At 41.6% G+C, this 110,160-nt stretch overlaps 2 protein-coding genes across 3 annotated transcripts; one reads left to right on the forward strand and one right to left on the reverse strand.

Annotated features, from left to right (window-relative positions):
- Nucleotides 1-13,251: 13,251 nt before the first annotated feature.
- Nucleotides 13,252-81,199, reverse strand: lrch4 (leucine-rich repeats and calponin homology (CH) domain containing 4). Of its 2 annotated transcripts, none has more exons than XM_083936720.1 (18): nt 80,842-81,199; nt 45,737-45,881; nt 42,705-42,834; nt 42,314-42,419; nt 39,067-39,313; nt 38,160-38,256; nt 36,888-37,008; nt 36,636-36,742; nt 36,477-36,529; nt 32,506-32,661; nt 32,082-32,150; nt 31,820-31,874; nt 31,668-31,731; nt 29,609-29,710; nt 29,429-29,520; nt 24,223-24,360; nt 22,286-22,363; nt 13,252-13,504 (listed from the first exon to the last, which is right to left on the reverse strand). In XM_083936720.1, exons 1-18 carry the CDS (start codon nt 81,011-81,013, stop codon nt 13,355-13,357), a joined length of 2,082 nt encoding a protein of 693 aa, XP_083792846.1. In that variant the 5' UTR covers nt 81,014-81,199; the 3' UTR covers nt 13,252-13,354. The 2 variants fall into 2 exon arrangements, with proteins under 2 accessions (XP_083792846.1, XP_083792845.1); XM_083936719.1 differs by lacking the exon at nt 13,252-13,504 and adding an exon at nt 21,519-21,881.
- Nucleotides 81,200-95,359: 14,160 nt separating this feature from the next.
- Nucleotides 95,360-97,083, forward strand: LOC310963767 (histone H2A.Z). Its single transcript, XM_083936689.1, has 5 exons — nt 95,360-95,450; nt 95,755-95,832; nt 95,955-96,068; nt 96,151-96,280; nt 96,751-97,083. Exons 1-5 carry the CDS (start codon nt 95,448-95,450, stop codon nt 96,810-96,812), a joined length of 387 nt encoding a protein of 128 aa, XP_083792815.1. The 5' UTR covers nt 95,360-95,447; the 3' UTR covers nt 96,813-97,083.
- Nucleotides 97,084-110,160: the final 13,077 nt, after the last annotated feature.

Genomic DNA, 110,160 nt, shown 5'->3' on the forward strand with positions numbered 1-110,160 from the left:
TGTAGGTACAAGCATAGACATAAAGAGTAGACGCCTCATCGAACGTTGGGCCTATTGGCGCTGACGAGCGGTGGAGCCGCCATCTTGGCCCGGTCGCCCGCTCCACTCAGTGTAAGGACAGGACACGGTTCAGCGTATTTTAATATTCACAGTGGGATTAACAGTAATATAATATTCTGATATATGATATATGTGATGTATGATAGGTGTTTTACAAACACTATAAATATAAACACAACAATAGAAATCATTTATAGAGTATTAATAGGCTATATTTCATACATGAATACATAAATCTCTCTCTCACTCACTCTCTCTCTTTCTCTCTCTCTCTCACACACACACACACACACACACACACACACACACACGCACGCACGCACGCACACACACACACACACACACACACTCAGAGAAAATTAAAATACATATAAATCAAGAGTATCAATACAATTAGGTCAGAGAGAGAGATGACATTTTGGACACATCTAAAGACAAGTCAAACAGACACACTTTCATTTAAAGCACTAAAAAAAACAAGAGCCGAACCCTATATGTTAATAAATATTCAGAAATGATCCATGCTCTGCCAGTCGCATAGTCGTGGTAGTGGAGAGGAGAGGGAGGGTCCACATTTGAGCGAGTGTGTGTGGTATAAAAATATATATAACATTTTGTTAAATCGATCATTTTCACACTGTTTTGTTCTTGCACAGTTACCAATGAGAGTGTAGCTCTCATTGGTAAAGAAAGTGATGTTGGAGGAGTACTTTGTATAGTATCTAAAATGACTGTGTCCTTTGTTTTTAGGCAAGATCTAATTATGTGAATGTCTTCTTTATTACATATTTTAATTATGTAGTAATTGTATTTAATGTGCAAACAAAAACACGGGGCATAGTTCAGTAATATCCATTTTAAATTATACAAACCATTTAAGATTTTTCCTTAGTTAAATAAATGTATGATTTTTTCTTTTCAGACTGTTTCAACTTCTGTGGTACAACTGAACTAAAAAAGCCTGGACCCATCAGTTCTGGTTCGTCCTGCTTTCAAGTGGAGATGTGGAAAACCAAGTAAAAATGTGTGGAACATTTAGTTCAGCTGTGAGAATATCGGGCACAGAGTGGAAACACATGTTAAATCTCTAATTCATTCTTTATAATAAACCCCACATCATGTTGCTCCTGTTTGATGAAACAGTTTAACAGCAAAGGATATTGGTCAGATTCTGTCACTTCTCCTTTGATAGTCTAAACTTTAAAAAAAAAAGTGACATGACATGAAAAATTATCTCATAATTCATGTCAATGTCATGTTCAATATTTAAAAAAACAAAACTGAGAATATCTGAGGTGACCTGAGATGAACCGTCTCTGAAGTGTCTTCCTCTCATGAAACCACAGCACATCCTCCGCTGACCTAATGCTGGAAATGTGCAATCCATTTACACTAGACCACATGTACGACAACCCCTCTCCTCCCTGCTTCTCCTTTCATATCTACACAGGCACACACACACACACACACACACACACACACACACACAGGCTTGCACACACACATCTGGCCGGGGGTAAATTAACTAACATTCCCACAGAGGCTAATCTCCATGCCTCTACTGTGACAAGATAATAATAATAAAATAAGGGACAGCAGCTCCTCTGGCAGCTAAATATTTATCTACCTGCCACAGCCTGAGGGACTCACCATAACATTAAAAAATGCATGGATTTATGTATAATTGTTTAAAACTGTACTGTACCGTACTGATTATGAATTGTAATATTGTAATATTAGATTAGAGCAGGAATACGCTGCACAGTGCTCTGGCATCTTGTTCCTTCTGCTGCTCAACTCATAGGCTCAACGAGTCACTCATAGAACTTATCTGGTAGGATGACCGATCCAAGATGGCGGCCGCATTTCTCGCGGCCCAACGTTCGATGCGGCATCTACTCTTTATATCTATGGGTACAAGTAGAAAAAGTGTTGAAATTACGTCACATAGGTCACAGACAGGTCACAGGGGAAAGTAATCGAACCCCGAATGATGCACTGAAGCCGAGTGCACCCACTGACGCTGCCGTTAACTCAGGGGAAGCATCATCACAGCTAAAGTAAATAACACATCCAACATTTTTTTTTTTTTTTTTTTAGTTATTTATTTCATGAAATTGTACTGTTTTAAATAATATACAGTTTATGGACCTAAAGACATACTGCTTTAGCTTAAAAGCTAACAACATGCCATGTCATAAACGAGATTAGGCGTTACGGTGCGCATTTGTGTTGCGGTGCTGCAGAGACGAGAGCTGGGGCACCAGGTCTGAGTGGTTTGCATGGGTCCAGACTGTAGTAATAGTAATAGTAATAATAATAATAATAATCATATAATAATTGATATTTGTTGTATTAACTTACATGCTAATGATACAATGTAATGATACACATACATATAAACAGCTCTGGAAAAAATAAGAGACCACTCCCAAAATGATCAGTTTCTCTGGTTTAACTATTTATAGGTATGTGTTTGAATAAAATTAAATACCGGTACTTTTTTTTTTTTGTACCTACCGACAACATTTCTTCCAAAATTTTAAAATTTAGAGCATTTAGAGGTTTTATTGGCTAATGACTAAACTAGTCTTTTCAGACCTTGAATAATAATATACCCAAAGCAATTTCAATCAAAAGCAACTGGACTTGGTTATTTGTCTAGGAAGACGTTTCACCTCTCATCCAAGAGGCTTCATCAGTTCATGCCTCTCAGGTGCTTGTGTTCTTCCCCTTGGGCCTTTGAGCTGGTGGGTATGTCATCAGCTCAGCTGAGTAACTATTATTTAAAACAGTACAATTTCATGAAATAAATAACTAAATAAAAATAAATTAGTTAGTCAGTTAGTTATTAGTTAGTTAGTCACAGTTGCTATGGCGCCGTACTAGGTGGCAGCCTGTAACAGCAGCTCCCCTGGGTTTTTAAGGTTTTTTTTGTAGTTTTTGTTGTGTTTGTGTTCTGGTTTTCGCTGAACTTTTTGCGGCTCTTCTCCGGAGACTGGGAGAAGACGAACACCTTTCTTTCTTTCTTTTTATTTCTTTTTTGAACTTTTACAGCACTTTTTGTGATGTTTTTGCTAACTCTAGCAACGGAGGGTCAGGAGCGCACCACTGAGCGCATTGTTTACACACGCGACCAAGAAGGGGATAAGCAGACATTACTTCCTGAGGAAGCTGAGATCCTTCAACGTGTGCAGCAAGATGTTGGAGATCTCTGTGGTGGCCAGTGTACCTGTCTTTGCTGTGGTTTGTTGGGGAAAGCAGCATTGAAGCCAGCAACACCAACAGACTCAACAAACTGATCAGGAAGGCTGGCTCTGTGATTGGCTGCAAACAGGACTCTCTGGAGGCTGTGGTTGAGAGGAGGACACTGAAAAAACTCTTATCCATCATGGCTAACCCTCTCCACCCTCTCCAACTCACAGACAGCGGTCAGACAGCGGTCAGACAGCGGTCAGACAGCGGTCAGACAGCGGTCAGACAGCGGGGCACCTTCTCCAGAAGGCTGCTTCAGTTTCGCTGTCGTAGCAGCAGATACAGGAAATCTTTCCTGCCACAATCCATCACTTTTTATAATAACTCTCTCACCTCTGCCTGACAGAGAACTCAGAGAACTGCTCTCTCTACTGTTTTGTTGTATATATTATTATTGTTATAGTATATTTTGCATATTTTGTTTTGTTGTATATATTATTATTGTTTATTGTTTATAGCACACTGTGCACTGTACATGTACGCTATGTATATATTGGATTCTATGTATGTTATGTACAAAGTGTTTTATTTGCTGACCCACTACTGCTGTAACCCAATCCCAGTCTTGGATCATTAAAGTAATTCTATTCTATTCTATTCTATTGTCAGCCATCCTCTGCTTGGGCGCATCTTTCTGGGTTTGATTACTTTCCCCTGTGACCTGCCTGTGACCTATGTGACATTATTTTAACACTTTTTCTACTCGTACCCACAAACTGAATTTGTGTTCCCAGGGGAGACTTCGTAGCTGCAGATATTCACAGCTTTTAGTAATAATAATTTCTCAGACTTTTCTCAGACTTGTGTATGACAGCAGAGTTTTGTGTACAAGTTTTATATTTACGAATACGAATGGTTAGAATCACGGACGGATATTTTAATCATAGACACATCTTTTTGACAGCTGTCTTACTCCATAGTAAAGGCAACGACATGTTGTGTAGTAATGGGCAGATTTTTAGACGATGGAAGCCCAAAAAGAGCAGTCTCCCCTGACTGATTTGGTTCCAAATTTGTGTTAAGACCCTGTTTGAGGGTTTGAAATATATCAGACCAAAATTCAAAGAGCTTCGGGGACATCCAGAACATGTGTGTGTGTTCGGCTGGGGACTGCTTACAGTGGTTACAAGCATCACTGTGGCTAGGGTATATCTTAGCCAGTTTAGCGTTGGTGAAATGGGCTCAAGGGAGCACCTTCTTGTGTAATAGGCCGTGCCTGGCACAAATCGAAGATGAGTGCACCAGTTTCAGAATGTCCCTCCACTGGTCATCCTTTTCCCATGCATTTTTAGGTGAGGCAGAGGGGACTGAGCTCAGAAGAGCAATCTTATTATAAATGACAGATATCAGTCGTTTGTGTTGTACGTTGAAGGACAGGAATTGGTCCATCTCAGCTTCACGGGGGCGGTTCGGAAAATGTAGGAATAGCTTTTGGATAAAATGTCTGGTTTGAAGGTACCGAAAAAAGGCTATTATGCAGGCTGTATTTGTCCGGACGCAAAAGCCCCTTCATCAACCAGGTCATTAAGAGTTTTGAGGCCCTTATCTGGCCATATGCAGAATGCACGGTCGGTGCAGAAGGAAGAAACGCATGGTTATTCAAAACTGGGGCAAGGACCGAAGCACTTTGCAAGCTGTACTGCTTCCTGAACTGGATCGAAATTTCAATGGTATTGGTGACAACAACTGGAGAAGGTGAGACCTTGTGGGCAGTTATGGGGAGCAAATCGAAGAATGCAGAGAGCAGGAGGAAGATACTATTTCAGTATGAGCCCAGGGTGGGCAGGCGTCTGCCACTTCACCGTGGAGCCAATATAGAAGTTTATTAATGTTGCAATCCCCGAAGTAGTGGCATAAACTAGGGAGTGCTAGTCCCCCTTCAGGTTTAGGGAGTTGAAGAATATGTTTTTTGATACGGACTGGCTTATTTTGCCAGATAAAGGTCTTAAGTTGTTGGTCTAGGTTAGTGAAGAATGATTTGTTCAGACAAATTGGGAGAGTTGAAAAAGATATAGGAACTTTGGTAAAATTACCATCTTAATAAGATTCACCCGGCCTGCAAGGGACAGGGGGAAGCCTGCCCATCTAGAGACAAGTCTGACTTGCATTTATCCAATAGTGGCTGGAAGTTCTTTTGAAAAAGGTCCCTGACGGAGCTGGTGATAAACACCCCCAAATACTTGAACCCCTCGTCAGCTGTTTTAAAGGGGAATATGGATTGGGGGAGTGATCTCGCCAAGTTGTTGACAAAGAATAACTCACTTTTCTGAATATTCAATTTATACTCCAATAGGTGCCTAAACTGATCCAGGATTGATAAAACTGGGGGCAGGGAGGTTGTGGGGTTTGAAATAAATAAGAGAAGGTCATCAGCATATAAGGAGATTTTGTGGACCAGGCCAAAACAAGTGATGCCTTCAAACTCATTCAGGTTTCTAAGCCAGATGGCTAACGGCTCGATGGCTATGTTGAACAACAAGGGTGAGCTGAACCTCCACGGTGAACATGGAATTGTATCTCGTGGAAAACTAATGTCAACTGTGGTAGGAGTGTGGTCAGAAGTGACTATTGGGTGATATTCACACGCATTCACGCAGTCGAGGAGGTTGTTATCAATTAAGAAGAAAGCTTTCCCATGGGGGTTTCTAAATCTCCAGGGATCAGAAATTCCCAACTGCGATGCATATAATTTTACTGTGTGTGCTGATTTGGATTGTGTAACCTGTGTAGAGGAAGATCTTTCAAGAATTACATCCTGCACCAGGTTGAAGTCTCCACCCATGATAATGCGTTGACTGTCAGCGTTTGGGATTTTGGAGAATAGCCTTGTAAAAAACTGTTAATCGTCCCAGGTGGGCGCATAAACCGAAACTAAGACCACTGGTGTGTTCTGGAGTGTCCCTGAAACTATGACATAACAGCCGTCATTATCTAGGATTACATTTGTTGGCTCAAACAGGACCCCTTTATGAATGGTGATAGCTGCCCCTCTAACTCTATCTGTAAATTTCGAGTGGAATAGGTGGCTCATCCACACCCTTTTAATACATGAGGTGTCAGCTGTTTTGAGATGTGTTTCCTGCAGAAACATCACATCCCCCTGAAGCTGCTGTAACTGTGTCAGGACCTTACCGATTTTGATCGCATTGTTCATTCCCTTAGTATTCCAGGAAATCAGACGCACTCTATTACCTGTCTTTACAGCATTAGCCATAGGAACAATAATAAATAGTTAGAATGACACTGCATAACCTTAAAGTAATCTGCAGTAGTGGAGGAAGAGAGTGGGGAGGGAGGGTAAAAAGAAAAAAAAAGGCCCAAATGCACATAAAACATAACAAAAAGAACATGAAACAAGACAGTAACAATGTGACCAATCTGAGGGCTATCCCATAGAAAAACATAATCTGAGTGCTCCAGCTCGAACTAACCACTAAACTGAACTTCCAGGGTCTCCTCCCTAAACAAACCCCTTAAAGTCACATGAGAATAATAGTAAAGAATAAAACATAGAAATAGTATTAATAAGTATTCTAGAACAGACATTAAATTAGTCAGCAGAGGGTGCCAAGATGTCATGGGGCAGATAGGCCATGAGGGTATTTTTTCTACCTCAGCTCAGATGAATAGGATGCATTTATAAAAACCTCCACCCTGCGTTAGAATGCGTGCTGTATCTATACAGGTCACCTCTGCACATCAGACTATAAACAGTGTCAGGCTTCAGTAAAGCCCTTTGACCAAACAGAGAACAAGAATACTTCAGATAACACTGTGGCGGTGGGTGATAAAAAGTATAAATATAATAAAATAATGCTGTGGAAGAAATATATAATAAGAAACTGAAATCCACATGCAGACGAGCTTCTAGTGCTTGGCACGAAGGCCGACCAAAGAAAAACTGAATTCAAAAAACAGTGTGAGCAGGCACAGAAACAGGATAAAGAAAAAAAAAAGCATCAGTCACAGCACGTCCACAGTACGTTAAAATGACCACTTTGCGATTCCAGTTCAAAACTTTAACAGACAGAAAATCGGCAGCCTGTCAGGACTTTTAACTGTTAACGATGCAGTCTAAAAATAATATAAAATATATAAACTCCGGTCAGTCCGGCGCTGTCATAGCACAGCAACACAGTCAGCACCACACCAACTCACGGTTATCCAGACAACATGACAGAGGCTCATCTGCGGTGAAATCAACAGCTCTCCCCCGGTCATCAGGGCTCCCATGTGCGGATGGATGTTATGAAGGCTTTCGTCTCGGTGATGGTGGAGAGCCTTTTCCTGGCTATGTCCTTCATCGTGGTGACCAGCCTCGTGGGGAACAGCAGCGCGGGTCTGAAGCCCAGGTTGTAAAGCTCCGACATCACCTTTCTGTTTTTCTGGCGCTGCTCCACCACCTCCGGAGCATAGTCCTCGTAGATGTACTGTATTGTAGCTGGCCTCTCCTGGCACGGGCTTCTGATATGATTTTCTCCTTCACCTGGTACCTGTGCAGCCTGATGATGACTGGCCGTGGTCTCTGCCCCCGCCTCGGTTTCTCAGCTAGTGTGCGGTGAGCCCTGTCACACTCCGGCGGTTAATCCAGGAAGCCTTCCCCGAAAACCTCCATGAGCAGCTCTACGAAGAAGGCCATAGGCCGCGGACCTTGAACAGATTCTGGTAATCCAATCACTCTGAGGCTTAGCATTGCTCTCTGTTAGCACGGCACAGGAGGCCTCCAGCGTTAGCAGACTCTCGTCCTGTAAATTTGCATTTACCTCGAGGGAGCCTATCTTCTGAGCGTGGTCGGACACTGTGGCGTGGACGTGGTCAAGCTTTGCTTCGAGCGTTGAAATGGAGGCTTTGAACTCGGCAGAGAGGGCTTTGATCTCGGCGGAGAGGGCGGCAAGGTGATTCTCCAAGAGGTTAGTAATGGCCATGCTAATCTCGCCAACTTCCTCCTCTGCGGGGCTAGCCTTCGCCCCCTGGTCTTTTACAGTCTGTGACGAGACGAATATTAATATTGTTGTGACTTTCGGGGTCCTGAAACGTAAAAATTATCAAAGTCGCGGGAGCAAGACTCGACCCGTTTCTACTCCACCTCAGCCAAACCGGAAGTCCACGTCACTGTATATTTCTGAGTATTCCCCAGAAATGCTAATACCCCCTTCAAGCACAACAACAGCAGTGGTGGACTACAACACATTTGTACTGCTCATCTTGAATACAAGGGATTCGTTTGAGAAGAAAGTTAATTGTCTAACGTGTTTTGAGTCTCATTAACACTGAATGTAGATGTTAATGTTAGCCTATGTCGGAAGCTTATGTTGTGCTAGCACTTAAATTAGCTAGCCTTACCTAGCAAAGACTACCTGCAATTGATCACACTGCAGTTAAAATAAATGATCGATTTAAACCTTTACGAATAATTTCTTTACAGGCAACGTCAGAATCAAATGACAGACATGTACATGTTTATGTTTGTTTCTGAGTTGTTAATAGTTATTTTATTTTCTGAAAGGAACTGTGTACAATTATTATGCATAACTGTGAATAAATATATATTTTTTTAAATGCCAGGCAATGCCCATGCCTGTGTAGAAAAATGTAATTTTGACAACTTGGTTAACAGTACTCGATGGTCAACGGTGTCAAAGACCCCTTTAAGATCCAGGAAGATAAGATAAGATATTCCTTTATTAGTCCCACAGAGGGGAAATCTCTTATTCACAGCAGCAAAGTGAATAGCACACATGGAGGAAGCATCAATTACAAACAATAAATTGTAGATTAAATATGAACATTTTAAACACAGGGCTGTAAAAAAAATATAAGAATAACAGGAACAATATATACAGAATTTTTAAGTATTTTAAGTTTACAAATTTAGACTAAGGCACAGAGGAAAAATAAAAGTGTTGCATATTATGATTGACATTGCCATTATTTATAATTATTGTTTTGGTGCGTGTGATCTACTGGGAGCAGTGCTGGTTGTACAGTTTGACAGCTGCAGGAAGGAAAGACCTGTGATAACGCTCCGTCACACACTTTGGGTGACGCAGCCTGTCACTGAAGGAGCTCTCCAGTGCTGTTGAAGTTTCCTGCAGGGGGTGGGAATCATTCTCAAGGATGACAGCTTTACCATCCTCCTCCTCCCTCCCACCACCTCCACAGAGTCGAGGGGGCTTCCAAGGACAGAGCTGGTCTTCCTGATCAGTCTGTCAAGTCTCTTCCTGTCAGCCACAGAGATGCTCCTCCCTGATGCCACCACAGTGTCATAGAAGGTCTTCAGGAGTGCCCCTTGCACCCCAAAAGACCTCAGTCTTCTGAGCAGATAGAGTCTGCGCTGGTCCTTCTTGTGCCGTTGTGTTGTGTGTCCAATCCAGTTTATTGTCATTGTTCAGGTGAACACCCAGGTACTTATAAGACCATCTCAAATGTCCATTCCCTGGATGTTCACCGGTGTCGGGGGGAGTGTTTTTGCCTGCGGAAATCCACCATCAGTTCTCTTGTTTTCCCCACGTTGATCTGAAGCTGGTTCCGCTGGCACCAGTCCACAAATTCCTGCATCAGTCCTCTATACTCCCTGTCGTCCCCCTCTGTGATGAGGCTGACGATTGCAGAGTCGTCAGAGAACTTCTGCAGGTGACAGTTGGGTGAGTTGAGTGAAAAGTCTGCAGTGTAGAGGGTGAAGAGGAACGGAGCCAGGACCGTTCCCTGCGGGGCCCATACTGCAGACAGTCATGTCCGACACACAGTCTTGTGTCCTCACATACTTGGATGGTTGGTGAGGTAGTCAAAAAATCAGTATGTGAGGTGAAAGTCCACTCCTGCGTGCTCCAGCCTCTCCCTCAGAAGTGCAGGCTGTATCGTGTTGAAAGCACTGGAGAAATCAAAAAACATGATTCTCACAGTGCTCCCAGGCTGAGATAAAGCTCGGTGTTGAAGGAAGATGACGGCATCGTCCACCCCGATGGACCGGCAAACTGAAGCGGGTCCATCAAAGGGCTCACGGGGAGATGGAAAAGGACCAGCCGCTCCAGGGTCTTCATCAGGTGGGATGTTAGTACCTGTTAGTAGCTGCTGAGGTCGTTGAAGTGCAACGTCTTTGGGAAAGGCACCATGCAGGATGTTTTCCACAGCTGTGGCACCCTCCCCAGCTTCAGGCTCAGGTTGAACATACATTCAACTATCCCTCATAGCTGGTCTGCGCAGGACCCGCTGCCTTCCTCGCCTTGATCCTCCAGAGCTAGTTTCTCACCTGGGTTGTTGTGACAGACAGGTTGGAGCAGGGGGGTTGTGTGCTGTAGGGTGTGGGTGAGGAGGTTGGGTTGATGGGTTGAGCAGTGGGGGGTGGCTGCGTGCTGAGTGCTGTAGAAAAGGGAGGTGGAGATGGGGGAGGAGATGGGGGGTGAAAGCGGGTCAATGGGAAACTGCTCTATTATGAAACCTAGTCCTAGTGGACACTCAGAGAACCGCAGTTTTTGGCAGTTCTGTATTGTATCAACCGGGAAGTCGCCTTAACCATCACCTTTTGTTGCCTAATTGTAGCAGTCTTGGTCAACTTCAAGTCTCTGTTTCATGGCATTAAATTCCATCCACCCCAACCTCCTCCCTACACTTTGGCGGTCTTAGGGCGCACTCACACTGTCCTTCCGCACCGCGCCCCGAGCTTTAGGGTACTTGTCCCCCCTCCCTCTCCCCCCGCGCCCCAGGCCCGTTTGTACTCACACTGCCTGGGCCTCGCGCAAATGCTTCTTGCTGTCCATACGTCATCACGCTGTAACACGTCACACGCATTGATTGACGTCAAATAAAGTTGATTCGAAAAAAAAGTGTGCCACAGGGGGGAGCCAGGAACAGAATCCAAACAAACATGGAGGACAGCAGTGAGTGAAGCAGGTGGCCAGTAGCTGGCTGGCCACACAAAGGCACTGTTATGTCCGTGAACTTGATATAATTCATCAAGGCTGTTTTAGTTTTTTTTATCTATATACTGTGTTGGTCATTGTGAATTAAAACATTTATTAAGGGCAATTAAACCATCCATTGCTGATATGGAGCTCAGTGTCCTGGGACCTGGTGAACATCTAGCCAAAAAGCAAACGCTACTGTAGGTACCAGGAGAAGTGAGGAGGGATAATTGCTGCCTTAGATCCAAACAAAGCGTTTTGCAGAGTCTGAAGGTAAAAAATTGGCACAGAGGGGAAGCAGATGTCACACTGTTCCATTGAACACAGTCATTTTGTTTCTTGTTCCTAATGACAGACAGTTGACTTCATATTCATGCAGTCTCCAAAAGAGGGAATAAAATGTTTTTGGGAAATTTGGGAGAATGTTAAAATAGAAAGGAAGCTCAGGAGATAACTGCACCAGTTTCATCATCAGTCTCCTGGCTCACAGCATGCTTCCTGTGGTGCATGGTAAAAGAAATAACTACAATCTTGTTTTTCTTTCACCTCAAGCAGTATGTTTCACCTTTCCTAACAAGGTGCAACACTTTGCAACAGACTTGCAACACCCTTGCAACACATTTGGTTACTCCTGTTGGACGCATGAGTCAGAGGTGAAAACAGTGTTCCTAATGGATGCAAACGCACCTTGGATTGGAGCATTTTGCTCTGGTAATTCAACTTTTACTGCCAGTGTTGTGATAAGTGTCCAAATCTGTATCCATACACTGCTCCAGTACATTATATTTTGCTAAGCTTGGCAGCACAGAACGAGACAGATTATACAAAAATAAACCTGTATTTCACAATCCCAACAATGTCCAAAATGATCATTTGTCTCATTTGTCTTTTGGTCTGCTGTTGCTGATAAGTGCTGCTATTTTACATACTGTTAAAGTCCCTTCCACTAAGTTGGTACGTCACTAATCCAAAAACCAATCAGCTGTCTGATATGTGAAACACTATTCAACGTGGGAACAACTTCAACACAACACCGACAAAGAAATCTGAAACCTCCAGCTCAGAGGGAACTGTCAATACAGAGAGAAAACACACTGTCATCACAGCTGTCAGAAAATGACAGTTACAAGCTAACAAGCTATCAATCAACAGAAACTGAGAAAAGATGCTAACTACACTTACCTTTGCGGTATGCTGCTAGTCGACCATTCTAGTGCACAAAATATTCCTCATCGAAGTCTGGGCCTGACTGACACCGGGTTGGTTACAGATTGCTAACATTAACTCCATGGGCAGGCAGCCTGGGCTCCATGTAAACATGTAAACCTATGGCTGATTCTCGTCGATTTGTTTAGTCATCTTGATGCAGCATTTGTGCAATTCACTTTAAACCTCGGGCCTGCTAGTCAACCTCCAGTAGATGCAGGCATGAGCAGCGGGGTGAGGCCAGATGCAATATTTCTCAGTGAGGGAGAATCAGTAGATGTGCTTCCTGCTTCATCTCTGAGGTTTTTTCACTTTATGGGAAATCAGTGATAAAGCCGCAGTCGGCAAGTCTGGGAGATGGAGTTGACTCAGTCAAACTTTGAATATTTACAACTCTCACGCCCCTCCCCCTCTACCACCGAGCTCTTCTGCTCCCTCCCATCGAGTGCTCGTCAGTGTGCGTGCACCAGATTCCTGTGAACACGTCCGTCTCTTCTCTCATTGCTAAACAGCAAGGGGTACAAACTACATGGAGGTAGGCTGGCTAACTCACTCATAGATAGCAACTGCTAACGTCATTTAGCGTATGCCTAGCTTGAGGCGAGTGCCTGTGATATTGTGACATGCATGGGCGGGGAGGGGGGATCTGTGGCCTGTGCACGAACTGTGAACTGTGCCGAGTGGACAGGATGATACGGGCGTGGTGGATTTTTGCGAAACAAACAACAGGCTCCACTCTACGAGACGATGAAAGAAAGGACGAGGCTTTGAAGTCATTTACACAGGTATTTTTATTAAGTACCACAGTATATCTAACTAAGTGGATGTAATGAACATGTTAAATATAAAGCATGTCAAAAGCAAACACTGGCTCTGAGATGGATCTTTTTGGTATGATACGGTTAATTCTTGGCAGAGAATGCTCTGCTGGACTAGCATTGTGTTGAGCCAGCAGCCCCAAGCGTTTCCTGTTTTTGGAGCCGCTGGGAGCCACCGGCCAGGTCGACCAACACTTGGATGGTCAGGGCCAGCCGAATCAGCCCCTCGTCCTCCATGATGAGTTGAGGGGAACACAAGGAATCCTGGGAAGGGAGGAAGATGGGAGTAAGTAGACGCAGGTAAGATGTATTTGTTTTATGGCATTAATTGGACACTTTTCTATGTATTGAGCTGTAATTTGCTCCGTCATTTTTCTCATTTGCAAACATGGTGAAGCTGCTTCTCTTCTATTGTTTATGTTCCCTGTCACCTTCAAGTTGACTAAACTATGATTTTTTTTTGAAGACCTAAAAAACTTACACTAATGCTTATCTGGAATAATACCACTCAGTCAGTCAGTTGATGAAATACAACTTTGTTAGGGATATGCACCATAAAACAACATAATAAAGATATTTAAATAGTTTTTGAGACAACACTAACTGCCTGTACTTGGGTGAACATTCCCTGAGAGATTTTTCAGCCTTATTTGGTATATAAATAAGCCAAGCATGCAGCTCTGCCATTTCCTTTATGCTGAGCTCGGCTATATAGGCAGAGTAACAGCGCCACATACAGTATAGGCCTGGCTTCTGTACTAAAACGTCTTGGAATCGGTTTCAATGGTTTCGTGTGGACACAGATGTTCTTTGGGACCTTGGAAACATTTATTTTTATTATCTCCTGTTTTTAGAAATCCTTTAATCTGGAATCTAGATATCAAGCGACCCCACATTTCATTCCACCTCAAGGATAGGGGGCTCTGGTGTGGACTGTTAAAGGATTGGTTAGTGATGATGAAGTAAGATGGTATTAGGTAACAACATGTCTATAATACATGTGTTGTGTTGTCTTTCTTCTGAAGTGTGATGTGTGACTGTAAAGGCCAACCTGGTGGTGAAGAGTTAACACATTTATTAGACATACTCAGAGGCATTCTGTAGCAAAGCATGTCATTCCACTCTCCTGTACAGTGGATATGAGAAACATCCACACAATGTTTGAGTGTTTATTGGCTCCAGGGCAGAAATGAAAAGCTATTAAATCAGACTTTGTACATCAGAATAAAAAACAACCACATACACACTTTCAATAGAAAAGGTGTGGTGTCAAATGGGAAAGAAGAAAATGTGGTCTCAATTTTAATGTGTTAAAGTGTTTCTGCCATTCAAACCATGGCAGCCATGAATTGTGTAGGCTGTTAGGTATGGATCATGTAGCCTCTGTTGTACCAATACTGTGTTTTTGTGCATGTGCGTGTGTGTATCCCTACTGATTCATGGTTTTTGAAATATAATCTATGATGGGTAGTTATTCTTATTAGGTGATAAAGTGTTTTTTTTTAATAATAAACTGTTACTACTGTATGATGATGTGATAGTTTGAAAGCCTATTGTATGTAGAGTATTGTTCAGGACAGTCTCCATTAAAGGAAACATTTGGCTTCTGCAAGGTACATCCACGACAATGCACAGAAGTTAAAAGCATGAGCAGGGCGAATAAACAACACAAAAAAACACAGCTTAAGAGTTATGCATTCTAGGGCTTTAATTGTGAAAGGTTAAAACCAGATGAAGATGATCTGGTAAGGACTGCCTTTGTCAAGGTTGAAAGGAGTAACGTTTGACATCTTGAAACAGACTACAGAGCCTTGTGTTATTGTTCTGTAATCCTCATGTCTTTATTTTGCGGTGCACTGAACTGGCCTCGTGAGTCCATCCTGATCTCTGAGCTCCGTTGTATTTTACTCTCAGATCAGTCTGGTAACGTGCGGCGGAGCAAATTTGGAGATGTTTGACCAGCGACCGAACCAATCAGAGTTGGTTTTGAGGTGAGATGAGCAGCTATGGAGCAGCTGCGCACTAACTCTTTTTTCTCTGGATCCTTCTGTTGAATATGGACCGGGCTCCTGAAATTGGGCTTTTGATCCGTAAATTCACGTTACACAAAGGGAAAATCTCCTTTACCCACATGTTGTTTACTTTCTGAGCTTTGCCTCCACGATGTTAGTACGTCTTCATTGATCTGATTGGATAAACCATCTGTCTATCACCAATATAGGGGCCAAATCAACCAATCAGCAACCAGTATTTTCGCCTCTTCCCCAAAGACCTCCAAACCAGAGTTCAGATGGATATGCTGACACAATGAGAATCAATCCATCTGGTGGAGTCAGGTCTGCACAGAACAGCAGAAAAATGAACCTTGTTCTACAAAAATGACTTTATCAGTCAGTTTATGAGAGCAATAATCACTTTCTGTGTGAAAGTACTTGTTACAAAAATAGCAGTTTGAAGAAAGTGTGTGAATGAATTGCACAGAATAAAAGTTCAGTGTGTAAAGGCCTGAAGAGATATGTGGGGCCCCAGCAGCAGAACTCTGTCCCTGGGCCCCCAATGAGATTGATCCTATCATACTGGGGTGTGGTATGAGCTTGGATTCCCAAGGTTTTCAGTGAGTTCGACTTGAGAATCAAATGTAGATTTGTTTTCATCTTGCGGAGATGATTTGTCATGTCATGTCTGTGTTCAGCTAACACAGGCTACACCACAGTTTCTGCAGTCTCCTCCTTGTGAATGGTGCAGTACAAACCCACAGGCTGATCTCTCCTTTTCTCTGACCTTGGCTCAACATGGGCCAGCTGACGTTTGTGATGGTAAACCTGCTGGCTGGAGAGCACACAGGAGCTTTGGAAGAGGTTAAAGCACAGGGCACATGGACATCAGGATATCTGCACGCATTCTCAGGATATATATATATATATGCCACATTTGATGGGTTTTAATGTGTTATGAAGTTGACTTAAAGCTGGTAAATCTGAGTGGATGTGCATGATTTTCTGTCCTCCTTTCCAACTTTACCATTACCGCTGAATGCTGTTTATTTAAAGAATACGTGTGGTATTATTCCATATTTGTCTTGTTGATGACAGATCTCATGAAAAGACCAAAGCCAAGGACCACTAGGGCCTCGTCCCTGCAGTCTTTTCTCTTGTAAAACCAAAACATACTTTGAAAATAAGTTTGATGAGGCACAAAATTGTGAAATTGTGGGGTTGGCTCATTGCTGCCCCCCTGTGGCTGATGTCAGGGAACACTCCCCAATAACTCTAGTGTCTGTGTGCAAAAAAGGTTTAGAAAATATAGAATATAGCCACTTATCTATGAATCTATATTAGTTTAAAATTAAAATCTTACTTTTCTTGACATGTTGGACTTGAAAATAGTAATTTGACTATTAATGATGTCATACTTGAGCAGGAGATGTCGTTCAAAGCTCTGTTAAAAACCAGTAAGTGACTTTGTTATTTTTTTGTTAAAATAAGATGTGAGGCAGCTGCAGATACCCTGATCACATTAAAGTTCTTGGCTGATTAAGCAGAAGCACAACAGCGGGCAAGCAGACAAACAGCACATGGTCAAAGTTCATTTTTAATAATTTCTTTACAGCGGGAGGAGAAAAACTTTACATATAAATGTATATAAACTCAAAGATGATTCTCAATAATACAAGGATATCATATAAATATAAAGTACAACTGTTGTTCTGTTCCGCTAACATATTAAAGAATATAGCTTGGGCTAAGCCAGTGAATGAATTACTGTTTGTTGCTTATCCAGTTTCAGTTATAAAATCTACATTGTGAATCGAAACAGTATAACATTTCATTTTTACAGCAGGATAATAAGAAATCTGAGACATGGGACGAGACGATTTTACAGTTGATATTCTGAATTCAAACAGCAGAGGTGTGGAAGTGACCTGGGGAGTGGACTACCTTAAAATAAAATTTAATTTATTTTTTTATTGCAACAGAATGGACTTTTTTTTTTAATTCAGGGCCCCAAAGTGTTTAATAATAAATGATTAAAAAGGTGTTATGAAATAAATACTTAATATATTGTGTAGAATACCCCAGCAATTATAGTTTAAGAAAATTTTAAAACTAAAGTCATTAATGAAATGTTATTTCATAAATCTTATTTTCATATGAACGATTTTATTTGAATTGATTTTTATTTTTTATTATTTTGAGCAGAATTAGTGGTTAAAAAAGACGTTTTAATGCATTCACCGTGCTGCCCCGAGCTAATCAGTGTTAGCCACGTCCGGCTGTTAGCCACTCTCCCGGATTTCTCCGTTAAGTTGTCAAACGAAAAAAAATCGATGGCTTATGTAATGTTTGTAAGTGCCGATGATTTTGTGCCAGAATTACTTTATGCTTCATGAAAGCAGAGCTTCATTATTGTACTGTGACAGAAAATGTAATCTACCTACCTAGTCGGCTAACTTGCTAGGTCAGCTTGGATTAATAAAGTGAAGAGCTTGTGTTAAAAGCTGCAGCTAACTAGCTCATCGAAAGTTTCCTTGGCAACGTTTTGATGTTTTTCATCACACACACAACTTCACACCAACAGGAGCTATCTAAGCCCGCTAACACTCTGACTGTAGCATTAGGCTAATCCTAGCTCACCCTGCGTATCTAGTTAGTCAGCTACACTGGTAGAACGTGTAGCCCTGCTTCACCTCGGCATCGTTGTTTCAGACATAAATTATCATGAAATAAACTGACTGGAAAGAAAAGTGAATGAATGCCTTTGTGAATTAAAAGTTTCTAAGAATAAATTACAATAAAATTTTATTGTGAAAATTAGAATGACGAAATAACATTTAGTAAATGTTAAATAGTGACCTAATAGTAAAAAAATTATTTTATTCAATTATGGGTTCATTTGTATATTTTACAGAACTTAATCATGTGATTTCACAATTATGTATTTAATACTGAACACTTTGGAGCTCCATATTTTAAGAAACAGTCGTGCGAGTTACACTTAGACAAACAAATAGTTTGCTGATATATGTAAAAAAGAAGTATATATATATATATATATATATATATACTTTTTTTTACATATATCAGTAGCCCACTGTTGAAGTCTGATTTTGTGACATTCCTCTCCCCTCAGTTACAGAGAAAAAAGCCCATAAAAATGCTATGATGTAATTTTCTCCTAACAATTTAACTGAGGTTTCCCTCTAAATAAGTTATGTTGGCCGCTTTAGTAGAACCTTTTAGTGTCCCATTATGGTTTAAATGTGGTTTGAGGGCTCGATAAGAGTAAAAAAAAAAAATGAATTAACTGCATTTTTAGAATTTGAATCCCAAAAATCGAACTATTGATATTAACTTTCAAAGCCCACACCAGTCCAATAAGCAAACTAATCAAATTCTATTCAGTGTTGAGCTGCAGACGTTGACCTTCTCTGAGAAATGAGGCGGACACAGCATGTGGTGGAAACAGCAGAGGCCATTGATGCTCTGTTGAATGTGTAGCCTCCAGGGAATCAATTACTTACCAATCAAAGGAAGGGAAAATTTTTAAACAATCAATGTTATTTTAACTGTGAATAATTGAATATCGATTACATCTAATTTTCCTCCGTGTGTGATTTTAAGCACAAACATTGATTTCACGAAGCTTAAAATGTTTGGCTTATAAGCTGAACCAAATTAGTTACACCTCTGCTGTTTCAAAAACAAAAAGGACCAAAAAAGAACAGAATCCCAAATAAATAAAAACAATAATTTAATAACCTGTTTACATTTATACAAACATGAAGTCAGCTGGTCAAACAGACCAGTGATAACGAAAAAAAAAAAAAAAAAAAGACTCCACGCACAACCTCCAAGAGGGGTCTGTACCGTTTGGACACATGAAGCCTGGAGGGAGGTCGATGCAGCGACATCGCCCCCTGCTGCTCACAGTTAGCATAGCAGACATCAAAACAAGAGCAGTCTCTGCAGAGGTCTTAGGGAGGGTTCAGTAAGAGGCACTGTATCATTTGTCTCACTGTCACATTGGGTTCTGTATCAACCACACTTCACTAACTTGTATCTGTCTCAAGGCTAAAAATCACATTCACAGTTCAGTCTCATGTTACTTCAACAGCTTCTCTCTCAGGACAGGTGGCCTGCCGAGAAACACGCAGCCCGGAGTACGAGTCGGAATAGTTCTCAGAGGTAGAGCTGCTCTCAACGGACAGAATCTCGAGTTCAAACGTGGTGAGCAGAGCTAAAGAACCACAGGCTCTCTGAGTGATGAGAGAAATCAATGAATCAATCCAGACGTATGAACTTTGCTTGCATCAGCATTCAGGTAAGCTACTTAACTGGCCTGCAGAGACTTATCACTGCTTACTAGTTTCATACTGTACACTTAATGGTAGACAGTGTACTAATGCTAGGAAAGTTCGTGTGTAAACCGTGAAGGGGGTTTATTATGACAGCGGGAGGCATAATTTTGCCGTTCGCCGCCTTTTCTCTTTCGAATACGTCTAAAGTTTTAGTTTTTTTTTTCAAACAGTGTGATCATCTGATCGCCCTGTTAGAACTTCTTTTTAGTGGTTTCCGTCTTCCCTCATGTCAGCTATATTCGCATAGACCAGGTTAACTTGTGTGATATGAGGCCCACTGAATATCCACACTGGTGTTTTTCCTGCACGTTCCCACTCAGCTCATCGACTTTACATTGGGATGATTTCACAGGTTTTTAAATCGGTTTTCAGGACCCGAGGAATGTTTGACAAATATAAAAACCGCACAGGTTTAAATTAAAATTAGAAAGAGTCATAATCGACCTTGTTTACAGTTGGAGGTGCAGTGACCACTGGAAAATATTGGCTGCAAGGCTGAGCGGCAGTGCCCTCTCCAGGTCTAATAAAACACACACAAAAAGAATTATCGTCAGCTCTGCACTTGTTTCATGAGGTGATAATATGTCAACTGTTGTCCACAGCGTGTTGCACTGCCCCCAAGTGGCCAAGAAAAATCAACTGATGCAGCTCCAAGTTTAACTATGCTTTCATTAAAAGCTGTAGTCGGCAAGTCTGGCAGATCGAGTTGACTCAAATTTCGAATACTCACAACTCTCATGCCCCTCCCCCTCTACCACTGAGCTCCTCTGCTCCCTCCTATCGAGTGCTCGTCAGTGCGTGTGCACCAGATTCCTGTGAACACTCCGTGTCTTCTCTCATCATTAAACAGCATGGGGTACATGCTACACGGAGGTATACTGTCTAACTTACTTATAGATAGCAACTGCTAACATCATTTAGCGTATGCCTAGCTTGAGGCGTGTGCATGTGATATTGTGACATGCCTGAGCGGGGAGGGGGGATCTGTGGCGTGTGCACGAACTGTGAACTGTGCTGAGTGGACAGAATGATACGGGCGTGGTGGATTTTTACAAAACAAACAACAGGCTCTAGAGGGGCAGGTTTTTTTGGGTCTAAAACCGGATGATTTAGCCAATCAGAATCCATCTGAATTTACAGGACATCACGGGTCAAACTCTATATAATAAGAAATAAATATGAATAAAGTGTTGTGGTGCTGACAGATGTACAGCAGTGTGTACTTTTCGGCTGTTTTCTTAATTTTCTTATCAATAAGAACTAGACAAATCAAAGCTAAATTGAGTGCTTTATAAATATATCTGCCATTTCTGACTGCACCTTTTATGGCGTGTTGGTGCATTTAGGGAAGCTGGAGCTTCCCAGAACCTTACCGTTCATCAGTGTGGATGCTCACATCATTAACACTATAGACGGCCCTCACGAGTGCACACTGGTAAAAAGAAGTTATGAAGGTATAGTGTGTAGTGGGATTCAGCTTAGGGTGTGGTTCTTTTGCCCTGCTCATTCATGTCTCAACCAATGAGATGGTTTCTGAATGCGGAGCCGCAGCGCCTCGGACACACTCCAGACTCCTCCAGACACACGTTACCTGACAGAGTGAAGGCTAAACTAGGCTAAGGCATTTCCCTCTTCATCTTCATGTAGTTCATCTGTATCAGTGTAGTGCTTTCTACTCCTCTAAGCATCTAAATGAAGAGCTTCAGCTTCAGTGGGCTGGAGTGTATTCTGATTGTTTCTTAAAGGTGCTAAGCTGCATGCTCTATATGGCCTCAACATCCACCCAGTGCAGCTGGGAGTGTCACCACACACTCGTAGTTCTTATGACACCTGCTCTACAGCAATGGAGGGTATGCATGCTGCGCACACACACACACACACACACACGCACACACACACACACACACACACACACACACACACACACACACAGACACAGCAGAGTACTGTCTGAGACGACAGCTGTTGTAGCAACTGGGACTGCGTGTGTGTGTTCAGTAAGCCTGTAGAGCAGTTCAACAGTCACATATGAATAGAAAGGTACTGTGTGCTGCTCCTCTAGGTGAGCAGGTAGCAGTAGAGGACGTAGAGCAGGGCCATGGCCGCGCAGTAGAAGAACAGGAAATCTGTGGACAGCAGCGAGGAGGACGACGAAGGTGAGGAGTGGCGGGGGGGGCGGTCCTCCGCCGTCTCCCCCCGCTCAGCCGCCAGCAGGGCCGTCACAGAGCGCAGCACAGCGGGCAGCTTACACAGAAGCACATCGGAGCACACACACACATCCGTCTGGACGGGAGATGGACGACAGGACACACACACATACGCGCGCGCGCGCGCACACGCACACACACACACACACACACACACACACAGGAAAACACAAGTAGATCTATTGTTAAACATGAGGAAACAAGAGAGACAAAAGAGTGTAGAATGACAGAGAACAGAGTGAGGGTTGGACTGATGTATGGGCCACAAACTGACATGCTCGTAGAAAAGGCTTTCAAGCACCCTCATCAGTCCAACCCTGACAGGAATAATGTAGCAACAAAACTGAGCTTAAAGCAAGAGGAAAAGTCTATTTCTACTGACTACTTTCTGAAACATTGTGTCATTGGGAGGAACAATACGTTTCCATGTACCAGAAAGTGTTCAAAGTTGAAAGGACAGGGATCGAGAACGATTTTTACCTCAGGGACTCCCAGCTTGCGACAAGCAGCGATGAAGTTTTCCACGTTGAGTCGACACTTTGCTGAGCTCAGTTTTGGCTGAAAATAATAATCAGAAAAAGACATTTAGGGGAACGTGATGTTGCGAAACGAAGGCCCGGCTCAGTCTGAGCAGGTCCCGTAGGTTAGGATACATTCACAGCACACAGATACCTTTGTTGTTAGTAAGAAGCCTTCCTGTGATCTGTTCCTCTTTTCATTTGCTGTGGATGCACTTCCTCCATGTTTAGCAGGTGGCTTGATAAGTTAAGGTGTACATGTCTGCTGCGCTCAGTATCTTTTTTTCAACACAACACACTGTTTTCATTTACTTTTTAATTCCACCATTTAAAGTCCTCACTTCCTACACAGATGTTTCAAGTCTTATACCAGGGATGTCACACCTAAGATCAGCCAGATCCGGTGTATCAGTGGGTCTAATCCAGCCCACTGGATAACTTTGCAAAGTGTGAAAATTACAGAGAAGTCATTAAAACTTGGGGGAGGTGTTGGTGGGCAACAACCCATAATAATCTTTCATATTATTATTCCTATTACTCATCTTTAACAGAGAATAATAAGAACACTCCCGGTTTCCTTTAAGCACTGTAGCCAGGCTGACAGAGAGCCACAGCTCTATTGAGCCTATGTATTCCTATAACCCTCAGTAGTAACAACTTCATGACCTTCTTCAATGACAAAATTATAACTATTAGAGACAAAATCAACTCGCTTGGCCAAAGTTTCTAGCCAACTATAGACCTATATCTAACCTTCCCTTTTCTCTCCAAAATCCTCGAGAATACTCAGCGAAGAGACAACAAGTGCTTTCATTAGTGGGTCATTAGATCACCATTGTTTTAACTCACTCTGTGATAGATAGGAACTTAAAAGACAATTAAATAGATGAAAATCTTAGGGATTATATTTTTAAGACCACATTGGGCTGTATGTGGCCCATGAACTAAAATTAGACCCTTGTGTTCACACTATGAGCAATATAACTAAGGCCGTCAGTTTGTAGCTTCCATCGAAAATGGCTCTAGCATGTTACTAAGTCACTGGATGTGTGAACACAGCATAAATAATCCCTCTTGCTTCTGGTAGGCCATGGTGAAATATATGCAGGTAATATAAGTGGGAGTTTGGCTGACAGTAAAGAAAAAGAAAGTAAGAGAATGAAAACAGTATTTGCAGAGTGCTGATTATGACGTGACTGTTTTAAATTAGTGCTGTTGAAACGGACATTTCACTGAATTTACATGTAGGTACAGCACAGGTCTTTCTAACCCTGTTTATTAGTAACCGCCTCTTTAGTTCCCCATGCTGGCCACGCCCCCTGCCATTGTTTTATTCAAGAATTGCCAATATGATTTGATTTAATGCTATGTTCCATGGACTAACAAACAAACTATTGATTTGAATGCTGCTGCAGAGGTTCGGTGTTATTTTCAGCAGCATTAGTGGTTAAAAAAGAGGTTTTAATGCGTCCAACTCACCACCCTGAGCTTATCACTGTTAGCCGCGACAGACGGTTAGCGACTGTACGGAAAATCTATGTTAATAGTTTTTACACAAAAAAAATTGTCTCAATGGATTATTTAATGACCCAATTTGCCTAAAAAGACCCTGGGATGATTTTACACCAGAATTTCACTTTAAGGCCTGGTACAAAAAAAAACATTCTAGTCTGTATGTTTAGGTCATATCTCCATGAGGGTTTTTTTTTTTTTTGTACCAGGCTATTTTAAATTTTATTGGAAGTTAAAGTTTATGAGTAATTAGGGGCGTGGTCTCTTGAGTGACAGCTAGCCGCTGGCCCTCACTTCTCCTCCTCCTACTTCACACGAGAGGAAGCTAATGACTGACTAATCAGTGCAAGGTGGAAAAGACAAGATTTCAAAGTTCGTCAGACTCACCACTGCTGGGGAAGGAATGTGGATGATTGACACAGAGCGTGGTCGAATGTGATTGACCAGCTGGCAGAGGACGGTGCCATTGGATAAGGCCTCGCCCAGATCTTCCGGTAGAGTGATCTTCAGACGAGACTCCAGAGTCTGAGAAGGGAGTGTTATGTTGTATCTTTATTCTTCCTCATTGCTTTTCCTATAAAGTGATCATAATATGATATGCTGCACTATTTATTTTTTTTGTTTAAATGCAGCTAACCTTACTGCTCACACCATTTTTGTAACAAACAGCAGTCTTTTCTGTTGAGCTTTAGGATAATTGGTATTTTGGACCAAACTGTCCACCATTTGTCCTTTTATGTCTTCTACCAATCGAAACCAATATAAATGATATTAATATACTGTCATGGAACAGATCTTAACGGACCTTCAAAAGTACAAGCTTTTAATAGCTGTATGGCTTCATGATATTGATAGAACAGGAGTAACAGAAAGCAGAGATCAACGACTGGCATCCATTGCACTACAGAAATGGTCTAATGATTATGGTGTGATTGATATTTGGCGTATGATGTATCCTTCTAGAGAATTTTCCTTTTCTTCTGCTCGTCCAGAATGACACTTGTAGACAAGAGCTTGATGCTGAATTGAATTAATACATTAAAATAAATAGTCCATCTGCTGATGATCCTCGTGCGTTATGGGATGCGGTTAAAGGTTACATCAGAAATAAAACTACATCCTTTGCATCCAATGTCAATAAATCTAAAAAACGTAGTATAGACTGTCTGGAATCCGAAATTGCAGCGCTAGAGAAAGATATGATAAAGAACATCTCTCCTGAAAACATCTGTAAGCGACGGAAATCATTCGATGAACTTAACAGCCTGTTAAGAAAGGAAGGAGAATTTACTGTTCATCAAACTAGGCACAATTACTATGAGCTCTCGACCCAGCTCTTTGCTTGCTTTTAAACTAAGGAAAAATTATAGCAAATACATCAACTATAAGGACTAAAGAGGAGGACATAACATCCGACCCTATAAACATTAACAGTACTTTCCAACTATTTTATTAAAATATTTACAAGTCAGGGGTGTTGTCATGATGACAAAATCTGCTCTGAATTTTTTATCTATATCATTACAACTACCTAAGTTGCCCCCGGAAGCTATCCCTCCTTTAGAGGCACCGATCAAGCTGGAAGAATTAAGGAAGGCCATTAAAACAATGAACAGAGGCAGATCTCCAGGCCTGGACGGACTACCACCAGAATTATGTGATGCCTTTTGGTTTCAGCTCAGTCCTCTGTTGCTGAATATGTTTAATTTTTCCTCTGTTGCCGAATATGTTTAATTTTTCTAACAACAGGGGTTCCTTTTCCGACAGTTCAAATATTGCAATAATCTCTCTCTTACTCAAAAAGGACAAGCCATCTGACGAATGCTCCTCTTACAGGCCTTTAAGTCTTTTGAATTGCGAAGTTAAGCTTTACGCAAAGATTTCTGCTACCAGGTGAGAGGGTTACATGCCCCATTTGGTCCGCCACGACCAAACCGGGTTTATTAAAACCAGACTAGCGTGTAATAATGTACGTCACTTGCTTCACATCCATTTGGTCCGCCACGACCAAACCGGGTTTATTAAAACCAGACTAGCGTGTAATAATGTACGTCACTTGCTTCACATCCTAGATTCAGCCTCAGGTTCAGCAGATCAAAGTGCCATTCTTTCATTAGATGTCGAGAAGGCCTTTGACCGACTGCTATGGTGTTATTTATGGTCTGTTCTCCTACATAGGGGTTTGAGCGATAACTTTATTTCTATGATTAAGTTACTGTATGCTAACCCTTCTGCAGTCGTTATAACAGGCTGCACTTGCTCATCTAGGTTTTCAGTTTCCAGATCCTCTCGCCCAGGCGATACAACAGCCTGAGGCTCTTGAACCAATTATCATTCACAACACACCACATTACATTTCTCTTTATGTGGATGATATTTTGATCTTTCTGAAAAGTCCTTCTGAATCCCTCCCTCATCTTCTTAAAACCTTTGAAGTCTTTAGCAGAATTTCAGGTTATAAAATAAATTGGACAAAATCGGCTTTAATGTAATTGGGCAGATTGGATGATCAGACACCTCTCCTTAATATTCCAACTGTTGGTAATTTTAAATACTTAGGTGTCCATCCATCCCTCCCCTAATTTAGGTACAGCTGAAAACTATAATAAAGTTCTGAAGGATATTGATGGTGACTTGGAAAGATGGGGTATGCTCCCTACTTCCTTTCAGACCAGACTCTCAGTCATAAAGATGAATATATTGCCTTGCATTCATTTCATTAGCTGATCACTTTAGCTCGACCAGGTGATTAATGGAAGATCCTGTAATACTGTATTCTATTATCAGCCCTTTTTTATGGAACACAAAAAAACAACTAGAATCAAAGCTTCCACTCTACAAAGACACAGATCATAGGTGTTAATCTGCCCGATTTGGAATGGTATAGAGGAATCCGGCGAGCCATTTGTGTGTTATGCCATTTAGCGGCGGGGTCATTACTGCGGTGGCGTTTCCCACCAGTATGCCGACGATTGAATGGGAGCTGTCAATATAAGTGAACCTTTTCTACTTTTATCTGAACTTTTTTTTAATGCAGCAGTACTTTAGACAACGATGTCTAGGAAGTCAGGAAGCACCTGTTCAATTCTCAGCTGCTCCAACAGCAATGGGAAACTTCTAGTTTGGAAAAAAAAACTGACTGTAAACTACACAAACCTCTACCTCATAAAGAGTGTCTGAGGCCGCACGGTTTACAGTGATTCCCTGGGCGTGCAGAGGACCGAGATGTTCACCAAAAGTGGATCAATAATATTAACAGAGGGGACTTTGTTCCCAACAGCAACAGCACGCTCAGTCTTGGTTATCACTCGTCAGTCTCACAATGAAAAGCATGAGGCTGCCTCGCTTAAATCAATGAAAAATTAATGTCCGCTAAGCTAACACTGCTTAGCTAGCTCATGTTCTATGCCTCCATCATGGCTGCCGTGGTCACACAGAGTAAATTAACTCAACGTGGTGTTATTGTGAAATAAACCGTAAGTTGCTCTAACTAGGACAACCTCATGAGCACAATGTAAAGCTGGGTTGTAGCTGTAGCTGAGTTAATCAGTGATGGAGGTAAATAATTAGAAGCACTCTTCATGAGGTAAAGGTTTATGTAGTTTACATTCAGTTTGTTTCCCACTGCTTTTGGAGCAGCAGAGAATTGCACAGGTTCTTCCCGACTTCCTAGACATCGTTGGCTAAAGTACTGATGGATGAAAGTACAGGTAAAAGTAGAAAACACACTTCTTATGACAGCTCCAATTCAATCGTGCGCATACTGGAGGGAAATCGCAACAATGCCTGCTTGTTCACTTCCAGTTCTTCGCCGGATTTGTCTATTCATGGTGCTTTTTCTTGCGTCCCCTTATCACTTTGCTGAACTCAGAGACTCTGGTGTCATGGCGCCCCATTGAAGAACAGTTAACATACCCACATATCTAATCAGCTATATTGTAAAATACCCCATGGGACATGGGTTTAATATATTTTCACTGTATGGCATAAAGTCCACCGATTTGCCAATATTCGCAATAAATTATTGCTCAACCTTAATTACTCTCTCTCTCTTTTTTCTTATCAGGATATAGCCCAGCTGGAGCTTTCTACATTACGCCAAAACATATACATGTAATATTGACTGCCTGTCAAAGAAAATGAATGATATGTTGTAAATACTTATGGTCAAATTGTCTTTGTCTTCAGCTTTGCTTGTATACACTTGATCTATGTTTGCATATACTTTGTTCAGTACATAGTATATTATATGTACATGATTTGGTTATTTCGTATGTATACATATATTTGATGTATATTCTATGCTACTTCTGTGGTTATCATTAAATGATGGAAGAAAATAGCATTTTATGCTATATCTATGTCTGAAAGGTGTTTATTTTATGTGAAAGGGACATGGGATTCCTGGGGGGAAAGGGGAAAGGGTTGAAGGTGGTGTGTGTGTGTTTTTTTTTTTTTTTTTTTTTAACTTTTTTCATTGTTTGTACACCTTGATTTCATCATGTTAAGGTTTAGAGCGAGGGGACAGATTGGTAGGGAACAAGGAATTGTAGGCAGGAGAGGGGGAGCAGGTATCAGAATAAGTGATATTTCACTGGGCCCTTGTTATTTTCATTGATTTAAAGATGCTTTAATTATTTTGTTTTTTCTTTGTTTCTTTCTTGATATAAAGATACTTTCCCTCCACTGTGTAAATAACGAATAGATAAATAATAATAAAATCTTTACTCTCTGAAACAGTATTTGCACCAAAGGAAAAAAACAATTTCAACCCAGGAGGATTATCATGATATCATAATGATGCAAACAGTATGTGTGAACATTCAAATTGATGCATCGTACAAGAAGAAGGAAGAGAGTTTAAGTAAGGGGTAAAGTGCAGAGGCAGTTCTGGTCTCCCTGGTGTCTATTAGTTCCTGATAATGGACACCTCAAAAGGCATTAACCTGCATAAACCATGGTCACTTGCCAAAGACGTAAAGAATGAAGACCATTATTAATTATTTCCATGCATTTTGCAATTAAAATAAAGTTTTCTTAAACAATAATGGTGTCTCTCTTCTAACACCTGAGGGTTTGACTAATACCTGTAACAATCATTCCAAGCCGTTAAGGTTTTCGTGCAATGGAAAGTAAATGTAAATGGGACGAATCTTGGATAAAACAATCAGTGAGATGTTTCACTGGCCATGTTTTCACTCTGCAGCCAATCAGAGTGGAGTATTCCCCCAGACAATGGTATAATACGTTATAATATTAATATATTTTTATACATTTTTGTAAATCACTTGAGATTAAGGTCTACCCTCAGATAACCAGTGTAGTATTGACACAGTTTATCATATATATCAAACTATTTTCTATCCAGTGACTAAACCTAAAGTGTGTGTGTGTGTGTGTGTGTGTGTGTGTGTGTGTGTGTGTGTGTGTGTGTGTGTGTGTTTGTATGTCTGTGTGTGTGTGTGTCTGTGTGTGTGTCTGTGTGTGTGTGTGTGTGTGTGTGTGTGTGTGTGTGTGTGTGTGTGTGTGTGTGTGTGTGTGTGTGTGTGTGTGTGTGTGTGTGTGTGTGTGTGTGTGTGTGTGTTGTCATTACCTTGCGTAGTTGTGTGATGTCTGGTCTCTCCTCTTTAGGAGAGCGAAGCATTGTGCGAGACTCACTTCTGCCAGACTCACCGAGAGTAAACACTGAGAAACAGACAATAAGCAGTGTTGGAACGTTTCTGAAGAACCGACTCCAGGTGTGAAGTGTGTGTTGTGTTGTGTTGGTGTGTACCTGTGGGTTTGACATTGCTGCGGGAGGAGGCGCGGAACAGGAAACTGTTGGGTCTCTGAGCCTGGCCGGGGGGAGGGGATGTCTTCGGGGAAGACGGAACATCTGACACAGCATTCAGTGAGTGTTACAGACATGACGTGTAAGACACATTTTAATCACCACTGAACTCAAGCTAGAAATAAAATGTGCATGAAGTGAGGGTATAGTGCCTCCCTTCCTTCCTTGTTTTCAGCGGCCTCTTTAGTGGTAAGATGTAATTGCAGGCGAGCTTTCATTAGTGGGTCACATGATCAATCACCATTGTTTTAACTCTGTGCTAGATAGGAACTTAACTGACAATGATATAGATGAAAATCTTACAGAGTACACCTTTAAAGTTAGGTACTGCAGAACACCTCTGTTGTTCTATTTCTCTGCCTTCCACATTAACAATGTGCAAAAGGAAACTGAATGTTTAAATCAGCATCAGTTATAGTCACTCGCTCAAAAAACTAATTTGAACATCTGCAGGATAAACTTCTACTGAGGAAGACTGTGATGATTTGTTTTGTCAGCAGCTGCTGTTACTGAGGTCAAGCATGAACTTTTATAATCTCATCATAACTTTCACCAGTAAGCCTTAGTTTTTTGGGAAATGTTGGACCTATGAAAACACTGAGGTCGCCTCTCTTTACTCCATAGTATATATGGCTGAACCGAAGAAAAGTATAAACCATATACCTGTATATTATTGCTGTAGCTCAGTCGGGGCGAGTGCTTTATTTTGTACATAATGTGTGTACATCACACTCCTTCATTTCACTCTTCCTACATTCATCGGTTTACTGAAAAGAACTATAAACTCAGGCCTCCAATCTGTTAAACATCTCAATTCCAGTTCGGTTTAACTTACAGAGGTTCAGTGGTATTTTAAAATGAGCACATGCACAAATAAAGGTTTGTTCTTATCTCCACAATGTTATCCGTGTGGATTATCTGTGTACACTGCTGACTAAAAATTAGTCATTTTAATCTAACTTCATATATTTGTTGTATTTGTATATATGCATGTCTGCCAGTATGTGCAATATTATATTTCTTTCCTATCATTTTAATATCTATTTCTCTTCTTTGTTTTATAATGGATTATGGTATGCACAGAGAGTGGCCTGATCAACTGATACATATTGGGGTACTGGCAATAGGCCTCCGCCCCCATACAAGCATAAGCCACATATGAATAAATATAAGGATATGACAGTAAAAATTATAAAATGATCATCAAAAGTCAAGGCCGATGGCCATAACTGTAGTGCAATATGTTTGGATTTTCTGCTACATTTTATGAACCTAAAAATAAGGTTATTGTCTACGGGTGGTACCTGCGGACCTTTGTGCCACCACAACCTCAAATAATAACATCCAAACTACAAGTGAGTGTTGCATTGTAATCATTCAGTTTCATCCAGTATGAGAGCGGAGGGCAGAGGCTGAGTGAGTGCAGTCACACAGACTCGATTGACGACACATACTGCAGACTAGATTTCCAGCTTCAAAGAAATTAAGTGCAATGTGCATGGCAATGTGTGAAGGAGCTCATAATGTCCTCCAATTTGATCTGACAACTTATATCCCACACAAATGCACATGAGAAACATAAATTAGATGTATATCGATATGAATCTGGGGGATTAGTTGGAGAAATTACCAATCAGGGGCACAGCAGGAGAAAGGTTTCAAATCAGTAGAAACTATAAAACTCTGGAGTGTTGGCAGGTATGGTGTAAACACATATAATCAAAAATCAAATCAATGTGGAGGGGTAAGGCAGAAGGTAGAAGTATCAGGAAACAGCAGCTCATAAACACCAGGCGTGTCAGCTGATTGCTCAGTTGAATAATTTAGACTGAAGCCACAGGAAACAGCCTCTGGCCTTTTAAACACTCTACATATCAGTGGATCCCCTACTGACTGGATCTATATTTGAGGTGTCCCTATACACAGTATTAACCAAAATAATATGTAGTAGTAGCCACAGAGTGCCTTTATCTCCTGTAGTAGGTAATGAAAAAGTGTGGACCTGTTCTGCTGCTGGAGCGCTGTAGAAGTGTTGAAGGAGGCACTGTGCTCATCTGGTCAGCACTCTATTTAAAAAAGGAACACAATTCAGATTTTCAGCAAAGGAAACACAGTTCAGCTCTATCTGCTGAAGGAACAATGAGAACTACTTACTGCGCATCGCTGCCGCAGGCCTGAGTGGGAGTTGCTGTTCTCTGGAGACCCACCACTAGGGGGAGACACACACCAAAGTTTGATCACTACAGAAAACCAACACTTCCCACACCCTGAAGTTTTCCTCCATTTGTAATTCAGCATAAACTAAAGAAAATGCAAGGATGAATAGATGTGAGCATAACTTGGAAGGTCACTCAATGTCATGTGTGTCCCTAGTGTTGCTCTGCTGTGTTTTATCCGTTCAACAGGCCTTACTTACACTGAGCTACTTCCTGTCTGTGGTGCCGTGGCCACATGACTTCCTGCTTTGGTGGATGACTTCAGCAAACTGCAAATTAGAGTTTTGACATCGAGAGCATATAATTAGATGTGACAGACAGAAGGGAGTAGCCTGAGAGAGAGAAGCAACACACATTGCTTGACACATGGCAGCTTGGAAAAGCTCATACTGGCACTGTGTTCCAGTAACAGGAGGAAATAGTCACATCCATCTTGCTAATGTCATGTGATCTCTGTCTCCAACCCATTCATGCACTTAAAGCTTGGCATCCAATGCTTCTTTTTCTCTTAGACAGGGTTGACAGCTTCGTGCAGCTGAGTTAACTACTGACACACATTTGCTTTTCAAAATAATGCAGCACAACTGCTTTATGTCGATCTAAAGAATAAGGGTAAGTGTTCACCTGGCCTTTTCTCTCTGCTGCTGCTGCAGACGCTCTCTCTCCTGCCAGATGAACAGGGTGCCCGGCCTCCTCCGCTCCTCCAGGGTGGGGCTGGAGGGGGACAGGGGAGAGGAGGCAGCCGATGATGGGGGGCTCACCTCTACACAGAGGATGGACCTGGAAAGAAGAAAGAGTTAGAAAATGTCAATGAGGCAAATACGAATTCATTATTGAATATCAAACAATATTATTTGTTGAAAAAACACAAAAAAAAGCATTCCCTTCCATTTCCCCCAGATTTGAACAGACTGTTTTGGACCAGGTATCTCCACTTCCTCCCACTCTACAAAAGTAAAGCCAAATTACATTTACAGGTGCCGCCATGTTGTAATTTTGGACTGCATAGTGATCACAGTTGTCAAGCATGAGGTTTCACCATGTTTACATAGCATCAAATAACGAACTAAAAACCAAAATGATTTGAATGTGATAGAACAGAAACCATGCTTGGGAAAAATGTATTTGGGGTGTACACTGACTTTTGAGTTTGGCCAATGTCCCATCTGCTTATGACCTATACTGTGGCCAGCCACCAGGGGGAGATCCAGATGTTTTGGCTTCACTTTTAGGGAGCTGTCAAGCTGTCAAACCAACTCCACTCAGCTCCAGAAGAAGTTGAGATATAAACTTTTGGAACTTGCACAGGAGTGAAATCCCATCCAATTTATAATGGTTAATTAAGAGCTGCTGTTGCCAGATATGACTGACAATACATAGCCCAATCACAGCCTCAACCCCAACTATTCATCATTAAAGAAGACCAAATGTTGTTTTTGCATCTGTATCTAATGTATGTGTGTGATTTAATAATTGTTTTAAGTGGGGTATAATATAACACCCACACAGTCTAGTTGCAAATGCATAACAATGTAACATAGCTAAAGAATTGGCCACTATACATGTAGGGGTAAGAAAAATAAAGTGCTTGTTGAGACACACGGCACTAGAAAAGTGTGGCTGCAACAGTTAACATTCTGAGATAGGGGCAAAAATGTTCTGGCTTGTTTGTATGTCTTTAAACCAATCACAATCATGTTGGGTGGAGCCAAGCTTGAGGCTCGAAGCTTAAAAACCAGATAATGGAAGGGGGAGAGAATGCTGGCTGAAATAGGCAGTCATCCCAACAGTCTATACCCAAGACCAAGTCAAAACACGCATTCGGTGATTAGCACAAGTTATGGTAGTTTTTGTGAAAGAGAGTTAGTAATAGTACATATCAAACAATGTAAAAATGTATGTAAAAAGGAATCTAAAAATACAGTGTACCACATAGGGTGAAGTTGTACAAACAGTTTAACAACTGAAGATGAGAGCAGGAAAAGACCAGCAGTTTCCATTTTAAGTCTCAGTATTCTATTTTTGGGAGTCCCAAAGGAAGTGTTTGAAGCCAAGCTTTGGAACATCCGTTTGTTTAAGCTGATTGTTAAGCGTTTGTAGAGGAGATACAGGATTGTGAAACAGCTAAACTTCCTCAGTCATGAGAAGCAGACCAGTAGTCCAGTTAGCAGATCTCAGTCATGTCCAGTATATAAGGCTCAGGGTTTTGAGAGAGTACAGTTAATACAACTAGAAGATTTAGAAAAAAGCATGCTGCTTTGTTGCCCCAGAAGCTGAGAACAATGGCTCTGTGTCACATATTAATATGTAGCCAAGGGGACTGCCAGGACACTCAACAATGTAGTTATCTTGGTGACAGAACAACAGATCAGCGTGATAAAAGCTGCCTGCTGGGCTTCAGCACACACAGGCATTGAATGTGGCTGCTGCTGACAACTGCATCTAAAAAGAAAATCTCGCTATTAAGATAGAAGTTATAAAGTTGTATTATGAAGGAGCCTGCTGTAAACTAATGTACAATATGATAGGTGTCTACAACTACACAGAAAATATGTAACAGCATGTCTGTCGAAAAACACAGCAGCAATTCTGACAATATTTTAGCCTGATAATCATCATTCATCCACGTCATTTTGATCCACTTCATTCCTTAGATTGATATCATGCTACAGCAGAACTGACATGCACTGTCTCAAAAATGTAATGTGTTGGGGCTGCAGCAGCTACGGCGATCCCCATCAACTGTGATTACTTCATAATATTCCACTTTTACTTCAACCCAATATTCCAGATAAACTTCAAACCGATATTCCACTTTTACTTCAACTCAATATTCCCGATTAACTTCAACCCAATATTCCAGTTTGGACCACCTGTAATACTTACTGGTATCTGGTTTTGCAGCATCAGTTTTCAAAAGAAACATGGGAATTTAGACAATTATGTTTCGTTGCCACAATGTCATAAATGTCTGGGCAAGTCTGCAAGGAAAGAATGTTAACTTCCCAAGATAACAGCATGCAGAGTTTGAGGGGGCACTATAAGTCTTTGGAACAGCAGTCTATTGACTTTTCCCAGCTCTTCAAATACCATGGAAAGTTACCTTGTAGAACAAGGGAAGAAAAAAACTACCAAAAGTGATAAAACCTATTCTGTCTTTGTCAATTGGAGTGCCTGAGTACATAGATTCCAACCAGAGAATCCAACACACTGCTTAGTTAAGATGAAGAATTGTCACAGAAACAGCCTGAAATGAAGTTGATATGGTAATTATTTTTAAATACACTGGAATACCTTGGCACATGAACCCTTTTGCATCTCGTTCTCCCCTTTCTCCACCCTTCCAAATTGGCACTGATGTTTTCAATCACCTTTTACTCCTGCCATTGTCTGCTGTCACTAGAAACTCTGTAATACTTATTCATTTTCTCTGGAAGACATGTGCCATCTTCCAGTTTTGTGCTGGACTTGGTCAAGTATTCCTACTTGGTCTTTAAACCACCGTTGAAAACATGTCTGTTAGGTATACAGTATCGCTGCTTGCTGCTTTCTGTAGAACAGCCTAATCCAAACAATTTCACACTCGACAAATAGTTGTGCCCCCTGGCAATGCTAGAGGAAACTCATCATTTGCTAACACCTGGCTATTTCGACCAGGCTATTTCTGGGAACAAGCACGTTCATTCTGAAATTTACATAGTTGATACTTGAAACGTAAAAAAACTATAGACTTCAGAACATTTATCGTCATTGATGAACCTGCCGAAGAAGATGAAAACGTTTTTTAACAATACTCTGCCATAAAAATCCCGCTGCCACAAGCTGGATACAATTTTTGGCAGAGCGAAAAAGTCAGCACAACACCGGCAATTAAGTATAATGCCAATGACCTCAGACTCTGACCCTGGCTGATTCATGCTATTCCAGATTTGACATCAAACCAAAATTTCAGATTTGCACCTTTCATCACTATTTCAGTTTTGAACTTTAAAGTCATAAACCGTAAGAGCTGAGATACATTGTTTCTAGTGTCCTCTGTGGCAGTAATATGTAACTGCGGGTGAGCCTGTTCTTTCAAAGCCTCCATCTTGTCACCTTTATGGACATATTCACCTCTCTACTTTCGCTCTGTCCCCTATATGTTACCCTCGTAAGTCCATAGACACACACAGGTTCCTATTACACTTCTGCCCTTACTACAAGCATGACTCAGAAGTTGGAAGTTCCAGATTTCAGATTACAAGTGAATGCAGCATAACCAACATTGACAAGAGCAACCTCTGTCAGCAGAGTCACTAACATGGTGGTGTATCTACATATAGAGAGGGAATGTCTCCACAGAAACATACATGTGAATACTCAGCAAAGAGACTGTGCTTTCATTAGTGGGTCATATGATCAATCACCATTGTCTTAATTCACTATTTGATAGATAGGAACTTAACTGACAATTAAATAGATGAAAATCTTACAGATTACAACTTTAAACCATTATTCCCTTTGTTGTGCTACAAACCACTCTTCATGTTTTGTGATGTAATCTTGTACAAATCAGCAGTGAATAAATATTTTACAGTAGGTTTTAAAAGACTAACCTGCATACTGTTGAGTCCTGGGTTTGGGGTGGCGATGAGCTCTCCTTCTGCTCCTGGACATCAATGACACAATCAATAACATCCCTCTTCTAAGATAACAGATGTTGAACATCAAGACAATCTGACACAATTGCTGATCAGTCTGTGAATGACTGGTACCAGAAGAGGGGCCGTGAGAGAAGGTGTAGGTGGATCCACCCTGATCTCCTCCTCTTCCTCTGTCACACTGCTGTCAATGAAGTCCACATGCTCAGCCTGTCCATTCACTGCAAAGAGTGTAGACGAGTCTTAAGATTTTCTCTATATGGGGAAACAAATCTACTATTTCACAGTCCTACATTTTTCACAGAAAATTGATTAATACCCTAAATTACATGAAAAACAGGTTAGAGCAGGTGTGTCCTTCCTCACCTTTGTTAGCTTCCAGAGGAGACCCATCCTCCTCTTCCTCCTCCTCCTCCTCCTCCAGGTTCCTCTGGTCTCTGCTGACCTCAGCCATGCGAAGGGAACGCTCTGAGAAGTCATCTGCTGACTGGACACACAGACAGATCTGATCACTGATCTGTAGTAGTATTTCTATTGTTGCTGCCTTTGTATGTACAGTATTTATGAGCAGGGTTCACACTTTTTTCCAGAGATCATTTTCAGTGATGATCTAACTGTCATGACAGACAGAGATCAGGTATATACTAACGTGTTCCTCTGTGTGGAAGATTTATAGGATGCACAGCCTGTGGCTAGAACTTATCTATGAAATCATCTCTTACATGCTTAGAAATGATGACACATTTCACTTTATTGGACTAGTTACAATGATGGCTTGGGCATCTCCCTTCAGCTATCTTCTCTCTCTCCCATCTTTAAGTAAAAAAAGAGCCAGAAAAAGTATCTGGCACCTGCTTTACTAAAAAAATATAGAAAATAATATCAGGCTGTTTTGATGTGCACCATTTGGCAGTGGTGTATTTTGTCTGGAGTCTTTTCAATCAGAAATCCCTTAGATACTAAAATGTCTAAAATGCTGGAACAGGTATCGCTGAGTATGTGAGTCTATGCACCAGTCTGATATCACGGAATTAAAGCCTGAAAATCCATTCTCCTTCTCTGCTCCAAAACAGTGAACAGCCTACACAGCGAGTTTCCACAACAGAACAGCCTGTTCAAAACTAACATTACTATGTGAATGTTAATATGATCCTGAACAGAACTCAGTACTTTCACATGGAAATATGAACTGTTTTGGGAAGCTCTGATAGCCTAGCAGCTCACTCTCAGTGATTTGACCTTCAAGATTTAATTTTAGGTTTTTCCCCCTCGTTTTTCATGTGTTTTCCATTATTGGAAAATTGGTAAACAACTTTCCAGGCTTTCCAGGACACATGAGAACCCTGATCCTGTAATATTTTGCAGAAGATCTGTTTTGCTCTGTAGTTGCATGTAGGTTTGGACAGTGTTTCGACAGCCTCTCTGCTGCTTCACAACCAAGAAATACTGATTATTTTAGCATATAAAATGTACTATTGTACTCCGTTTCTATATTTTAGTTCATGAGTTATCGTTCTGCTTTGACTCTATGTTAGGGTTATTGTGTCCCTGTCCACCTCTAACTTTTCATCAGGGTCGTCCACTGAGGACTCATGTTAGTACAGTGAACAAATGACTGAGCGTGTCCACGAGTTTTACCTCATTCCCAGACCACCGTTTGCTGCCGCTGTCGACACTGTTAAAGCCAGAATCCAGCCCTCCAAACTGACCTGTGAACAGCTCCTGGTCTGACAGACTGTAGGGAAACATGCAGAGCACACATTAGGAGGAGTCCAACACACACAAGCAAACACACAGTGACATTCTGGTTCATTAGTCTAAAGGGCAGGTTTTTTTCTCTTCTCCCCATCAGACTTAGAGCTCTTCTGTCAAATACTCTCTCTTATCTCTGTCCTTGGTCCTGTCTCTTTTATGGAAAACGCTCACTAGGCAGCTCAAAGGGGTCCATTCAAGTTTATCAATATTTGATAAACCCTGCTTCCTCTTGGTTAACATACCCTTTCACTGTCTTCATTTATCATCCATTTCCCTATTCTACATTAGCTGCACCTCATGCCATACGTGTGTGCTTCCTCAAGTTCATATTGGTGGCAACAAATATCATAATCCCAAAAATGACTAGCTAGTAGCTATCACTATAAGTAAACAGTACTTATGTCTAACTATCTGTTTAAATGTAAAACACTTGTCTATCCTGAACAACAGCCAGTACACTGCCTCCTTTTTGATTCCACTGTCTCTATAAAGCGACCAACTCTAGCCCTGATGTGATATTCCAGTGCTTGCACGAAATGCTCTCTTACTGGTTTGTTAAAGGAATAGTTTTAGGAAACAAGCTTCTTTGCTTTCGTTCTGAGAGCAGGACAAGGTAAACCTAGCTCAGCATGAAGACTGGAAGCATGGGAAACCAAAATATACCTACCAACTCCTCCATAGCTCTGATTAATAGGTCGTACCTTCAGTTTTTAATTAGTACACAAAGGGACACTTTGTGGTTGTAGTGGGAGTGAAGTGATAAAGCTATCTTAGTGAAAGTCTTCCTCACCAGCTGTTAAACCCAGTGGGTCTCAGGTGTCTCTCCAGCTCTTCCTGGCTCCTCTTGCAGGCCTCCATGTTGAGGTACTTGAAGATATGGTATTTGCCCTTGGAGCAGATCTGCGCAGGTGGCATTTGCAGCGGGTTGTTGTCCAGCAAGATGCTCTGGAGATGCCGGAGGTGGCGATAGCACAAGGGCACGTGGGAAATGCGGTTGCAGGACACATCAAGCCGGACAAGGGGGAGCTCAGATATCTCTGGATGGAGTAGAGAGAGGGGAATTTATCAGTCACAGTGTTGAGTGTAATGTGTCATGCTGCGTCCTGCATGATACAAACAAAAACTGGGACCTGCACATAACATTTCTCTGTATGCTTCTAGGTCAGAAGCTCTAGTTAACTTTAGACATGACTCCCATTTTAATTGTCATTTCATTTATTTCAGCAATTGTTTTTATGTCTGTGTTTTAACTATTTGCAATGTTTCAGCTGGAAATTTTCAGCAACTCCTGCACAGATGTTTCACATTAAAAGCCTTAACAATCATTTCCTAGACAGCTGTTTGATGTGGAAAAACCTGCAGGAAGCGGAGACAATTGGAAAAAATAAGTGAAAGTTTGATGTCAGAGAATAGAAAGTGACAACGTGAGTCATTATAGAACAGGTAATTCCACCACAATTAAGGTTTTTTACAGCTTCTTTATTTGTTTTTAAAGCCTAAGTGTTTACATCATTTTAGTAAATTGTTTCCATCAAGTGTCATGTCAGGTCAGGTCACCATAAGACATAAGACATATTTAACCAGTTAGTTTTCATTGAAGAAGAATTCCTTTATTTATCCTGCAAGGGGAAATTACATTTTTTATCTCTATTATTATATTATTAAGGCCCAAAATACACACACATGCACAAACAGGACCTGTACACATGCAATTAATGGAGAGATGTCAGAACGAGGGGGCTGCCAATGGCTCAGCGCCCCGAGCAGTTGTGGATACGGTGCCTTGTTCAACAGCACCTCGGCTTCATGGTCCACACAGGGACTCGACGGCGACCCTTCGGTTCCCAGCCGAGTCGCCTATGGACTGAGCTACTGCAGCCCAAAAAAAAATGTGGCAAAGTTTGAATTTAGAACAATCGTGTTGAAGCAGCTCCTGTCTACTTGTTTATTCATTTCCTCCTAATGAGCACCAGATGAGGCACTAATGGTGTAAGAGCCATCAGGCTGTGTAGTCAGAAGCAGTTCAATACTTCTACATGTCAACAATCGATAGCTCACAATAATAATGCAATTACCATCTAACTTGGAGAAATTCTACGTTACAGTCCATGATAAAAAAATGGGGCTGGGGGAAGGTCTATGTCTCAATGTAGAAGAGTCAGTGGGCCTCATGCATGAATGTTTTCTTATTGTTTTGTTCTTACACAAGGCAATAAGAGAAAAATAAGAAAATCCTAGGTGGGATTCATGAAGCGTGAAAAATTGATTATTGTTTTATCATGACCTCGTAGCCCTCTGAATGGAATTGTGAGGTTCCCACCTCAGATATGCTTTTAATTAGGGGTCCATTTCATCTAACTCCTCCTAGGCCCAGTGTCCGATCAAGATTAAACTTGATACACGTAATGTTTGGTAGGTCCTTATCAAAAGTTATAAAAAATAATTTAGATACTCTAATAAATGCATAAATTACAAAGGAACAACTTCCTGTAAATTACAGTCAAAACAGGAAGTGCCGCGTATCTTCCACAAAATGTGTTGTTTCGACACAAAACTTGGTAAACACGTTTCTTATGTCTGACTTAGGCCAGCTACAAAATTTGACAGCAACCAACCACTAGGTGGCGCTGTTATGAACTTAAAACAATAGTCTCTGATGCTCGTCTGAGGCTTTGGCACTGTTTTGAATATCACTCATACTGAAGCATTAACCGTACGTTATCGTAACAAAACTTTCAGGGGAGATATAGACTGGTGCCCCAACAGAACGCACCAAAAATGACATGTCCACCACAAGGTGACGCTATAATCAAGGAAATGGCTTTTTGGCCTCTAACTTCCACATCGTATATTACAAATATAGATTTCTTAAATCCACAAGTTCTCTGAAAGGTGCTGAATCTTGGGATTTTTTTTTTTTTGGGATGTTTCTGCAGAAAATCGCAAAAGAATGAAAAACCTATTTTTTCAAACTCCAATCACCACGGAAACTTTGCAGGAATGATCCTTCAATCCTCTTGATGAAAAGTTATCAAAAGAACTGTCATAGTCCAAAACCTGTCCGTCATGAAGAAACAACTTCCTGTATGTTCTCATAACAGGAAGTATTGTATATCTTCGCAATAATTAGTCTGATAAACATCGGACTCGGATTGGTAGTTCTCCATGGAAACTTCAGGCTCTGTACAAATTTAAGATCAATCGGAAATTAGTTGGCGCCGTTACACAAAAATGAAAAATACCCAAATGATGCGAAAAATCTTCAAACCTACTTTTGCGAACTCGTCCTCGGCCAAGTCCAAGACCAAGGCCGAGTCTCACAGCACAACATTTTGCACACATAATCTTTAGAACCCTACGATCAAAAGTTATCAAAACAATTTTCATAATCCTAACAATATGAAAGTTATAGAGGAAAGACTTGGTACACTGTAGTCGAACAGAAGGTGGTGCATTACTTTGAAGGAGTTTCTCTGATTATCTTATTTGGAAAAGTTATTTCCCCTGCCGCACTGAGGGTCTGTGCAAAAACCAGCATCAATCGGCCACAAGCTGGACAAATGCAATATCTACTAATTCGAATATCCACACTTTCTTTTTCATACTACAATCTGTGCTGCGTCCATGTGCCCATGGACCTACTGTTCCAAATTGCATTGCCTCTGCATGTTGCCAGGTCCTGCTTGCAGGTGTAGTTAATACTATTTTTAATATTTAATTTGATTAGGGTTGATTATACTTTGCAGGCTTAACAAAGCATAGTATAAATGGATACAAAATCTTTATCATCTTCTATATTTAAAGATGCACTAAATACTAATGGAGGAGTACTGATGATGTGTCTATGCAGAGTCACTCCATAGGTCTGGACAGAAATATTGCTGAGGTTGCTAGGGTTACTTCGGTTCATCAAAGAGCACTGAGAAATGCTGGATGGGAGCAATATGAGCTGAGGTGATCACACTGGGTTTATTTTGGGAAACAGATAACAAGAGGAGATTTGAGGTCAACGGGCAGTCAAGTGTGTACAAACATACCTTCAGGCAAAGTGGTGAGCTGGTTCCTCCTCAGGTTTAAGTCCCTCAGACTCTCGAGCTGGCCGAGCTCTGCTGGCAAACACTGCAGCTCATTACAGCTCACATCCTGACGGACACAGGCACAAAGACTACAGCTAAAACTGACCACTGACATGTTTCACTACATCAGAAATGGATCTGGGGAGACCTCAGAGACCTTGTGCTTTAAACTTAGTGTCTGTGTTCAAGCCTATGACCCAACATGGACATAAAAAATCTGCACTGAAAGAGTGACACTAGTGTTTGACTTGTATTCTCCTTCTATAGAAATTAGTTAATTGAGCTCTATACACGGAAACATTGTGCTGATCGGAGACAGTAATGTGTGTGGGTGTAAGTGTGTTTATCATACCAGCTGGCGGAGGTGTGTGAGGGAGTATATGGAGGCGGGCAGTGAACACAGCTTGTTGTTGCTGACTATGAGCACTCGCAGGAGAGGAAGCTGAAACACCGACGGGGGTAAACTGGACAGAAGATTACGACTGTGGAGGAAACACACACACACACACACACACAGACACACACACACACACACACACACACACACACACACACACACACACACACACACACACACACACACACACACACACACACACACACACACACACACACACACACACACACACACACACACACACACACACACACACACACACACACACACCTTATAAATGTATTTATTTGTACCTGTGTACAGTCTTTGTTAATGTACAGTATGTTTGCTGCGAGCCAACACTTTTGCTGCCTGTATTAGCAGCCACCTGGAGGGCTTCTCTGGTCTCCTAGCAACAATGAAATAGTGTGAAGGAGAAAGGGTTGTCAGTGTGGTTCTGTTATTGTGAGAAGGTTTGAACGGGGGTTTGTACAGCCTCTCTTCATCTCGAGCCCAAACAAAAGCTGAAGTCCAAATGTAGCTGAAGTCCAGACAGCAGCAGTGCTTTAGAGGGCTCATGCAGCTGCAAACTGTGAGACGGATGCAAAGTGTTGAGTGAGTGTTGAGTTTTAAATGGATAATACAACTTGAGATTCATTCATTTGGGTTTTGACCGAACAACGTCCTGGTTAAACTTTGACATACTGTACTTACCACAGTTGTGTGCAAACACTTTTTGTGTGCAATGTAAGTACAACCATTTTGCGTGCACTCATTTTCAGCTTTTCCACATGAAGTTATAGTCATCCCCGACCACCACAGACTGCTACAAACCACAGTATTCAGACAATATAATTCAGCTAAAGGAATGCTGAATAATACATTCCATAACTCCATAGAATATGGTTCTTCTTGTGTTTATTACCCACCACACACTAACAAACATACCAGGGTATATGCAGGAATCCTCAAGTTAAATTGAAAACTTTTTAAACTCTTTTTTAAGACCTTTTCCATACATTTTAAGACCTCAACACCCCTTTGAATTTTAACTGGTTACATCAGCTTAGGGTTGGGCGATATGACCAAAATCTCATTCATTCTCATCTCAATGTAGATCATTTCATATTCTGATAATGATATATATCAAAATATAGCTTTTTTAAATTGATTTTTATAATATATAGCCTATTTTTTATTTTTATTTTGCTTAATATAGGCTATGAATAAAAGCAAACTGCAAAATAAATTTTCCTATTACATTCTTGGACTATTTATTCTTTTTAATTGCACTGTGAACGTTATACGCCCTCTGATTCTGCGCTGTAAACACTTGACACAGGACTACGGCAGGTGCACTCGAGTCCAGTGCTGCTGGAAGTTTCTAAATGATGTGATTTCTGATACGGGAATCTTATTAAAAGTGTTTGTGGGTATAATATAAATGTGTTTTGTTTTTATCTGTCTTTGACAATAGTTGACAATATACTTAGAACTGTAGTTTCACTTTCATGGCGCTGTTGGTCTGAATTCCACTGAAACACTGCAACCTGTGTCAGAGTCACACACGGAGCGTGTGTGTCGTGCGTCTGGTGTGTGTAGACTGGTCTGTGTGCACAGAGCGAGTCCTTTCAGATTCAGCAAAATATGAAACGCGAGACGTTTTTCTGTCTTCATACGATACATAACGTCATATCGCACAGCCCTACGGATCAGCTTACTTTTTACTATTTGATTAGTTTGTAATAACCATTTGGACTGCTGTACCATAGCAACATAATTAAGATAGATGGATTGGGAACAACACAAGAGATTGAATTATGGGCTTTTTTTTTAAGAAATCACTCAGGGCGTACTCACACTATTCATCCGTGCCCAAACTGGTTTTACGGGAAAGCCTAGATCGCGCCTAGCTGCGGCCAGCTTTCCGACCACGGCCTGTTTGGGAGAGGTGGGCTTATGTAAAGCACGTCTGCACATGTACAAGCACGAGCGTGCGCACGTGTACGAGCTCCGAGGTCTATGGAAAGATTTGTAAACAAAGCGACTCATCGCGATGACGTCATCAATGCGTGTGACGTGTTACGGCGTGATGACGTATAGGCAGCAAGAAGCATTCGCCGAGGCCCAGGTAGTGTGAGAACAAACGGGCCTGGAGAGGGAGGGGGGGACAAGTACCCTAAAGCCCGGGGCACGGTACGGACGGACAGTGTGAGTGCGCCCTTAAAAAACTTTCCAGGGCACATTCCAGGAGATTTCTTGAAAATACAGGACATCACTTGTTCACAAGGTCATATAATTCACCAGTAGGCCTAGTCTTGACCCATTTAACACCTTTGCAGCTTAAGAAAATATAGACTTGAAAAGAAAAGGGAGCATTCTATTTCCCATCCGTTAACCCTAAGCGCCCCTAAGCGTCACACTGTGCAGCTACCACGAGTCAAAGACATAATAAATACACACTAAGGTCGGTGTTTATGTAAAGGCTTAAACACTTAAAACAACATGGTCAGTATGATATTTGGTCATGACTGGAAAACTAGTTTCTAAATTTCCAGCTTTTCCAGGATATGTCAGAACCCTGCCAATGTACAATTTATTAGAAACATCATCTTTTTCCCTATAATACACACACTTGAACTCATTGTTATTAGGCGACTATAAGTGAAGACACTTATTTCTAGTTATTTTATTTATTTATTAGTTATTTTCCAGCTTTGTGTGTATAATGACAGCTGTTCTGATGCTGCATGAGAACCCCTCTGATTCAACACAATCTGCAGACACCATGCACACAGATGTTGAACTAAATCACTAATAGAGATGATGGCCAAAACATTGAAAACAGGTAGAGGGAAGATGGAGCCCTCAGTGTTTGACAATGTTAGTTTTAATGCGTCAGGGCCTTCCAAAAGGGGACATGTCTAACTTAGACTAGTTAGAATGAAATGTACACTACAACAGAATAAAGGGACTAGATCTGGACTGTAAGCATGGTGTAGATTTACCTGAGGTTGAGGTAGGTGAGGGCCTGGAGGTTGCCCAGGCTGGAGGACAGTGAACGCATCCCATTGTGGTAAAGGCTCAGTGTCTCCAGAGAGATGAACTGACACAGCTCCTCCGGCAACTCACACAGGCGGTTCTTGGACAAATCTGACAACACACAAAAAGACCAATCATTAGACTTAGTTTGTATTCAAACTGCCACCACACTAAGTAAAGTGAGGCAATTGCTATGGGAAAAATAATATTGAAAGTTTCAAGCTTAAACAGGCGAAGCATGTTTCATTTTCATAAACTGACATACGAATCAGTTCCAAACAAAGAAAAACAGACTTGGGAAAGCAAACAGGGTGAAGAATTAAGTGATTTAGCATCGTACTTCCATAAAACTGGAACATTCACAAGAGGCAGAAAAGAATGGTCAAAATGGAAGCAGCTGCGGCAGGGAAATCAAGTATGGGTCAAGCAGAACCCTACAATTCCCATGACACTATTTGATAGCATATTTTGTTACAGTTCTCTAATTTTGTACCCTTCAACCCCAAACAGAGATTTTAACCCCAATGACATCAATCAAATTCATTCTCTTGTTTTATATTCTGTGCCCTTGTGCCACATGACAGCATCCACACTATTTTCAAAAACCACCAGCCTGAAACGACCAAACAGCTCCGAGCAGGGAACCCACACTGCTGTGACAGAATGTTGGCACTCCAATCCTCACTGACCAAACTGGTTGAGCATTTCAAAAAGTAACTTCTGTTGGCAGAGTTACTGTATATCAGCAATTCTCATCCATCTTGAAGGATACAGGAAGGTAGGAAGATGAACCTAACTTATCAGAGCATGGCCCAGATGTACATTATCACGCTTTCAATATTTACCCTAATTAAGTTACTTTTATTGCTGTTACCTTGCACAACAGATGGATTCACATGCATGAACGGCTGAATCACGTCACACCAAAATCCATCTTGCCAGGCTTCAAGCAATGTGTTTGAAACACCATGGTTCCGACCAATAAGCATCCTTCGAGGAGCTCCTAGCAGCTACAGACTATGGTTTAGGTGTGTGTCAGGCCTCCAGGAAATGCCCTGGACTTTGTGGTCCATTTGAAATAGTGGCCAAATGGTAAAATCACAAATTCTGTCTCAGTCACATGATGTCATTGGGCCCAAAAAGACTTTATTCTAATGACTTAAATAGAAAAAGAGACGTCTGTAAATCAGTGGATAAATTAACATCACAATCCCAGTGATACAACTATAGACTGTCTCAAAAAAATAGAAGTACCCTCTATGTCGAGATCCGTTCTCTCAACTTGATCCGATCGTACTCGCCTATGGGTCTATGGTCTCCATCTTGTCAGACTTTGACTCCCCCTCATTTCTCTGTCTTTGTGTCTCTCTGTCCATCCGTCTATTTTTTCTCTCTTCCTCTCTCCTTTTCTTCCTCCCCAACCGGTGCAGACAAATGTCCGTCCTCCATAGAGCTGGGTCTGTCTGACGTTCCTGCTTGTTAAAGGGAAGGTTTTCGTTGCCATCGTACTCTATGGAGGAATTGTTGGGTCTATGTAAATCATAAATAAGTCATAGAGTGTGGTCTTTACCTACCCTGTAAAGTGTCCTGAGATAACTTTTGTTATGATTTGGCACTATAAATAAAATTTAATTGAATTATATTGAATTTCCTCTTACCAAAAAAGGGCATTAATGTGTGGTTGGGGGGAGAGAGATACGTCTGTCTGGGTGATGTTTACAGAATTAGCCACATTAGCACCACCGCCCAGGAGCTAGTACAGCACTCGTTACTAGATAAACAAAAGTGGGAGTCAATGCAGAGATTTTTTCTGGGACCGGGAGTAATTTATTTTTTTTGTAATGGGAACGGGTGGGATTTTTTAGCGGGTAGAGTACAGTCTCTAGTCGAGAACATGGGAGTGAAGTGCAGGCAGCCAGCATTTATGATCTCTGATTTAAACTGATATTCAACACAGTACCATGCTCACAGACTGTAAAAGACCGACCCTCATGGCCCGCATCCTCCCAGTGCTCCAGATTAGCAACTAGTGTATGTGCCATAGCTAGCAGGCTGTATTCAAATCATGGTGCAAGTGCGAGTATATAATTAGCATAACAGAGCTAACGTTAACACGTTGTGTTCCTAAACCATCTGTTTTTTCAGTTGATCGAAGAGCAAACCATCTCGTCACGAAACACCGCTACAGGAATGACCCCAGTCCAGGTCGAGATGACGGAGTTAGCATGCTAATGATGCTAATCCTGACAACTAGCCTCTGAGGAGAAGTGAGGGCCAGAGGCCAACTGTCACTCAAGAGGCCACGCCCCTAATTAATCATAAACTTTAACCTCCAATAAAATAAAAACTAGCCTGGTACAAATGGAGATATGGCCTAAACATACAGACTAGAATGTTTTTTTGTACCAGACCTTAAAAAGGTTTAATTATGCTGTAAACTGCATATTTAACATGGGGGTCAATGAGATAATGCTTTAGTATGAAAACTGCCCCTAATGGCCACTGGATAAACTGCAATTTTTGGCACTTCTGTATTGGATCAACCAGGAAGTCGCTGTGGTGAGGGCTTGGATACAGCTTGTGTTAATATATGAATTTGTTCTATTTGATCTGATAACATTTAGAAAGTCTAGAAGAGCCGCATTTAGGTCCCATTAAAGTTAGCCAGAGCGCGTAAAATAGTCATTAGCTGAAGTCCTATATACTTCTTTGTTGTGAAAGAACAAAAGAAACAAGACATTCTCAAAGCTCTCATCCAGTGTCCTTCCAGTATTGGTGAGTTTTGATTTGAGTATTCTTACATCAAAATCCTTCTTTTTTTCTCTTTCTGTAAATAAGAATATTTGTAGTGACTCCACATGCATTAAGGGGCCTTCGCATAAATCCATTCTGTGCAAACTTCACTGCTCTGCCGTGTTGAGGATGTCACCGCCATATCACCAAGCGTCACCGAAAGGACCCGAACAGTTCTGAGGGTACAACTGAACGGCGCAGCGGCAGCTACGTTACCGGTCGAGGGCTTCCCACATCTTTGGTAGTTGCGACATTGTCGTTTGGAGCCAGGTCAGGACTATCAATGTCTTCGCTTTGTGCGTAGATGCAGAGAGACTTGGCACTGGACATTTGTTGCTTGTTATCTGTTGTTTTGCAGTGTGTGGTGCAGTTTCTGACTGGCCGCCATGTTGCTATGCATGCTCAAGCATTCTGGGCTTCTTTATGTGAAAAAATATAGCTAAGAGAGTGTTAATATGTTCACATTTCAGTATATATAATTTCTTAACTTATAACCTTAGCCAGATTGCGATTATAATATTATGGATGGGCATGGAGATTGCTTTACTCAGTATTACTTATCATCATTACTATTACTAAGATGTTTATTGCTTATTGTTTGTATGTTTCAACGTAACCACAACCAACACTTCCTGTATGTTCATGTGTGGAATAAAGATGGATAACAATACACTGGAGTAGCTACAGTTCTTCTTACCGAGAACTAAGACCAAACCTGTGTACACCAGCATACATAACAAAGAATTCACACATTCAATACTATATGATAGGCAGGTTTATATAGCTTCATATAGTTTCTTGTTGTCCTCCGCCTCCTGATCTAACAATGCTCCATATCCTGACTCCCTAAACCACACACTTTTGGGCAATCAAATCCAGACTTGATTTCCTCTCGAAAATAACACCTCACCCACATGTTCTGTTTTACTGGGAAAAACATCACATCAGTAACGTATAATGAGTAAAATGTTCTAACCACAATAATCTAATTAAGATTAAATATAAACACCATGTTCTCTGTTTTAGGTCTCCTTCTTTTCTTTCCCCTCTCCCTAAAAAATCCTCTACCTTCCAAGAATTGCCTCTTCTTCCCAAACCTCCCCCTTTCCTAATGACAGTATTACTGGGTGTGCTCAGTATTGACCCTGTCATCAACATATCCTCTTGTCTGTATCACTTAAATTCCATACCAGGCTGCATTATGTGGGATAAAAGGAATGGGAGCGTGCAGCAGACACAATAAAGCATTATTAGATTGTCCATAAAGATGCAGTGATTCCAAAAAGCACCAATAGCACTGAGCTTTCACTGGCAGCAGGATGAGACAGAAGTCTGTCAATGGCAGACAGCCCAATGGCTGTTTATTGATTGCTGTTGGAAGCAGCAGGGCTGGAGGAGAAGGCAGGTCTTCTCTTTGTTAGGGCTTCAATGGAGGCTTTTTTTGGAAGACTTAAACTAAAAAAAAAATCAGAAAGAAAGAAAAAATACTATTCCTTTTGTTAATATACAGTAAGATGGGCTGAAAAAATGGGACACGATTCACTGATATGATCGACAGTGTGCAGATTCATTGTTTAGATATTTATTGTACTGTTTTAAGAGTATTAATGATAATTTTTTTATAGTCAGTGCTTCCCATTACATTTTAAATGTCCTTTCTTTTCGTTTATTATCTCCCTCTACAGTATACATTTACATGGGACCCAGAAAACGTCATTCAAGACTTAGACGAGTCAACCTTTGAACTGAAACAATAAATGAATTAGTTAAGTCAGAGGAGATTAATGTTATTCTGACAATTGACTGATCTTTTTAAGTATTTTTTCTAGCAAATTGGCCTAACATGGATTTGTTCCAGCATCTGAAATATGTTTGGGCTACAGACTGTTTGTTAGACGTAAAAGCAATCAAAAGCCATTTTAAGTTTCAGTCCTTATCAAGCTACTGTACAGATAAACTACTGACCAATTTAACAACCAAAATAAAGAATAAAGGATGGCAAAATGAACCTATTACTGATCTCTAAGATTAGCTACTAAGTATAAATGGGCAGCATAAGAGAGGGGACACCAGGCAGAATAAACCAGCCCGTATCAAAAACATATTCTTCAACTCCCTAAACCTGAAGGGGGACTGGCACTCCCTAATATCCGCCACTACTTCTGGGCCTACAACATTAATAAACTTCTATATTGGCTCTGCGGTGGGCTCCCTGGGCTCATACTGAGATAACATCTTCCTCCTGCTCTTTGCATTCTTCGATTTGCTCACAGCTCCCCATAACTGCCCACAAGGTCTCACCTAATCCGGTTGTTGTCACCAATACCATTGAAGTTTGGATCCAGTTCAGGAAGCAGTACGGCTTGCCAAGGGCTTCGGTCCTTGCCCCAGTTTTGGATAATCATGAGTTTCTCCCTTCCTGAACGACCCTGCAGATAAGGGCCTCAAAACACTTAATGCCCTGTATGATGAAGGGGTTTTTGCGTCCTTTGCATCTATGTCGGACAAATACAGCCTGCATAATGCCACTTTTTTCTTTACCTTCAAATGAGACATTTTATCCAAAAGCTATTCCCACATTTTCCGAACCGCCCCCCTGAAGCTGAGATCGACCAATTCCTGTCTCTCAACGTACAACACAAACGACTGATATCTGTCAATTATAATAAGATTGCTGTTCTGAGCCCAGTCACCACTGTCTCACCTAAAAATACATGGGAAAAGGATTTGGGGGTAGACATTACTGATGACCAGTGGAGGGACATTCTGAAACTGGTGCACTCATCTTCGATTTGTGCCAGGCACGGTCTGTTACAGCAGAAGGTGCTCCATAGAGCCCATTTCACCAACGCTAAACTGGCTAAGATATACCCTAGTCACAGTGACGCTTGTAACCGCTGTAAGCAGTACCCAGCCGACCACATACACATGTTCTAGACGTGCCGAAGCTCTTTGAATTTTGGTCTGATATATTTCAAACCCTCAAACAGGCTCTAAATACAAATGTGGAACCAACTCCTCTGACTGCTCTTTTTGGGCTTCCACCATCTAAAAATCTGACCATTACTACACATCGTGTTGTGGCCTTCACCACCCTGCTCACCAGACGTAACATTCTCCTTAAATGGAAACATGTTTCTCCACCGACTCATAACAGTTGGATCTGTGAAATTTTACAATGTCTCCAGTTGGAGAAGTTAAGGTTTTCACAGAGGGGATCGCTGAGAGCATTCCACCAAACCGGGGAGCCACTGCTGGCTCTGATTAGGTATGGTCTTACTGTTACTCCTGATGATGCTGAGGACACTTCCTAGTGCCTGGAAGGAGAGACGCCCCCCCCCCCCCCCCCGTACTTTTTTAGTTTTTTTTCTTCTTTCTTGAATTACTTTATGTATTTTTGCTATTCGTTTTACTTTACCTATCTACTTTATTATATGTTATTCGGTTGCATGGTTGTTGTTGTGACCGTGTCTGACATGGTTTTGTGGGAGGGATGGCGGGATTCATGTCGGTTTTTTGGGGGGGTTTTTTGTCTTTGTCCTTGTCTCTCTCTAAAGCAGACACACTGTACAACTGCCATATTATTTCTGCAGAAATCAATAAAATAAAAAAAACTGGGGAAAAAAAGAGGGGGGACACCGGTACATAAAAGGAGACAGGATATAAGTGTGTTTAATAAAATAGAACATACAGTATACTTACTTTACTAATACCACTTATCTGTGTTCTACATCAGTGTCAGAATGAACAAAGAATCCAGAACACTCTTTCATTATCAGGATCATTTCACATGGCCTTTATAAATACATCCGCATGGTTCAATATGTCGTGAGAGACTGTGTGTGTGTGTGTGTGTGTGTGTGTGTGTGTGTGTGTGTGTGTGTGTGTGTTGCTGTATACAGTAAAAGTGTGTGAGTGGCTAGATAGTGTACTGTAGCTCTAAAGCCTGAACACTCTCCATCTTCACTGTCCCATAGCTTGAGGGGAGCTGTCTGAACAATAGATGGGGGTGGAAACAGTGTGTGTGTGTGTGTGTTCGGGGGGATGGAGAGGTTGTCTAGCCTCTGTATCCGTTGTTGCAAAAGACAATCAGATAGCTGGTTTGATATAAAACGGAAGTGATGGTTTGGATGGAACTTACTTCTACTGCAGAAGTATCTGCACGAAGATACATGCACACACACTTGTAATGCTATACTCGTGAGCACCTTGCAATGACTTGACTAATTTTACAACACACACGCACGCACGCACGCACGCACGCACGCACGCACGCACGCACGCACGCACGCACGCACGCACACGCACACACACCCTTTCACTGCTCTGTTTTCCCCAGGAGGCATTTCTGCTCAAATGTTCTCGTAGCTCTTGTAACAAAGCCAAACTGACTCACGAAGAGCATCATGGGAAAAGCATGTGGTGTGGAATGAGCACTGGCCTGCCATGCTTCAGACAGCAGGACGCTGGCTTTTAACAAACGTGCTCTGTGGTCCAGAGACAACTCCGTCAGCTCAACAAAGCAGCATGAGGAGGAGGAGGAGGAGGAGGCCAACATCACGATGAACACAACCCTTCCTGATAACGAGCTGACTCACACTGCCCTTGCATTTTGATTCCAGATTGCCTGCAGCTGAGTCACTTCACAGCTGACATTATAGTGAGTGTCCATTTGGGATTAGATTTGACTTCCGTGCTCCAGGATCTGGCTTCTCTGCCTAATGCAAACAGAAATTCCTACATCCAAACAGCCAGAGGGGATGAGATAGTGGTACTTCATGTACACACTTCAAAGCCTCATTTGATTTGTCATAGGGAAATCCACTGTGGGTGAAGCTTTCTCAACAAAGGCTGGTAATTGCAAATATAGGCTGATTGTTATTGGCCCAATCTAGCCAGTGGACTTTTTTGGCTGATTTCAGACCAACATATGTGCCTATATGCATTTAGCTAAACGTGGTTAAATGAGCAATAACAGATTTTCAAAAACCCAACTCAAGGTCCACTGTTGATTTCTTCCCAAAGAGCCGACATAGACTATTTTGGTTTAGTAAATTTCTGCTGTCACTCGGCTCTGGAGCTGCTGGCAGATGGCAGAGACAGTCTGTCCGAGCGCGTCTCATACGGAGGCTTCAGGTCCTGACACTGACTAGCTGCGGGGCTCACGTGTTACGTGTTACGTGTTTGTGTTACGGTCCTGACGGCACTTTCTTCTTACACTGCTTACATATTGTTCCTGTCTCATCTCTCACTCTGTTGCTGTTCAGCCTTTTACATATTGACTGTCCTTTATCACACAAACTGTGACCCACTGTTCCACGGTACCAACAGTAAGTTGTATCCATGGAGACTTGTGGATCACTCTAGACGTGACCAGCTGACAAAGTTGCTGTTATGGTAGACCTAACCAAAATACTGGTGCCATTTAGCAACTTATCAGCACTTTGTGTGTGTCTCATACAACTACTCACAACATATCCAGTAGTGAGAAGTAACTCAACTTCACGTCAGTCCACACGAAGAAATCTGCCCGGGCTTGATTCGTCGTTGTTGTTTTTCCAGGTAGGAATTTTTCCAGCCTTGTGATTGGCTAAAATGGCCTTCCTGTTAGGAGTGCTATCACCACCTACTGCTCTGGCATGTACATGACATTGTGGGAGGCAGATTTTGCTGTTTCATGTGGACGGAGATATTTTTTATCACGCCGGTGGTTGGGATGGGAACGGGGGAAATAAAAGTTTGGTTTCAAATTACCCATGTTCGTGTGGACTAGGCCTAAGAAGGTAACTCAGCTTCCTATAGCTAGTGAGGCCACACAAATGGTGACGTGAAGAGGTTGTTGTAAGTTGACTTCCATGTCTAGATAAAAATAACATTAGTAGTAAGAGTTAATCACTCACTACTTGGTTAGGAAAAAACAAATAACACCCCTTCCTAAACAGAAACCAGCAGGTGAATAATGGAAGTGAGAAAAAATGGTATAAGCATATGCATGCTGTCTTGGCTCTAATGACTTTTCAGCCACATTCAAAGAAAAACGAATGAAGATACCTAGGACACTATACTGCAATACAGGAGCAACAGTGTGACAGGCTGTAAACTTTAGAAACCCAGTCATAAGATGACCGAACCACAAAACTAACTGCGATGGAAGTAGAGAGGGGTGATGGGAAAGAAGGGCAGTCTGTTGGTGCTGAATGAACTACTCTTGAACCTGATGCTGTCAGAACATCTTCTACTGCCGTCCAGTGTGATCAAGTGTCAGCAGCGACTTATTGTGACAGAAGAGACTTATTGTGTGCTAATAACTGAACTTTGAGCAGGACACACACGTTTACTTTGTCTGTGTATGGAAATCTGATGATAAACAAAGGCATCAAAACGTGTATACAACAGGTAGGTTATCAATAAAAGGTGAATTGTAGAAAAAAAAAAGCAATAATATTGAGTTTTGGGGAAAAAAAACTAGAAATTTTTTAAAGTAAGAAAAGACGTGAAGTAATGAACCACACCCGTATCTCAGTGTATGCTGATTGGCTCTGCACATGGGCCCTCTTAGCTAATTGAAAACACCTGCTATGAAATCACTGATGCAGTGTTGCCAGCTGGCAACATGTCCAAGACCTTTCAACCCACACAGTAGTACAGCAGCACACTCCTGCAGTATGTTGATGTGCATAATTGTTGAACCTGCATGCAATTTGTAACTGACTTTAAAGAGGTTACATGGAAAGATATTTGTTGTGAAACTGACTGTGACATCATGCTCTGACTGCCATCAACAAAGGCCATGCTCATGGTAATCAGTAGTAATGGTCAATTATGCCATTTATGATAAATTGTGTTGTTTTTTTACTTCCCAGCTCTACCTCTTCCAAATATTAAGTGTCATCATCACCATAAAGTGAAAATATAGCTTCCACAAAATAAAACTTAAGAGGCTTGACCTTGGAAACAGAACATTTGACAAATAATCTCAACCCAAGGTTTCCTAAAGTCAGGCACAGACTACTACAATTTACCCCTCCTGACAATCAGAGGAGAGATCTGGCCTGGGACCTTGGTTGGTACTCATGTTTGGCCCAGACTACCCGGTAATATGAGGGGTTTACAGATCCAGTATCACACCTGTCGCACAGCTCTCAGACTCAACAGGGGCGCACCGATAATTTCCAATCTGGATGATTACGATTATCCCACGGTGTTGCCAAGCAATGATAAACATTTAAGCTCTTGAGTCTGTGAATGCTTGAAATTGGAGCAGAGGTTTCCAAACATATTCAGCTTGAGACCCAAAGGAGACATTTGACATTTGGTGCATTTCTTTCAAAAACGCAGAAATATTTGCTCACATCGGGGCGGATCCATGCACAATACAGACAGCAGAGGAGAATTGTAAACGTGCGACCATATAGAGACAGAAAGCACATGCCGTCATGTAAATAAGAGGCTATTTAGTTTGTTCAAGGACAAGATATAATCCTGTTCTATAGGAAAGTATCCTTTATAGATATCCTTTATCCTCCTTAAATGACTTCTGTTGTGATGTGGTGCTGTTGGGCCCCTGAAACTGCTTAGTGAGATGTGATTGTGGCCCCTACAGGGCTCCAGTCAGAGGGCTCCAGTCAGAGGGCCCCGTTCAGAGAGTCATCAGTTGATTTAAGTATTTTACTCCGAGAGTAATAGTAAATACAAGCAGGACAGAGGATAAGCTTGTCAGTGCACGTACAGTTTCTGAAATAAAACACAAATAAAGAAATGCATGAATATATATGATTTTTTTCTTATATCCAGGGGATCAGACTAATGACTGAGATGTGTGTCTTAAAGCAACTTAACAGTAACATCATAACTGGCATCATCACTGCACCGCGATTGTCGGCAGGAAAAGTAGCGGTATGCGTGCATTAACAGGAAACGGAAAAACAGCACGACTTCACAGTAAATAATTCCAAAATAAAAGTCTCTGAATGCGAAGAATTCACAACAGGCGCTACATATAAAATAAAGTTAAAATAACTTGACCTTCAAGGGGGGCGGGGGTGCCGTTATATAATGGTAGGAGAAACACTGCGTTCGCTACAGATGGGTAGTCGATTTTTCTTATGGTTAGCGGGAGTTCATCCCAAAGGTGTTTCGGACCCTTTTCTTACATTTGATTTTTTTACACTCTACACTCTATGTCAGAACTCAAATATGAAAATTTAAAATGCCCTCCCCTAGCTGTCATGAAGAAAAAATAATGGCAAGTGAGCTTGCATATCAACAGATCCATCTCCATGAAAGCTGAGCAAACTCCATTCACCAATGAATACCATGTGATTGCTTAAAGCTCCAGACAAGCAAGTGAATGGACGTTGTTGTTGTTGTTGTTGGAGTATATATCTTCAAAACACATCTGTTATTATGTAACTGATATAACTGCAGATGCAACTGCCTTGTATGAAGCCTTAAGCAGCATTTTAACGTTAAATTAGGTTTGCAACCTTTTCAGACTTTGAAGCAAAGCAGAGGCGTATTACCTGTAACTATAAACCAGGTCATACAGCCTAAAACAATTTGGCAGGATTTTCAAAGGATTAGCACAATGAGGAGGATTGGCATCACAGAGCACAGCACTGTGTCTAATTACAGGTCAGGATGTGATGGGGAGGATCCACTCCAGACACTTACGTCACTGTTGACCCACTGACCTCTAGGACTACACACTGGTAAGCAGGACTTTAGTAAAGTCTCTTAACACCCCATGAGTACATGAAAACAGGTTGGCAGATAAATTGTAAAAATAAAAGAAATACAATCAACGACTGTTCAACACACTGACACAATTAGCCAAGTCTTTACTCTGCTGTTCCAAAGTCAGTTTTGCAACTGACCATACATGTACAATACAGTTTACCAAGTGGTCAGAGGATTGTGGATTCTCTATATTGTATTCTTTTAGTCTGACATCCTGCAGACTAATAGTTAAGCGTGTTTCACTTGGGAATTGTTTCCAAAGATAACACAGAGATCTTACTTTCCATTCTAAAAGGAGCTATTAAAAGTTTTCTATATAAGTCAATAGAACTGACACGGCTGCACAAACTGCCGTGTACTGTCAATTAACACAGTAATCTGTTTGCAAATCGGATTACCTTTTCAAGTCACAAGACTGCTCCTGTACACTGTCAGTACCAGAAGGAGCCAGTCTTCCTCAGCTCGTGTCATGCCACCTGACTGTTACGTGTCTCTAAAGACCAACACACACATATAACTGATCAAGTTGCTATGGTGAAAACCAGGTGTTGTTTGTGATTGGGTATGGTTCGGTGCATCAGCAGCTCTCCAGCATTATGTGGAAAATAAAGTCACATTTTGGTGCTAGTTGAGACACGCTAATAGTTAAACTGTGCTCACAAATCTGCTCCATCCTGAAACAAACATGTAGTCTATCTGAAGCCACCTGTTAGTGTCAGTCCTTCTTCCATCAACCAAGCAAAGATCTGCGGTGCCACGAGTTGAAACTTGTAACTTCTTGCAATGCGCAGGTCTGGAACATTCTGAAACCAGACAATGACTCTCTGTACTTCTGACTACTCAGCCTTTTTGTACTTGGGTATAATTTGTATCATTTTTGCATCTTTGTAGCATTCGATTTCTCTTCGAGCCTGCATGTACGGGGGCCTAAGCTGATTCTGTTCTGATTAATGATGCTGCTATAGGCCTAGTCTGCCGGGGGATAATACTTTTCCTGATACTTTGACCTTCTCTCCTCTCTGTCTGTATCATTCATGTCTCATCAATGCATGTTACTAATTTAACTTCTTCCCCGGAGTTGTTTGTGCTTTGTCGTCTCTCAGGTCTCTGCTGATCGTGGTGGTGCCTGCTGCCGTGGTCCTGCATGACATTTCCTGCTGCTATTATTACTATTACTCATATAAACTATCATTATTCTGATAAATTATAAAATTTGTAGCCATAAAAACACCAAATATATTTCATTGTATTACAACTGTTATTACCACAACTCATCAGTGATCATATTTGCCAACATAATTATTATCATTGTCATATTCTATCAACTTAGCTGTGCTTGTTTCTACTATTCTACTTTATTAACTGCCATAACATCTCCATCTCTGGAAGTGTACATCTGTCTGTCTTTGTGTCTGTCTTTGTCTCTCTCTGTCCATCTGTCTGTCTTTTGTCTCTTTCTCTCTCCTTTTCTTCCTCCCCAATCGGTCAAGATAGATGTCCGTCCTCCACAGAGCTGGGTCTGTCCGACGTTCCTGCCTGTTATAGGGAAGATTTTCGTTGCCACTGTGTGCACAACTCCATTGCTACTCATGGGTTAATTGTTGGGTCTCTGTAAATCATAAATAAGTCATAGAGTGTGGTCTATACCTACTCTATATGTAAAGTGTCCTGAGATAACTTTTGTTATGAATTGGCACTGTCAATAAAATAGGAAAAAATGTAATTGAATATGAATGCAGATAGTGCAATACTTGCTAATTTCCCTCTTAAGCTACCCACAGTGGGCAGCAGAGTGGGAGGGTTCCAGGTTGGAATTTGGGCTGGGGCCCTTCTGTGTGGAGTTAGCATGTTCTCTCCGGGTTCTCTGGCTTCCTCACACAGTCAAAGACATGCAGGTGTTAGGTTCATTTATGAGTGTGAATGTGAGTGTGAATGGTTGTCTGTCTTCTGACAAGTGGTTGCAGATGATGGATGCTTGGAACTACCCATAGTTTTTAGTTGTTAACACAATCTAAAAAATAGTGGAAATGGCTAGCCTAAAAAAGGTAATATTTACTGCACGGCTGTTACAGTGAACTGCACTACTTTGATGTTCCTGTTATTTTATCTGTCTCCTGTGTTTTGTCACACTTTGCCAAGAAGTACCTACAAAACTAAGAGGATCAGGTTTCTGCTACGCCTTACCTGCTTTAGGGTTGGGACTGCGCGTGACTGAGCTCTAAGGAGCATGATGAAGGTATTAAGAATGTGAATTTTTCTATGAAAGACAAAAGTAACAAGAGAAAGAAAAAGTAAAAACAATGGATGGATTAAGCTGAACAAGATCTGAACAGACCTGGGGAAAGACAAAGGTAACTAGGAAACTACATCCATGCTGATAAATTCATGCAATATTCATGATAAATGTTGCACTCAACCCTGCCTGGTATGCAAGGAGGAGACGTAAGAAGAAAGATAAAGAACTAAAACAGGTAGAACGTGTTCACTTTGTAGATTCTAAAACTCACTATTACTCACTATTCCTCTATGATTTACCTGGTATACATTTGAAAGCGTTCTCAATAGTGTGTGTTTATCTGAGTTCCTCCATCTCATCTCACGAGCTGTGTGGTGTTGATGAACAATCAAACAACAATGCAGATTTCAGAAGCAGCAAGATTGAAAATGTATTTCATGTCAGTCAGCCAACAAACACACACTCACACTCAAGTCAGCCCTCAGCGTGACACTGAAAGAAAAGTGGGACCTGGGCCTCCCTGTGTGTAAGGGGTGTGTTTGTGTGTTCACAAAATGAGACTCTACTCATATCACGTTCTGGAGAAGGGTGGTGAGGTTTTTCTTTTTTTTTTCTTAAAAAGGTACAGAGGGAGGGACGGGGTGAATGAGTAACAAGTAGATAATACCAGCAGGAGAGAATGGACAAAGAACACTGAGGATGCCAGGACAACAAAGCCCCTGAAAGCAGTGACTCAACTAAAAGGGGAGCTTTTCACTGGTTTAAATCAAGGTTGAAGGGACTGCTGGGAAAGACCTGCTTCTGCAGACCCAGGAATGACTAAGTCACAGGGAGAGCAGTATATACTGTTGCAACATTTTCACATTTTGGTTTTACTCCTCTAAAGTATTTTTCACCAGTACAATGTTTGCCACCGGCCACAAGTCACCAAAGCAACCTTTTATATTTTGGTGGAAATGGGTGGAAAGGTCGAATTTATAGGCAATTGAAGGTGTGGTTGCTCAATTCAACACACTTTACATCAGGGGTGCCAACCCTGCTCTTGGATAGCTACTGTCCTGCATGTTTTAGGCGCCGGTAATTTTGAAACCGTGTGTTTCTCTGCACGGTTTGGCATTTCATCCACATGTAACCTCAGTTGTGGGCACCTGAAATTGGAGTCTTTTGTAACCGGAGTCCAGGGTTTCAGCCGGTTTCCGATTTTAGCAGTCATCTGCAGGAATCTGCCCAGCCTCGGTTCACCATTGTGGTTTTTCCCGGTATGAATTTCTCCAGCCTTGTGATTGGCTAAAATGGCCTTCCTATTAGGAGTGCTATCACCACCTCCTGCTTTGGCATGTACACGACATTGTTTGAGGCGGATTTTGCGGTTTCATGTGGACGGAGATACTTTTTATCACACCGATGGTGTGGACAGGATGTGCTTGTTATCAAGTAGCTGAAGCTAGCCACACATTGGAAAATCGTTAGACTCAGGTGTGTTAGAGCAGGGAGAAACCTAAAACATGGGCTGAACACCCCTGCTTTACATCTTTAGTCTTATTTGGTTTGGTCAAGCATCTTATGGCGGCTAATGTTAGCTAATGTTAGATGGGTGGTGTGTCCACTTGATGACTGAGGCCGATCCAACCTCTGTCTCCTGAGGTGATAAACACAGCACTACATTCACCAGCTGGTTGTCTGTCTGCTGTTTAGTTTTTTATTTGTGGAGAGAGGGTGTGTTATCTGTCTATGATGTCGCTGTGTTGTGCCTTTTAAAATGTATGCTGCCATGAAAAAGAAATTGTGTGAAAACGATTCTCCCCTTGGGGACAATAAAGAGCCTAGCCTAATCCAACCTAGTACTGAAGTTGGTGAACAGTGGCTTTATCTTTTACTGAAAACAGCTGCCTGCTGCTGGAAACCAGGCGGATGAGAGCGATGAGAGTGAACCAGAAAATAAAACCAAAATAATGATCTGAAAGATACCCAAAACTAAAATTGAGAGGAACTGTAAAGTTCACGACCATTCTCTGTGAGCTTGTTTCTATGAGCGATCACGTTCACAGGTATGTGCCCACTTGTTTGTTGTTTCAAATCAGTATCTTTTATTCAGCAGCCACACCTTACCCTGGCTTGTTTAAAATGCCAGAGAAGGATTTGAGCCCGCCATTCAGTCTGATTTTGTTTGGGTGTATTTCACAATGTTGCCAATGACAACACAACTCTGTGTCTGCTGTAAGACAGGATGTGGTGGTGTTGATTCCTGTTACAGTGTTAGTAACAGTGATCTGAGAAGCAGTACTTCTTCAGTGCATGTGTGTGTGGGTGACTACATGTTCTGTAGTAGAGTAAGTAATGGAGGTGTAACAGGTGAGTTAACATTCGGTCATGGCAAGACATCTGGATGTTCACTCTGTTATTATCAATTTGTCATTTTTACATTCTTAGTGGCAGAATTTCCCAATCCGGTCAAAAGAAAATATTTTGTGTACATTTCACTCAGATCATCAGTCAATATTAACTTCATTTGAATCATTGACTGACACAGTCTCCACTTTCTCCCACTAATGCTGACAAAAGTAAAGCCAAATAGTCGACCACAGCTGTTAAACATGATGATTCACCCTGGTTTTATTGACTTAAATAACTAATTTAAATCAAACTCATCAGAAAAAGAACACAAAGCATGATAAAAAAAAGACCTTAAATGACAGAATCCATCTTTATGAAAAATATATTGACGGTGTAGTTGATGTCTTTTTAGTTTGGCCCATGTTCCATCCACGTTTCGTGACCTTTATTGCAGCCAGGCACCAGCGATCCACATGTTTTGGCTTCACTTTTGGGGAGCTGTCAAGCTGTCCATCTTTAAATACTGAATCCAGAGGTTCATTCTTAATGATGGGAACATATTCTGCATCAGTAATAAAAAAATATTGGAAAAAGCAAGGTTCACTTCCTGCCTTTTTAGCAGTTTTATGACAAAAAAAGTACACTCTGCTAATTCAACCACCAGAAGCATCCCCTGTGCAGCAGGACTGTCTGAACATCCAGCCAGAGCCTTCAACACTGGAGCTGCAAAACTTCTGCAAAAGTTTGTGATCTACTATGATATATTGCAAAATAACATTTATCCCATGGATTTATAGATAATGTTGAGAAGAAACCAAACAAGTCAAGTATAGATATATAAACTAAGTAGACTAAATATTTACTGCAACTAGTCATTTTTCAGTCAAATATGAAGCTCTCAATCCGATTTTCTTTAGAAACTATCTGCTAAACAGGTGAACAGCCCACACATGTAGGAACACAGACTTATAATAAGATATTATTCATAGAAAACTGAAACTGAAAAGCATATCAGACAGTGAAGTTTGTTAATGATGATAAAAAGATGCTTTATTTATTTATGTTCTTCTTTAGTGGTGAGCAATCGCGGACACGACCATTACTGCCACCTACCCATGGATGGATTCTCTTCCACCAAATGCATAACTGCAAGGAATTGTGCGTGACAATCGTTGTTCCCTTGATCACTCAGCCCTCTGAGGGTTGATCTCACCAAGTTACCTTCAGTTTTTCACACTATTTGAACGACCCTTAAGATGGCAGCGAGTGTTCCCCCAAGGGCAAGTGCCGAGGTTCACCTTAAAGAACCTGGTTCACCCGAAAGACAAGACTCAGAATAGTGTAGTACAAAGACAGGGACAACTGTTAGCCTAGCTCTGCTAAAAAGTAAAAATCACTTTACAATAGCTCGACAGAGGTTAGCTTTTTTTTTTCTTCTTCTTGGTCATTCCTAGACAACTGCTGGGTGCAGTGACTCAAACCCAGGTGACTCAGCTAGATAACAAGACACAACATGTAAATAAGACTGTTGAGGGCTTGTCAGAAGGCAATTCTTTCAGTTTTGGCGGAGCTACGGTTGCAGATTCCTCTGCCCTCCTGTGGTGCTCAGCTAAGCTAACCATGTCCAAGACCTGCAGACTGTGGTTTTAATGGGAAACATGCTCCTTTTCATGAATTCAGAGGTGTTCTTTTATTCTCTAGGCCAAGTCCAGCCATTAAGTTAGTTATAATTATAGTCAACCCCTTGCAAGGCCTCTTGTTTTCCCCATACTGTAAATAAGAAAGGGGGGGGGGCAGTCTGGTGAAAAACAGGTTAAAGAGAGACCAAGGAGTGACGTTTTTAATTCTCACAGCAAGTGAAGATTGTTATATTAGACACCTAAGGATAGCTTCATTCCCAGTATACAGCATATGATGGGAGTGACTCTCCTTTCTCATGTATTGTACTTGGCAACTCAAGTCCGACCTTATTCACTGGCCCTCCCCTAAGGCTGTCTCCTACACAGACTCCTCTCCCCTTCCATCTACTTCCTCATCTCTCTTCTTCCTCTACTACAGGCTGCAGGGTTCGCTTTAGCTCCCTTGTGCAAAGCTCAGTGTGTTCATGCAAAAGGGGAAATGCACTACGAACACACTCAGACATCCTGACGACACCTGACACAGAAAACAAGTCTTGCATGGACAGAAAATGAAAATCACAGGGATAACTAAAAATAGAATGGAATAGGTCTAAATATAACTGCAACCACAATAAAGCACTTTTCCAGGAATTCTAGCGTTTTTATTTTCAAATGCACTGAAGTCAAAGGTCTGCAGCTGAAACTTCTCTAGCTCTTAGGGATACAGATTCAAAAGTGTCACGTTTTTTACAGATTAAGCAGATGGTAGGAGTGTAAAAATGTAAAATGTTCAAATCGCCATGGCAACGACATGCACACTCCAGTAGTGTGAAAACTAGTTACACAACAGAAAATACAGTAAGTAGTTCTGCCATTCCAGCATAGCCCCTTCCCTGCTCATATGCATGTATAGATGGTCTTGCGAAATGATTACAGTTAGACACTGATAAGGTGAGTATGGGTGGTCGGAAAGAGAGTCTCACGTGACTTTTGGTGACTTTTTGCAAATCTAGGGATACCATCCAGACACGTTAATTTGATATAGTGTCCAAAAAGTAGAATTACAACCTCCACGTAAGTCATGTGATGCCATGGGGCCCAAAAAGAAGGACTTAGGGCGCACTCACACTGTCCATCCGTACCATGCTCAAGCACGCTTCACAGCTAAAGTCTAGTTATTTGACCAGTGTGAGTACAACTGTACCGCGCCTAGGCACGGCCTGCTTGCCGGCCGCGGCCAGATTAAGAGAGGTTGGCTTTAGCAAAGCACGGATGCACATGTACAGGCACGAGCGAGCACACGTGTCCGAGCACGAGCATGAGCATGAGCATTAAAGTTACAATCCTTACATGCTTATATAATGCTGAGTATAAGAAAAAAATCATATATTTATGCATTTCTTTATATGTGTTTTATTTCAGAAACTGTATGTGCACTGACAAGCTTATCCTCTGTCCTGCTTGTATTTACTATTACTCTGGGAGTAAAAGACCTAAATCAACTGACCTCTGACCAGGGCCCTCTGACAGGAGCCCTGTAGGGGCCACAATCACATCTCACTAAGTAGTTTCAGGGGCCCAACAGCACCACATCACAACAGAAGTCATTAAAGGAGGATAAAGGATATCTATAAAGGATACTTTCCTATAGAACAGGTCTATATCTTGTCCTTGAACAAACTAAATAGCCTCTTATTTACATGACGGCATGTGCTTTCTGTCTCTATATGGTCGCACGTTTACAATTCTCCTCTGCTCTCTGTATCAAGCACGGTGGAGATTGCGGTCAAATACAGTATATCTGCGTTTTTGAAAGAAATGCCCATTTTTTACCCATTTTGTCAGACTACTGGCGTGGGTTAATCCATGATCAACACAGTTCCCACAAGTGTGTTCACCACACATCACTGCTCAATTATGCTACACCTTGAAATCCACCATGCAAGTCTTTCAGTTCATCTGAGTCACGGGACTTCCTTTATTTGGTATCCTCAAGAGTTACAGCAAAATCCTTCTCTCCACAATGACATTGTAGTTCAAATAATCCTATGATAACTCTATACTAACTATACTCAAACCTTGCCATTTCCACCCCTGTAGGCCCCATGCCTTTTCTATCGTGTACCTTCTTCAGTGAATGGGCCATCTGGACACCAAACACTGAGGGAGTTAATGGATCTGCCGGGTTACATAAGACATGCAGGGCCTCCACTTTCATTATTCACCAGGCAGTCCACTCCACACCATTAGATTATTTACACAAACTCTTATAGTGTTACATTGTGTTGCTGGACAAACACAGAGCCAGGAGCAATGGGACATAGGCCCATTAACTAATGGCTGCCGGTAGACAGTAGCTACAAAAGACAAAGGAAATAAAGAAAGTAGAGACTCTTGAAACCCTGACGTCCTGGTTTCATACCCAGCCTGGGACCTTTAGCGCGGCTCAGCTGTCCCCTAGCCTCCCTACCATCTTGTCTGTCCATACTATGAACTGTCAGAGAGCAAAGAAAGTTGATTTATAAAGCACGTTTCATACTGAAGTCGCTTTACATCATGAAGGTATAATAAAGGTTTTTCCAAAAAGTGCAAAAAACTTATTTTTTACATGAAGTTTAAAAAAAACACAGGAAGGATAAAAAAAAGAAGACAAGATCAAAACAAAAAGGTTTTTTTTTATCGAGTTACTCATTTGGTTAACTGAATTTGCATATCTGCTGATGCCAGGTAAATCAGGTGGACCAAAAAAGAGAGAGGTTATACTACTACATCTGAAAACGTGGCCTCTGGGAAATTGTGATAGCCAATTTTCTTTGTACAGACCAAATTATTAATTAATTAGCTGAGAAGTTTGTGTATTAGTCAATAATGAAAATAACCGTTGCAAGCCGTCGCTCAGTGTGAGCCAAAACAGGCTCCAGGTCCCTGTGGATGGAAATAAAATTGATTGGGTGTTAAGTTAGCCCATGTGTTGACCTAATGAATAAGAACAGTAGTAGATTCCAAGGCCAGAGCAGTTGTAAAACACTGCTTTAAAACCATATGCAGTTAAATAAAGAACACTGAACAGCCATCGAGGAATGTAACCTCCCTCTTAAAGGTCAGATATAATGCAAATGCAACACTTGCTTTGTTAACGCACAGACAGCATTAATTCATTTCAGCTAACTGCTTTCGCTGTTTGGCTCTATCATTTATGGTTGTGCAGGGAGGGAGACCTTCACACCTTGAGCCAGTTAAATGCTGCTGATATCCAGATGCCTGACATCATGTTATCCGCCTCATGACTCGCAAGAAACAATAGCTATGGCAACCGTGGAGGAGTTGTGGCCCGTGCACCCTCCTCCACACACATCTACACATCCAGACTCCAGGCTATGTATGGCTCAGTATATGTTTGTTGGCAGACTGGTAGTGTTGTCCTACAGCCTCCCTCTCTGTGTCTCTGCCTTTTCTCCGATTACCTCCCATGGGACTGAGGAGGGATTCCCCCTCCCCACCAGCTGCTTTGCTCTGAGAGAGAAAACACACGACGGCAGCTTTCAGACAGAGAGACATGGAGAGAGAGAGAGAGAGAGAGAGAGAGAGAAATGTTCAGACATGAAACTAAAAGTACTGCAAATTAAAGTGTGAAAAAACACCCTCCATTTGAATGAATAACTGACTTGTGATCCCTGTTAATGCAACAATGCATGAAGATGTGCAGGCTGCTCTGTGCTACAAGAGCCATTAACTGACACCAGTATTTATCAGTTCATGAGAGACTCCGTCCAGTTTCCCCATGGATATCTTTTTTGAGGAAATGATCTATGTGGCATTTGAATTTCTTTTTACAACAAAAGTCCTTGAATAACTGGACTGAATTTGATGGAAACATGTTGGCTGACATAGTGTGGCAATCAGACAGGACTCGGAGCAGAAGACAGGCAAAGCAGAAGTGAACACTGAGTGAACAGGCAGCCCACATCCGCAGCACAGAGGAAATAAAACACAGGGGGGTGAACACATACACACACACACACAACCGCTGCACTAACATGCATGCACGCAGTCTCATTTAATGACACAGAACAGATGTAAACAACTGAGAGAAGGCTACAGCCATATGTTGAGCTCCAACTGCACACACACACGCACTCACTCAGGTCCTGCTTAGCCCAACCCATTCACTGACGCTACAGAGTAGTTTTGTAGTTTCTAGCAGCTTAACCAGAGCTTTTCAGCAACACTTAAAACGAGGCCGTCTGTTTAAAAGGGGCAGGTTATTTACTGTAACACTCCATATAACTGTACGTCATTGCACTAATTGTTTTTAGGTTTTCAAGAACATCAAGTTAAGAGTGTTAAGGGTCGAGACAGATGTCCGTCCACCATAGAGCTGGGTCTGTTCCACGTCTACACCTACTCTATATGAAAGTGTCTTGAGTATGGAAGGAAATCTGTGTCATTCAGCCATTGAATTTCTAGAACGGAATATGAATGACTATTGAAATTGGGTATCTGAATGTTTGGACTTGAATTTAACTCTTTATTTTTCAATGTTCATAAATTCAGTGTTAAAGATTTCAACGTTAAAAAATTCAAGGTTACAAAATTCAGTGTTAAAAATTTCAATATACCAAAATTAGATGCAAAAAAAACAAAAAACAATGTATACAATTCAATGTTAAAATATTCAACAAGCCAAATTCAGCTGCAAAATTTAATGTATAAAATTCAGTGTTCACATCCGGGGAATGAAGGAAGTGCAAATGATTGTATAAGTGCACTACATTACGAAATGATCAAGGCGGGGTTCCCAAAAGCTACGGCTATATTACCACAGCTCCCTACGACTCTACACATTAGGGAGCTGTAATGCAGTGGTCAATATAACCGTAGCTTTTGGGTACCCCCTCTCTAAATACATTCGTTTTTTTTCCCTATGATGAGATCAAGGTAACCGTTTGTTTCAGATCAACCAAATACAAAGTGTTACCTGGACGCTGACGTAGTTCATTAATACATGACTGGCAGAGATGGCTGTAAAGGTTTAATTGGCCAAAGCGCAGAGCAGCAGAGTGTAAAGGTTATGTGTTTTGCTCTGGTGAGATCGAATCCAGCTGGATGCGATCTTACAAACATTATAGTTTTTAATGTAGTGCGCACTTATACAATCATTTCCGCCAAAGTAGATATGAGACGTGGCCTAAAAATCATCGGTAAGATATTAGTGAATATGACCAGAGAGGCTGAGCACAGCTGCTGCTGTTAGAGAAACACAACAGGGAAAGCACAGCAAAAAGCAATGAAAAAGCAACCATCAGCAGCAATGCAAGATATGTTAGCATACTATCATGCTCACATTGACAATGCTAATATGATGCTGCTTAGCTTTATTTATAATTCTAATATGTCCACAATCTTTGTTCAGTTTCATTTCTTCCTGACTCTCCTCGTGTGAGATCTCGTATTAACACCGGGCTCACAGTAGACTGGGGAAACCCTGTAGCTACTAGCTTTCTGCTAGCATTCAATAGGTGCTGTGTTGATGTTCTGGGATAACAACACTGTCCCTTGGTTAGGAGTTGTCTCAGCTGTATTCTGCACCATGTTTTGTTTAGCACCAAAATGAACTCTACTCTCAGCCATAACGTAGAGAGCTGGAGCCAGGACTTTTTCTGCCATGAGACTTGCTCACAGTTGAATCCAATGTAACTGTTGTGAATCCAAGCTAATCACAGCTGACGTCCTGCACAAAAAGGAGGAAGCTACAGAGTTTGTCAGAGCTGACTCGGCTGAAGCAGTCCTCAGCAACAGCTTGGGTTTTTCTAGGAATTTGTGCCTGAAAAGCAACAGGAGGAAATAAACAGGGATTTAGTGTTTTTGACTACAGACACTGGGTTTAGTGTTTGAGTGTAGTGTTTAAACAGTCTGTATAATGCTGATAACGGAGTTTCCAGCAAAGTCTTTAAATCGCTCAACCTAAACAACACAAACTAAAAGGGCCAAAGTGACTTGAACAATGAAGTATTTCACTTCAATGAGAAGTTTTGGAGAACGGACCCAGAATTGGTTTGAAGACTGATGGATAAATACTGAAGCTTTCTAAATGAAATCCATTAAATAACAGAGAAAAGAAAAGAAGAAGGGGTTGAAATGAAAGGTCTGAGCCATCTTACAGCAACATCACACACACACACATGCACGGCACGCACGCACGTCAGCTGCTGGCCTTCTCAGTTGTGGTATGGAGTGTGTGTTGTGGCTGTCCAGCTCACCTCCTGTTCTATACAACAGCTCTTGTCTCTCACATCCCCAGAGGTCATATGAGACTGGAGGTAAACTTATTAACTTTATGACCATGCAACAACAACAACAAACAAAAACTTCACAAACACAAGCTGAATCCTTTTTTAATAACGTAAGAACTCAATGTTTGGTTTATGACCAAGGGGGATGTTCTTTAATATTGAGTATCTGATATTATAGTTGCTTAGCAAGCCTAAATTCAAATTAGAAAAGCAATTTCAATGCATGGATAGGAGACACAGTGTGGATCTGCTGTGGCAGGAAGGTCTGGACATGGACAACATGATCACAATGCGATCAATGGCAGTTTTCATCCAGCAGCAAACAAGGTGTGGTGCACCTGCAAAATGAACCTGTTCCAGAACATGTTAAGGGATCATTCCTTTACTGCTTTTTAACCCAATGACTCCCTGCTGCTTGTTGACGGATCATTAACTAAGGGTTCGTCCACACATCCCAGAACTATCCTTTTTTCCTCCCTTTCTCTTAAAAAGTTTTTCTGTAAACACTGTGTCTTAACAAATATCTGTGTCCACACGAAACCAATGACACCCACTCAAAACGCTGTAGTACACATGCCAGGCCTATATGTGGTGCTGTAACTGCCACAGAAATACACCACGAACAAAGAAGAAGAGATGGTGCATGTGCATTGTTGCTGTTGTTATGTGACGTAGCAGGGTTAGAGGGCCAAGGGCTAGAAGGTGAAGGTTATCCAGCTGTTAAGCCTTTCAAAATATGATTTCCGGGTCCAAGCCGGTCCAAGCCTGGTATTTCTACAGCGCCACAGTTTGTCATTTTACCTCTCTGTTATCGATGAAACGGGTGTCTAACTGAGAGGAAGAGAAAAGAGGTGATCCTAATTGTTCACACCTAAAAAAGGTAAACAAGTAAAGCAAGGAAAAGCGGTGTAAATATTCTAAACATAGCATGAACTTAAATAGTGTCTATTTACACCTAGGTGAAAATATCCTTTGCCGCACAATCTGGCTGTTTCCACCTGACCGCTCATCCAACGCCTCAAGGAGCGACAAAGTGTGGTATTATGTTAGCTAACTGCTGGTGAGCGGGTTAAGCACTGGACTCTCACACAAAACCATGGTTCAAATCCAGCCTAGAACATAGCTTAAAATTTTGTTGACTTATTATTTTCCCAGTTTGGTTAGGTTTAGGTAACAAAGCTACATGGTTAGGTTTAGGCTAAAAAAGGGTGAAAATAGCCTTTGCTACAGACACCTGGATACAAATTGCATACATTGATATTTACACCCGGGTGAAAATAGCCTTTGCCTTTAGATATTGCTCTTTTTAGGTGGGTCTTTTTTTTAGGTGATTAAAGTATGTTTTGCTGCAGCTGCTGTCCCCGTCCAGAGCAGATTCTGTGTCAGTACTGCAAATGTTTCGTAGCACTAGCAGTCGCTGAAAATGTGGGCGTGGGCATGGCTGTCAGATTGTCTGAGTTACAAAAATTGTAGGAGCCTCCGCCAATTCTGCTGTTGGAAAGTGTGTTTCTGTTGCTATGAGATTATTCGACAAGCACTCCGTTTGAAGCATGAGGTCACCATCAGCAGTAGCTAGATGAACTTCCTGAATTAGCAGACAAAATCCTTTAAAGCTCTCATGAATCATTTTCACGCAGGCTCATCATTTTATTTTCTTTGGACTGTTGGAAATATAAATCAAACAAAAAAGACTCGGCATATTAATCAATAATGAAAACAGCCCTTTTAGACTCCATAAACAGCTGATAAAAACACAGACTACCTTTGCAATTATTACAAATCAGTCCCAAAAAGGGCTCTTGCCTCTTTCGTGACACATCAGATTTACCATAATTACCGGTTTCCAACTTAGAAATGGCGTTCTCTTGAACATTCAACTGTGAAACCGGGGACTATTCTGAAAGGTCTGATAGATCAGACTTGCTTCTTCATACATGAATGCTCAGAAACAATGGAACCTTCGCCACTTCTACTTTTACCACTAATGACATGAGCACTGCATATAGGTATTTGGTCACTACAGAGCTGTAAAGATTAGTTAATAAAACAATCAATCAAATGACAGAAAATCAATGGACAACTTTTTCAACAATCAACCTGTATATTGAAATTCCTTAAAACTAGTTGTCCAAGCTACTCAAATGTGAAAATGTGTTGTCTTGATCACTAAGGAAATTATAGTGGATATTAGGGGTGGAAAGGTTTAGTAAAAAAATCTGTCCCGTTCAGTACGCTTGTCACGGTTGTTTACCGTTCGGTTTATGAGGTGCAACGTAGCGTAAACCTTCATGACCGCTGTCCTCTCTCGTATCCATCTCAGCGTTACTGTCTCAGTGCGTCAAATCCCGGTGCGCCGAGAGTCTTGCTCCATGCGCTCCCTGTAGGCGCACGGCCACAACGCTACTCGTGCTCCCACTATGGTCTTCTTCGTGGGTTTCTGAATCCTCTTGGCAGCAGCTCGCTAAGCTTCGCTCTGTCTGGTTAAATCTGTGGTGATTTAACCACAGATTTAAGCAATCAATGTCTCTTTCTACTCTGAAAAAAAGAAAGGTTGACACAGAAAACCGTCAGTTCACCAGCGAATGGTCAGAGAAGTTTTTGTTTCTTTCACTTCGAAGCCCGTGTTTACTCTGCAGCCATATCGGAGGCATTTTCAGAAAAATCATGCTACTCTGCATTTATGTTATGTTCATTTTTGTCAGTCCAGTTTTTGATGAATAAACTAATGTTTCATATGAACTTGTCAGCCTGGTAAAGTAACTAGTAACTGAAGTAATCAGATAAATGTAGTGGAGTAAAAGTATAAAGTAGCATGGAAATAAAATACTCAAGTAAAGGACAAGAGCCTCAAACTTGTACTTCAGTCCAATAATTGAGTGAGGCCTATGACTCCTATTTACATTGATAAAATAGAGACAATATATGTACTCCTATGACTCTGCATTGTTTTACAATATCCATTAATGTGATGCTCAAGTTTTTCCAGCCCCTCATTTTGGATCATTTTCGTCAACCGACCCCGAATCCAAATTATTTGAATAACCCTGATGTAGCCTATTTCAGTCAGTTCAGTGATTGCTCTTTGTGCGTATTTTAGTGAAAGAAAACCTATTTTCTTAATTTTTTTTAAAGATTTGATAATGTAAAAGTGTTTACATTCTTACCTAGAGGGCAAACAATTGTTTACCTTTTTGCCAACTAAATATATAAACGCGTAAATGTAGCAATCTCTCTCCTACTGTTTCAAAATCTCACTTCACTTTCATTTAAGCTTGTTACAGTAATCCCTAAGCAAGCTGCCTCATTATTTCAGTTTTTGCATGATTGCATGACATGTCCTTAAGAATATCTGATTAAAAAAAACAGTGACCCCAAAACCGTGATATGAACCGAACAGTGGATTTTGTGAACCGTTCCACCCCTAGTGGATATCTTTAACTGCTCTCTGATGTGATATTGACCAAACCATTACATGATTAATTGAGAAAATGATGTGCAGATAAATTATCAGTTTTATTGGTCATATGTAGGAATGTGAAATGAAACAATGTAAGTGACAGTATTGCACAAATGTAATGAAAAAAGTGAAAGAGTATTGCAGTTATTCATTTAGTCACTTTCATTCAATATGGTATCCTGATTGTACACATTTTGGGAAGAAGACACTATACCACCAATACACCTCCAAGTCAGTGCACAACACAGCAATAATACCATAGCAAATAAAAATCATAGTACGTTAGCAATTTCCTTCTATTTCACTGCATATATTACAAATGCGATTTTGCAGTTAATTGGGACAATGGACAAGATACAAATGTTTATATAGTACTTCATGTTTATATAGTCACTTTTGTCATGACAGTGATTATATTTAAATTAAATTGGCATAAAAAATCACTAATTCCACAGCTTCAGTCCAGTATCACAAATATCATCACTCCAAAACCCAGCTGTGTATTTTACTTTGGGTCCACAAGGTGCATACAACATACAATAGCTAGGCTTTGTTCCCGTCAACCGCTCTGAGCTACCGGGAAAGACTCTGGGGGAGGCAAGCCAAGTCTCCTTCTTTGTGTGTGTGTGTGTGTGTGTGTGTGTGTGTGTGTGTGTGTGTGTGTGTGTGTGTGTGTGTGTGTGTGTGTGTGTGTGTGTGTGTGTGTGTGTGTGTGTGTGTGTGTGTGTGTGTGTGTGTGTGTGTGAACCTTTGACCTTCCTGAGGGAAGCTGCTCCAGTGAAGGAGAAGGGGGGCTTATGTTATCCTAAACACTGCTTGGCCTCCAGCCTAGTCTTATCCCAGTTCAGCCACCAAATTCATGTCTTTCTGTAACATCCTCCCTGCTACAACTCACTCACGGTAGAAGATCCAGCATGGGCCTATTAAAAATAATAATAATAATAATAATAATACATGAAGAAAAAATGGTTTCTTATTTGTTTATCCAATTTAATGACAGTTTGAGCAGAAAAATGTGGACGTCTGGAGTGAACTTTCGTCTGACACGCTGGTTCAACTTCTAATCAGCTGACATTGATTGTTGAAGCTACTCTGCCATGAGTACATTTCACAAAATCTAGATTATTATTCCATCCTAAAGTAGAGTAGCAGACACCTCTGGAGCTCTAACCCGAACTTTACATGTGGACACATTACATATTGAGATGTGTTAGCCTTTCTCAGCAGAAGTCTGACTTCTGATGACTGTGCATTTGCTGTGTCCGCTGCCAAATGTTTTTTACCTATCTTTTATGTCTTTTAATTTATTGTTGTATTTTATATGTACTTTTTGTGCCTCATGTGAGCTGTCTTATTTATTCTTCTGTATAGCACTTTGGTCAACACTGGATGTTTTTAAAGTGCCTAACAAATAAAGTTGGATTGGATTGGATCTGTCTGAGGACCAATGACTAATATTTCGGGCTTTCCAGTGTAGCCAGCAGGTATCTGGGCCAAGACTTCCTCTACTGAGCAGCGGCCATTGTTTGTGGTCCGATTAGAAACTTAAGATGCGAGAATGGAGATGAAGTTGAGAGAGGGTGTCGCTTTAAAAACATATCTGCATATGAATGATAAATAATAACAAAAAGATAATTAACAGATAAACTGTCATCATAAAATAGTCCATGGGTTCTGTGACTGCATGACATCGGATGTGTTCTGACTCTTTTTCTTTCCACACCGACTGTTTACCTGCAGGCACCTAAAGCCTGCGCCAAACATAACTGATAAACAGACTACTCCCACTACCCAGATCTTGTCTCATTGCCTACAAATTCTAAATTCATATGCAGAATCTGTTTATAGAGACTATGTATGCTCCAGCCAGACCAAGCAACGCCGAGGCGGTCACACTGCCACAGGAAGAGAACTGAGATAAGAGCTAGGCTAGAGTTAGCCACTTAGAGCTTGGAACTATGGCTGATTCACTACCTAGCCTGCTCTTGGCAGATGTCCAGTCACAGGAGAGTGGAATAGATGAAATGGGACTTGGGCTGGCAAAGCAACAGGAGATTGAAGAGTGCTGTGCCCACTTCTTGGTGAAACCTGGATTGGCATGTTCAACGCTTACAGAGCGCAGGACTCTGAGGGGAGGCAGACTATGTCTGCATCAGTGATGATGTTTGGTGGTGCTACGTTATGTTTAAAGGGAATGTATCACCAATCAGATCATGTTTGTTGGGATTAGCCCTATCCGGACGGATCTGGTCTGCCGCAGTTACGGTCTTTTCATGTTGCTTTTACTGGGTGATCGAAGTGCATGCAGATACAGTATAATTTACACAGAATCTACAAGTGAAGTTTCATATTTGTACATGGGCATTTACATGTCAAATTAGTATATGAAAGTGACGTTGATGAGAGAAAGCTGGTGACGCTCAGCCTGAGGTGGTGGTTTTCATTAAAAATGGAAATGAAGAAGACATAACAGTATATTTTGGAGCTGTTGAAGCATGGACTTTTATGTGAAGGAATGAAGTATGATCCCGGATGTTGTGACAGCATCTAATCTAATGTGGACGACCAGCAGCTCCCGGTGTTAACTGCGAGGAGAAGTGGAGGACTGTGTCTGACTAGGGCCGAGAGGAGCGCACGGCTAATTCACCAGTGTTAGCGTCCTTTTGACCACTCTTGTTAAGAAAAAGATAAATTAGACCGTTAAAATGATATTTGGTTACAAAGATAAGACGGTAGACTTTAGTTTAACTCCATTAAATTAACTCTAAACATTACACCATCATTTATATTTATAGGTTAAACAGAAGGTTTGATAGAATTTAGCTAAAAAAGTGTCTGCCTGTTGACACAGTTCCGCCAGTCATCTTGGTGAGACGCTTGTAAGTGTCTCTGTCACCTCGGGCCTGCTCATCAACCTTTGTTTCTCTTTTCTTTTTTTGAGCAGCAAAAGAAGACAACAACTGCATTCTGTTATGTAATCCTGTGTTGCACGACGACAATAAATGATCCTTTAACCTATGTGAAGCTCTTCATGAAACCTTCACTGAAGTCGGGCTGCTGTTGTTAGAACATGTCATCTACCACAGAAAGCACATCCATTGTTTCAAGAAAAAACTATCGTTAATTCAAATGGCCCAATTTCAGCAGTGTTATGTTGCTTGTTATTTCAAGCAAAAGCTTGAGTTTATGAGCTGGGTATAATGTTCTTGCCCTCTCCATGACTAGCGACATTCACTGCCAAGCTGTGTGTGGAAGCCAATTCACAACAAATCCCAACCACACTAAGGGGCAACTATTCATTATTAAATATCAAACTGAATACAGTTTTCCACATATTTCATCACTGTCATTAAAGTCCCACTCCAGACACAGCTTAAAGTATGTAAAAACCACACACACACACACACACACACACACACACACACACACACACACACACACACACACACACACACACACACACACACACACACACACACACACACACACACACACACACACACACACACACACACACACACACACACACACACACACACACACACACACACACACACACACACACACACACACACACACACACACACACACACACACACACACACACACGATCTAATGTCTGTCTGGCATAACTAGCAGGTATGTCAGTGAAACTAAGAGCACCTCCTTCTCACACACTACACATTACCACAAAGATAGGCTAGGTTCTGCAAAAACATGTATTCAAGACTAAATGTCTACAATTGGGCCTCCAAAAGGTAACAAGCCTAGAATTAGAGCTGAATGAATAATAAATGAGTCATGATGAGTGTGAATGCCAGTGATATCAGCAACTGTGAAGCCAGGGCTGACTGAAATCATGAACACATCTAATCTGCACATTTATTGATGAGATTTCTTGAATGTATGACTTTTCCTGTCTCTTTAATAAACATGGGCAGATCAGAATCTTCTTCAGAATATGCCATGTCCAGTGAAAAGCTTCTGCCAACTCATTCTTGTTGTAGAGATTTCTTACAGCACATATTCTCACCTGACTTGATTGATATCTTTATTTTGATAGTCCATTAATATATATACATTATATAATAAATGCCTAAAGTTCAAGCTTCTCAGTTATTTGCTGGTTTTCTTAGTCCTCTGTGACAAAAACTGAATACTTTCTACTTTCTAAACCCCCCACCTTGTGGAGATTACTTTGGTGCACATACTTTACAAAAGGTCAAGAATGAATGAGCTTCCCTGCTCACATAGAGATCTATCTATTTTACACTGTTGGTCTTACTGATGGCTCTATTTCATTCATTCTGAACTTCCTGCATGTTAAAATGTTTTCTTGCTGCTGTCGCTCATGGGGGAATTGCTGGGTCTCTGTAAATAATAGACCTACTCTAAGTGACCTGAGATAGCTTCTATTGTGATTTGACACTATAAATAAAACTGAACTGAACTGAATAAAGTGCCCAGTAAGCCATGACACTGATCAAACACTGAACACAGCAGGGCTCTGGAACTGGCCGACTTAATGGATGGTATTGCAGCCATCCTTAATGCAATTAATTACACCTGTGATTCCTGCTATGATCTGGTCAAAATGTCAAAAGTGTGCCAGTGAGCCAGTATGCACAACACCAGGGCCATAATAACACACCTGAATAAAATGCAGCCTTTGTGCACTGGTCAAATGGCTTGTGAATGTTCAGGTTTTACCAGCCACTATGGTGGGGGATATTGCTAATCCCCTACTGATGATATTGCTTTAAGAAAAACAACAATATACAAAGTCATCATCCAAAGAAAAGCTGAAGAGAGAGATACATTGTGTCACTACATACTGGCTGCAGTACCCACAAGTGGCCACTATGTACTGTATATGCACTATTTTAAAAAAGAGCATGCTGAGATATGTATATCAGATTTGTCGTCAACCTATAACTTTGGTGAGTAAGTGAATTTACTTTTTATTAGACCACAGTTTGCAACCCCAGCCCACAGTACTATTACTACTTAGTGTTGGCTGAAAGCACAATGAAAAGCTAGATAACTCACCGACTGACTTGTAAGCAAGCTTCCATGCTGTAATGCTACACTGGTAACAGAAAATGGGGCTAACCAAATTGTCACTCATCCTGAAATAGTGATGTGCCTTCCTACACTGTGACAAGAGTGTGAGGAAGAAGCATTACCTTTTAGTCATTTACCAGCAGGCTAATGGAGTCCGGCAGTGGGTGCAGTGTTGACTACATAAAAAAACACACTTGACACCAGGGTTATATTAACGTACGTCACAATCAGCAAACTTCAAGGAGAAAAACAAGCGCAATAAAAGTTTCACCGCTCAGTTTTAATGGAATATTATTGAATCTGGCTCAGCTAAAAACATAAAAACACTGCATCCGTCAGCGTGTTAGCGTATTGTTCACTACCAAGCCGGTTTGTAACTGGTCCAGCTGTTATTACAGACATCACTCATGGAGTCACAGTGGTGTGCGTGAATACAGAGGAAACACTTAAGAGAGAGACTGATCATAACGCAAAATTCGTAACAGACATTGCATAACATAATATCTATTGACTTGGACTTAGACTTATATAGCGCCTTTCTAGTCTTCTGACTACTCAAGGCACTTTCACACTACTTGTCACATTCACCCATTCACACAGACATTCCCACTGATGGCAGTGGACATCTACATACCATCTAATCTAACCATTCACACCACATTCACACACCCATGCGCAGCACAGGGAGCAATTCAGGGTTAGGTGTCTTGCCCAAGGACACTTTGACATGCGGACCGGGGGAGCTGGGGATTGACCAAATTGAGAACCCTAATGACTATGACATCATTATGACATCACTATGACATCCTCAGGGTCATTTTGTCAGACAAAGCTCTTCCAATTATTTACACATGCTGAGTCATACACATGATGAGTAAACTGTACATGTATAATCAGTGCATGCCCCTTGAAACCTACACAGTTGTATCTTTTACTGACTTGCTGAGCTGGATTATTAGTTTATCCAAGAACCTGTGCTTGGATAAACACATCCTAATCAAGTGGCATTCCAGTTGGTATGGGATGGATTCATCGCTTACATAGTCATTAGGGTTGGGTTGCTTCAGTGGCAGGTGCCCGTGCGTGTGTTTATGTGTGTTCAAGGCCTCCTCTTCCCACAGGGCCCAGACCTGAGTTGTTATGAGCAGATGGTCATAATTACCAAAGCACAGAAAGCAGTAGCTAAGGATGGGGGTGCTGCTTTAAATCCCTGCGTAGCCAGATTGATTTCAGCAACCTGGATGGGGTAATCCTTTTTTCAACAGGGCGAGGCCAAGGTAGTTCCCTTTAATCCACAGTGTCATCCGCACCTATTTCACTGTTAAGTTTTACTCTCTGTTGTCATCTAGAGCCTACAATGTCCTGGGCAATTTAGTTCAATGAGATGAAGGGAGTGACACATTCAGAGTGAGTGAGAGGCTGATTAAATGGTAGCCACATTGGTACACGATGGGCTCATCACTAAACACAGAAAATACTAAAAACTTACCAATACAAATTTTAATAGGTGACACTACAGGCAATTTATATTCTTCCTTAACATGTCTTCTTTCAGACTAGTGGGAAGAAAACAAGCAAAATACACGTTCAAGTGTTTGTTTTACTCACTTTGTCACTTTGTGTCTGTAGATTTCTCTTGAATTCACAAAAAGTAGAATTGCATATTTAAACATAATATTTCAGAAAACTTAATATAAAAAATAAAACAAGTGTGAGTTCAATGTAAGTTTCATGGTGATTTGTATATATATGTATATATTTCAAAGTGATTCAAATGTTAGCCTATTCACCTGTAATGTTACAGTATGTATGGGATTTATAATATATGCTTACACGTATCTCTAGGGCTGGATGATAGGGCCACAATCTTCTATCCCCATATATGACATTTCATACACGCGATGTATCATGTTCTCTAGTAATGCAATAAGTAAATAGTCTATAAGATATAACCGCAGGTCTAAGCCTAGTTTTGTATAATCCTGTGAGAATTTAATATCTAAAGAATCACAAATATAGAGCATTTTCTCATTTTATTAACAACGTTAGTGCAAAATATGAACTCAAAATATCTCACATCAGATTTTCGGAGGAGTTTGAGTTGCAAAAACTTTTTCTTTTTTCTAAAAAGACACAATTGTGGGGCAAATAGACGCTAACAGCAACACTGAGCTCACTGCAGTTTGTCGAAGGAAGGATCCCGCTATGGGCCAGCTTCGTTGTTTAAAAATCGTATTCATTTGAACAGTTTGGTGGGGTATCCATGTGCCTTAAGACTGGGTCCCTGACCATTCTAAAGCGGCTCTAACTCATCATTTACGGGGTATATATAGCTGTGACAGTCCTCAGGGCCGAAGCCAACTGCGGAGTGACTTTAGAGAGTTTTGTGAAACGTGTCGGCGGAGAGGAAGGATGTGCCTCCTCCGTTACCAGAAAGAAGCAGGTGGCGAGAACACAAAAGGCTCCTCTCGTCATAACAGCTAGCTCGCTCCTACTGCTTTGGAAGTTGAGAAAGAACAGTGAAAAGCAAACCGACCTGCATGTGTAATGTCGGACAGGTCGTAGTTCCTGGCGCTCCGGGGGAACTCCTTCAGTTTACGGTTGGACAAGTTGAGAGCCCCGCTCGCGGCAGCCTCCTCGAGCGCCTTCTCCACGCTCCGACTGGCCGCTACGGTGGCAGGCAGCTGGGCTCCATCCCCAGCAGCCATCAAACGTACGCGTCTGCCTCCTCTTTTACTTTGTTTCAAGCCGCCGCTCCACTTTCATACCCCCGGAGCTTGACAGAAACTCCAAACTGAGTCCGCTTCCCGTGAACTTCTTTAAAAGTACAAAATTAAATCCGACAAAATCAGTCGGCGACGTGAGTTGTGATTGCGTCCCTCACACAACGGGAGCTCTGGTTTCCACTCGTAAACGAGAGCGGCGCAAGCTGTCAATCTTACAGGAAACCGCGTCAAGCTCGGAGACGTCACAACAATAATACGGAAACACGGTCTTTCCTTCAGAATAAAAGCGCAAAAACACACTGTAAACACACTAGTCCACCACATATAGCTCTGCATATGGCCAACTATTAGCCAGAGCAAATGGAAAAATAGTTTATAACAGGATAACAGTAAATGATTTCATGTTTCATGCCAGTGCTGCATAGAGCAGATCTGAGGCGTGCAAAGATGTGGCTTAATGGTGAGGAATAGGGGACTGTTTGCAGACAGATTTTCATTTTGCTGGGTTTTATTTGTCTTGTCTGTTATTTTTCAGTAGTGTGCAAAAACTCCTAAACTTAAGATAAGAAACCCTATAGTTTCAAAAAACAGGGGCATCTTCCTAAAGCATAAGCCAATGTTTACATTCTACAAATTAAATCTTTCACATTTTTTAACATATTTCAATATTTTTATATGTAGGCCTATTGATTTTTAACTAGTGTTTTTGTATCATGATTCAATATTTTACCACCAGACTTTTGGTACAATAAGACCAAATAAAATGCACTTTACTAGACCTTCATGGGTCCATCATTTCCTAATCATCATCACAGTAAGAAGTTTCCTAGAAAGGACTATATAAGAGAGACATTTTAGTTAGTTAGTTAATTTTTCAGAGGGGGGAAAAAACTCAAAAATATACATATTTAGAATATAATTCAATTGTTGAAATTAAATTTTTTTTCTTCACTATCTCCTCAGAACAGTTTATTATTTCGAATTTTATTTTGATAGTTACAAACGGAAGTCGACCAAAAGAGTTTTTCGTTCACCTGCCTTTCGGAAGGGTGCAGCCAGCGCGAGGAAGCGAGAAGGAATGGGCGTGGTCACAACGCGAGTACTTTTGAGTGGCACCCGTGGGGGCGGGGTCTCAGCCTGAATATTGAATGTGCATATTAAATGTGTTAAATTTGAGCAGAAACAATGTTATATTGCTCCTAATACGCACCGCTCAGGATAAGAGTATACAGACACGGTTTGTGACATCCTTAAAACATTAACCAATCATAAAGCTGCTTCATAATGAGGTATCACCTAGGTAATCAAATCAATGTCCCATTGATTGGAAAGGAAAGCTCATGTCGTGTTGATCAGAATTGTTCAGTTGTTGTTGATATTTATTATTCTTTGTAGTAATACAAACTACAAAATGAAGTACTACACTAGTGTGTGTGTGTGTGTGTGTGTGTGTGTGTGTGTGTGTGTGTGTGTGTGTGTGTGTGTGTGTGTGTGTGTGTGTGTGTGTGTGTGTGTGTGTGTGTCTGAACATGCACGTGTCTAAACATCCATATAAGGGCAAATGCAGCGTCAGCAGGACTGTATGGTCTCCCCCTGCCTCCTGTGAGGTTTATAGCCCTTATTCTTTTTCTTCCATTCTTTCAGGCACGGATGATCCCCTCCTACACACACACACACACACACACACACACACACACACACACACACACACACACACACACATACACACGCACACACACTTCTGCATCCATTAGCATTGTCCCCTCCTCTCCATCCTTCCATTCAGCTCTTGTGTCCTCCCTCCCTCCTTCTCCAGCGTCCCATTGGACCATCTGTCAAAGTGGTGACTAGTTGTCCAGCTGCGACCAGGACTAGTGTGTGTGTGTGTGTGTGTATTGTGTGTGTGTGTGTGTGTGGGGGGGGTAACTTTCACTACGTGCACTTGCGTTAATCCATTAACAGTCACTGGTTAACTCATTCGGCCCACTATGTTCCTTAATTCCTCCCCCACCCATGGGGATGTTGTGATATTGCTTACTCTGCTCCTTCTCATATTGTTCGCATATTAGTTATAAATGAACATACAGCTATTATAAACTAATCAGTCAGCGCATGTATTTTGTCCATAATGCTTTGACAAATACTGAAGAAAAAAAAATTTGCAGTAAGATGCATGGGCACTGACTCTGCTGCCATGACTTCAGCAGGAAGTTCATTCCACCACTGTGGGGCCAGAAAAGAGAGTCTTGATCAATATGAGCGACTATAGGCTCCTCATATCAGTACAATACATTCAGTTTCTGAAAAGTGCTGGCATTCTTACCTCCGGGCCATGGTCACACACGGAGGCAGAGGAGCACAGTGGTCGGTGTGTGTGACCATGGCCTGGAGGTAAGAAGGCCAGCACTTTTCAGAAACTGAATGTGTTGTATGACAGGAGCAGGCTTCTGTCTCCAGGTTTGCTGAAAACAACATCAGCATCCTTTCCACTGAAGGAACAGTGGGACTGTTTTGTCATTGTGGCTAAGATGTTTTAAGATTTCTCCTGTGGAAGAGTTGCAGCCTTGATTTAGAATGTAGTTGCCTATAGCCCCTTTCACACATTAAGAACATAAATGTCAGATTCAGTCAGATTGGGCATCAAAGAAACATGGCCAGCTGCCTGTACAAAGACTGTATAATCTCTGAGTGAGCCCATGTGTGAATACAGCCGCTGAGTCTCTGGTGTTTTCATGGCGAGTGGAGCGATGACGTTTCTATGCTGACAGGAAGAAAACAAACGTCTAACCTGCCGTATAGGTCATAAGTCTTGCCCCCTCCATGTTAGCAGAAGGGACATGGTCAAAATACTCAAAGTTAAAGAACACCATAAACACATATTTTTTGGTAAATTTAGGTCGTTTTTATCAAGCTGATGCTTGTTCAAGTATTAATTTTTGTTCTTCTGATAAGTGGTTTTAAGGAGTAATTAAATCCTACAAAAACAGGGTGAAATCATAATAGACAGCTGTGATCAACTCGCGATTGGTCAGGTGGGCTCCACCCCCCCATCCCTATACGCAGTGTCTGGCTGCAAACTTACAACATGGCATCGCCCATATTTATTTTAGCTTATCAAATTTCGGAACTGGCCTAATCGTCATGGTGCAATCGTCGTCATGTCCTCCCATCTGCTGCTCGACCCCGGCGCAGAGTATTTACAGTAAGGGAGAATGCATCTCGCACACAGAATCTCCTGTCGTGTGAGAGAGAAACTCTAGACGCCTGTGAATGTTCTCCTTTGTCCAGGTTATTGTTATCCTCAAAGCAATTTCAGTCCAAAGCAACTGGACTTGATTATTTGTCTATGAAGACGTTTCACCTCTCATCCAAGAGGCTTCATCAGTTCATGTACGCATCTGACCAGGCTGGGACTGGTCCAACTAACTGGTGTGGAGATCCAGCAGGATGATCCACCAATTAAGAAGCAGCTGCCATGAAAAAGTTAAGCAATACATGTTCCTGGTCTTCACACTTCCACCCTAGATCCACATCAACACGACAGGACCCTACTTGACACAATGTCCTTCCCATACAATCAATCAATAAACCAATTTTATTTGTCACATAAAATCATACAAGGTAAAATTCGAGTGAAATAATCCCATCAGCTCCTTTAAATTGTGCAGGAGTCATCATAAAGCAGAATGTGACCACTAGATCGGCACATAGAAAAAGAATGTTGGCCCTCCAGGATCCAGCTATGTCTTGACGAAAAGACGCCACAGCTCCCAACAGGCCATCAAGCTCTGCGTGACTCGTGTTTTATTCCTTCACAGAGTAGAAGTAGAAATAGAGATGGATGTCCTGCTTGGCCACATACTGTAGCTGGAAGCCTGTGCTCATCTTCTCCACCTTTTCCTCTGTGTTTACATTTGAAAACCTTGACTGGTCAGGTTAACAGAGTCCGTGGGAGACTGCAGGGGGGGCTACAAATGACTGAAACCCACACAACTTCATTTTGGTTGGTCCGCTGCTAAAACACAGACATGACCAACACCACTTAATAAGTGGAATATTTTGACAGATGTATTACACAACTATTTAAAGTATACGGTGGGCCATTTTTAATGAGGTACAGAGCATGGGATTTCAGAGAACTTCCAACTTCACCTTCCTAAATAAAAGCAGAACTATCTGCCTTTAATTAGTGATGGTGGCAGGCTTGCTAATCTGTTCATATAGCAGCTGACACACGCTATAAGGGAGACCAGGGAAGGTTTGTAACACAGGATACTTGAAACTATTTCAATTTCTATCAATCACCTAATTCACTTATTTTCAGGTAATAAAAAAGAGCTAAGAAAGTCATTTTTACATTATTATTTTTGTGATAGCAGCGTTGTAGTTGCATTCATCAAAGTTACATCATGATGATTATGTGTCTGTCTGTGTAGATACCTTTAATTGAAGTTGTTAGTGCTAATGTTGTAGCTGTTAGCCATCAAGGGGTCACCCCTCCTATGTTCCCCATGTTGCATTAGCCTATCCCCATTACTTTTTTTCCATATACACAAACTAATTCCAATTAGTTTCTTTAAGTATGCGGATGATAAGGACCTGGTTGCCTTATTAAAGAAGGGGGACATAGCTGGAGAGGAAGTATACAGAGCACATGTGTCATCTCTCTAAAAGTGGTGCAATGAAAGCTCCTTAGAGATCACTGTAACAAAAACACAGGAACTCGTCTTTCTTAGAATAAAGGGACAAATTGTAGAGGTAGTAAACAAGTTGAAATATTTTGGTACATATATTGTTTGCTACCTAAATTTCTGTGAAATATATTTTTAAAACCTGTAGTCCACGTCTCCACCTACTACGCAAGCTCAACTCCTTTATGGTGGCATATTATGGAAACAGTTTATAAGAACCTGATAGAGGACATCTTACCTTTTAACATGGCAATGTGGTCTAAACATAAAAGGAAGAAGCAAGCTGCAGAGAATAGGAAACCTCGCCTCAAGACTCGTAGGGATGAGACAGAAACCATTAAGTTGTATGTACGAGGAAGTGCTTAGGATAAAAGCTGTCAAAATAGCAAATGCTCCCTCTCATCCACTCAACAGGGAGTTTGAACTTCTTCCCTCTGGTAGACGATACAAAGTACCAAGGTAGCAAATTGTTATAGTTTTAATAATTCCTTCATCCCAAATGCCATTGGAGCACAGAACACCATGTCCCATTAATGTGTTATTAATGTTAATGCTACTGCTGTCCTGCTTTTCGCCCTGAAGATGTTTGTGTGTAAGTGTTGTTGGTGCCGTCCTGCTTGTTGTTTTTATGAGACCAAAGAACAATTTCCACCTTGTGGACAATAAATGAAACTAACTAACTAAATAGCCTCCGCGGATTTAATTCAGCATTTTGTTAGGGTTAGGGTTAGGGTCAGTGTTAGGGGGTAGTGTCAGGGTCTACAGAGGCCTATTTGCCGGGGAATTCAGCACTGATTCCGGAAAAAATAACAAACACAGAAAAATAGGACCCTTTCTTTGAAAAGTGGGGAACATAGGACCCTTTCTGTGAAAAGTGGGGAACATAGGACCCTTTCTGTGAAAAGTGGGGAACATAGGACCCTTTCTGTGAAAAGTGGGGAACATAGGACCCTTTCTGTGAAAAGTGGGGAACATAGGACCCTTTTTTTGCTCGCCGGTCACATACAAAGGGGGGAACATAGGTTATGCTCCCCTGTAAGGTAAGCTAGCTCATGACTTCAAGAGTCTGGGTTTGTTGTATACACAAAATGTTACAACCTACCCCAAGCAAAATTGTATTTGTATGTATATGTTTTCTATGAATTTCAGTATGCGTAGGTCTTAGAAAGAGTGACACGGGGATGCTTCATCACATTTTGAACAGAGCATCAAATTATGTAAAAGAGCACGGAAAGGCCATCACATCTGTGACTAAATGATGTGGCATATGCCACGTCACAGATTCTGTAAAAACAGTATGAAGTTAGAAGAGAGATCAAGGGAACTTCCATAGGCTGGAGTGATAACAAGGTCTTCACTGATGAACAAGAGAAGAAGTTGACTAGATATCTGCTGAGGGCGGCTGATGCATATTCTGTACGGTCTCCATGATATAGAGTCGAGATACAGCAACCAGCGAATTAACAATAACCACTATGATTATAATAGGAATATGACTCATAATAGTTATGGCAATGGATGTACTAAAATTATATGAATAGTAGAAATCATAACAGAATAGTGAACAGATCATATAAATGAATGATAATTAATCTTGAATGTTATAGTTTCTCATAGTGGATCAGTCTCTCTTCTGCGTACAGAGTCGCAGGCAGGACTTAGCTTAAAAACTAGAAGCCTACTAACAGCTCTAAAGCTTATTGAATTACATGCTTTAGTTTAATCTGCACACAAACAGAAATGTTAAAATGACAATTTGTTATTTAAAGGTTGAATATGTAGAATATATTTAAAAGCTATATTTAAATAATAATTATAATAACAATAATAATAATAATACACCCACGGGGTGTTTTGAGGGGTACAGAATGAAAGTATTGCTTTTCCATAAAGAAATAAATATATTTAGACTGAATTAATATTTTAAAACATTTTTGACGGGTTTGACAGTGACTTCCTGTCCCGTTGTGTTTCCATGGTAGCAGCCAATAGCGTTGGGCGTTGCTGGTTGCCAGGGTTGTCTGTTGTTGGGTGCAGCTACTGTAGGCTGGCACTGGGTGAAATGGAGTTTGCCAATCCTGCAGCTGCTTCGGAGCCTCAGTGAAGGGGGCGTTCTTTGTCCCAGCAGCTGAGTGAGCGGAGACGGGCAAAAACCAGAGTCACTATAGGCCAAGCATTCACTCCATGGACTGAGAGAAAGGAGAGAAACGCCATTCAAACGCACGCCCACATGGCTACGCTTCTCCTTGATGCTAACATCACTTTCATCTTTACTTAGCTGGAACGGCTAACGCTAACGGCTAACGCTAACGCTAACTATCAGTCAAACTCTAATCCTTGTTTTTATGGTGTGATTTGCTGGAGGGGCTGGGTTCAAACAGACTCAAACAGAATCCGGTCTCCTGTAGCTACTGGGCCGGGTCTGACCAACCTGGCAACCCCACTGCTGGAGTTATTTTTTGTTGTTGCAATCTTGAAACACTAGATGGCCGTGTTCTGCTCATTCTACATATTCAACCTTTTAGGAAGATAAAAGATTCTTGAAAAAATAAGATTTTATAATAAGATTTTTATGATTGCTTAACTTTAACCCTACTTGTGGTAAGAAGTAAAGGGGGGGAAGCAGCACACTGTTAGCTTTTCACGGTGATGAATCATGTGTCCTTAGCAGCTTCATTCTAATTTTAATACAAGAGGAGAGGAGAGTTCAGTATGAGCTGAAACACACACACACACACACACACACACACAGACACACATGATCATCCTAGTCTCTGAGGGCAACACAACATGAGCTGACAACAAAAGAAGCAGTCACATAAACTAGAGCCTAATAATGAGTGTGAATATTCATGCTCTTCATTGACCCACATGCTTATGGAACAATGTCATCAGTTTACACTATGACCCATGTGTAGAGCTCATGTGGATTGGTTTTCATATTTACTTGTTAAATGCCGATGTTGTCTCACTGTGTTTATTAAAGAGGCCATGTCTTCTCAGATCAGTTGCCCGGTAATCTGGTCTACAGTTGAACAGCTCAGAGTATTTTCCCACCAAACATTTTTTTCTGTTTTTGTTTCTACTTGAGTTCCAGCGGGCGGAGTGACATCACAGTTTCTCACGCTCTTTGTCCATCCCTTCTTCCTCTGAGCTCTCACTCTCTTCCTCTCCCACTCACTTGTTTTTCCCCAAGTGGGTTGCAGAGACATTGTTGGTTTCCTGTCACTCCTCTCTCAGGTGCAGAGAGACATTCATACACTGATCCACTCGCACATGTGCTGCTGTCACATATTAAAGGGATTTTCTCTGTCTGACACATGGACGTACCAGCAGGGTTTCTTGAGATGCAACTATGGAGCCAGTCATGGTCCAACATGCGACTAGTCGAGACATCTTGTGTCTTCAAGCAGTTCAACTTTGGAATAAACAATGTTCTCATATGGATTCTGAATTCTTCTGGTAGATGCAGTCTAATTTTAAGATTTTAAGAGTTGTTAACAAGGTAGTTGTATTTCCATAGAGGGGATCTTTAAAGAAATAGTCTCACATTTTTGGAAATTTGCCTGTTTATTTCTGAGTGAGATGAGAGTATATCCATATTCAGTTCATGACTGTGAGTTAAGCACTGATCTGAAGTCAGAATATGGTTCACCTAGCTTACTGATTCAGCAGACCTTTTCAGGGGCAATGGCGTCTTTTAGAGTTTTACAGTTGAAAGGATCAAAGAGCCAATTAGATTCTGATGTTAAGTGAATAATATTAATAATAATAATAATAATAGATCAGTTTTATATAGCGCTTTTCTCAGTACTCAAAGACGCTTTGCACATCAAAAATAGACAATCAAACAGGAAGCCCGTTAAACAACACTAAAACAAAAGAACATCACATTAATAGAAAAACAGAGGGTGGAAGACGGTGGATTTTAGTTGGTGTAGGTGATCCTGAAGAGTGTTTCTGAGTTCCGGATGGCGAAGGACAGGATGTTCCAGAGGGTAGGAGCAGCGATGGCGAAGGCTCTGTCCCCCCAGGGTGCGATATTTGGTTTTGGTGATGGGGGTGAGAAGGTTGCTGTCAGCAGAGTGGAGGCGGCGAGAGGCGGAGTGGTGAGGGAGGAGATCAGTCAGGTATGAGGGTGCAAGGTTGTTTAGGGCTTTGTAGGTGGTGAGGCGGATCTTGAAGTTGATACGTTGTTGTATGGGAAGCCAGTGAAGTTCACTGAGGATGGGAGTGATGTGTGCTCTGGAGGGGGAGTGAGTGAGCAGTCGGGCGGTAGAGTTTGGTTCATCTAACCTTAACTGTTGGAGTCCAGTGCCTAACCCTAACCGTCTAACCTTAAAGGTTGAATATGTAGAATCTTGAAGATATATATATATATATATATATATATATATATATATATATATATATATATTTTTTTTTTTTTTTTTTTTTTAAATACACCCACATGGAATTTTGAGGGGTACAGAATGAAAGTATTGCCTTTCCGTTAAAACTATATTTTAAATAATAGTTTTTTGTTGTTCTGTCCCGTTTTGTTTCCATTGTAGCAGCCAATAGCGTTGGGCGTTGCTGGTTGCCAGGGTTGTCTGTTGTTGCGACAGAAACAAGAATCTTTTTGAGTTGAGAGCTAGCTAATGGATTCCACACTACTCAAGGTTAGACTGGCTAACGTTAAATACTGTTGTCAAATTAATTGATTGGTCCAAATTAGTCGTTACCCTGGCAACCCGACTGCTGTAATTCTTTTTTGTTGTTGCGACTACGATCTTAAGACACTAGATGGCGGTGTTCTGCTCATTCTCCATATTCAACCTTTAACAATTTGAGGTTAATGCCTAACCGTAACCACCGACCACACAATACCACTAAACATGAAACAAGTCCGATTTGAGGACTGAGCTTTCTATAGCCTATCAACACAGGACTAAAGAGAAAGCTAGTGGCACACTGGCTCCTGGATTGTCCCTGAAACATTCATGACATCGCCATCGTCCTTGTGGCAGGGACCCAGAATATATTGGTAAGTTTTCTGCATTTTGTACACGATCAGTTGTTCATAAAACAGGACCAAGCTAATAGTGAACCCTGAACTCCAAGTTTTGCATTGTTCTCAAAAGGTCTCCCTGGTCCCACCCAAGTTCCTCTCTGACAACATTTTGTGATCCACTGTATCAAATCAAATGCAGCACTGAGATGAAGAACAATTCTTAAACCAGTTAGATATGCATTTGTAATTCTAAACAATCAGAAAGAATCAAGACGTTTTCCAATAGACTTTTTTTCCAGTGAAATTCAGTTTGAGAATGTCAGTGGCTGTTATATTTCTGCAGTTGGTGTGTAACCTTTTCTTCCTGGTTCTCTGACACTGGTGCTACACTTTCAACCGGTGACCTGTGGTCCTGTTGGAAAGCCCGACATCGCAGGGGACTGAGGGAGGGAAAAGAAAGAAAGGCTACAAATGAAGGAACTCAGGGTGAAAACTGGGATAGAAGGAGGCATGGTGGAGGACACGTGGAGAAAAAGAGCTCCTCACTTTCAGAAATAGACTGTCCAAAACTCTGTGACAGAGGCAGGAGAGACCAGGAGGTTATTGACAGTGACTGAGGAAGAGAGGGAGAGGAGAATGAGCGAGCGAGGCAGGGGTCAGGGGAGAGAGTGAGGGAGAGTCTGCTGAAAGGGGAGTATGCCTGGGAATGAATGGTATGAGATTTAGACGTGACCAGCCCACCACCAGCTGTGCATGTTGTCCCACACACACACACACGCACACACACACGCACACACACACACACACACACACACACACACACACACACACACACACACACACACACACACACACACACACACACACACACACACACACACACACACACACACACACACACACACACACACACACACACACACACACACACACACACACACACACAAACACACACACAGATTGTCTTATCAAGTCCTGACACACACAGCCTGACTGGAGCCTGTTACATATTAACACTGCAGTAAAACCGGATGAAACGGAGACTGAAATCTCTGGTTTTATGTCTCCTTCAACTGCTTCTAACGCAAGGCTGAACTACAACCTCTTTTAAGGCTACTATGTATATAACAGTGCAAATAAAAAAGTTTAGAATAGTTTTTGATCCATTTTGAGTTATATATTATAGACAGCAAATGCATGGAAAATTCTATATTATATTGTATTATATCCATTCCCATCATCTATAGACATCCCTTCTTTTTATGAGCAAAATAAAATTAACAAATAGGTATGTGACAATTTTTTAAACCATTTTCTTCTCAAAAAATCCTAATCTCTCACATCATAAGATAAGCTCTCACATTCAATAAATATGCAGATAAAACTCATATAACGTGGTTGCTGGCCCCAGATATAGGATGGAAAACAAATACCACATATTTTGATATAATGGCTCCAATAGTAAACTCAGCATAATTAGATGTCCATTATATCAATGACAATAATGACAATAATAAGACAAACTAAATCATGTTTTTATAGTGGAAATATTTTAATCTGACATGATGGAACTGTGGAGTTAGCATTAAGATATTACTGCAGGGGCGACCGGTGGAACAGTGGTTAGAGCAGTCGTCCCATGTGGAGAGGCTAGGGGTCCTTGGGGCCGTGGGTTCGACTCTGATCTGCGGCCCTTTGCTGCATGTCTCCCCCTCTCCCTCTCACCCCATTTCCTGTCTGTTCTATCTAATAGAAAGAATTGAAAACTGCCACAAAAAAAAAATCTTTAAAAAAAAAAAAATATATAGATATGTATATTACTTAAACAATATAGCATTACACCTGTATTGAGCTGGGCAACTTGGGAGATAATAAAGAAAAAAGGTCAACATCAATACAGGGGTTGAGGAAAGGACTCACAGTGAAACAAACTAAGCAGCTGTTTGGGGTATGGCAGTCTCCAGGGAGCCCCTCAACTAATTCTGCTTGGGGCTCAAAAGAGTTTACAGGGAACAGGGACTCATTATTTTGATTATTTGGCTTTATGTTAGGATTTGCGTTAACTGTTAGATTTTTTTTTCTTATTATCTGGGCACAAGAAAGAGCACCATACATACCAGCAACAATGACATTTTCTGTCATAGAGGGAGTTACATGAACATGTAACGGTTCAGAGCAAATACTACAATCATGGGCATACACTGCCCTCATGTGGCCTCAGTAAGAAAATACAGTGAGATAATAAACATACTGTGAAAGCACATAGTTCACATCAATTAAAGTGTGCAATGCTGTTTATTGAGTTCAGGCCTTTACTCTAAAGAATGGCTGGATGGATCATGACCCCCCTGCAGCCATGGACCATGATTCCTCTCAGTGTGCACGGTAGATTCTTCCTCACCCCAGAACTCGGTGCCCAGCGTTGTCTCCTCAGCGACAGTTAGTGCATGTGTGTGGGTGTGTGTTTGGCTATGTGTGTGCGTGAGTCTGTATGTCTTTGTGTATCTCTGTGTGTACATTTGTGGGGGTGGGAGGTTTGGGTTTTCATGGTGTTTCTTTGTTGTGCATGTTTTTTTTTTTTTTTATTCTCTGTGAGGCACTTTGTGCTACTCAAACGTATGAAAGGTGCCATATGAATAAAGTTGATTTGATTTGATAATAACTGCTGCCGTGGTCCTACATGACGCTTCCTGCTGCTATTATCACTGTTACTCATATATACTATCACTAGTTTAATAAACTATAAAATTTGTAGCTGTATCGTAGCTGCTATTGCCACTACTCATCATTGATCATGTTTGCCACCATAATTATTATCATTTTCATATTCTGTCACCTTAGCTGTGCTTGTTTCTACTATTCTGTTGTATTAATTGTCTTGACATATACGTTATATTCACATTACTATAATGTCTGTCTCTCTCTGTCCATCGCTGTGTCTTTTCTCTCTTTCTCTCTCCTTTTCTTCCTCCCCAACCGGTCAAGACAGATGGCCGTCCTCCACAGAGCTGGGTCTGTCTGACGTTCCTGTCTGTTATAGTGAAGGTTTTCGTTGCCACCGTACTCTACAGAGGAATTGTTGGGTCTCTGTCAATCATAAATAAGTCATAGAGTGTGGTCTTTACCTACTCTGTAAAGTGTCCTGAGATAACCTTTGTTATGATTCGACACTATAAATAAAATTGAATTGAATTGAATTGAATTGATGAATTTGATCACATTTGAAGAAATACATTACAGTCTATGGGAAATATGAGTAATATTTCCATATTTGTTGATAGAATGGTGGCTGAAAGATGACAGACTGATGGCAGAATGATGGCAGTGAGTGTGTGTGTGTGTCAGAGAGAGAAAGATCATTGAACCTCAGGTGGGCAAAGCCTTGGCTGTTTTCTTTCACAGAGCTAAACTAAAACGACCGGATATTAAGGACAGAGAAAGGGATTGTTGTTATAGTTCTCCATTACCTGCTGATTCAGTGAGGAAGAATAAATGTGTGGGGATGTCACCTCTGGACACTGAGTGTGCTCCTTTACCCACATCTCCTCCAGTAAACTGGACAAACAGTCACCAACACTTTGATTTTTTACATAAAACGATCATCGCTCGCCAACGATGTAACATATCTGTCTGCCTGACTAACATTAGCCACTGCAGGAGGTTTACAGGCCGGTTAACATAAAATATAGGAGAAATAGGTGAAATAGGTGAAATCAGGACAGATTACAGCAGGATTTGTATTTACCGCCAGTCAAGTCGGAATGGGGGTGTTGTGTCATGTGGTACTCTCTTCTATACACAGCAGGATAATGGCAAATTCACCATATTTCTACTGTATAATGTAGTCAGACACTTCCGATAACAATCGGAGCCTGTCAGTTGCAAAAACATCCCTTTTAGTGGATGCATGGTGACGCTGTAGAGTTGGCCCGTTTGATAACATTGCAGCAGCCAGGCTGCAGCACTCACACTCAATACTGGACCCATTTAATAAAAAGCTGTTGCCATTAGTCACTTACACAGAAATAGTCACTTACACTGAAATACATGTGGAGATAGGGTTCAGGTTGAAACATACAGACATTCCCCTTTAACAAAAGCTGTTAGATATAGAATCATTTTGCAAAGCACCACTGATCTGCACCACTCTCCTAAACAAAGCCATTTGATCTGCTGAAAAAAAGGTGTTGCCATTAGTCTCTCACACATACACATGAAACAGGGTCCAGGCTGAAAAAATACCAGAATAAGCCTTTGAGGACATCACACATTTGACTAAACTTGGTAAAGAAAAAGTGGATATTTGAGGGTCCACTATGTCATTTAGGTCATATCACTGATGTATGAGCAGTGCTTCATTGTGTTCCTTTGTATGTGCGAATAAACGGGAGCTCGATGCCCATATTTTCACTTTAACTTGGCCTTATAACATCTAGACAATGGTATTAGACCGTGAATGCATGTTGGAACTACATTACCCATCATTACTTCGAACCACTTTCCACAGAAGGTGAGGTCTTTTCTCATTCATTGCGATTCATTGGCTGAACGCCATGAGCAGAAACACATGATGAAGTGTGATTGGCCGGTGCTGCCCCGCAGATACCCGGATACAGACTGGCTCTTTATCAGGGACAGTTGAAGGCGGGGTTTTGTGGCCAACGGTCGGTGCTCGGTAGCAGGATAGTCAATTTCGTGCCGCGGCTTCAGAGCTTATTTGTGGGGTTTAAATATGGTAAGTAACGCTATCTCACGTCGTCTTTGGCGACATGTGATAACGGTGACGGGTGTATGATAGCGGTTTGTTGGAAATCAATGTTTAATAACCGCTTCTGCTTTTCGGTGAATTCCAAACTATTAGCCGCTAGCGTTAGCTGTTGTACTAGCTTAGCATAAGAGCTAACGTATTGGCGAGCAATAGACTGGATACAAAATGCAAGAAAAGCGCCAGTCAAATCTCCCAGCTTTTGGGTAATGTTATCCAACAGGGATACACGCTGTTCGGCCTACCACTCTTTAACAGTATTGTTGTGTTCCAGGCTGGTGGTAAGGCTGGGAAAGACTCCGGGAAGACCAAGACGAAGGCTATTTCGCGCTCGCAGAGAGCAGGGCTGCAGGTTTGTCCAGTCACATCCATCCGTTCCCTCTGCTGTGCTAACGTTAATCACCAGGCGCCGCAGAGGTTACTCAAATGGCCCTTCCTCTGCATCATTGTCCGCTCTCTTTCTCATCGCTGCAGTTCCCAGTGGGTCGTATCCACAGACATCTCAAGTCCAGAACCACCAGCCACGGCAGAGTGGGAGCTACTGCAGCGGTGTACAGCGCGGCTATTCTGGAATACCTCACGGCCGAGGTAACGCTAACCTCTTTATCCTACACCCTTTCCATTTGAGAGGCTGGCCTATGTAAATATCTAAAGCCTGGCCTTATTTCAGGTTTTGGAGTTGGCAGGAAATGCATCTAAAGATCTGAAGGTGAAGCGTATAACCCCACGTCACTTGCAGCTGGCCATCAGAGGAGATGAAGAGCTGGATTCCCTTATTAAGGCCACTATTGCTGGTGGAGGTAAGGAGACAGTTAACACGGTTAAGCTTTGAACTCTTACTGGAATTAAAATGTTTAATTACAGGACCACCTACAAAAACATCGATCTCACAGAAAAAAGATGCTTCGTACCAGATTATAGCAGTTTACTAATTCCATCTGCAGTCTCTGGGACAATAGGATTGGTGTTTATCCACTTCCCATTCCTTTGCTTCTTAAAGGTGTTCATTTTCATGTGTTCTCATATAGAGACTCTGCTTAGAGCTGCAACTACATTTCCTTACCGTGTATTTTTAAATAAACAAGTTTGAGTCTATGAATAGTGAGAAATGCCTATTGTATCCCAGAGGTCAAGGTGACTGTCCAAAACAACAGTCATTGCATTGTTTGATACACATACATCTATTGTCAAGCTTGTGTTGCTGTCTCATAATGTGAGTGTTTTGCTTCTGCAACACTGTTCATGGCTCCTGCGTTGTCCTGTTTTCCAGGTGTGATCCCTCACATCCACAAGTCTCTGATTGGAAAGAAGGGCCAGCAGAAGACCGTATAACCTGAAGTGCTCTTGAAGTCGTGCCATCTCAGGACGAAGTCTGCATCAAGTGGTTAAATGTCATGAATTAGAACACCCTTTAGGATTTGTGTATTGTTGAGCTTGCATTTACTCACCTGGGGTATTTTTTTAAAAGTGGCTTCAGAGAAGCTCATTTTTGTGTTTTTGGCTCTTTTTTCTTTTTTTTTCTGGTGCACAAGTTTGTGTTAAAACTTGCTTTTGTGGCATTCCCATGTTCAAAGGGGTGTTTTAATAAAGCTCTTATTGGGCATTTGCAGTTTGTTTATTCAGTTCTTGCATTTTGATCATGGGCGTGTTTCCATTATTTCTTTATAGTAGATATTCAGTTGGCTTCAGTGTGGACAGTGTACATGTTTGACTTCAGTTTTAATCTTCTCAGATTAAAAGACTCCACCTCAGTCAACAAAGCAAAGTTTAAACGCAGCTGTCCCAGCCTGCAGTGTACAGTCATAGCATGCTTGGAAGCATCTGAAGCATGCAAACTGTTAGTTTCAGCCTTGTGTAGTTGCATGAACAGCAAAGCATGTTTTACACAAGCTACCACTGAACTGAAATGGGAAAACCCTGTAGTCATATTTGATTCCTGAATAAAGACTGGGTTGGCACAGTCAGAATGATTTGCATATTGTGTATGGACGACTTATTGCATGATGGCAGTTTGACTAGTTGTTTCAAATGAGAGCTGGTTGGATTAAGATCTCAATGTTCTCTGGTATTAATAGTGTATACATGTTGAATGTATTAAACCCACTGACTAACTTGTCCTTCAGCTATTGAAAATGGAATGTAGAAGGATAATTCAAAGACTGTTTTTGAAAGGCACACGATGGTTCAGTAAAAGACATTTTCTTATGGGCTATAGAAAATCTGAGTGGTGCTTAGATGAATATCAAGGTTGTTTTCCAGTGTCCCGGTTAATGAAGCATTTGGGTAACATTTTTACAACAAAGTTTCATTCTACCTTTAAAATATTTGATATTAACACCACAAAGAGCATAAATGTCAAGCCTGCATCGTTCAGACAGGAAAGCTTTCAGGAAAGTCAAAGTCCACTTCAGCTGTCGTTTACCCATAAGGTCAAACCACCACTAGATGACACTGTAGCACCAGTACAAGCTTCAACTTTGAAGTCCCATCCATGGCCTCAGTTTTTCCTCATATATGGAAGTCAGGGCCTGTACTTATCAAGCATCAGACTCATTCTTGGGGAGTTCCTTGAGGATGGCATCAATAAAACACACTCAGAAGCTGCAAAAGAAATAATGTGGCTTCAACAAATTGAAAATACTGGGAGATATACCTACATTATTCAAACACACTCTATGGTGAGCCATTTTTTCCATAGCTGCATTCACCGACATAGCACTTTAGCTTTTCTTCGTTAAAACTAATTGATTTTTTTTTAATTACTCAGAAATCTTTTGCAATATCAGTAGTAAGTCAGAATGAGACCATAGACAAAAACAATGTACGACATGGCTCCACTTCTTCCCACTATACAAACACGGAGCCAAAGTATCCCCAACACGGGCACTGTCATGTCATTTTGGACATGGCACAGAACAATCGTGATTTGATCACGGCTGTCAATCATAACATTTCACCTTGTTTTTATAGCGACAAATGACGAGTTGAAATCAAACGTACAAGAAAAACAAACATCATCGTGCTAAAAACTACCTACATCGACAGAAACCATCGTTATTAAAAAAATCTATTTTAAGGTGTACTTTTTAGTTTGGCCCATCTCCCATCCACAAACATGGGAGGAGGGATTTCAGCCACCAGGGGGCGATCCAGATGCTTCTTTGGGGAACTGTCAAGCCATCCATACAATCCGTGGTGGAGCTGCTGCTTCATCATACATACACAATATGAAACTAAAACATTCAACAACAAAAAACTTAATGAAGTTAACAATCAAAATTGAAAAACTAACAAGCTGGGCAACCGTGGTCTCCTTTTGCTTTAATAACAGCCATCAGTCTGTTGAATATATCCCTTCCAGCTTTGCATACTGGTTGGTGAATATTTTTCCTTGCAGACTTGTTTAAGTTCATGCAGTGTTCTCTTTAGGTCCATTCATCCACAGATGTTCCATTGGATTTAAGTCAGGGCTCTGACTTGGCCACTCAAGGGCATTCACCTTCCTATCCTTAAGCCGTTGAATTGTTTATTTGCCTGTGTGTTTAGGGTCGTTGGTTGTGCTGGAAGCTGAACTGCCTGCCCGTCTTCAGCTGTCTAGCAGAGGGCCACATGTTTTAATCAAAACTTTCAGTGAACTTTTTTAATGGCATCATCAATTTAACCTTCAGTTCTGACAAATTGCCCAGTCATTATCACATGTGACTCAAGTCATTTGGTCCAAGTCTCAAGCAAGTAAATCCTTTTTTCCTGGACAAGTTAAGTCCCAAGTCAAGTCGGTTGTAGTATATGTTTCTTTACAAGGTCTTATTACCTGTCCAATAATACTGGCTAATTTATCTAACCTTTTGAAAAAGTATGACAATTAATTTCATTTGTATTATGATTATTGATATTAAGTGAAATAAATGTCATCAAACAAAATACAAATAGCTTTATAAAAGCGTATTTATTTCTATTTTAAAAGAAATAAGCCAGACCACAACTTAAGGTAAAATTCCGACACAAAATCATCCATGGTCTTTTCCGGCACATACATCAAATAAGCCATCCAGACAGTTTTTTTGTTATAAACTATTAACAGAGAAATCCAGTAGAGTCGCTAACAGCCGGACGTGGCCAACACTGATTAGCTCAGGGCAGTACGGTGAAGGCATTCAAACGTCTTTTTTAACCACTAATACTGCTCAAAATGACAGCAAACCTCTGCAGTAGCATGAGAAGAGTCCCTACACAGAAAACAAAGCACAAACAATGTAGTAAGTGAACCCGGAGCTCATTAAAAAAAATGTTTTGAAAGACTTACCTACTAGCCCCTGTACCAGCTTTGTTTTTATCAGACACAGTGGTATGAGCCAAAAGCCATTGCCTTGAAGAATTTTGTGGAGAAAATTGAAAGTTGGCTAGAAAGAGTGAAACATCAAGACGATGAGGCTAAGAGAGTTGATGCTGAAATTGAGCCTGAAGACAGTGCCTCAGTTACATCAGGCAGGAAAAAAGCAAGAAAGTCGGTCTGTTTCGGTTGTGTCTTCTACATCATCTTCTACCAGGCTTAAAGTAGAAGCTGAACGGGCAGATCTGTTAGCACGTGTAGAGTCACTAAAGCAGTTGCAGCAATTTGACAAAGATGCTCTGCTTAAAGCAAGAAAACAGGAATTCGAGATGAGAACTGCCATTGCTGCTGTAAATGCAAACCTGGAGGTGCTAACTGTAGACCTCATAACACTTCTGCTGAACCTAGACGGTATGGCTGCCTACTTGAATGCTGCAGGGCAGGGAAGTGAGGGCGGCTTTAGAGCCCTGCAGTCAGACTTTGGAGATTCTCATGTAACAAGTGCATCAGATGATGCGGCACAAAGAACAAGGTTTCCAATCAACTCACACAGAAGTAATGGACTCCATCAGCCAAATGCGAATGTCAGTGCCGAGCCCAGCGCAGGACAGAGCAGTTCAACCAATATTCAAGATTTGCTGTGCGTCATGCAGCAACAAAATAAAACAGCTTTTGGTGAAGCGACAAAAGGTGTCCACACTCCCATAGATGGATATCCCAGTTTTCAATGGAGATCCCTTGGAGGTTTTTAAGGAAAGTGTTGAGCATGGGATCGAGCATAGAACAGACAGCAACAGGGATAGTGTCATGAACGGTACAGAGATAACACACAAAAACGGGTGGACCCAATGCAGACACGGACACGAAGTAAAAGTATAAACACAAGTTTAATAATACTAACAAACAAACGCAAAACTCTACAGGGAAAACAGTCAATACAAACAACGAGACGGTCGAGGAAAAACAGGAACGAGGAGATGACGGAAGAATCAGGGAGACGGACGAGGAAACAGGAACACAGGAAACTACGGAGAAATAGAAAACAAACATGATTAGATATACTTAGCGACGGGAAGCGTGATAACCACAACGAGAAAGCGAATGCCAATCCGGTGGTAATAGTTTACCAATGAAGGAATACAACGGTCCGGCGCTGCATGCCTGTCAGCTCAGGGTATTAGTAGTGATCCAGGTGATCAGCGTAATAGGCTGCAGCTTGGGGGGGAACGCTTACCAGACCTAGACGAAAGACACAAGAGGAAAACACACACATGCAGGGAAACACAGACAGAGGGAGACAAACTCAAACAAAAGGAAGAGAGGAGGGTACTGACAGAACCGAGTCTTGACAGATAGGCTCCATTTCCCTCAGCAGTTTACCCGTGGCAGACCAAAGATCCTGGTGCGCAGCTGTTCACATGCATCCTGACATAGGCTATGTACAGTAGAAGTCAAGAAGCTTTTGAACGAACACTTTGGTAATGAGTATACTATTGCTTCCGCCTACATCGAAAAGGCACTGAAATGGCCTGTAATTAGGTCAGATGATGGAGAAGCACTCACAGAGTTTGCTGTGTTCCTCACCGGTTGCTGCTGTAGGTGGTGAAGCCTCAGTTTGACGCTCATAGCACTCTTCTACTTGTCCACATCTGAATAATCGACGAAAGCCTGGTAAACTTTAAATATTTTACTTAAAAAATGCACTAAAAGTACAGAAAAATAAATTGTCACGAAATCAATATGAATCGCGTCCTATAAACGATAATGGGTGAGAAAAAAAAGCGAGAGGGTGAAAGAGAGGTCAAAAAACTTTATGGCTTGTCCTGACTGACCACATAGTTAACGTTGCCCACAAAACACTTGCGAGAGTGACATATTGAAGGTGCAGTCTTCGCAAAACAAAAATAAACCTGTCCATGAATATTGTATTTACCAAAATTTGAACATATTGCTCCATTATAAGCATACCATATGTATAAACTGTACACTCTGTAAATATTCTTATTCTTAATCCTTCTAATGAACTTAAATTATTCTATCAACAAAAAATAACTGCAACCGGCCCCTAATTGTAATGAAATCTTTTTGAAACAATTACCAAAATTTCAATCTATAAAAGTCCTTTCGTTCTTCACCCCATAGCAAATGAGGTCTTGGCTTCTATCCAGCTCCGTTTAAACTTCCTCAGTTTCTTGAAGAAGACATAACTTTGTTATTGGTCGACAAAGCACATTGGTCTTGGTCTTCACCTTTACCTGACGAACAAACCCTCTGCTGTCGGGAAAAATCTCCATGATTTTTCCTAGCGGCTATGAATTCTTGGGTGACTTGTCGTCAATGATCAGCACTACATCACTGACATGGAAGTTTCTTCCACATGCAGACCATCTTTGACGTTCTTGTAGCTGTGTGAGGTACTCTCTGCACCAATACTTCCAAAAGATGTCCACAAGGTACTGGACCTGTCTGCATCTGCGGTTGGCAAACTGGTGGTCCCTGTTAAATACCCCCGGTGGTAACTCGGCTTAGTCTTGAGCAGCACCAAGTGGTTGGGAGTTAAGGCCTCTAAATCATTGAAGTCTGACGATGCCTTCGTGATGGGGCTGCTGTTTATGACAGCCAATGCTTCACACAGTAAGGTATGAAGACCTTCTTCATCCAGAAGTTGTTCCTTTACTGTGATGTTCAGAACTTTTCTTACTGAGCGGATAAGTTGCTCTCAACTTCCTCCATGGTGAGAACCTTCTGGGGGGTTGAAGTGCCAATGAACACCCTTTTGTTGCAGATGTTTGGTGATCTTGCTGGTGTTCTATTCCTTTATTGACTTCTGAAACTCGCCGTCAGCTTTACTTGTCCCTTCTGGCAAGAAATCTTCGGATTGCGTTGAGGAACGCATCTGTGTCAAGAGAAGATGCAAATCCAAATGCACGGCTTGGATGGCTAGACATGTAAAAATGACACCATACCTCTTGGTTTGTCCTCTTCCTCTTTTCACCAGAAATGGGCAGACGTAGTCAACGTCGACTTTTGTGAATGAAGGATCATCAGGCAAGACTCTACGTTTCAGCAAATCCGCCAATCTTTGACGCAGTTGGGCCAACATGTGATTCCTTCTGGCATGGGCTGTAATCTTGTGAATGCTTCTCAGTACAAGCTCCGGGGTGTGTGAGTCATTTGGCAAGATGGTTGGCTGTTTGGCATCATCAGGCATTGCGGCTCGGCTCAACCTTCCTCCTACTCTCATCACTCCGTCTTGCAACACTGGATTCAATTTGAGTGAGCTACTTTTCTTCACCTTTTGATGCTCAATTAATATTGCCAAGTCCTCCTTGAATCTCTGTTTCTTACAGTATTTGACGATATGTGTTTCTGCTTTTTCAAATCGTTACAAGTCAAATCTGGTGCTTTGAAAGCTTTCTTGTACTGGTCCATTATGCTTTCTTTATCCTGTGTGTTTATTTCCTTTCTCTTTGCCCTCAGTTCCTTCAACAAATCTTTAAATCTCAGAAACCACGCAACAGCATGCTTCAGCCTTATCCAAGATGAGTAGTGAGTCATCAACTGATGCATTGAGTCTTTAGTATCTGCCGTCTGAATGGAGTGCACTTGAACCACTCTTTTGACCTCTGGGTCGTCAACATCCAGCATTCCATGATCTGGATTCTAAGGCCACTGATCCTGTGTGCAGAGCAAGAACTACGGTCCTGAGAGCCAACTTTCACATTTCAAGAAAGCCTCAACAGTTTGTACTCTTGAGACTTGATCAGCAGGATTCGCAGTAGTGTTGACTCCCTCCACTGAGAAGTCTGAGAGTGCTCCAGGATAGCTGAGGCCCTATTAGCAACAAAAGTCTTGAATTTGGTGCTCTCACTGTTCAGATACTTTAGCACAGCCGTGCTATCTGTCCAGAATATTGACTCCTGAAGTTCCAGTTCGAGCTCTTCATTCAGGAGCTTGTCCATCTTGACTGCAACTGTAGCAGCAGTCAACTCCATTCTTGGTATCGTTGGAGATTTCAAGGGTGCAACCCTTGCCTTTGCCACCGTGAGAGTGGGTTGCACTTTGCTGGTTTCACTGCGCATAACAGCTTAATAGTAGGTAGCTTGTTGTTCTGTAAGCATCTTCACTTGCATCGGCGAAGTGATGCAACTGTGTGAAGGCTGGTGTCAACTCCAAAATTCGGAAGTTGTTGCAGACCTGAGACCCACTTCTTCCAACTCTTAATAACATCAGCTAGCAAATCTTCATCCCAGCCGTACTTTCGCCGACATAAATCTTGAAGAGTTCTTTTGGCGGGCAATATTACTTGAGCAAGAAAGCCCAAGGGATCGAAGATTGAACATGTTTTTGCAAACGTGGTCCTCAAGTCAGCACAAAAGGTGATTGCTGTGTCTTCTTTGGCAAGTTCTTGACCAAACTCATCCTCAAAGTCTGTTGCACATTTCTGCAATGCGAAGGTTGCCACACTCGGTGATGACGTTTCCCCAAAAATGTGGACCACCATTTTGTGTTCAATGAGCTCCTGCTTATGGTTCCGATCGGGCAACCAGAGAAATCTGAAGAGACCTGTGTCCTCAGTGTTGACTCTGACCTGGTGGAACATGGCCTCCATATCAGCCATAACTGCCACAGTCTCTTGTCGAAACCTTACAAGGACCTCCACCAGCGAACTTGTTAAGTCAGGTCCCTGTAGCAGCTGCTGGTTCAATGATGTTCCTTGAAAACTTTCTCCGCAGTCAAAGACCACATGCAGGTTTTGTTTGAGTGGATATCCGACACCATTGTGAGGCGACATTGATTCCTATTTGAAACTGATGGCTAACTATAAACGTAAATATGGTTTATTGATTACGTCAATCGGTGGTCACTAAAATTAATGTGGTGTCGGTGTGTGCTTATGCAAAAACTATGTCGGACTCCCTAATTTTCTCTGGTCCCCTGCCAAACTTGACTTGCGATGACATGTATAACTGCATGTCATCATTCTGTTGCTGGCTGTCTGGATGGTGAATAATGTGGTCTTCGTAGATAATTGGCTTGGTCTTTCTGGGGAAAACCTGGTCTTATTAGGAGAGGTGGTATTCATCCTACTTCGGAGGGTACCGCTCTCATAAGAACCTGGACGCAGTTGTTAGCGGTCTAAAACCATGACAACCTAGTGTTGGGATCAGGAAGCAGAGTCGCAGTTTAATACACCTCTCTGCGCTGCCCTTATCACAGGTGCCCAGGAAGCAGAGTGGCAGTCTTACACACCTCTCTGCGCTCCCTTTGGAGCATTTTCCAGCTCAGTATAGTATACATACGCTGTCTGCCCCACAATCATTTAAATGAACCAGATCAAAAATGAACAGAAGAGGAGCTATACAGAAAGACTTGATACAAATCAACACAAAATCTGCGATATGCAACAAAATCATAAAATAAAATGTGGACTTTTAAACATCAGATCTCTGTCATCTAAACTTGTAACCAATTTTTGGTTATCAGCCACCTCTCTTCCCAGAGATTGAGCTGGAGGTGTCGGTCCCCTCAGCCCATGCCATGATTCGACGTTGCTGCCGCATCTGGGCAGCCGCCCGTCAAGTGCTGTTTCGGCAGGGGGATCGAGTGAAGACCGCAAGAGACGCCCTGCTCCAGCATTACAGCCAGGCCAGAAGGTTTGGCTGTCAGCCAAAGACCTACGGATGAGAGTACTGTCAAAGAAACTGGCTCCGTCGGGCCCTTCCCAGTCATAGGACTCGTCGGACCTGCGGCGGTCCGACTTCGCCTTCGATTACACCCCACCTTTCGAGTCAGCCAGGTGAAACCAGCAAAGGAGAGCTCCATGGTACCGGCAGCGGCACCTCCTCCATTCCCGGAGGTGATCGGTATGCAACGGGGGCCAGGGCAGACAGTTTCTGGTGGACTGGGAAGGATATGGGCCCGAAGAGAGACAGTGGGTTCCTTCTCGCCACATCATGGACCCCAGCCTGATCGAGGAATTCTTTCAGGCTCATCCTGAACTCCCTGGGCCGTCAGGAGTCGGCCCTAGAGAGAGGGGTACTGTCACGCCGCGATGAGGTCTGTCCTGTCTTTGGGTTTTTATCTTGTGAATTTCCTGTTTTATTTTAAAAGATAACTCTCCTCTCGTTCCAGATCACTTGCCCTTCCTCTTGTGTCACCGGTCTGACGTCATTCCCTGATCCTTGATTGTTTCCACCTGTGGTTCCCCTCCCTTCATGTGTAGAAAGTCTGTGTCTTTTCCCCTGTCCCGTTGCCAGATTATTTCGTACTTCAAGTCGAATGTTTCCAGAACATTTTCAGTCTTGTTCATGTCGTAGAGATCTTTGTATCCTCGCTCAGGTGTTTGTATTCCCTGTTGCTCATAGTAAGTTTAACTTTTTTGAATGCTCTTCCTTCCATTGTTTTTTCCTCCTGGCCGGAGCGACTTTGTTTTATTTCTTATTTTGTTCACTTTGTTTATTGTTATTCCTCCTGGACGGAGCAACTTAGTTTAGCGTTTAATTTGTTAATTTTGCGTTTTTTCTTATGGCTTATGTTGCAGGCTCACTAGTAGCTCCGTGGTACAACTCACAAACCTGTGAATTAAAACAAATATCGTGAAAATTGGAAAGTAAGTGGCGCTCCACTAAATTGGAGGAATCTCACTTAGTTTGGCAAGAAAGTCTAAAAACATATAGGAAGGCCCTCCGTAATGCCAGAGCAGCCTAATACTTATCTTTAATAGAGGAGAAAAAACTGTAGCCAGGCTGACAGAGAGCCACAGCACTATTGAGCCATGTATTCCTATAACCCTCAGTAGTAACGACTTCATGACCTTCTTTAATGACAAAATTATAACTATTAGAGACAAAATCAACTCGCTTGGCACCAATTTTTCTTCAAACCTAGGAACCTTACAAACAACTGTATGACCTGATATAATCTTGGATTGCTTTTCTACAGTTGACCTTAACAAATCAACCTCAACTATTTCAGCATCAAAGCCTTCTACTTGTCTTCTAGAGTCTATTCTGACTAGGTTACTTAAAGAAGTGTTACCTTTAGTTAGCACTCCTGTATTAGATATGATTAATATGTCTTTATCAGCAGGTTATGTACCACAGTCTTCTAAAGTCGCTGTAATTAAACCTCTTCTTAAAAAGCCCAGTCTTGATCCAGAGGTACTAGCCAACTATAGACCTATATCTAATCTTCCTTTTCTCTCTAAGATCCTCGAGAAATTAGTCACTAATCAGCTGTGTGACTTTTTGCGCATAACTGCATAGAAGCATTTGCGCGAGGCGCGAGCCCAGGGCGCGGTGTGGAAGGACAGTGAGAGTGCGCCCTAAGTCTTATTTAGATCTCAGCTTGTACATGTTAATGACAAATCCTCCATGCACACTAAAGTCAGTCACGGAGTCCAACAGGGTTCTGTCCTTGGACCGATTCTATTCACCTTATATATGCTTCCCTTAGGAAATATTATAAGGAAGCACTCCATACATTTTCATTGTTATGCCTATGATACACAATTGTATTTGTCGATCAAACCAGAAGAAACCGATCAGTTAGATAAACTTCAAATGTGCATTAAGGAAATAAAAAGCTGGATGACCTGCAATTTTCTGATGTTAAACTCAGAAAAACTGAAGTTATTGTACTTGGCCCCAAAGGCCTCCGAAACTCAATAGCTAATATAGGTGATATTCTGGATCAGAAGGCTGTTGTTTCGACCTATAGGAGTAGTTTATATACAGCTAACCCACAACGGTCAGACCATTGGTTACTTACAGTCTTTAACTATTTTAAGAGTTTAAAATCACAAACTTGGATAATAGCGAACACAAAACAACACTTTTTGTATGTGCTGTGGAAATATACTGCAGCCATAATTACAAAATGAATGAAATGGATCTTTTGAGCAAGTTGAATGTATTTGACTGAGCGTTTCCTAAATATAATCCCATTTTTTCTTGCAATTAATAGGTTCAAAAGTGTGTGATTTAATGTGGTTACCTGTATATAAGCTACTCCTATAGGTGGAAACAACAGCCTTCTGATCCAGAATATCAACTATAATGCGAGGGGGTGCATTTCACGGCAGGGGTGCTGAATACGGCACAACACCTGTCCAACAGTGCGCACAGGCGCACACGGGTCACAGTGGAGCGCTGCTTCGGGTTGACTGCCTCCGTTATTCTTTTCCATACAGCGTTTTTATGGGCCCCTTTTATTCCACTCTTAAGACTGCCAAAAAGCACATCTTTATTTTGCTCCATCTCGGATGTCAGGATGCCCATCTCTGTGTCGGAAAAGTTTCTTTTCTTCACAGTGTTTCTCCTCTACATGTTTGACCTCAGTGGGCGAGGCCTTCGAACCAGGAATATTTAAGGGCGTAATATGTTAATGACGATCGAATTCAGCCGCTGCATTTATCAAGGCCCGCTCATTCGTACGCTGAGATTGGTCAGATACGAATGTTTCATAAATCACACGTGGGTCCTGTCATACGACCAATTCTGCGCTCAGATCTACAGCCGTTTTCACGCAAGATTGATAAATGAGGCCCATTGTGTCCGTCAGTTGCAGGCATTGCAACTGACCCTGACAAAATCAAGGCTGTAGCACAGTGGCAGCCACCTACCCACTTGAAATCGCTGCAGTCATTTCTGGGGTTCTGTGGATATTACCGCAAGCTCATTAAGAATTACTCAGCCATAGTTCGCCCTCTCACTGACTTGATAAAGGGATACCCTCCTGTAAGGAAGGGGAAGAAACCAGCCAAATCCGATGTTAAAGACTACTATCGAACATCTGAACCCTTTGGCGAGCGCTGGACCCCAGCATGTATGGACGCATTTCGTCAAATCATCCACTGCCTTACCATTGCTCCAGTGTTGGCTTTTGCTGATGCGACAAAGCCCTACATCCTACATGTGGATGCCAGCCTAGACGGGCTTGGAGCGGTCCTCAATCAAGAATACCCTGAAGGGTTGCGACCTGTGGCATTTGCTAGCCGTAAATTATGCCAGTCAGAGAAAAACTACCCTATCCACCAGCTAGAATTTCTGGCCTTGAAGTGGGCCGTAGTGGATAAGTTCCATGACTATCTCTATGGTGCCAGATTTACAGTGAGAACAGACAACGACCCACTCACCTATGTGCTCACAACTGCAAAGCTGAGTGCCACTGGCCATAGGTGGTTGGCTAACTTAACTACATATGACTTTGACATTAAGTATAAGCCTGGCAGAGAAAACGTGGATGCTAACTGGTTGTCCAGGAACGCCATGGAAGAGGACGACGGATGGAGACACATCTCCCAAGCAGGTTTCAAAGCTCTCTGTCGCCAGTTTAGTGTAACTCAATCTTCTGAGTTACCTAACAGTCTCATAGACCAGTTGGGAGTTCCCCCCAGTGTCATCCCACCTGCTTACGCTTTATCCATTCAGCTCGGGGTGAGTTCTTTGGAACAGCTAAGCAATGACAAGCTGCGCAAAGCACAAGATTCAGACCCTGCCATCAGTATTGCCAAACACGCTGTACAGAGTGGAGTCTGGCCTGCATCCTCCCAAAACCACCCTCCAGATATTGCTTTACTGCAACGAGAAAGCAGCAGTCTCCTGATAAAGTCAGGTCTGTTATACAGGAAAACCACCAGGCAGATTTTCCAACTAATCCTCCCCAGTGAGCACCGTCTTAAACTGCTCAAATCTGTTCACGACGATTCTGGCCATCTGGGAGTTGACCGCACGACTGACCTGGTAAAAGACAGATTTTACTGGCCGGAAATGGCCTCTGACATTTCCCAGTACATCAAAAACTGTGGCCGGTGTGTCGTTCGTAAAACGTTACCTCACAGGGCCGCACCTTTGAAACAGATAACCAGCAGTGATCCACTCGACCTAGTGTGTATAGACTTTCTGTCTAAGATTGATAAATGAGGCCCATTGTGTCCGCAGCAGGCATTGCAACTGACCCTGACAAAATCAAGGCTGTAGCACAGTGGCAGCCACCTACCCACTTGAAATCGCTGCAGTCATTTCTGGGGTTCTGTGGATATTACCGCAAGTTCATTAAGAATTACTCAGCCATAGTTCGCCCTCTCACTGACTTGATAAAGGGATACCCTCCTGTAAGGAAGGGGAAGAAACCAGCCAAATCCGATGTTAAAGACTACTACCGAACATCTGAACCCTTTGGCGAGCGCTGAACCCCAGCATGTATGGACGCATTTCGTCAAATCATCCACTGCCTTACCATTGCTCCAGTGTTAGCTTTTGCCGATGGACAAAGCCCTACATCCTACATGTGGATGCCAGCCTAGACGGGCTTGGAGCGGTCCTCAATCAAGAATACCCTGAAGGG

This window comes from Echiichthys vipera (genome assembly GCF_963691815.1).
Source record: "Echiichthys vipera genome assembly, chromosome: 22".
Classification (NCBI taxonomy): domain Eukaryota; kingdom Metazoa; phylum Chordata; class Actinopteri; order Perciformes; family Trachinidae; genus Echiichthys; species Echiichthys vipera.

What these genes read in the sequence shown, in the direction of transcription:
- lrch4 (XM_083936719.1), bottom strand. Translation starts at nt 81,013, where the DNA reads ATGGCTGCTGGGGATGGAGCCCAGCTGCCTGCCACCGTAGCGGCCAGT. An exon ending in CTCACCTACCTCAACCTCAG is followed by an intron (nt 42,835 to 45,736) that starts GTAAATCTACAC and finishes TTTCCTCCACAG; the next exon opens with TCGTAATCTTCTGTCCAGTT. An exon ending in CAGCAGAGAGAAAAGGCCAG is followed by an intron (nt 32,151 to 32,505) that starts GTGAACACTTAC and finishes TCTAATTTGCAG; the next exon opens with TTTGCTGAAGTCATCCACCA.
- LOC310963767 (XM_083936689.1), top strand. An exon ending in CGCAGAGAGCAGGGCTGCAG is followed by an intron (nt 95,833 to 95,954) that starts GTTTGTCCAGTC and finishes TCATCGCTGCAG; the next exon opens with TTCCCAGTGGGTCGTATCCA. An exon ending in TGGAATACCTCACGGCCGAG is followed by an intron (nt 96,069 to 96,150) that starts GTAACGCTAACC and finishes GCCTTATTTCAG; the next exon opens with GTTTTGGAGTTGGCAGGAAA.